This window comes from Coenobita brevimanus, chromosome 14 (assembly GCF_032717465.1).
Source record: "Coenobita brevimanus isolate Jiangsu-jjx chromosome 14, ASM3271746v2, whole genome shotgun sequence".
NCBI lineage: Eukaryota > Metazoa > Arthropoda > Malacostraca > Decapoda > Coenobitidae > Coenobita > Coenobita brevimanus.
The window spans coordinates 58971300-59108389 of NC_136967.1; the positions used below are offsets into that span (position 1 = coordinate 58971300).

The following is a 137090-nucleotide window of genomic DNA, read 5'->3' on the forward strand; positions in this document are numbered from 1 at the left end:
CAGACATCCATTTACAAAGTCTAATATCTCTACCTCTCAACTCAGTACAGCCATCTCCATAAATCAAGATCTATCTACAATCAGTGAATGGGGACAAAACAACCTTGTCTCTTTTAATGCTAGTAAAACTAAATATATACAGTTTACTAACAGACAGATATTGCCAGATTCGTACATTACCTTCAGTGCTACTAATATTCCCATCTCCAAAAGTATTGAAATTCTTGGTGTCTCACTTAACAGTGCCCTCAGCTGGACCTCTCATGTCAGATCACTTGCTAAAGCCGCCTCAAAGAAACTTGGATTATTGTACAGAGTCCGTAACTTCTTCGCCAATGAGCAGTTGGCTATAATTTATAAGAGTCATGTGTGCTCTCAGCTTGAATATTGCTCACCCTTGTGGAATGGTTGTGGAGAGGTTGCATTAAGACAACTAGACAAAATTCAGAATAAAGCTGTTAGAATCATTAACAACCCTGCCATTACCTATAAACTACCTCCCCTGCAAGTAAGAAGGAATGTTGCCTCCCTTGCATTATTTTACAGATATTTTTTTGGCAAATGCTCAGATGAAGTTGCGTCCATGGTGCCACCTCTCCATGCCTTCCCTCGTGCTACACGGGCATTTGGTAGCGCTCATGACTAGAATGTCACTCAACCATATTGCAGAACTTCTGCCTATCAGAATTCTTTCATTCCCCGAACTGCATCTCTCTGGAACTCGCTTCCCCAGAGTTGTTTTCCACCAAATTTCAACCCACAACTGTTCAAGTCTAACTGTTACAGATATTTTATGAACAGAGGACACCAGTAATCTGGTGTATGGATTATTTTTTTTTTACCCATTTGTTTTTCCTTCCTCCATTCTGTTATTTATAAAAAAAAAAATAAATAAAAAAAAAAAAAAAATAAACACATTCACATTTTACCATATCCTCCTCATCCAACCTCACTGTACATTCACTGACTTAACTTCTCAGAAAGACCATAACTTTACTCTTCCCTAGATTCACCTTTGGATTTTGTTTCTCCCAAACTCATCCACAAGCCTTGCAGCTCCCCTTCGTCTTCACTTAACACAGTATCATCTATAATCAACAGAACATGGAGTTTCCAAACACTGCCCTTTCTCACTAGGGCTGCTCCAACATCCACTGCTCTACTTTCTATCTTCTTTAAAGCCCCATCCATATACAGATTGAACAACCATGGAGACATGACACATCCCTGTTTCACTCCAACCTTCAAACATAAAAATTCACTCAGTTCACTATCCACATGCACTGCAGCCTTAGCACCCTCATACACACACTTCATGGCATTCAACAACTTCTCATCTACTCCATATATTCTTAATACTTTCCACAATCCTTGTCTATCCACCCTGTCATATGCTTTTTCCAAATCCATGAAGGCTGCATACAGCTTCTTTCCCTGCTCTAGAAACTTTTCCACCAAAAATTTAAGAATGAATATTTGATCAACACAACCTCTTTCCATCCAAAACCTCCCTGTTCTTCTCCATCTAATTCCTCTGTTATGTCCCTAACTCTGTCAATAAGTATCCTACCATATACTTTTCCTTTTTACACTAAGAAGACAAATGCCCCTATAATTACCTCATACTTCTTTTTTCCCTTTTCCTTTGTACAATACAGGGGAATAATTATACCCCGACTTCCAGTCCTCCAGGACTCTACCTTCCTCCCAGGCCAATCTGCACATCTTCCACATCCATTCTATTACTGTCTTTCCCCCATGCTTCAGCATTTTACCACACACTCCATCAATTCCTGGGAGTTTCCCCATTTTAAATTTCTTCATTGCTTCCATAACTTCCATCCTATTGATTTCTTCCTATTTTCTCACATCCCTCCATCTCCCAGCCATTCCCCAACCACTTACACTTGCATTACTTTCATTCTCTATGTTCAACAATTCCTTTAAAGTGTTCTCTCCATCTGCTCAAATTTTCTCCCTTCTCCAATAGTAATCTACCATTTTTATCTTTCACTCCCCAACTAACTTCTTTGGCACCCTGTCTAACCCTTTTTACCTCTTTCTAGAACATTTTCTTACATTCCCTCCATGTTACACTCAAATTCCTTCCAAATTCCTCATCCACTCTCTTCTTACTCTCACTTACTAATCTTTTCACTCTCCCTTCCTCTCTACATATAACTCTCTCTTTCGTCTGTCAACTTCTTCCACGCTCCTGTTTCTCATCCACTCACTGTATGATTTCTTCTTTTGCGCCACAGCTTCTCTCACCTTGTCATTCCACCATGCTGTTCTGTGCACCCCCTTTCATCTTCTCTTCATCCAACACACCACCTTACATGCTGCACAGATTTCTTCCGTGAATATCTTGCACACACGTTCCACGTCCCCCATCTACTCCAATCCACTTCCCTCTTATATTCGTCTTTTTTCCATCCTCTTGTAACCTTTCCACTCTCCTTGTATGCACTACTTCCTTCTGTCCTTCCCTTCTTCTACAGTATTTCTCCATTTCATTTGGATAGTGGTTCTGACCACTACATGGTGGTCAGAAAGTCCACTCCCTCATCCTCTATATACTCTTGCATCCATAAAACACCTCATCCTGTCATCCACACACACATAATCAATCACTGCCTTCCGTTCATTCAGTTTACCACCCACCCTTCTCATCACTTGCCACATATTACCTATGGATCCTTTTGTGCCTCAAGAGGGTATTAGCTATCACCAACCCCCTCCCGGCACAAATGTCCACTAAAGCACTGCCATTCTCATTCATCTCTGCAGGCACACCCCAACGACTCCATCCACCTTCACATTCCCTACTTTTCCATTCATATCTCCAATCAAAAACACTCATTCCTTTCAAACTTTTCCAAGCATGCTTACACACTTGTCCAGAACTCCTCTCTCACTCTGCTTGCACAATCTTGCGTTGGCACATACATGAACACAGTTGCCCACATTAAGTAGTCCAACTTTCAATCTTACCCACACAATACTTGACCCAACTGATCCATACTTTCTTATATTCTCCTTTCATCTGTTGCTCACAACAATACACACTCCTTCTTTTGCCCTCTCATTCTCACCTACTCCCATGCATATACCCCATCCATACTCCCATTCTCTCACACTCTCACCTTTCCATTTAGTTATAGTTAATCCACATACATCCACTTTTGCACCTTCATGCACCTGGACAATCTCTCTTTCTTTCACCTCATCATTTGCACCCCTTACTTTCCATGTAGCTATCTGTACCATGTCCTTTGGTTGGTTCTTAGTCATCACCTCTTGGTCAGTCCTGGTTAGAGGCTTCTTGTTCGTATTGTTAGTTAGTTGTTTTCCAGGGAGGAGCACTAACCCTCAGCCAATCCACTTGTTGTCATGTACAGAACACGTGTTGCTTGGTTATGAGGTTACCATCCGCTGTAGATACTTTCCTGGCTTACAGGAAATCATTTAGCTTGCCACTCAATGTAAAGCTACCCTAAAAACAGAGTACCACTACACTAAGTGGATGGATGATGGGCGTCCCCACCTACCACATAATTCGGCAATGGGTGGCCATTTATCTTTGAGTACTCTGTCACACATATACCTTCCCTTTTTCTGTACTTAAGTTGTTCCAGTACCGAAGTTTCAAACAAAGTGCTGGGGCTGAATATATTAATTTTCTATAGCAGTGACCTCTAAAATGCACATGCACCAAAGGTTCTCATAGCTACACAAACACCCTGCCCTCAAACCAACCACTACGTCTGGTCAGACTGGGTCAAAAGTACATGTATTTAACTTGACCTAACCCTGTCGGTGGCACTTTCTGAGGAATGGTACTGGTCAGTTTGGTCACCACTAAAATATGCCTCGCCAATCCAATAACACCCAAAATTTCCAGAGAATACCCCTGCCCCCCTCTTAATTATAAATACTAAGATTGATTTTTTTTCTTTTTTGGCTATGCCCTTAAACTAAAATAAAGCAATTTTTTTTTGGCTATGCCCTTAAAATAAAGCAATTTTTTTTTAGCTATGCCCTTAAACTAAAATAAAGCAATGTCCAGTTTCTTCAGGTGCAGTCGGAGAAAGCCCGAACACTGCACGCCCAGTCCTGCAATATGCATGCTGAGAAAATATTAGGGTTGATAAAAGAAGTCCATGACCACTTTGGCATGGTAGGATATTTGTCAAGAGTAAAGAAATAAACTTGTTGAGAATGGTCAATATCCCAGGATACACTCACCAAGCAGCCAAATGTGCTATAGGAGTAGCGGTAGTGTGGTTTGTGGATGGGAGCCCATTTAGCACATATAGTACTAAGATTTCAAAACGACATCTGCCCTTCTTACCTATATCCTTTAAGAGTTTTGGAGGGTAGAGAAATAACAGTGGAAAATTTTATATAATGCAAAATACTATCAAGGAACCAAAGTGACCTGAGAAGCTTTGTTGAAATCCATGTGCTCACCTTCCCCTATTTAAGATCATTTCAATTTTTTGGGGGGAGGCTCACCCCAAAAGAATCTGTGAAGGGATGAAGGTCACACTCCCCAAATAACACATAACAGTCAGGAGCTCACTGTACAACATGCACTATGATATCAGTCATATCTGCCCTCCTTTCACTATTTGAGAATTTTATACTACTGTGGGGAGCTGACTTACCTAAAGATCATGGCTGGAAAATTATATACAATGGAAGACCTTCAGTGTAACCAGATGAACTCACCTGGAAAGCTGCATTTATATCCATCATATATCCTAGGAGGAGTTAAGATATGCATGCTTGTGCGCATGCCTGTGCACCCCCGTGCGCATGTGCGCACACACACACACACACACACCTGGCTGAATATTGTGCAACAATAACAGGGCGAACTGCCAAAATATATTCCATCCTGCTCTGCAAGATTGGTAACAAAGAATAAACATTTTTTACAATTAAAATCCTTGTTTCACTATAACACTAGCTATTTAATACTTGAGATATCTTAAGTTCAAGAGGTAAAAATCCCTGCTTCACTATATCACTAATTCAATAAATGCCTGTAGTTCAAGATATGTTTAAAATAAAACGATGACTACATTTTCTTCAATCAATCTCTCCTACTATGGAAAACATAGCGAACTGTCAGTCGGCAGTCTGTTACGAGTTATTACGCATGGCCAAGGAATTCCAGATGGCACTGAACCCAGTGAACAGATATGTTTTAGAGCTAAACTAGCTAAAAACATAATCAATAATTTCAGCTCTTCCCCCTCTTTTCTGCTTCCATTCCTCTATTGTTGTTTTCCCTCTGATAAAGCTAAACTATTTGCTCATACTTTTGGCTCTAACTCAACTGTGGATAATGCCAGTGCCAATCCCCCAACCCCCCCCCTTATCCATATGATTTCATGCCCAACATAAAAATTTCCCACAAAATGTATTTCCTGTCCTCACTTGCCTTCATCTACATACAGTATGCATTTTCTGTCAATCTTCAATGGTCTTGGCCCACATATGGTACAAGCTTCTGTGATAACAACTTGCCAATGCAAAACACTATTGTCTGTCAACTGGGACCTTTCCTTCTGCTGGAAGCTCAGTAAGTCTGTCCCAAAGAAAATGACTGCTTTGTCAGAGTCTGACATAACCAGTTTTAGCTACCTTCTTACAGTTTCTAGTCCCTTTTGAGTCATCAAAAATTTCCTCTCTAGTTGATCTAGAGTTGCTGTTGTAGACAGTCACTGTCGTTGTTCTTCAGGATTCTATCTCTTCACCAACTCCTATCCGTTAATTACATAAGTTACCATCTACCTCTATTAACTTCTGAGCACTAAACCCTTCACTCTTCCACCCACTTCTCATAGCATCCATTGCATTAATCACTTCAATAATCATGAGATAAGGCCTTAATTTGTATTTTAATTCTATCTGTGGCCAGATGCCACAATCCTGCAAAGGGTGGTCGTTTTACGGGAAGGGGCACTAGCTCTCTGCCAACTCACTTGTTAACATGTTGGGAACATGTATGGGTTGGTTATATGGTGACCACCCAGCACTGTAAATGATTTCCTGGCTTAAAGGAAACCATTAGGCTTGTCCCTCATGTGAAACCACCTGAAAAGAATAGAAGATTACTAAAAAGCGGCGGGAAAGATGGGGGAAAGTGGAGGGCAGACAGAAAAAGAATGATAATGGTGAAGGAAGAAGTAGCCAGCACTACATCAAGTGAGTCCCTTTCTGACTAGAGGGGAAAAAAAAAAAAAAAAAAAAAAAATTAATACCTCAAAATCGATGCCTCCAATTTTGAAAGTACCATACTCTTCCATATAACTATCCTGTTATCCTCAAGAACACACAGTATCATTCATTCTTTGTGGTCATTTGGCAGTCTTGTCAAACACGAGCTTATTTATGGAGGAGTATGACATAACCAAGGCTCCATATCTCCCATTTTACTTTGTATCCTTTTATTTATTTACTCTCCTCGCATACAAACCTAAAATGAGGTCATTAGGTTACAAAAAGTGATCATACTTGTGACAAGTTCATAATATAACTACAACAATATCACTCCTATACCATGTATGGTAAATGTCACACTCATGTCATTCCTTACAACCAGTCCTAACACCCTTAAAACTTTCTTGAATGATGAATGGTCAAACAATTTCCACTACCAGATGGGAGTATTGCTGTCAGAGTTACACCTCTCTTGAAGACAACAGGCAGAAAGCTAAATGGATTTGAAAAGATATTCTTAACAAAAAATGGATGGAAGTTACTGGACACAACTGATAGTTCATTAAAGCCGAACACCATGCTGTTCAGTAATATCCCAGGCATCATGGCTTTTATTGAATAAAGATCATTAAATATAGTGTCATTCAGCCGTACAGTCATACACAATAATATAGTGTATTGTTAGGTCTAAATAGCTCTGTTTATGGCTTCTCTTACAAAGCTGGTCACCCAGTGACCAGAGACTGATGTGTTCTGTGGGATGAGGAAAGAGACAGGTGTGTGGGAGAGGGGGAGGAGCGGGGGATGCGACACTGATTGGTGTTTCCCATGTTCCATTCTTTTACTGAACAAAATTCGTTAAATGAACATAACGTTCGGCCAGCTCAAGGTGGTCATTAAAGTTGAAATCTGTGAACAGCGTTCACTGAAATCTGTGAAAAGCGTTCAGTATATCAAGGGTTTACTGCTTAAGAATGACAGGGGAACAATGGGTCATTAATGGATGAAAATACCTGTATTAAAACATCAGTACAAACAACCTCCAAAAACACAAGCAAATTTCCTTATTGTCTTATGAAATATACCAGCTGGAAGTTAACTGGTATTTTGCATTAAGAGCATCAGATACTCCACAAGATGCAATGGAAGCTGATCCATGTGATATGAAAATCTCTGTGAAAAAACTGAACACTATGACTCACATGAGCATTAATTATGCAAAAAGTTTAAAAAAAGGACACAATGAGAAAGGCATTTTTATTTTTTTCAACTGAGAAGTAACTTGTAAATAGCATTTGCTCCTAACAGGGATTTAATCTATCTTGCCTTTACCCACTCATTTGAATACTGACCTTCCTTACCAGGTCTGGACATTTCTTTATCAAGTGACGATTTCATTCCTTCCTACATGACGTAGGTTAAGTACAATCTTGTTTTGAAACTGGGATATACATATACAGTATATATATATATATATATATATATATATATATGGCCAGGGTTAAACATAAGATACATCCTACTTATATGACTACCAGCTGCTACTACAATATAAAAGGAACTGACATGAAGTTAATAATTTAATAAATATATATGTTAATATACACAGTATGTATATTCAATGAAATGCATCCCACTATCATCCTAATTCAATTTCCAAAGTTCCTATGCAGCACAGTGATCCAAAGAGGCCATCTATGTTCCTGTGGACTTGCAATAAAGGAGAAAGGATACCCTTGGTGCAATATCCTCCTCCTGTATCTAATGAAGCATGAGGCTACTTGGAACACAGGTGCAAAATAAAGGTGATATCACCTCTGAGGTAATAACAAAGAACAAGATGCCTACCTATGAAATATCCATCAATAAAAACAGCTGAGGTCTTCAGCTTCATACACAAACCAAAATTTCAGAAAAATCAGTCTCTGGACAAACACTCATATTCACCTGAACATATTAAAATAATTGAATTCTTTATCACACTGGCAGGCCCTTGTGAACAATGACGTCACTACCTGCAGCAATGAGGGAAAGAACTGAAAAAGTTTTTCACTCTATGCGTCCTTTTTTGGAGGCACACCTGGGAAGTGACCCTGCAAGTTAATAACAGTACCATCCAGGTATATCAAATGTGGTGGAAAAATTCCAGATGTGGGTGCTGCATATTCAATGTGGTAGAAGGAATTCAAAAGTGGACCCTGTCATACCAACCAATCCACAGCAACAGAGATCTTTTAGTCTACCATCTGCAAGCATTAGACAATGAAATTGGACCTCATTGTATCACCAAGCATTGCGGTTACCATTCTTCGGATCATTAATGATGAACAAAGATCCAGGCAACCCCAGAGATACAAAGAATCTTGACTGGTGTTGGCAGAGGCATTTAAAACTTTTTCTAGCACTATGACAATGTCTGGTCTAGCCCTACACAGATTTCAGTCCATCTGAGGCAAAGTACGGTAATCTTATTACCACTCCTACAATACAGTACCTTCAACCCTGCAGATAAAACAAAAGTGATGATATCTAGGGTTGGTGGTGGTACTGTCAAAGACGAGGGAGAGTGGCCATGTGCAGTTTGCCACAAGGGTGTGGGAAGTAATTCTATCTTGTGCAGTGTTTGTGATAAATGGGTGCACAAGAGATGTAGTGGTATCAGAGGTAGATTGCGAGATAATGCTGATTTTATGTGTACGGTGTGTCGGGGAGAGCAGGTGGAGATTGTCAGACGTGAAAGAATTGAACTTGCTGGTGAATCTCTTGAGTGTGTGGAAGAGTTTTGTTATTTGGGAGACATGTTGTGTGCTGGAGGTGGGGCTGGAGCTAGCTCTGTGGCTAGGGTGAGAAGTGGTTGGAAGAAGTTCAGCGAGCTCTGAGAGGGCTCTCCCGACATGCTACGTGCTAAGGGGTATTTGTATGCAGCATGTGTTAGGAGTGTAATGCTGTATAGTAGTGAGACCTAGGCAGTAAAGGAGGAGGATATTCGCTGGCTCAGACATACAGAAATGACAATGATTTGGCGGATGTGTAGTGCATCCCTGCATGCAAGGTCCGGGGGGGCTGGGTTTACGATGGAAGAGTTGAGAGGTTGGATGGGACTGGAGTGTATTGGTGTTGTGATGAGGAGTGGTAGACTGAGATGGTTTGGACATGTGGAGAGGATGGGGGATGATAATTGGGTGAGGAAGGTGAGAAGTGTTAATATTGGAGGTGGGGTTATGAGGGGTAGACCGAGAAAGACATGGGACGAGGTCATTACATGTGACCTCAGGGTTAAGGGACTGAACAGGGAGGCTGCAATGGATCGTGCAGCGTAGAAAGCCACCATTAGGTGACCAAGGTCGACGCATGCAAGCATGTTGGAGCCTTTAAAAATGAAACGAACTCCTACAATACAGTACCTTCAACCCTGGTGCCAACAACTGTTTGGCCCTTGGACACTAACTCATCACCAAGATTTGGAGACCTGCACCCACAGTTTGAAGAATCCACAGCACTTAACCTTTGCTGGTCAGTCACTTCTATAACAGTGGGCAGTCACTCAAAATGTAGGGCAAACAATAGCTGCAGTCTCTGGCTGCAATCAATACCAAAGTATCATATGGTGTGGCCTCACCTTCAAAACTTTCTCCAACATTTGGTCTTTGACATCACTGAAGGTGTCATCATTCAGTTTCTATACAATTTATTCTCTATCAATGGGCTAGCAGCATCTACAATTCATCCATATTGCAGTGCCTTGCACTTCCCCCAATACAGTGCACAATGCTTTCAGGTTCGGCCTAAATTCCAGACATTGTGCTTTTATCAATGAAGGGTCCTTCCATGCACATTCCTCCCAGCCCAGACAGAGGGCCACCTGTCACTTCACCCAGTAGCTGCCCAGTCATACAGTGCACAATGCCTTCAGGTTTGGCCTACATGCCAGACATCGTGCTTTTATCAATGACGGGTCCTTCCATGCACATTCCTCCAAGTCTAGACAGAGGGTCACCTGTCACTCCACCCAGCAGCTGCCCAGTTACACACAGGTGACTTTAGCCTTCTGATGGTAGTGCAGGCTACCCTATAGAAACTGCTCCTTATCACAGCCACTGTTATGGTAATAAAGTACAAACAGGTAACTAAAGTAAAGTCAATTGTTGATGTCATAATACCTTCTACAATTTCACCCCTCCCATCTCCACCACCACCTACACACCATTTCATCAAGGAAAAGAAGCTGGAACATTTGTTAGAAGTCACATACACCCTCCCACCATCTAAGCCAGACCTTCCCCCCCCCCCTCAATCTAGGCACAACCTTTGCTCAGAATCTAAACCTCACAATCCCAATCAAATCAGACATTACTTTTTAACCAAGGGACTGGCAAACAAACTTCTGCAGCAGTTCTGGAAGCTTGGCTGAAGCAGCTGATGATGGATGGATCCAGATGTGTCCTTCAGGCCACATGACACAAGGATGCACACAACCACAATGACTCACTTTAACCACTTTAGCATAAGGAATTGCCTTGTTATTTAGTCTAACTAATACCTGACAATTTTATCCACATTAATGAACTCCTCAGGGTGAAAGGGCTACTCACATCAATATAACACAATTACAGTTGTGGGGTTCTGTGTAGACATGAATCCATCTATCGATCATCCATTCCCTTTTTTACCTCATCAGGAAAATGGGGCCCAGGGCTTGGCAGACATGAATCCCTTCCTTAAAGACCACTGCTGCACTTTGCAGCACCAAGTGGAAGCAGTGTCCCTCCATGCTAAGAGATCTTTGTATGCAGCATGTGTTAGTAATGTTGTATGGTAGTGAGACCTGGGCAGTAAAGGAAGAGGATATTCGCAGGCTCAAACGTATAGAAATGACAATGATTAGGTGGATGTGCAATGCATCCTAGGGTGCAAGGCCTGGGGGTCTAGGTTTACGATGGAAGAGTTGAGAGGTAGGATGGGACTGGAGTGTATCAGTGTTGTGATGAGGACAGGCAGACTGAGATGGTTTGGGCATGTGGAGAGGATGGGAAATGATAACTGCATGCAGAAAGTGAGAAGTGTTAATGTTGTGGGTAGGGTAATGAGAGGTAGAACGAAAAAGACCTGTGATGAGGTCATTGAGTGTGACCTCAGGGATGAAGGACTAAACAGGGAAGCTGCCAGAGATCGAGCAGCATGGAGAGCTGCCATCAGGTGACCAAGGTCAACGTATGCAAGCATGTTAGAGCCTTCAAAAATGAAAACGAGTGTACCTCAGCCAGTTTTCATTACCATCAACTAGTGACTCAATGAGGGATCAACATTCCCCACAAAAGAGGACAATGCTTTATCACAAGGCTAACCCAATAAATTCAAAGAGAATGTTATACTATACAGTGTCTTCTCATAAACAATTACATGAGGTACATGTTGTAAACTGATCCTACTTATTTTAGTAACCATCAGCGTAATTTTATATGTGGACTGACAATGTAAGGACTGTGTTGGTACTATGCTTTAAAAGTCACGTGAGCACACAGCTGTGATAGAATGGTGCACATATAAGAAGGACCAAGACTTTTATAAGAATGTAGTCTAAGGACTTACCTTAATGATAAGTCTACCTTAATTACAACTGTATCGTACCAGAGTTGTGCATGTGTTCATCTTCTGGCATTCCACTACCTGATGAGGTTGTAATCATTTTGTTTCATTTATATAAGCTCCAACATGCTTGCATGTGTCAGCCTTGGTCACATAATGGCGGCTCTCCATGCTGCTTGATCTCTGGCAGCCTCCCTCTTCAGTCCTTATCCCTGAGGTCACACTCTATGACCTCGTCCCAGGTCTATTTCAGTCTGCCTCTCACAACCCAACCCCCAGTGTTCACACTTCTCACTTTCTGTACCCAACTGTCATCCCCCATCCTCTCCACACACCCAACTTTCTGCACCCAACTGTCATCCCCCATCTTCTCCACATGCCCAAACCATCTCAATCTATTTCTTACCACAACACCAATACTCTCCAGTCCCATCCTTCCTCTTAAATCTTTCATCATAAACCTAGCACCCCCAGGCCCTACATTCAAGGATGCACTGTGCATCCACCTAATCACTGCCATTCTGTTCGTTGTAATAAGCAATTGGAGATATCTAAATGCTGTATAACCCCAGCACAGTCATGCCCCTCACAACACTTCCCTCCAGGGGTACATGAGGACAACGCATGTTCACTCTAACTGACACTTATTCCTGAATCCCCTGACCCCTTATCACCATTCTAATAGCTTCTGGTGGTTATGGGTTCAGCACCAGTCACTGATAATTCTTCAAGACCACTAGCATCTAGCATTCTGCTTTACTATGTTATGCTGCTGAATGAGTCTGCAGAAAACATCTCTCTTGCCCAATCTACTGGCCAAGAGATGTTCTCATCTCCTGGGAACCTAATATCAGATACTAATCCTTATCCAGGCTCTCCTGCCTTCTATCTTGGGGTCTCTTGCTGTAGGTGCTGCCAAAGTGGGAGTAGAGTGTAAAGAAATAAGCTTTGTTTTTTATGTTCTAAAAGCCTGTGGCAAGTAAGCTGGAAGGCACTCACTAAAGATAACCTAACATAAGGGAGTGTAGCTTTTTTTCTCTTTATTTTGTATCAAGACAGTACACTCATTTTTGAAGCAGTGGCAGTTTCTCTCACTCCATCAAGAAGAGAAAAGGGCATGTGTTCCAAGGAGGAAGCATGGAGTGTGTAACACAGAAACTTGTGATAGGTTGCTCTAAATGGCAGACAAGACACTGCTGACCCTGAGGGAAAGACCACTATGTCTTGCGAGGCACTTTAAATGGGGTTCAGAAGTACTGCACCCTTCTTCAGCAACTGGGGCCCAAATGCCAGAACGAGGCTTGAACTGGACTTGGAACATACTCAAATCCAGACTCACGGCTTACTCCAGTCGAGCTCAGGCAACCTGACTTGGCCATATGGTAAATTGAGGCTCGACTTCACAATGTCAAGCTCAAGCTGCGGACTTGGGGCAAACCTTCGACTGTTTTCAAACCAGCCAGAGTGCAGACTTTTGACCATTAAATTAAGCTATGATTCCATTTGTATCGTACATATGCCAAACGATGTAATCACGGATGGTGTATATGAGAAACGTATGATAAACCCTATACTCTTACTGCATTACAAGCTATACTACTTGGAATAAGAATGGCAAACAGGATCTTCATTATAATGAGCTGAATGGGTTATGAAAAATATTCATCAGGGTACTGTACAAACATGTACAGCATACATATCATTTTGTCAGTGGTGATGAAGCACAGAAAACTGTTAACTATATGGGACTTAATTATCTTCACAACATAAACTGTGCTAGATATTATGAAAACTATATGATAACCTAAATATTAAATGCAGTTGTGTAGTAAAGTGTACAAGAAAGTGAAGTATACAAGAAAGTTTTGTCATTTTCTAATGGCCTACTCTGTACCGTACATTAATACTGATGCCATAGTAAGGCAAATACAATATATCACAAGGCATTCCCATCACCACTAGTATGTAATATCATCAAATAATGGAAAATTATTCTAATAAAATTTATACAACACGCAGTATATATATCTTCCTGATGGCCAAATGTTTTTTATAAATATTGCACACTTTCTGCTACGGACCTTTTGCAGCCGTTGTCTGTTGCTGTAATGGGGGTGGTTTAAAAATTTTCATCATTTTAAAGGCAAATCCCATACAAAATCTTTAAATAACAAATTCACAATGCTCAGGCCCAACCCAAGTCCACTCAAAGGCTGTTAGAAGTTGAGAGCACTGGCTGAGCCCATGAGGCTCAAGTTCTGTTTCTGCATATTGGCTTTTGGCAGGCACATCTCCAGTCCAACTTAAGTTTGACTTAAGTCTCAATCTTGCATTTGGGACTAAGAGGATGAGAAGATTTCTTCCTGCCACCATTTACACTGCCTGGGTGATGTGATGAGTGGTGTGTGAGCTCACTTCCTAAAGGTGCCTCCAAATTCACTTGCTGAGTGAGAATAGAATTTTAGCAATCACCTCCCCCTCCCCATTTCAACAAGCTCTGATGTCACTTTCAACACTACCAGTATTCTAAATGGGGACTTAAGGAACTGTACCAAACTTGTACAGCCAAAGACTATGGATTTTTGATTACATCCTATCCTCAACAAAAAGGCCTCAAAAGGCATAGTAATCTTTTCTCAGTTCGTAGGTCTCTTCTCTGCACATTCCAAGTGAGTGTACGGTAATGTGCATCCAACACTTCTTTCAAGCTGCATGGCATTTTCCACTTTCATCACTCACTGCCACTACTGCTTGTGTCTGCACTGTGCAGGCTTGTCTGGTGCAATGTGGGGAGGAAAAGGAAGCTACTTTAGACAGGGCCAAATTAACCCTGTGTTGTATTATGAAAAAGATATCCTACTTTACAGGTGTATATATATCAAATCATCCAGACTGGATGATGATTGGTGGATGGATATATATATCAAGCGTCATCATCATCATCCGTACCTCCTCTCCTACCCTAGGGCAGGGTGAGAAGTCGCAACATCCAGACAGCCCAAGTTAGCCTAATCCAATAGGCCATGCTTCCACTCACTCATTCATGTCCCTGGAATCCTGCCTCTATTGGATACGATTCGCCAAAAACATTCATCATGTTCTGTAGCTTCACATAAACGTATTCGATAGCATCAATCCAGACGCTGTCACGTTAAAAAAGGGTGTCAAATCCCTGATCATGCACTTCTCATGATGTTCATCCAGCCACCTCGATCTCTTGTCAGTCCCCTGGCCTCACTGACTTCAATACCCCTCTTCCTCACACACTCATCCACCATGTCCCTCCACCTTCTCCTTGGCCTACTTCGCCTCCTCCCTCCTTCAAATTCGCTCAGATATACCTTTTTCACCACTCCATTATCCCTCCACATGACCATACCATCTCGGTACACTCTCTTTGATTCTGGTGTCCAAAGACTTCCTCACTCCACATCTTTAACAAATCACATTATTTTGTATCCTATCCACTCTCTGTACTCCATATACATTCCTCAGCAGTCCCATCTCCACTGCTCTCACTCCTGACTTTTCATTTTCATGCGGCACCATAGTCTCATCCCTATGTTGAAGTTGGCACTAACACTCCTTCAAGTAAGCCTCGTAAGTTTGGGAGAGGGTGTAAGAAATGGAGTCTAAAGGTGAATGTAGGGGAGAGTAAAGTTATGGTTTTTGAGAGAAATGAAGCCACAGTGAGGCTGGATGAGGAGGAAATGGAAAATGCGAATGCGTTTAAGTACTTGGGTAGTGTGATGAGTAAGGATGGAAGTTCAGATGGTGAAGTGCTCGAAAGGGTACAACAGGAAAGAAAGGTTGCTTGTTCTTTGAAAGCAGCAATAAAGAACATGGAACTGAGCAAGAAAGTAAAAAAGTTGCAACATGACAGTACTGTGTTACCAACCCCAATTAGCTTGGACCTTGTTGGAAGGACACAAGTCAACAGTGAGAGCAGTGGAAATGAGTTATGTGAGAGAAGCATGTGGAGTTTTGCGGAGACACAGACTGACAAATGAGGAAGTGAAGGAGTGTTGTGGTGTAGATGTAACTTGATAGACAGTGATTGGAAAATACATTGAGGTGGTTTGGCCAAGTGGAGAGAATGGGGCGCAAGAGACTAACGAGGAGAGTGTATGCCAGTGAAGTGGAGGGGGGGAGAGGGAGGGGGAGGCCAAGGGAGGGATGGAGTGGAGAGGTAAATGTGAGAGGGGTGTGTGAGCTGAGAGGAGGACAATGAAATGGCATTGGACTGGGCAGCATGGAGGAGATTTGTTTGTGGCCACCCCTTACGAGATTGAGGTGTCTGGCAATAGATAGATAGATGGAATATGTATAAAAAAAAAAAAGAATGTACCATACAGTAAAAATATTAATATAGTAGGTTAGTGAAAAAGAATGAGTGTAAAGAAATATTAAAGGGAACAGGAACTGTGTACCACCCATCCCAAACATGCTTAAATATAGTACTGTACATATACAGCACAATACAGTGGTAGCAAAATCTCTCATAGCATGAATTCTCAGTAATTTAAATTTAAGTCTTCAATTTCTGTCTTATGTTCCTTCATTCTATCCTTGTCCTTCTGCCTACAAGTAACTTTACACTCCCTCTTCTGTCTTACCTTCCTTTATTCTATCCTCTTCCTTCTGCCTGTGGGTGACTCTGCACTGAGTGACATGCCAAATGGTTTCCTGTACACCAGGAAACCATTTACTACGCTGGGTGGTAACCATATAACCAAATTTTGGCGCCTGGTGGTTTAGTGGGTAATTATTGCACTCCAATCGGATTGAGCCAGTGAAGGTTTATATCCAAGGGGTGCTTGGGGTTGCTTGCTCATGTAATGCCACTCAGGGATGAGTGAGGCTGGTCACTCTCATCTTAAATGTCAGGACCAACTGCCTAGCCCCGGGCTCCTATGCTCCTCATGGGGCAATGTAGGATTGGATAATAGATAGACAGATAGATAGATAAAAAGCAGCAACCAAAAATATACAAAAATAAATATGTGAAGTGGGGGTGCTCACCATCCACTCAATCGATGTAGTGCTGCTTTGGGTGTCTGCCCTTTCCTCTCTGCCTTCCTTCCTCTTCTGTCTTTCTTTCCTTCATTCTTTTCTCTTCCTTCTGCATACGGGTGACTTTACACTCCCTCTTCTGTCTTTCTTTTCTTCACTCTTTCCTCTTCCTTCTGTCTATGGATGACTCTAAACTGAGTAATAATAATTTGGTTTTACCCCTGGTATCCCTGAAGGGCTAAGGTGTTGCCCCTGGGTAGAGGACTTTTGGATTGGAGTGCGTAGCATTTTATGACTGGATATCCTTCCCAATGTCTACCAATGACCCTTGGGTGGATTCGATCCTCCGACTCTTCGGTCAGAGTGGAGCACTCTAACCAACTGAGCCACGGCCGCTACACTGCGTGCCAAGCAAAATGGTTTCCTGTACACTAGGAAACCAATTCCTTCGCAGGGTGATAACCATATAACCAAATTATGGCGCCTGCTGGTTTAGTACTTAAGGCACTCCAATCGGACTGAGCTGGCAAAGGTTTATATCCAAGGGATGGTTGGGGTTTACTGCTCACGTAATGTCACTCAGGGATGAGTAAGGCTGGTCACTCTCATCTCAAATGTCAGGACCAACCTGCCTTGCCCCAGGCTCCTACATTCCTCATAAGGCAACACAGGACTAGATGATGATGATGATGATGATGATGAAAACTGTGGACTATTACTGGTAATCTGCAAATTTAAAGGGTAGAACATAGGAGACTTGAGGAACTGTACAGAAGTAAGGCTGCAACTGAGCATCTTTTTTTTTTATATCACAATTTGCCCCTTTCTTTTGGAAACACTCATAGGAGAGGACTTACAGCCACTTATGATCACCACAAAGATGTTTGCAGTAGTGGTAGGGGGAAATTATTCCAAACTAAGAGCGCAGAGGATCATCAAAAAGAAACTTGTGTATGATCTGTGAATTTTGAGGTTACTACCTACTTTATCTTTATGTCTCTACTTTTCTCTTGCTTCATGTGTTCTAGCTCTGATGTGGAATTATAAGTGTCCATTTGATAACAAGTTCTTTTGCCTTTATTAATTTACTCAGTGTCAGGGCCATTAGACACCATAACCAAGACAGGCTGCTTCATATGCAATTTTTGCTTTCTTTGTTTACGCTACTTTATCATTTCTTTTTCTTGTTGTCATTAGATTGGCTATTTGATTCATCACCAATTTTGGGCCAGGTCACAACCATGCTATTTCCTGGGATAGCAATAAGAATTTGTAAAACAAGAGCCTACAAGAAGGAACAATCCATAACAACCCTCCAGTAACAGACATTGCAATGTATAAGTAATCAATATATAAGAACAGGTAGCCAAAACTGCATAACATCTTTAGTTATGTATAAAAGAAAAACAACGACAGAAAACAGTACAAGCCAAATTAACTCTTGAGAGAAAAAGAAACAGCCACATCATGGTGAATACACGACCTGCAATGTAGTCATGTAGGCCAAAGCTTCAAAATAGAAGTGAAGCAAAAAGTTCTAGAATCTTCAGTTGAGAAGCTGTACGGTCAAGCAATATACGAGGACGTCAATAAGCACATGGGGGAGGGGGGGGATTAGAGAGAAAAAAAGTTGGTAGTAATGGCAGCATATTACCAATAAGAAAGGAAATATCACACTGTATGGAGGAACAATGGGAAGCAAACTGTAGTGTGCTCACCTAAGAATGAGTGAAGGCCTTGACAACCCTAAGAACAGGTCACAATGTCTTCTGACATTTTAACTGGAGATAAGGAGGAATGCTACCTTTCACTAGCTCTCTGAGTTTAGGTTGATTCTTCTATCATTATCATTTAAAACTACTGGGTGGTACTGTGATATGATTAAAAGCCTTTTCTTCAGAGTGCCTCTAAAGAGAAGGCATAAAGTGAAAAAAAAAAATTTACTGCTAGTGATGTGCCTCTATGAAACATTATCACAATGCTCTATGTTCCCACCTCAAATAGCTTTTACTGGTCATGTGTAATGTTTTCAGGGAAAAAAAAAAAAAAAAAAAAAAAAAAAAAAAAAAAGTTATTAAAAATTGTCAAACAGGATACAGTACCTTACTGTGTAAGCATACCTTTTAACACCTAACCTCTTCTTCTTTTTTTTTTTATATCTTACTCTGCTAGATAGAGTATACAATGAATTTAATAACAGAGCTGAAGATTACAGTATTACAATAATTGTAATTCACTTTACTCTGGCTCTCCAATACTCACATTACAGCTTTTGCTGTATTTTCTTTTTAAGTTATCCGTGTAAGACTAAAGCATGGTGAATACTGGATCTCTTGGTATCCTGAAATCCTACAAGGTAATGGAAAAAGCAAGTGCTAAATAACTGGCTGTTCATGGGTTACATATTTTGGCCATTTTTATGTCAGTACTCCATCTTTCCAGCTGAACCACAATCCCACTAACTTTAACCCAAAAAGGATTGGAGTCAGGGGATTATCAATTGTACCTTTCAGATATGCTATGGAAATATCATGAACTGGATGCTGTAACAATGGAATAAACCCTCGGGCACTACACTAACTATCTTGAGTTCAATATTCAGTCTGATAAAAAGATTGGTATCTTTATCCTAAACAAAAAATATATCTACATATAGATACAATTTATACAAGATACTGTTGCCATCAATATCAAATACAGAACTTGAGCAACATTCAAATATAACTTACTTTCCCATTCATTCCTGAACACTGGCAAACAGTTGAATGTACTGTGCACTCAAGTGACATCACCATGCATGCCAACTAGCTTCTAACTTGTCCAATTAACCGAGCCCTCTGCTTATTCTGCAACAGTGTTCTATTTCATGTGGTGTTGCTCAGCTCTTGCAAGATAGAGAGGTTTTCAAATGCGGTGAAGTCAATGCTCTGTCTGGTGTCACTAAGGATACTGCGTACCTGAAACACACCAAGCTTCAGTTCTCACGCTGTACATAAAATGAAAATGTAAGGAATCAAGTGTTGTTATTAGCTCTAGTATCTCACTGGGGAGGCATAGCTAATGTAATATTATTCTCTACAAAATACTGCAATAAATAAATAAATATCTAACTCTTATCTATCTACTGCCAGATGCCTTAATGCCATACGAGGTGGCCACAAACAAATTGCCTCCACGTTGCCCTGTCCCCCGCCATTTCACTGCCCTGCTCCCAATTCACAACCCCCTCTCTCATATAACTCTCCACTCCATCCCTTCATATCATCCTTGACCTTCCCCTCCCTCTCTTCCCCTCCACCTCACTCACATACACTCTCCTCATCAGTCTCTCACTCTCCATCCTCTCCACATGGCCAAACCACCTCAGTGTGTTTCTCCTAACACTTCTATCACATCCACATCCACACCACAATGCTCCTTTATATCCTCATTTGTCAGCCTGTCTCTCCATGTGACTCCACAGGCTCTTCTTAAATAACTCATTTCCACTGCTCTCACTCTTGACTTATGCCCTTCCAACAATGTTCAAGCTTCACTTCCATACGTTAGAGTTGGTATCACAATACTGTCATGTACTAACTTTTTCACTTCCATGCTCACTTCCCTGTTTCTTATCACTGCTTTCAAGGAACCAGCGACCTTCTCCCTTGTTGTACCCTTTCAAGCACTTCACCCTCCAAACCTCCATCCTTACTCATCACACTCCCCAAGTACTTAAACGTACTCACATTTTCCAATTCCTCAACATCCACCCTGACTGTACATTCACTGGCTTCACTTCTCTCGAAGACCATACCTTTACTTTTCCCTACATTCACCTTTAGATTCTGTTTCTTACATACTCTCCCAAACTCATCCACCAAGCCTTGCAGCTCCCCTTCGTCTTCACTTAACAACACAGTATCATCTGCAAACAACAGTACAGGAAGTTTCCAAACACTGCCCTCTCCCATTAGGGCCAGTCCAAAATCCACTGCCCTACCTCGTATCTCTTTTATAACCCCATCCATGTACAGACTGAACAACCATCGAGATATGACACATCCCTGTTTCAATCCAACTTTCAAATAGAAAAATTCACTCAGTTCACTATCCAAATGCACTGCAGCCTTAGCACCATCATACCTACTCTTCACAGCATTCAACAACTTCCCATCTACTCCATATGTTTTTAATACTTTCCACAATCCTTGTCTATCCATCCTGTCATATGCTTTCTCCAAATCCATGAAGGCCGCATACAACTTCTTTCCCTTCTCTAGAAACTTTTTCACTAAAGATCTAAGAATGAATATCTGATCTACACAACCTCTTCTCTTCCTAAAGACTCCCTTTTCTTCTCCAACTAATTCCTCTGTTATTTCCCTAACTCTGTCAGTAAGTATCCTACCATACACTTTTCCTAAATCACTAAGAAGACAAATGCCCCTATGATTACCACACACTTCTTTTTCCTCCTTTCCTTTGTACAAGGGAATAATTATACCTGACTTCTAATCCTCCAGGACTCTACCTTTCTCCCAGGCCAATCTGCACATCTTCCACATCCATTCTACTACTATCTTTCCCCCATGCTTCAGCATTTCACCACACACTCCATCAATTCCTTGGGCTTTCCCCATACTGACTTTCTTCACTGTTTGCACAACTTCCATTCTACTGATTTCTTCTCTTCTCACATTCCTTCATCTCCCAGCCATTCCCCAGCCACTTACACTTGCATTACTTTCATTCTCTATATTCAACAATTCCTTAAAGTGTTCTCTCCATTTGCTCACTTTTTCTCCCTTCTCCACTAGTAATCTACCATTTTTCTTTCACTCCCATACTAACTTCATTGCCACGCTGTCTAACGCTCTTTACCTCTTTCCAGAACATTTTCTTACATTCCCTCCACTTTACACTCAAATTCCTTCCAAATTCCTCATCCACTCTCTTCTTACTCTCTCTTACTAATCTTTTCACCTCTCTCTTCCTTTCTACATATAACTCTCTCTTCCGTCTCTCAACTTCTTCCACGCCCCTATTTCTCATCCATACATTATATGCTTTCTTCTGTGCCACAGCCTGTCTCACCTCTTCATTCCACCAAGCTGTTCCTTGCACCCTCTTTCATCTTCTCTTCACCCAACACACCGCCTCACATGCTGCACATATTTCTTCTGTGAATATTTGCACACACCATCCACCCCATCCATGCACGGATAATAATAAAATAATGATCCTGACCTCTTGCTCCTACCCCAGGATAGGATAGCATAAGGTTCAGAAAGCTGGAAAAAGAAAAACATGACAGAGGGAGAATTAACAAACAGCATGCCCAATGAAATGGACCTCATACTCTTTCACTCGCCATCCAAGCCCCCAGAAACCTGACTCAACTGGTTCTCTGGATATTGTGCCTGAGTAGCAAAACTGAGCCTCCATTAAGCTCCCTTATTACCTAATCGCTCTGCCAGGAGAGAAAATTATAAAGTATTGAGAAAAATCAGCTATGTTCCCACGAAATCCTTTGGACTCCTTCTCTCTCAATAATAGCATTCTAATACTGCATTAAATGCTGATGTGCAAAGCACCAGCAGCTTATTGTCATTCACTGTTGTGTGTCCATCAGAGTCATTTCCCATGCAACTGATTGGCTTTTGTGTTCCTTTTTCTCTCTGATTTTGCTTCAGTTGCTGCCAAGGGCCTTTGTACCTTTGGTTTTTGGCATGGAATATGAACTTTCTGGATGTTATTTGGACACCAAAGCATGAATATTTGTAGCGTTTTAGTGTCGTCATTAGATATAAAATGGGTTTCAGAACAGCCAGAAATCAATTTTCCTTTGCAATGAGACTGTAAAGGCGTCTAAAAAGACAACTTTCAACAGTACAATCCTTACAACTACCACCATCACAAAAATAAAAAGGAGGGGGACAAGGGAACTACCTTGCCAGTCTTATATTTTGCTCATTTCTGATCAGGTGTGAAACTAAGTACTGGCTGTTAATTTTTGTGACATGGCATCATGAGGCATTGTTTGTAACAGCTGCAGCAAATCCAGATATACAATATAGTTTCTGAGAATTCCTAAGTCAAAGAAGGGTAAGCTAGTAGCATAAAGACACACCCTGAGTGCTGTCTACAGTACCTCCTAACAACAAATCCAGTTAAAATTGGCTTATGCTTCCACAACTTTCTAACACCTCTCTGTATGCACTGCATAAATAAGAACAAGATGTATTTTACAACATAATTCTGCAATGAAAAATTACAAATTAGAGCTCATGAACAGTGTTACAAACCATGTTGGCAAAGAAGGTAGCATGGTGTGGTCGCTCAGAGTACTTCTCATACTGATCCAGTGAGTCGTGAAGTTTCAGGGTGAGGCTGTCATAATTGTTCCGTACCACCTCCAGCACCTGGCCAATTAACCAATAAATCTGGTCAATGTTTTTTATTGTCATCTATAACTGTGTGATGACTCTTGCACTTCTTCTAAGAATAATTATATTACTGGAAGCTATGGAAGGATAACAGAAAGCAGCAATGACGTACTCAGGCAAGATGAGAAAGTCCTGCAATATAGTTTTCAGACATATAACCACTACTTTTCATGGTACGTGAGTGAGCGATTCTCTTGATTAAACTACAAACTCGACTGGATTATCTTTCAACCAGAAGATGCCTCCTCTTACAGAATTAAAATAGTTTTGGGAAAAAAAAGGGACATCTGTGAGCTGACACAATTGATAGAGACCAACTGTGGCCTCTTCATCTCAAAGATGCTTCTCCTGAGCTATGTAAAACTTCTGGCATTAGTCTGAATACTTGAAAACAAAAAACAAGAGTCTCTGGACTGAAGAGTTGCTGTTGCTGAATAGCCCCAGTCTACCTGCCCAAACAGACCCATCAACTGCTGGTAAGAAACTGCCCCAGAAGGGCCCAATGTTCCTTTGTGGTACACAGCACTGCATCAAGTAAGTGGATGATGTGCCATGATCTACCACCTGGACTGTAAAGTTAAAAAAAAAAAGCAAACATGCAGTATGTTCATCACACATACACATAAAACCTGGTGGTCCATCATATCTCATGCTACTGTGAAGGCAATGTATCTTTAAAAATCTGCATACACTAACCTGTTCTTCTGTAAGTGTTGAAATGCCATGTTCCTGACTCCATTTGTCCAGCTTAGGGGTGAAGTGGTTGATAATGGATCTGTCAGGATGGTTAAGGATTAATGAAGCATCAGCTTGAACTTATGACAAATAATAAAATAACTCGAATATTTCCCATTAAGAAATGGGTTTGGTGAGATAACATGAGAATGGGAAAATTACACAGAGTGCAAAGTACTCTGTCAATCAATCACCTCATCATTCAAATTTTCAAAAAAACTTCCAACATGCCAGTGAAAGTCTTCTATGATATGTGCGTGATTAAATCACACATGCAACATCTGCCATGGTTTGCAAGAGTCAAGTTAAAGAAGACAAGGGACACCTGCAATAGCTGCACTAACCCCTACAATATTCACGGCGAAAGAATTATTTTCCAGTACAGCTAACTGCCCAATGCTCTGCTCTGCCTCTGTGTGTGTGTGTGTGTGTGTGTGTGTGTGTGTGAGGGGGGGCATAGGCTTCACAGCCTGCCCTCAAGGCCCAGTAATCCTCCTACATGCCATACACCTCTACATGTTACCACTTCGGCGCTAACACCCACCGTCCATATTGAATACATGCTAGGGCAGTTTCACAATGGACTGGTGTATTGATATTAGCAGGGGTATTTTTATGACATGTCGGCAGGTCTTCTGGTAGATCAGTAAAGTCTGATTTTTTTTTTTTTATGAAATTCAATTTCTTAAACTGTTCCCTGCCCCAGTGGGGATTTGAACCTGAGTCCCGTAGGACTACAGGCCACCTCTCTACCGACTGAGCCACCGCCTCCCCCTACAATTAGGCATGACACATGTATGTGGTCATTTAGTTGTACCAACACATGCCATCCTCTATATTATATTTACAGCTACAGTACTCTGGCATGACAATGGTACTGTACAAGGTCAACTAGATGCACAGCACATGCACCTCTAACACATTCCAGACATATCACAGATGCACACCACACACACCATCAATACCTCCCCCTATGAGGCCTGGAACTCATCCTTCAAAATGGTACAGTGAAATAGTGAGTTAGGGACACATACAGGGTTTGGCTCTCCCCACTCAGTGGGTGCCACCCTTATTATGTGCGTCTCCCAACAAACTTTGTCTATTCATTTCTACCAATCACAACATGTATGCTCAAGAAGCAGGAGCAAGTGTTATGTTTTAATTGGTGTGTGTGTGTGTGTGTGTGTGTGTGTGTGTGTGTATTTACCTATTTGTAGTATACAGGAATTGAGTGATGTAGTATACAGGAATTGTGTGTGTGTGTGTGTGTGAACAAAATAATTCAAACTTTTTTTATCTGATTTTTAACCAAACTTGGTGGAAGTGTTGAGTGACAGCCAATGAGTAAACCTATTGATCTACACTGTTTTTTTTTTTTATCAAGGCGAAGATGCACTTGACAGTTTGGCGATGACTGGCTGAATGCTTCATGTCCGAATAACACTGTTGTATTTCAGATAATTACTAGGTTTTGACTCATATTACCAGTAATTATCTGAAATACAACGATGTGATTCGGACATGTTGCATTCAGCCAATCATCATCAACCTGCCAAGTGCATCTTTGCCTCGATAAAATAACACTGAAATCGGTGGAAACTAGGTCAAAGGTTAAGATTGCAGGACTAGGTAAAAAATTAACCTAGCAAAATTATCCTAAAGTTTTTACCCTGAATATTTTTTTCCCATGTTGACATCACATTCAACAACATGTACATAACTCAGCATATCGGTACATCTGGAGAGATTATTGGGTTAAAGGCAAACTTATGAAGTTGTTGTTTGCCAAGGAAGTTAAAGAACCCCTGGTCTGCTTTGTAACGCTACATACACAAATTAATAGCAAGACTCACCTGACATTACCAAGTGAGTTGGTTAGTCTTTGGGCACTCTCCTTGTAGTCACCATCAGTGCGGGCATATCGGAGGCTCATTGAGTAAAGATTCTCAAATACCTGCAACATACATACATTATTACTCCTAAAAATTATTGTCAACATTTATAAATGCAGAAATTATTAGAGGACAAAATCTTGAAATACTACTGTATATTATTAACCTAGGTATATAAATAATAAAAACATGATGAAAGTGGAGTAGCTTATGGAGTACCATAGATCTCTAAAGATTATATATCATCATCCTAATCAAATTCTCCATATTCACACATGTATGGGGATCTACAGCTCATTCCTTTGATCTTATTAGGGATATGGAAGACAAGAAAAAGGGTCCAAAGTACACGCATACCCTGGTTTAATGATGCAACTGGTTAAATAAAAACCAACTGCTAGGTGGGGTATCGTATCTCAGGGTAGATTTAACATGTAAAGTATAGAGATGCATTTTTGAGCCTTGGGTTTCCCCCCTAACCAAGTCCTAAACCCACACAAATGAGTCCAAAAACAAGTTTCTAGCTAACCTAAACCCCAATAGCTTTAAAACAAGCTCAACTAAGCCTAAAAGCAGTTTATAACTCACCTAAACCCAAAATAAAATATAAAAATCATCAAAAGTGTGGTAAAAAATCAAACTTAGTAAACTGTACCCCAAAATGACAATGTTCACCCCACCTATGACTACAACACATTAATCTAAGTCTAAAAACTGCTTGTAAATGAACCTAAACAAACTTTAAGTCTAAAATATCAAAATCGGTAAAAAAAAAAAAAAGTTATATTGGAGTTTGGTCATTGTTAGGCGGGGTAGGGTGGTATTTCTACCCTCATCGCTATGCTGGGGTATTGCATCTAGGGGTATCGTATCTCAGAGGTTGAATGTACAATCTCCCTCTTTCTATGGTGTAGGTGATATAAGACAACCTGTAAAATAACTGACAGGAGGTGAGGAAGATATTTCATTACACCCAGAACCCTACTTCCACAATGCATATCAGTGATACAGGCAAATGAGCACTGCCATGGTAGCATTTCCTCAAGTCTTGTTTGTGAAGCACCCTCTGAGTCAACCTCAGCAACCTGCCATCTCAGCTAAATGCCTAGGACCGAGGTGGAAGCCAATTTGCTTGCCTTGGTTTTAACCCGCGCCGTCCCGACGACGTGAATTAATGCGGCAACATTGCAAGGTCCCTAATTTGCACAATTTTCAATTTTCACGAGTGATTTTTGGCACGTACACACGGGACACCTTCCTCTATTCCTCTACAAGATGCCAAGCAGGAACAATGCCTTACACCGCATAACCTCTCCCCCCCCCCCCTGCACGCCATTGTCTTGGCAATTCACCTGTTACCAGTGACCTGGCCAATAAAGACATTCATCGCCAGAGTGATTCCCCAATCGATGACAATGTGGAGGACAAAGTTTACATAGCATTAGAGGAAGAAACAGTCAGAAATGATGATCAGGTAATGTGGGAAAAAAAAGGTCATGAATGGTGATGAGTTAGTGAGTGAAACAATGCTTATAATGCCTATATTGCTGTTTGAAAACCAATATACTCTTGTACTACATATAAATTCGTACCAAGTAAATAATTAAATACTGTTTATGAGAGGATAAAATAGTTACCCTCCCATAGAACTCATTTTCTTTGGTGCCAGCCTGTTAGAAAACCCAGTCAGGTAAGGAAGTACTCGTACCTAAATCAAGTATTATTAAACCTCAGGTGAGCGATTTCTCTATGAATTTTCGATGTTTCTCACCAAAAGCGGATGTTTGAGCCCCCCCCCCCCAAAAAAAAGGTCCAAAAACGTCGGGATGGGGTGGGTTAAACAATGATGCTTGTGGTTATAACTAGGTTTTGAACATGTAATAGTTTTCTCCTGAAGCAAAACAATTGATGTCCCACTACTGAGAGGATATCACTGAAAAATACTGAGTAATATCAACACTCAAAAATCTTACAATTTATAACTATGGTGTAAGCACCAGCCACCAACACCTCGGCACAGTGCAATAAGCAAGAAAAATTGGTGAGGATATGAGGGGTAAGAAAATGATGTTTGCACTTTCAAGTTTTGGTGCACTAAAGATCTTGGCCTTGGGACAATGCCATTTAAGGTTAAAATGTACATGTACCAGTGGAATGTTCATCACCATCATCATCATACATTATAATCCTTTTTCTTACTTACTGGGTACATTGGGTAGGAGAGATCCAGAAAATGGACCAAAAAAACATAAAAGAACAACTACCATCAAAGTGCCTAGTAAAAACTGGCCCCACATGCATCCATTCATTATCAAAGGCCCCCAAATTCTTGGCTCCATCTCATTGGCAAAATGATCCACACAAACTGCATTTTACGATGTTGTGGGACAGGGCCACTCCATCGAACCTTGTCATGTCCAGTTCCACAAATGTTTCATCGAACCATTGCTGTCATGTCAATTCTTCATTTTTTTTTTTTTTTTTCCAATTTCCACACATTGTTTCAACACAAATTCATGTACAATATTTATCCACTTTCTTTCATGGTTTTTCCTGCCTCATGCTACCCTCATATTTACTCGTAAAAACCTTTTCCACATTCATATTTACATCCATATTCTCTACAAGAGGGTAAATGAACTTAATTAGCTTTCACTACCTTATATGCATCCATACTCTTTATAGGCGGGTACATAAACTCCATTAATATCATCTGGGGAGATTTCTCTACCTTTCACTGTGCTTAGCTGAACTGTTTACACTATGCCTCAGTCTCTTTTGTCCATGATGAAGTTTCCTCGACTTATGCTAAATGACTGGCAGTGGTTAAGGGAGATTAATTTTTTTCTCCTAGTAGGCACCTCCACTGAATGAGTGAAAAAAGAAAAAATAGTAGTCACCTGATGCATACGCATGATTTCATAGTAGAGTTCATCATAACTGGAGGGGGTTGACAGGAAGGTGTCTCCATAGGTGATGAACAAGTTAAAGATGTTCATTACCTGCAATAAAAGCATTCACCAGTTAATAATGGTAGTTTTTCAAATACTTCTTTCAGTAACAAATTCACCAACTACCCTTACAATCTGGGCAATACTACACTTTTGAATTAATGGCTTCTGCAGATGGAAGAGATAATCAGAGATAAAAAATTACCTACCAAACAAATTATTCTACAATATCAATGGATTTATGATGAAGAATAATGTGATTTGTGAAAGATGTGGTGTTATACAGCCTGTGGATACCACAGTCAATAAGTATGTGCCTGCATGCTAAGGTCATGCAGATATAATGGGTGTGAACAGAATGGTGAGTGTGAGAAAACACCGTAGGTCAAGAAGTAAGTGGACTGATATGGTAAATAAGTGTCTGAAAGAAGGAGGTATGGAAGCTGATGAAGCTACAGAACTAATAAAGGATCAAGCTGGCTAGATGAATTATGTGCAGAGGGGTGTATGATCAGGGTTTGGCAACCCTCCCCCTACGCCTTTTTTTTTTTTTTTTTTTTTTTACTGTTGTTGGAATGACACTGCCAAACAGGTGTGCGTTTATACTGCATTGTATTGTTTATAAAGGCTCCAACATGCTTCCATGCATTGGCCTTGGTCACCTAATGGCAGCTCTTCATGCTGCTCAATCTCTGGCAGCCTTCCTATTGAGTCTCTAACCTCTGCAAAGTTTGCAAAACATGCAAAAGTTAAACAAGGCAATATCCCTCTTGTAATGAGTATGCATTAAATCACGAATGGAAGGAAAACTAAAGTGTGGATTACAAACATGTAGTTGGTTCAAGTAATGATTTCTAGAGTAAGCATACCGAACTACATGCAAGCACAACTGAAAGTTACCAGTCAAACACAAAACTGTAAAACAAAGCTTTTCACTAATAATAATCTGATCATCTTGCCAACATATGAACATTAAAGATACATTTAAAAATTTCCACAAACCTGATGGGCTAGCTGAAAAATGTTCATCTTCTTGGCTAGGTAGGCTTCATTGGTGACTAGGAATTTGGCAAGGGCAATGAGGGCAGCCCATAATTCCTTCCAGTTGTATGGCAGTCGCACCGAGTTGCGCTTCTGGTAGCACAGCAGGCGGTGGATGATGTTGACATTTTGAACAAATAGCTCCACTGGTAGTTTCTTCATCATATGTGACATCATGAATTCAACCATCACATCTGACAGTATGATCAAAGGACCATTAGTTTCTGATGTTGTAATCATGAACTTTGTCATCATCATTAACGTTATCATCATCTCGGTCACTATTACTTAAAAAATTAGATGAGATGTGGTCCAAAAACAAAGCACGTTAAACCACAAAGCAGAAAATCAATCATTCAAGTTTTTGAAATACTGTAATGGCCCTATCTCCCATGCAAAAATCATCAATATATTTTTCATTACAGATGCACTTCACACATATATGTGTCCCAACGTGTACAGTAATTCCTTCAACTACCGGTACAGTACCAAGTTATACATGACTTCTGCTTGTCCATAAAAGTCTGCGGAGCTAACTAACAGGCTTTCCATCACAAAATGTTTGCAAATACCATTATCTCTGTTTCCAAACCGTCACTGAGCCACGATCACCCCAATTCCGAACAAAATGTCGAAAAAATTATTTTCATATTATCGTGTGTTGTGATTTCTGATAATTTTGTGCCACTGAGTCACATGCAATCACCAAAATTTTTGTTTGGCATTTTTCTGATACTCCCTAGACCAGTGGTTCCCAAACTTTTTCAGGTCGTTACCCACTTTTCATACATGATCCTTGTCCATGGCCCCCCTTCCCTAACCATAACCCATGACTACAGTGACTGTCTACACTACAGTCCTACACTCATCATGTCCATATAAAAATCACTCTAGCAAATCCCATAATTTTATTGATTCCACTTGTTATTTTCTCTTTTGTTAAGTATTAATAAAGAAATGTGTATTTTGCCTTAGCTGAATCTTATATAATTATTGAAATGGTACTAAAGGAATAATAAAATGCACATTAAAAAAATCCATACTTAGAGTAATTAAAAATTGCATTATTGCAAAAAGCTGATTCAGTAATAAAAAAAAATTCACTGGATTGAAAAAGTGTATTAATCCCACGCAATTTGATCTGATCTTTGAATCTTACAAATCTGATAACTTTATAATTCTGAAATGATATGCTATCATAGTGAGTTATAATTATCTGCCACAACCATGGCCTTCAATTGCGACAAACCACCTCCTCCCAGACCATTTGCTTCTGAACATTCATGCCAGGTTCATTTTTCCTTCACTTGAATCCCCATTCCACTCAGTGTAAGTTCTCTCCACTGACTATCTACTCGCTAAACTCCTTCGATTCAGGTTATGGCCCCCTACATTCTGATATATGGCCCCCAAGGGGGCCATGGCCCCAAGTTTGGGAACCACTGCCCTAGACTTATCCTAATCTATGAATTAGGTCGATAACTATTACTATTCTCGTGAAAGTAATGAACAAATGCACACACACACACACACACACACAAACACACACACACACACACACACACACACACACACACACACACACACACACACTGGGAGGAATGGGACTCAGGAGGCAGCAAGGATTCGTGGGGCACTGTCATTAAATATAATAATGAATAATGTGATGACGCAATGGGTCAAAGAAGAGACACGGTTCCGAGGTGAGGACACACCAGCAAGGTTAGATTTACTGTTTACCAAAGAACCTGATGTAATAGAATCATTGAAATATTTCTGTCCTATAGGAAAAAGTGATCATGTGGTCACTGAGTTCCAGATGATAATAGGGAACGTCAATCCAAGAGACAAGCTTCAGACAGGGAAGATACAACTTTGGGAAAGCTAATTTCACAGAACTGAGAAACTTTTTGAAAATGCGGATTGGAGAAAATTCAGAGAAACGAGAGAGATACAGAGGAAGTGGGATATCTTTCTTGACCTCTATAATTTGGGTGTGGAAAAATTTGTACCAAGAGTAAGAGGGAAAGAAAACAGGAAAAAGGAGTGGTTTAATACAAGGTGTATGATAGCAAAAAAAGGGAGAGATAAGGCATGGAACAACTGGAGAGAGAGAGGTAACACCAGAACAAAGGAAGAATATAAAAGAATTAGAAATGAATACACAAGAATACGTAAAGAAGAAGAAAGGAATTTTGAAAAAGGTATAACAGACAAATGCAAGGATGAACCCAAACTGTTTTATAGATTTGTTAATGGCAAACTGAAACAAAAGGAAGGAATCACCAAACTGAAAGTAAAGGGAGAGGTCTATAAAGATGCAGCAATGCAAGCTGAAATAATGAACAAATGTTTCCAATTGGTTTTCACTAATGAAAGAGAGTTTGTGGAAGCGGAGGGAGTGATTAGAAATGTACCGGTGATAAAAGTTATAAAAGTGGAGGTACAGGAAGTGTATAAATTACTGGAAACTCAAGATGTAAGGAAAGCCCCAGGACCTGATGGAATTTCTAATTGGGAACTGAAGGAATGCAGAGAACAACTGGCAGATAAAATTCACAGTTTAATCGTGTGTTCTCTGGAAGAGGGGAAAGTACCAAAACAATGGAAGAGGACAAATGTGGTACCAATTTACAAGGGAGGAAACAGGGAAGAACCCCTGAATTATAGACCAGTGTCTTTAACCCCTTAACCGCGGGGCGTCACTTTCGTGACACTTGGGAGCAAGGGATCATACCGCGGGGCGTCGCTTTTGTGATTCTGTGTTATTTTGAATTCACCCGGGCTTCCAAGTGGGGGCTTGTATCATCTATCAGTACTGCCAATGTCCAACACTAGTCAGCACTCCTAATCTCATCTGTACTCCCATCCATTGTTGACAATTTAGCCATTTCTCCCCGTTCTTGACTCCCCTCCCTACCCCCCCTCCATTACCCTATCCTCTCGCCTGCCCGGCCGTGCTACGCTAAGTAAATCTTCCCTGGAATTTTTCACTGATTTTATCCATTGAAGTAAGCCCTATGTCCTATTCTTATACCAAATAATATATACAAGAAAGAAATAAGGTAAGTGAGAGTGCCAAACACCTGGAATTGGCTAATTATCACCTGACAACACCTCACGTGCACTCGTTCGCTAATTTTCGCTGTTTTTTTCCCCTTGAAATATGCCCTATAATCTATTTTTGTAATAAATATACATGTAAGGAGGGAAGGGAGAAGCCTAAGTGATATTTACATTCACCAGGAACTACCTAATTTATAATGTATTGTCTAGATTTCCTGCCAATCATATCAGTGCTAAACAAAGATGTTTCAAGATCTAACATTGGTAGCTCTGAAAATATATCTCCTAAGTAGGCCTCTAATCTATTTTCGAAATAAATATACATGTAAGGAGAGAAGGGAGAAGCCTAAGTGATATTTACATTCACCTGGAACTACCAAATTTATAATGTATTGTCTAGATTTCCTGCCAATCATATCAGTGCTAGACTTAGCTGTTTCAAGAAGTAATATTGGTAACCCTGAATAACCCCTTAGCAGGCCTCCACGCTAGCCCTCCGTTATCAGTTTACTCTCAACTTCCGAAGTGAGAGTACGTATGTTTCTTCTTGCTGACTTCAAGGCCTTTTTTCACCCCCATGCAAAGGGCCCTGTGACCTTTACCCCCTACTAAACCTCGTGTGGAAAGAGGTAAAGGGCTGACAATTGATAAAAGAGTGACTACGATCTTTCTATTGAGTAAAACAGTGCAAGTGGAATTGTAAATAATGTGTAAACAGCAAGTGAAAGTAATGAATGTAAATATACGTGAACAATGGAAAACAGTTTTATTAGTTATTTCAAGTGACAGTGCACAACACAGTGTAAATAAAATAGAAATGTAAATAACGTAAATAAAATAGAGAACGTAAACAGAAATGTAAATGAGTAGTATTATAAGAATACGAGTATATACCCTAGGAGTAATGAAAGTGAAAGTTTCACTCTAGCATGTCTGAGTGCTATGAGTTATGAGAGTGAAGATGAAAGTGACATTCACTCTCAATGCCAGTATACAGGACGAGAAAGTGAATGCTACGTATTTTACTGAAAGAAATTGAATCCCTACAGTGACAATAAACTAATACTACTGAAGGAAACTTATGTATAAAGACTGTAGATATATATAAGTGTTATATAGTAATAGAAATATAAAGTGTGAAGGGTTTTATGAATAATAAATGACAGACTACTAAGAGCGAACTAGTGCCAGTGTGACGATCAGACGCGCTCGTAATTTCCATTGCTTTCACAGTGTTTTTTTTTTTTAGTATGGATCCCAAACTACTTGAAAATTGTAGAATAGTGTTTATAGTGTTTGTATCTGGCTGTGGTAATCATATTACGGGTTGTCGGGAAGTGTAAAGTGGAGACTTCGTTACCCTACTTCAGAGATCTCCACAAGTCCTACGGTAACTGACAAAGGCTCAACAATCATTCCAGGAGAAAGCTGAAGGTATGTGCCATAAGCATATGTAATTTTATTATTCTAGGACTAATAACTGATTTTTGGCAAATATTTTTTGAGAGTCTGTCGGAGCCCAAATAACCCCGCGGCACACGCAAGTCATTGGTAAACAAGCCCGCGGTGTAGGGGTTAACCAGCACGGTCGCAAAATTGTGTGAGAGAATTCTGAAAGACAGATGGATAAAATATCTAGAAGAGATGAATATTCTGGCTGAATGTCAGTTTGGATTCAGAAGTGGAAGGTAGTGTGTTTCTAACTTGTTGAGCTTTTACTCAAGAGCAATTGACGTGGTACAGTAGAGAGATGGTTGGGTGGATTTTGTGTACTTAGAGAAGACCTCTGACAAGGCACCTCATAAGAGACTAATGTGGAAACTAGAATATATAGGAGGACTGAAGGGGAAACTTCTGGAATGGATGAGAGACTTTTTGAGAGACAGACAAATGAGGACAGTAATAAAGGATAGGATGTCTGGATGGAGGGAAGTAACAAGTGGAGTCCCTCAAGGCTCAGTGTTGGCGCCAGTAATGTTCCTGATTTACGTAAATGATATGGTAGATGAAGTGAACAGTTATGCAAGTCTGTTTGCTGATGATGTACAGATCTTGAGGAAGGTAGAGGTTGAGGAGGATTGTAAAATGCTGCAGGAGGATCTGGATAGGATACATAATTGGAGCCGGATGTGGGAAATGAAATTTAATGTAAAGAAATGTAAAATATTGGAAATGGGTAAAAGTACAAGGAGGCCATCACAGAATTATTTGCTGGGTAATGAATTAATCACAAAAATGAGAGAAGAGAAAGATTTGGGAGTGCTGGTCAAAGATAGTTTGTCACCAGAAAAGCACATTAACAAGATAGTTGGAGAGACTTATAAACTCTTGACTAACATAAGAGTAGAATTTCATTATATGGATGAGGAGATGATGAAAAAATTGATAGTGGCCATGATCCGCCCCAGGTTAGAATATGCAGTGGTAGTGTGGTCCCCACACAAAAAGAAAGATATAAACAAGATTGAGAGAATACAAAGAACAGCAACCAAGATGGTCCCCAGTCTGGCAGATCTGTCAAACAGGGAGAAGATGGAAAAGATGAATTTGCCTTCGTTAGAGGAAAGGAGAAAGAGGGAAGACATGATTGCAGTGTTCAGGACCATGGTGGGAGTAGACAAAATTGACAAAGAAGATCTGTTTTTATGGGATAAGAGAGCAACAAGAGGACACAAAATGAAATTGAAAAAGTCAAGCTGCTTGAAGGATATCAAGAAATATAGCTTTCCTTACAGAAGTATAGATTTATGGAACAGCCTGGACAAAGAGATCGTCCAGTCTAAAAACTTAAATGAGTTTAAAGCTAAATTTGACTTACTGAGAAACAGCGACGGGAACCCACGAGCATAGCACATTTCGTGTGTATCACAATTAGGTATATTAGGTAAATACATAAGTATTTGGAATGACTTAGATGAAAAGGTTGTGCAGGAGAAAAACATTCATGTGTGTAAAGGTAGACTAGATAAATGAGGATATGGAGACATGACAACACGAGCATTGCTCAATTCCTGTAAACTACAAACAGGTAATATAAATAGGTAAATACACACACACACACAGCTTGACTTTATTATTTACATGCCAACTACAGTCATTTGCATCATTCTCCATATTTCATCCATTAGTTCCTGTCCCCCGTCAATTCCTCAACTACTATAACCTTCATACCTTACTTTAGCATGCACTAATTTATCATACCATTATCCATCCATTTTATTATGGATACTGGATTATATAACAGAATTAGCAATGACCTTCTAAAGTGGGTAGACCCATTCAAGCAGAGCTGACTGGTGGCTGTTTAACCCATGGACACTGGGCTAAAATCTGCTTGCACCTCACCTCAGTATGGAAAAAAGACAAAAAAGTAGCTTTACTTCTAACCTTAATAACTCAGAAACTAAAGCAGTTAGGAAAATGAATTAAAGACCATATTACTCACCAACTCTTCTTCTTGCGTATGAAAGTATCCCCAAGTCTCAAGGTCATTGCGATGATGAGTAATGACATGAGGAACAGGACTAATTTTCACCACAAAAAAACAGGATGTGTTCGTGCATCTGCCCATGGCCCTGAGTATGGCTTTGCTGCCAACGTAATAACTTCTCCATTACTAGATAAACTAGACACAGTGGTGTCCAAGGCAGGCCCTACGGCATTATTACTAAGTCCTTTCCTAGTATCCTTGGAAAGAGGCTTGGCAGGGGTGGATGAAGCAAAAGTCCACGTGAGGTGAGAACGAAATCGGACAAGAAAGGTTGCGATCATCCTACACTTGACAGTCACAGTGACAACTGAGGTATGATTGGCCGGGCTGGTGGGAGTCTCCCCCAAGCTTTTGGTGATGAAATAAAGTGGTGGCCACTTCAAACTGCCGGGAAAACAAGTGCTCTTCCTACTGACACCTGGCCTGCCGTGCCACCGATTTTTTGACAGTTTCTACCGACACCCAGAGGTTAGGGGTTAAGCCAAATGTATCTGTAGGCTACATATTCGATGGAAGGGTTATCATCATGTTTTCATAACATACTGTTAATGTGTGGTACATATCAGTATGAGAGATTCCTTTAAACTGGAAACACTGAAGTGGTCACAATCAGTCTTCTGAGACTTGATATGGGCAACATGTGTTTGCCAAGCTGGGAGATTCTTTTAAGAAATTCAACAGATCACAACAGCTCCAACACTGCCCTTAACCCACACCTGCATTACCATCTGATGACTGTCCTAATGATCACACTTTAGTAATCCACTGACTTACAAGACAGTTCATCATCTATCATAATTAATTCTAAGTTCTTTATGGTATGTATTATTTAGCCACTCCTAAGCACTATGGTATTCTATTATCAGTCTGATTATGGAGCAAGTTATATTGATTTTCTTGGCTATTAAATATCCTGGTGTTCAGTCTATTACAGGTTTAATTTCCTGTCATTAATAAAAATATGCTTAGCCTGCCATGCCTTTTCCCACATACTGTACGTTATACCCAATTCATCACTCTTTCTTTAACTAATTTCTCTACAATATCATACCATCTACAAACACTCTTTTCTATACTTTTATCAAATTACTTCCTTTTTCCACATTTTCCATGAATCTCTATTAGACAGACAGGACTACTTAAATAAAATTACCATACCAACTAAAGACACCCTTTCTTATACTTTTTTCACCCAGCTTCCTTTTCCCACATCTTTCATGAATCTCTAACAGACAGACAGGTTGATTAACTATGATTGTCCTCCATCATCAGCCATCTCTCTCTCTCTCCCTCCATCCCACACCACTGTTTCATATGCCTCTCCACTTCAACCTTGGCCTTCCTCTCCAAACTCTCCCTCCACTTCACTTACATACACTCTGCTCTCTCCATTCACTCCACATGATCAAACTATTTCCCGGTATTCTTCCTCGCACTCCTTACTGTGGTAGTGCACCCACATAAACATCACAATGCTCCCGAACTTCTCCATTTGTGTGCCTGTCTTTCCAAATACAGTAACTTTAGACGCTCCTCTCAGATAAATCATTTTCATTCCTCCCAATCTTTACTTGTGCTCTTCCAACAAAGTGCAAGTTCCATATGTTAGTGGGGGAATGACAATAGTGTACTGTTGTGCTGTGACAACTCTACTTCCAAGCTAACCTCCCTACTCCATGTCACCATCTTCAATGTATACCAAATCCTCGTCTTTCAGCCGATCGTTATTTGACAATTTGTTGTTTCGACATTTATAAATCATTACCCTTTTTCACTGTTCAACATAGTTATCCCCGCCATTTCGACAATTCAAACCATCGCGCCGCCACACTGACCGGCTGAGCTGCCTGTCTCCTGCGCTCTGCCCTGCTGATCGGTTGCCTCGTCATCCGTCTGCATTTCTTTTTGGCCTCGCAGAATACTAGAGCACCACCATGGCTCCACCCAAGACCCCTACTATTACCCCTGTCAAGCGTAGTCAAGAGCTCATCAACCTGAGTGAGTGTTTCACCATCGCATGGTCGGTGACAATCAGGGTTGCCAGATCTAAACTAGGTTACATTACCAAACTCCTCAATTTTCATTACCAAATTCTTAGTGCACGCATTTACTCTTCACTAATTACACTGTCTATACAAATGGAAATAATCACTCTCCTTATACTGGTAATTAGCAGCATGTTGATTATTTTCGCACTATGTAGGCTTGTGGATTAATCAAAGAGAGCAGACAATCCACCGTCTCTATCCTCTGTATCTTCATACATGTGAAAAATCCGTTTGGTAATGAATCAGCGCTGATTCAATACCAAAAAAATTTTTCAGAACCAAATTGGCCCACATCTGGTAATGAAAAACACCATATGGCAACCCAGGTGACGAGTGCACCAATGATTAACGAATGCTCGTAACATGATATTGTTTTGGTGTCAGTTTTATGGAATGCACATCTTGGTTTGCACTAGGTAAGGTAGGTTATAATCACCGGGGGTCCTGGGGGCAAAGCCCCCAAGTTAGGTTTCAGAGCTTCCAGTTAGGCTTCCACTGCTATTTATGGTTTTAAATTGAATACATCTGAGTTTGTCTGGTGTGGTGACATCATGTCCCGTCAGCAGAATCGGCAATAAACAAGCTATCAAAAGCGTTCAGGTGGCTTTAATATCGCTAAGTAGGTACAGTAAACCCTTGATGCTCGCGGACTTGAAGCTTGTGCATTTGATTACCCGTGGATTTTTCACTCTGGTGATAAATAACAATGAAGAGTGAAATAAAATGAAAAAATGTGGAGGCTGAATGGCGTGCGCATATGTACTTGGTGGCTACCAGATGGCAGAGTGTCGTGCAGTCGTGAGTCAGCTCCCGCCCAAACTTTGGTTGTATGTGCAATGTGCCCCCACTCTCATCTAATTTTCTTCAATTTGCTGTCAATATGGCCCAGGAACGCAAGTCAGATAACCAACAAAAAAGTGGAAATACACAAAAGAAGACTAAAAGGCAAATGAAGGTAATGACTTTAGAAGAGAAGGGCAAATTAATCAAGAAAATAAAAGGAAAATGTATTGTCCACTGATAAGAACTGATGAGAATATACTGACATTACTGTACTGTACAGTATTTTTAACCTTTTATTCTACAATTTATTGTACTTTGCATTATGTTCATGCTAAATCATTTATCATTATTATTAACGCATCAGAAACCGTTTTCTTTATTGTGTAGGCGTATTTTCAGTAAGCAAAGGGTAACTAATTTGACACTCGCGGATTTTCCATTTTCGAGGGGGTCTCTGTTCCCCAACCCCCACGAGCATCAAGGGTTTACTGTATAAATCATATGTTCACTAATATTTATTGGCTCAAAAATCAAATGTTAATCATCTGAGATGTATGTAGCACTAAATAATTTGCTTGAGAACGTAGGTCTATAAGAACAGCTCAAATCCCTGTTTCAATTTCATTTATATTTACCAGTATTTTTTCCATTTTTAATATTTTTTTAAATTAATGAAGGTGGTCAGGAACCTAACCCCCCTACAGTATTTCTTAACAATCGTTTGTGAAAAATCGGTTCGTTATTCGACCAATTCATTATTCAACCATTTTATATGGAACCCATCCCTGTCCAACAGTGGCCGAGAGGCGTACTGTATATACAACGTTCCTTCTCTGTCTGTAGCTTACCAGTACATTTCCTTGCACTTCATCCATAAAACTTTCACACTATCTAGATACCTGAAGGCACTCACATTCTCCATTTCCTGGCCGTTAAGCCTCACTATGCACTCTGAGACTTCACTGCTTTCAAAAACCATTACTTTAGTCAATGTTACATTCACTTTCACATTTTGTTTCTTCAACAGATTTTGATATTCACTGAACAAACCTTCCATATCCCACCTGTCTCCACTTAAATGAACAATATCCATAGCAAACAACAATACAGTATTCATCTATACTGTTGTTTGCTGTTGATATTGTTCATTTAAGTGGAAACATGTGAGATGTGGGCATCATCCAGCCCTCTTGAGTTATAAGGAGAGGCTGGATGACTCCGTCACTGATGCCTGTCCAGGATGTAAAACAGCAACCCATACTATTAAGCACATTACAGAAGACAGCATTGCACACAATCACCTGTGCCAACAACACAACATACACTCCCTGAGAGCTCTGTGAGAAAGCCTGGTCTCAGCCGTGGCCTTCCTTACTCAGGGCTGTTCGGCCAGACTGCCTAGGGAACAAGTACTACTACAACAATATAGACAATTTGCATATCCTACCTCACTCACAACAGACACTCAAACATCCACTGCCCTATCTTGTACTGTATTTTTAGTATGGTACACCCTCACTGAACATGACACATCCTGCTTCAATCTAACATCCAAATACAACATCTAACTTCCTCTTGAACATGCACTGCCACCCTTCCATCTGATTACATACCCATAACACCATTCCACAATTTTCTACCTACAAAGCATTCTGTATTCTTAACATTTTCCAAATTCCCTGTCTGTCTGCTCAGTCATATTCTTCTCTAGATCCAAGAAGGCAGCATAAAACTTCTTCCATTACCTGAAATGTTATCTACAATACAACTCAGACAGGATCTGCTCAACCTTCCCTTTCCCCTACTTAAAACCCCATTGCTCTTCTCCTACCTTTCCCATGGTTCTCTACCTCATTGTCATTAACTATCCTACAATACTGTATATCTTCTTACAATTATGTGTAACTTTCTTACAATACTGTATATCTTTCTCACAACTATATATATATCTTTCTTACAATACTGTATATCTTTCTCACTATACTACACAATCCTCTTTCCCCTTCTCGAAAAGAAGAATTATGCCTAAATTCCTATCTTCCAGCAATCTACCATTTTCCCAGGCCAAACTGCATATTTTCCAGATCTATTCAATCACCCTGCCCCCATATTTCAACACTTCACCACACACTGCATCAATTGGCCTTTACCCATTGTAAATTTTTTTGAGTGCCCAACACAGTTCTATCTGACTTCAGTAAGGGCTCACCATAGTTTCAAATATGATTTCTAAATTGATATGCTGTATCAAATTTTTCATATGGGCACTACTGCATAAAAAACGTAAGAGGTAAGAGTTAACTGACAACTGCATAAATAGTTAAATATTTATCATGTCTACCGAAAAATTCATAAGTCGTGTGTGATAAAAAATTTTTCACAAAATCTTACCAAGAACAGCACAGGCAAGTGGTCTTGCATGAGGTGTACGGTCTGGAGGAGGTTTGCGATGTCTCATAGGAAGACGGTGTAGGGGCACTGTGAATACCAGATTAGCATCGTGCAGTAGGAGATTGCAGTACTGGTCCTCCGATATGCACGTAATGATGATGAAACACAGCTTCACATTGTTTAAGCTCTCCTCTGTTTTTGTGTCTTGCATCACTATCGAGCTGCAAGGGTGAGGAGATTGTGGTGAGCTGAGGAGGAGGTTACTGTATAAAGAGAGTAATACACTGGGAAAAGAGGGAGGAGAAAACATAAACTGAAATGAAAGAAAAACTAGCAAAATGGTAATGAATGCAAGCATCAGTGATGAGATGAATTACACTAAATACTACCCTGAAGTACAGTACAAATATAGCAAATGAACATGTCAGATGATAATGAGATTCTGTCATGAATCTGAATGTAATTTTTATTCTATGCCCCATTTTTGGGAAGCGCTCTACGAAGATTTCAGGTCACTGTTGGCATCATCCAGGCACTAGAAATTATGACACAAGGAATCATTCCAGAATGAATGAGCCAAAGTGTGTGTGTACTGTGCTGCTGCTTCTCTCTACCAATAATGCATCACAAGGCATGATGACATTCCCCCACGGTCCCTACTGTTTCATCTGCTCTTCAAATTGAGCATCCAGTGATGTCACTCCACTATCCACCATTCATGGGGTGCCAAGAGTCTGTACTGTAATACTCAGATGGCAGCATTTGCTGCTGACACCTTGATCGTGTCTCTGTTTTCACTGGTGTTGTGCTATTACCTCGGATCCACCCAACTGGGCTGCCTGACATTATATGAGAGTGTCTAGTCTTTTGTGCCAATCTGACTAAAGTTAATGGGGTTCTGAGCAATTTTTGGAGAAACAAGTACATATGAAGATGTCCAGACCACATGGCATGTGTTGGTCATTTCATACATTTTCACCATTGCCCTAGCACTAGCAGCTTTACTTATCAGTCCATGTCTGTTTTTGGCATGTTGGTGGAGTTTTCAATTATTCTCACCCCCAACTAATGGACTCAGCCTTTATTAGCTTCAAAATGAGGTCCTATGACTCATTGGAGTTGCCACTGTTCACTTAATTTTTGGCTCCTGCATTTTTTTTTTTTTTTTTTTTCTTTAATGGAAGGAGGAAGGAACCAAAGGCCGGAGCCACAAACCGGTAAAAAAAAAAAAAAAAAAAAAAGCCAATTTCAAGATCCATTCCTTTGAGAGCCAATGTCAAGATCCATCAATTTACTTTTATCATGCAATTATTTTAATGTACCCTTTGCCTCCAAGCAATTATTATTACTATAACCTAGTTCATGCTAGGCAACTTGTTAAGTCCAATGTCACAGCCCTTGGTGTTTTTCTTATTCTAAGTCTCAGAACTATCATGTTTTAATCTTTCACTTCTCTCTGCCATGTACAGTATTATTCATCAACAAAGCAACTTCCTCTTCACTCATGACCTTCTATATTTCATACACTCCCATTTGTCAAGTTTACTCCCTTTCATCTTTGTTTAACACAATGGTATCACATAATCCCATGCATTTTTTAACACATTCACCATTTCCACCCTCTAAATTCATCACTCACATTTGTTCATATTTTGCACAGCCAAATGTGTCACCTATTTTTCCTGGCCCCTTGGCTCCCCCCCCCCCCATGAGAAGAGAAGGTGGGAGATTCATAATCCTAACTGCCTCCTCCCATGGTATAATATTCTTTCTTCCCTAACCCTGGGACTGGTTGTTGTAATAAAGTCTGGGCACAGGCAAGGGAAGGAGGAAGACAACCTCTTCGACTGCTGGTTTTATTCTCACACCCTCTTCAATAAACAGCCAACCCTTTCATCAGGTCGGTTTGATAACTGACAGATTCGAACACAAAGTTCGACACAGGATGAATTCTTTTCTTAAATATACATAAAATGGGAAAAAGGGCAAATGGCATTATTACCACCTCTAAAATCAGCACCAACTTAACAGACATAGCATGACATAGACATAGCATGACATAGACATAGCATGACAGACACAGCATGACAGACATAGCATGACAGACACAGCATGACAGACACAGCATGACAGACACAGCATGACAGACATAGCATGACAGACATAGCATGACATAGACATAACACTCCCCCCTGATCTTCTAAAGATCACTATATTGAAAAGGCCGTACTGGACGGCGCTCCCTAGAACCTCGACGGGGCAGTGGTCTCCCTGGACTATCTACTTCGTCTTCACTTGACGTATCACTTGACGTAGACTCATTCGAAGGACCTCTCACATCGATTAGCAAATCATCTTCTGTTTCTGATTCAGGGCTTTCTTCAGCTAGCGAATCCTCTGGGGCAGTAGACAGCGATGTTGCCAGCCTTAGGTCACGCACATGACGAGGCATACCATCCACCTCGACGTTCTGGGCAGATACAACTCGCGTTACTGTGCCCTCTGTGCTTCGAGAATCGCAGCGTCTGCTGGGATGCCGGATCCATACACAATCACCGACGCTGAAGCGATGTTGTTCTTCCACCGGCTGATCTTGCAGAGTTACTCCGTCGATACCCAGCAGTCTGACCTCGTATCTAAATATCTGGTTGGCAGGGGCAGATGAGGCATCATCACCTCGTGGCATAACGTTGTAGCGGTACACTGCTTCAGCTACGGAACAACCTTTCCGTGCCAGTATAGTTTTCACGGTTCGATGATTTCTCTCTGATATTCCATTACCAGATGGAGCGTTGGCACACCGATACCTGATGACCATACCCCAACGCCTGGCGAACTCTTTGATCGTTGAGCTACGGAAGCTGGCAGCATTGTCAGTTAATAGCTCCTTAGGTGCTCCACGTTCATAAAACACAGACTCTAGCTGTTCAACAACACTGATGACATCTTGCCGCCTGAGTCTTTTCCAGATGGCATAACGTGTTGGCCCGCAGTCGATGAGCGTCAGATAGTGCTGGTTTCTGAGATGACAGACGTCCATGCTAACTCTGCTCCAGATCTCTGAAACCCCCAACTCCCCTTTCTTCCACTTCTCTGGTGCCGGATCAAAGGATTGACATTCTTGACAACTCTGAAGAACACTGCGAACCTGCTGCCTCTGAACCGTAGGATAGAGCCTTCTGCAGAAGTACAGTGTACGCTTGATGCCGGGATGCCCGCTGGTTTCATGAATGTTAACGATGTCCCTGTCTGAAACACTGGCAACAGCTGCACAGCTTGTCTGCCCGTTTGCTAGTGTCATCCACCTCTTCGGTACTCGTGTTAGCGCATCTGCTTTGTTTTCAGTAGAAGACACAAACTTTACTTCCAGACACAGATTATACTCGACGATGATAGATTTAAAAGTCTCTAGGCGCCTACGGATCAACATTTCACTGGAAGCTCTAGTCTTCAAACGAGATTTTCCTGAGAGAGCATCCGCGATCCAGTGGAACACAGTTCTTGAGTCAGTCATAAGAGTCAGCTGTTTCATCTTCCAGGAGATTGCAAGATTTATCCCCTTAATAACAGCGTCCAGCTCCGCAAGATTAATGTGAGAGCACTCGTCCCGTCGTAACCAACACGAGTCTTCAATAACTTCACCTTTCACCTCCAACACAGCTCCCAATGCGAATGAACTTGCATCTACCCATAGTATAGCTTCGTCTCCCGCCACATCCCATCGTCCTTGGGCCGGGTCTGAGTTCTTCACCCGCCCCAACGTGTCCGCAAGCATCGAGTGCAAACTGAGGTCATTAATCTCGTCGTCCCACGTAGTCGTGACCTCATTGGCCCGTCTTTTAATGTACAACGCCGCCACTCGCAACCAGCCACAAACAGAAGGTGACTCGTTAGCTGCCCGCAGAGTGAAAACATTGTCCGCCTAGTCAGCTTTTCAGGTAGCTTGCCAACGCCGTTATCACGCTTCCAGAAGAGATGATCGTGCTCCCCCCAGACTCTAATGCCCAGCACACGAGCTCCTTCAGACACAATCTCGGGAGATTTGCAGAGCAGGCCGTGACGACTAAGGTGACATTCCACTTCTGCTGCACTCGCCACACTTTCGTCCACCAGAATATCGTCCAGGTATGGTGAAGTGGCGCGGTTTATCTTCTCGTCCATGCTCAACACACGACTCAGGACCTCCTTCAATACTAGTGGTGCGATGTTCAGTCCAAAGCCCAGTCTAGTCAAACAGTAACGTCTCCCACGGAACACCACTGTCTGGGACGACCATAGCGATCTGTGAACGTGTATCTGTAGGTAAGCCTTGCGCAAGTCAATGAGAGCGACCCTCTGTCCACGCCTGCGCCACTCCCGTATCTTCTCAGTGTAGACGTCCACTTCAGCTGTGTGCAAATTAAGATGGGCATTCAACTCACGAAAATCAAGGACAGGCCGTACTTTTTTCTTGTTTTGCTGCACGACAGCCATCAGAGGGATAGTTCCTTTCACAGGGCCATGTATACTCTCGTTGTATGGAACCAGCCATCAGTCCTTAATCCATTCACACAGTTCATTTTCATATTCTTTTCGAGCTTCATTCGGCACCCTGTATTCAGAGACAGTATTCAGTAGTCGTGGAGGCTCTGAGTTATCACGCCAGTTCCACAACACAGTCCACTTTTTAGCTGCACTGTCATATGTTACTTCAAAATCCCTCTCGACAATATTTCGTTGTATGGTAGGTACTGTCACGGCTGAAGCCTGCACTTCCTCAATACCAAATCGCACTTTGTCCGGTGAATGCACTGTCACTCCCTGCAGGGCTTCAACACCGTTCATGCCCAGAATAAAGTCAAAATTAAGCGGCTTGGAAGGCACTACAATCACATTCACAGACACGGACACTCCTGACAGTAGCTGGACTGTTACCACACCTGTTCCCATACACATATAAAGCTCACCGCTTACTGTCCTCACACTGATATTTCCTTTGGTCCAGCGAGAGCACATGGAAACGTGTGCAATACTCTGAGTACAGCCGGTGACTACCAGGGCATCACAGTTCTTTCCATCAACAACCAAGCGAGTCACTGGTAAAGCGCCTCTCACTGACGGTCTGGAGAGGAGGCTGGCGCTGGTCCCACCTCTCCTGATCCATTTCCCGAAGGGCATGAGGTAGCGATGTGGCCTCGTCCCCCGCATCTGAAGCAGCGCACATTACCTCGCCCACCTCTACCTCTGCGCACACTGCGTCCAGCCTGGCAGTCACGAGCGTAGCGGTTTGGCTGGTTACAGGAATGGCAGCACACACCACCACCACCAACTAATGCAGGAGCCACTGTGTGCTGTCTGGAGCCGGCTGGTTGTGCTGATGCCCCATCATCGAGGTAATTATCCGCTAGAACAGCTCGAGCACGGTTCAGAAGTTGGTTAATATCCATAGTTTTCATGCGTGAACCAGCTCTCAGAATGTGGCGAACAGCTTCTGGAAGACCAGCTAAAAAAGCACAACATAGACCGGCGTTGGTCATTCCTCCAAATCGTGTAGCCAGGTGGCGCAGGTCAGCCAAGTACACGTCAACAGACTCGCCATCACGCAGCCCACGGTCCACAAACTGCTCATAGGCAACAAACTTGTCTGCAGCAAATGCCGAGGTGAGTGCATCCTTTATGGTGTCGAAGTTCCCCTTGTCTACGCTGCTGAGCTGCTGATAAACAGAGAAAGCCCCGCCTGTGAGTCGCAGTGGCACAATGGTGTGTAGATCAGAGATCCCTCGTAGCCGACAAACCAGCTCCAGCTTTTCGATCCACTCTACCACCGAGTGCGAAGTACCGTCAAATTCCGGGATCAGACGAAGTTCCGTCGTAAGGCTGTCTCCTCGGGCTGAGGTTGACGTTGCCGGTTTGCCACTATCACTTCCGTCCATCATAAGTTGCGAGAGAATGCCCAGATAGCTTGTAATAAAGTCTGGGCACAGGCAAGGGAAGGAGGAAGACAACCTCTTCGACTGCTGGTTTTATTCTCACACCCTCTTCAATAAACAGCCAACCCTTTCATCAGGTCGGTTTGATAACTGACAGATTCGAACACAAAGTTCGACACAGGATGAATTCTTTTCTTAAATATACATAAAATGGGAAAAAGGGCAAATGGCATTATTACCACCTCTAAAATCAGCACCAACTTAACAGACATAGCATGACATAGACATAGCATGACATAGACATAGCATGACAGACATAGCATGACAGACACAGCATAACAGACATGTCATGACAGACATAGCATGACATAGACATAACAGTTGTAAGGCTTGCTAAACATCATGTGACGTGTCATTCAGTGCAGTCATCAGAAGGCCACAATATGATAAGACAGATACAACATTTAGGACGGCTGTCGTATATTTGAAAAACAACTCACCAATACTCGAGGAATGTGACCAGCAGGTTAGTTGGCTGAATGGAGGCTTCCATCTCCAAGCTGCTTTGAGGTGGGGTATGAGAAGGCCGGGGTGGACTGGGTGTGGTGTCAGTGTTATCAGCGGCAGGTGCGGGTGGTGGGGTGGCAGAGCGGTCCAGTGTGTTGGCCGGAGATGGTGGTGTTGACGGATCAGTGGCAGTGGTGAGTGCAGTAATGAAATTACGATTCAAATGAACAGCCTCATATAATGCCAGCAGAAAAGAATCATTGGCCCTGCGGAATAAAAAACATACCCTGTATTTACAATTATATATATTCCAATCATCATCACTATATCTCCCACAATAAACAGCATAAATACCCTGTACTTACAGTGATAAATTGACACCATCATCATAACCTTATCTCCCTGCCAAAATTTACCAGTTTATGTGCAGTCAAAAACTCATTTTTTCCACTCATAGCAAGTTTTTGATGCACCCATGGAAGTGGCTTGACCCCATCAATTCAAGGCATCCCTTTTATGTTAATAATTCTATCTCCATACAAGTTTATTGAGGTTCAGTGGTAGGTGGGGACGTTCACCTTTAACCCAACCGATGTAGTGCTGCTCTTGGGTGCCTGCCCTTTCCTCTCTTCCTTCCTTCCTCTTCTGTCATTTCTTCCTTCTTTCTTTCCTCTTCTTTCTGTCTATCGGTGACTCTAAACTGAGTGACAAGCCAAACAGTTTCCTGTACACCAGGAAACCATTTACTATGCTGGATGTTAACCATATAACCAAACTATGGCACATGGTGGCTTAGTGGGTAATTAAGGCACTCCAATTAGACTGAGCCTCTGTAGGTTTAAATCCAAGGGATGGTTGGGGTTTATTGCTCATATAATGCCACTTAGGATGAGTGAGGCTGGTTAATCTCATCTTAAATGTCAGGACCAACTTGCCTAGCCCCAGGCACATATGCTCCTCATGGGGTAAAACAGCATTAGATGATGACGATGATGAGAGCTACTTCAAACTGGAGGTATTAAATATAGCCTTCACATACCCCACCACTGCAAAATATTTCCCTTAAGCTAAATATAACCATCTGGCAGTAGCATGTGCATAGTAATGTTATTGGAGTGATGTGGTAAACCACTTTGAACACCAATCATGCATTACACAGTGTCATTCGTATGATTTACGTAACTTTCCACACCCAACTGTCATCCTCCACCTCCAAATGCCCAAACCATCTCAGTCTGTCCCTCCTCATCAGAACACCAATATACTCCAGTCCCATCCTTCCTCTCAACTCTTCAATCATAGCCATAGCTCCCTCAGGCCTCACATTCAAGGATGCACTAAACAACAAATTAATCATTATCATTACATAAGATGAAATGAATAGCCCCAGGCTCAGACAGCTGATGAATTCGTGCAATGCTCCCTGTTTCCAGTTAGGTGTTTAACAAGGCATGATGAGCTTTCTTTGTGGTAGTCTTTCATCTACACTCTACAATGAATACATGATGACATCTTTCCATGCTCCATATTATGGTGTCACCAGGAATCTGTGCTTAACCACTAATCTGGTGGCTAGGAGATGTACCAATACAGCTTTCTGTATTATGAAGGGATGTAGAATGAGCCATGCTCTTTTGAGCAGGACCTGGTAAACTGGATCTCTCTAAAACTTACACACACACACACACACACACACACACATATGATGCCATGGTGCCTGTTTATGAATCTTCATACTGAGGATGGCCAAGGTACAGTTAATATTTTCTATGGTATGGAAGCAGAACCAAGTGCATGCACCAGCCAATTACTGGCCATCAGTTGTAGGAAGCTGTTTAAAAAAGAAAAAAAATAAATAAATAAATAAATAAAAATAGGGAGATGCATTGCAAGATATCTAACAATATGCAAATATCAACATGAACTCTGACTCAATATACAGTCATTCAGAAGAAACATCACTGAGTGATTGTATTTGAAGCTGAATGTTCCCTGCCTTGTAGCCAGATTTCACTTTAATGGTAATTACTCCCAGAGTAAGTGGTACTCATCCATCCAAGTGAAGAATATTTGACTGGGTAAAAGCTTACTACCAACTCTTTATGGAGGAACCCCAGGAAGGGTATCTGACATGGATGGTAGGGAAGCCAAGCGAGAAGGTTCTAAAAGTACAGCAACGGAAGAGACACAAAGAAGGTTTAGGTCTTCTGCATGCTGATTATAGCAGGGCAAATACAAATTAAGTCTATAAAGCTCAACTCATCAATATATGTAAAGCTATCATTAATGGTACACACTTGAGCTCTCACCAAAGAACCAAGTGGTCATAATAAGGAGTGTCCCAGTAGTGCCAAGATGACTGTGCTGTCAACTCAAACTCTTGTAAGTCAACCCAGCATCTCCCAGTTCTTGGGCAAGGGTAAGGTGAAGGAGATCTGAAGCTGAGGGTCTTATGCTGGTAATGATACCTGCCAACTACTCTCCAACAATGCCACAGACAAAGCCACACATTTACCTCTAAGAGATGGGCTCACAGTCTTAGCAATTTTCTACATAAAATAAAAATTTTAAGTGACAAGGAACACAACACAACACTGATAGATCTGGATATATGAAGAAGCAGGATCAAAAGTTTTTTTTTTTTTTTTTTTTTAAATAAATGCAAGGAAGAAGGAACCAAAGGCCAGGAGCCTACAAATAGTTCCCTCCAAGAAATAACAAAAACAAGATAACAGTCAGCCAAATTCAAGATCAATTCAATTTGAGATGCCTGGACACACTGGGTTTGAAAGACTGGAGATCATAGGCTGCTGGAAATACAGACAGAGGGAGACAGTTCCAGAGTTGACCCATTGCATACATGAATGACTGGGAGTAACAGTTAATTCTTGCATTAGACTCAGAGTCGGAAAGAAAACAGAGGAGAGGGACATTTTGGGTACACTGAAAGATGCTTGGAGCAGCATGGCATCAGTGAACATGTAGTTTGAAATGAAGGTTGGATTTATTTTGCTGATATCAAATTATGGAAAATAAATATTTCCATGTAAGCCACCTATGGACAGCAGCTGAGGTTGCTAGTAAAGCCTGACCACATGACCCAAGAATGCACAAAGTAAGGGGTTAGCATATTTGTAGAGTATATTATCAATATTCAAATATAAATAGCCACACAAGACGTGTCTGAAAATGGTATTAAAGAATGTAATGGCTACTATGCCACTGCTAGAGCCAATGATGGGTTACAATCAATCACTTGCTATTCTGGCAAACTTAATATTTTTGCATGTGGCTCACAAACTAAATACTAAATACTAAATGCTCACCCCTGGGTTAACAGCAACTTTATTAACAGTATATACAGTGAACCTGGATAGTGAGAAAATGGAGAATATAAATGCATTTAAGTACTCTGGTGGTACGATGCACAACAATGAAATTCAGATGATGACATGCATGAGAGGGTACTGCAGGGAAGAAAGGCTGCTATAGGGAAATGAGTATGGATGTAAAAAACAGATTCTGCAAAACAGTATGTGAACCACACGCTAATGTATGGAAGCAAAGCCTGGACCCCGTTGGAGTGGAAATTAGCTATTTCAGAGGACCATGTGGAGGTACATGGAGAGAGACTACCAAATGATGAAGCAATGGAACATTGTGCCATTAATTTGCATGCAATTTGAAAGCATTACGAGAAATACTCTGAGATGGTTTGCCCATATAGAGAATGGAGAATGAGAGATTGATTAGATGAATGATTATGAGTGAGGAGGTGGGGGAGAGGAAGACCAGCGATAAGATGGAGGGATTGAGTGGAGAATATGAGGGAGGAGAGTGTGAGTTGGAAGGAGGGGAACCAAAAGCCAGAGAAAAGGGTGACATGGAGGCAGTTTGTTTGTGGTCACCCCTTACAGGATTAAGGCATCTGACTATAGATGGAAATTCAGTAAATTAACTACAGACACCCACTTTCCAGGTGCCAAACATCCACATGATTGCTGACTTTCAAACTTTTCACATTTATCTGATGACTTACTCACCCACATCAGTCCTTACTTTATATGTTCATTCCTGGTGGCCATCTCCTCAGACAGGAACATAGAGCCAACCATAGAGGTAAGTGAGGCAAACCATCCTGAACCCTGTGGCTCCATGAAGTGTGCTGAGTATTTGTGATTGAAATCTGCTAATGAAGCTGTAATCACCTGTAGATAAACATACAATGCAAGGGCTGATAGTAATGATGTCAAGGGAAAATGCTCAAGATAATAGACTATACAAAAAAAAAAAAAAAAAAAAAAAAAAAAAAATTAAAAGCTTAATGTCATTCAATCACCAAAATTAAAATTTGACAAGAGCACTGGATAATAAATTTCAGTTAGTTTCACTCTATATGACTATAATTTCTACTCTCTACAATTCACTTCCATTTCCTTTGTATAGTATAGTATATAAGGTATGCTTTAAAGTCCATTTTAGTACCAATCCATTTTTCAAAACAAGCTCACCTGCCCATATCCATTTAGCAATAGTTCATCATCAAGTAATGAGATGTTGACAGTGTATGGATTGGTCATCTCATGTTTGCGGTAGTTAACCATCAACATCAGGTACAGCACTGCCTCTGGGCCATGTTGACTTCGTGTGCTTGAATGGCTCAGCAGCTGTTGAAAAACATGAAAATTGGTAATGCAGGAGTGAATGGAGATAAAATTACAGGTTCTGGCAAGGCCAAAATCCTTCTTTCACTTACAACAACTAAGTCTGAAAGCACCCTTAGGAAGTGAGCTTGCAAGTCACTTCTGTTACTATCCAGTTATTTCAAATGGTGGTAGGACTAATCTCAAACAGAGAGCTAAGATGAGGTGTAACACTTCTTTCTAGTCAAAATGCTTCAAAAGATATAGCAACCTTACCACACAGTCAGTGTCTTGTCTGCTAAATTATAATGTATGCTCCAAGCTTGCTCTTCCACGTGTGGGGCCATCTCAAGTCTTCTTTGTGGAGACACAGAACTTGGAAGGGCAAGCTACCCTTTTTTTCTTTTTCTTTGGCAGGGTTATGAGCACAAGGTAGTTTGAAATTCATTGTGGGTTTTTTGCTTTACAAAAACTCAACCCCCCCCCCCAACACATACACAAACACTACAACCTCTCTCTTTGAAGGCATCAGTGAAAGAGACTTCTAGCTACAAGTTGGGTTAGAAATGGCAATGAGAGGAGTCCAACCACACTCAAACAGCTAAGGAGGTGGTGCTTTGCTAACTGTGTCCAGTTATAATACCTTATATGGCATGATGACCCCCTGAATCAGTCAGTGTCTTATAAACTCTCTGAAACGAGTGTCTGATGATATCAATTCCGCGCCTTTTTCAGGGGAGCTGTTTGGAATCCATGCCAAACTACTCTGCTAAGTAGCCATGTCTTGTACATTGCCACTTTTGATGTCTTTTCTCTTTCTCTTCTTGCTTTGTGCTTTACAAATGTCTCAAATGTCACTGGACTGTCCAGTCTTTTTGTATAAGTGGATAGGGTGGATGCAAGTTCTAGAGAAAGAAAAGATAGAATACAGGGCCTGTAATGAATAAAACAGGGATTACTTGGAGAGTATAAAGCACAAAAAGAGACTGGTAAGAGAAAAAGAGGTAAATGATGATCTAGGAAGAAAAGTGACAATAAACTAACAAGAAACTATTATGGCAAGAGGTGTAAAAATATGGGAATGAAAGTGGATACAAGGGTGTGAATAAATGTAGGATGAGAGTGAAAGAATGTTCACAAAGGGGATGAAAAATAAATAGCAGATGGAGGGAATATTTTGATGATGATGTTGATCATGATGATGATGATCATCATCATCATCACCATCATCATCATCATCCGGACCTCCTTTCCCACTCTAGAGCAGGGTAGGGAGTAGCAACATCCAGACAGCCAAAGTCTGCCCATTTCAATGGCCCATGCTTCATTCCACTCATTATTCAAGCCTTCAAAATCCTTGCTCCATCAGACAGGCCAAAAAAAATTCATCACGTTCTGCAGCTTCACATATACCTACCTGACAGAGCCAATTCAAACGGTGTCACATTAAACAGGGGTGCCAAATCCATGGTTATGCGCTTCTCCACAAAAAATTCACCCATTTGGCTCAGCCTCTTGTCAGTCCCTTAGCCTCACCAACTTCCATACATCTCTTCCTAATACACTCATCCACCTTACCCTTCCACCTTCTCCTTGACCCACCTCGCCTCCTCCTGCCTTCAAATTCGCTCAGATATACCTTTTTCACCACTCTATTGTTATCCATTCTCTCCACATGACCATACCATCTCTGTGCACTCTCTTCGATTCTGGTGTCCACCAACTTCCTTACTCCACATCTTTCATGAATCACATTATTTTGTATCCTAATCACTCTCTGAACTCCACATACATTCCTGTTGTTATCCTATATACTGCATATATATATACAGTATATATATATATATATATATATATATATATATATATATATATATATATATAGTAATCCCTCTACTATCCAACGTAATAGAGCCAAAGGCATGTCCAGAAGGTGGTCCCTTCCGGATAGTGGGCCCCAGCCTCCTGGACCTGTACTTATGGACCCTAACCTAGCCTGACTCAGAAAAACACCTACACAACTCCCTACTGGACTTGTATAACACCTATTTAAGACCCAATTTACATCAATAAGGGACATAAAAGACCGAAATAAATGCAAAGGAACCAGAGAATGAGGTTTTAGAGGTGAGTATATACAATACAGGGTATTAAACATTCTGGGTACTTACAAGAAGTCCCTGGCTCCTGGACTGGTACTTATGGACCCTAACCTAGCCTAACTCAGAAAAACACCTCCCTACTGGACATGCATAGCACCTAAGACCCTATTCACACCAATAAGGGACATAAAAGCGTGAAATGAGGTTTTAGTATGGAAAATACAGTATAATATGAAACATTCTGGGTACTTACAACAAGTCCCAAGCCATCTTGATGAATAACCCACCTCCTCTCAGACTCTGACAGTAAAAAGGAGTGCCTGAAGCACCTGCTGTACACTGTACATGAAGTCTTGCACTGAACTTACGTCATTTGCACTCATAATTCCAGTTTCTTAACACTGCACACTCTAGTCTTACTTGCGCTTCACTGAACCTTAATAAGTGTTGCACTCTGAACTTAAGTCTTTCCACTCATAATTCCATTTTCTTAACACTACACACTCCAGTCTAATTTGCGTTCCATTGTACGTCAATAAAATCAGTGTTGCACTCTGCACTTAAGTCTCTGGGCTCAGAATTCTAATTTCTTAACACTGCACACTGTTTTTTCACTGCACAACACTGTAAATTCCCATGTGGTCTAGTAGCGAGTTCTTGCTGTTTATTCACTGTCAGAGTCTGAGAGTAGCTGATGCAGGTGGCCTAGGGAAGTGTCGCTGGGACATGGTAATACACTACCCACTGCAGATGACTCTGAAAAGAGGTGCAAACTCACATCCAGTGGCAACTCCACCGTGCCTGATGTGCTGGGATATGGCCTGGAGGATGAGGGCCTGTCTTAGGGAGGCAATGGTGTGGAGTCAGGGCTGGGCACAGAGGGGGTCACAGGTCTGAAAAAGCTGTCAATGGTTGACTGACGCAAGGAACGACGATTTTGGCAACTAATAATGCGCTGCCTGAAAGAGCACTTCCTCCACAAGTCCCAAGGGCCTCATCTCCCTGTCACAGTCCATGTGTTCCAGGTAGTCGACAACGAACTCAATGTGTTCCCGGACTGCGCTCAGCTTGGGGATGGCTGGAGTAGTGTTACACTCAGAAAAGTCCGCATCATCATCGCCATCCTTGTTGGAATCTACAAGTTAGGTACTGACACCTGCAACTGAAGATGCGATCTCGATATCAGACATGGTCTGATACCCAGGATAGCCATTGTTGTCATCCAACCACTCATGCACTTCGTCCACATCACCATCGTCGTCATCCAACCACTCATGCATTTCGTCCACATCAACATCGTCGCCATGCACATGTAGACGTGCATGGAAGTCATCCACATTGAAACCTAGGAAATTGTGCTCCACATCCATTCCGAGAAGCAGACGAGACCAACCATTTTCTAGAGTCTTGACAGGGACTTCCTTCCATGCACTGGCCCAGTTGTAGATTGCAGACTTGATGCTGTAGCGGTGAAGGTTTTCCAAAGTCTGCTGGCCTCACATGTCCCATACCTCCCTGCGCTCATCCTCGTCCTTGAGAACAACCATCACCTCGTCCAGGAACTTCCTTCGGTACAGCCTCTTCATTGCCACGATCACTCCTTGGTCCATTGGTTGGATGAGAGCAGTCGTATTAGGTGGCATAAACATGCAACTAATGCGGCCATTCTCAGCCACCAAGTCCTAGTCGCACGGGTGGGCAGGTGCATTATCCAAGAGAAGAAGGGCCTTTACCTGGTTGTGCGGGATTCCCAGTGTGTTCATCTGGTAATGAATGACCTCCTTGATGAAATGGCAGTGGAACTGGTCTTTGAAAGATCTGGGCAGTGAACCAAGCCCTCAAAGAATGGTACCAAACGACAGGATGGACATCCATCACCCCACGAAGACACCGAGGCTGCTTTGCACGGCCAACAATAACGGGCTTGAGCCGGTATTTGCCATTTGCATTTGAAAGTTGCGTTGAAACAGGGATGGGTCATGTCTCCATGGTTGTTCAATCTGTACATGGATGGGGTAATAAAAGAGGTACAAGGTAGGGTAGTGGATGTTGGAGTGGCCCTGGTGAGAGAGGAGTGTTTGGAAACTCCCTGTACTGTTGTTTGCAGATGATACTGTGTTGCTGAGTGAAGACGAAGGGGAGCTGCAAGGCTTGGTGGATGAGTTTGGGAGAGTGTGTAAGAAACGGAATCTAAAGGTGAATGTAGGGAAGAGTAAAGTGATGGTCTTTGAGAGAGGTAAAGTCAGTGAATGTACAGCGAGGTTGGATGGTGAGGAATTGGAAAATGTGAGTACGTTTAAGTACTTGGGTAGTGTGATGAGTAGGGATGGAGGTTTGGAGGGTGAAGTGCTTGAAAGGGTACAGCAGGGAAGAAAGGTTGCTGGTTCTTTGAAAGCAGTGATAAGAAACAGGGAAGTGAGCATGGAAGTGAAAAAGTTGCTACATGACTGTATTGTGATACCAACTCTAACGTATGGAAGTGAAGCTTGGACGTTGTTGGAAGGATACAAGTCAAGAGTGAGAGCAGTGGAAATGAGTTATTTAAGAGGAGCCTGTGGAGTCACATGGAGAGACAGGCTGACGAATGAGGTTATAAAGGAGCGTTGTGGTGTGGACGTGGATGTGATAGGATGCGTTATGAGGAACACACTGAGGTGGTTTGCCCATGTGGAGAGGATGGAGGGTGAAAGACTGACGAAGAGAGTGTATGTGAGTGAGGTGGAGGGGGGAAGAGGAGCTAGCTTGATGAATATTGTGAGGAGAAGCGCATGATCAGGGTTTCATCACCTCTTTTTAATGTGACAACATCCGGACCGACTCTATTGGATACATTTATGTGAAGCTACATAACATGATGAATGCTTTTGGCATATCAGAGAGAGCAAGGATTCTGGAGGCTTGAATGGTGAGTGAATGAAAGCCTGGCCTATAGGACTGGACAAACTTGGGTTGTCTGGATGTTGTTATTCCTCACCCTGCCCCAGGGTGGGAAAGGAGGTCCAGATAATGATGATGATGACAATGATGATATGTAATACATACTTGTCCATATACATATATATATATATATATATATATATATATATACAGTATTTATAAAAAAAAAAACTTTCAGAAGCTGATACTGAAATACCCTAAGGTACTTAACCCCTACACCGCGGGCTTGTTTACCAATGACTTGCGTGTCCCGCGGGGTTATCTGGGCTCCGACAGACTCTCAAAAAATATTTGCCAAAAATCAGTTATTAGTCCTAGAATAATAAAATTACATATGCTTATGGCATTTGATGCAGCAAGTTAATGAAATGAGAGTACCGTTAAGTCTTTGTTTTGTTGATTATGAAAAGGCTTTTGATAGTGTTTCGAGAGAGACTATGGGGAAGATCATGAGACATTATGGAATACCAGAGGAGTTTGTGAGGGTCATTATGAACATGCATGAGGACACATTTTGTAAAGTGATGGTTGATGGTTGTCTTAGTGATTCGTTTGAAGTCAAGTCCAGAGTAATTCAAGGTGGTGTTCTATCGCCTTTACTATTTATATTGGTCATTGATTACATTATGAAACGCGTTGGAACAGAAACCGGTGCAGGTATACTTTGGGGAGAGAACAGGAAACTTTTGGATTTAGATTATACAGATGATATAGTTTTGATTTGTGATGGTCCAGAAGAGATGCAGAGAGTGTTGGACTGTTTGGTGAGTGAAGGTCGCAAGGTGGGTTTGGTTATTAATTGTGGAAAAACGGAAATAATCAATATGAATATGGAAAATGCGCAGGAATGTGTAATTGAAGGTATGGTTGTAAAGCAAGTTGATAGGTTTACATATTTAGGTACTTATTTAGCCAAGGATGGTTCTTTGAACTTTGAATTCCAGGAAAGGTTAAAGAAGGCTAATCAGGCAATGGGAATGCTTAAAAATATTTGGAATAATAACAATTTCTCTGTGCATACAAAAATCAAAATTTATAAGGTAATGGTTAGGAGTATCTTAATTTATGGACACGAGTCTTGGTACAGCACAGTGACTATGGAAAATAAATTCTTGGTGTTTGAAAATAAAGCACTTAGAAGAATATTAGGAGTTAAGTGGTGGGAAAGGATACCAAATAGTAGAATTAGAGAAATAACGGGAGTGCAGCCGATCGATGAATATGTTAGATTCTCACGATGGAAGTGGCTAGGACATGTGTATAGGAGACAGGGAATAGTACGAGGTACACCAGGGTGGGTGGCACTTGGTAGGAGAGGTAGAGGAAGGCCAAAAGAGACGTGGGTGAGGACAATGAGACGGGAAGCTGGAGATGAGTGTTGGGGAGATCTTGAGGAGTTAGCACAAGATAGGATGTGGTGGTGTGAGTTCATCGAGGCCCTATGCATCCCCGAGGGTGCCACAGGAAATGATTGATTGATTGATTGATGCTTATGGCACATACCTTCAGCTTTCTCCTGGAATGATTGTTGAGCCTTCGTCGGTTACCGCAGGACTTGTGGAGACCTCTGAAGTAGGGTAACGAAGTCTCCACTTTACACTTCCCAACAACCCGTAATATGATTACCACAGCCAGATACAAACACTATAAACACTATTCTACAATTTTCAAGTAGTTTGGGATCCATACTCAAAAAAAAAAAAAAAACACTGTGAAAGCAATGGAAATTACGAACGCGTCTGATCGTCGCACTGGCACTAGTTCGCTCTTAGTAGTCTGTCATTTATTATTCATAAAACCCCTCACACTTTATATTTCTATTACTATATAACACTTATATATATCTACAGTCTTTATCCATAAGTTTCCTTCAGTAGTATTAGTTTATTGTCACTGTAGGGATTCAATTTCTTTCAGTAAAATACGTAGCATTCACTTTCTCGTCCTGTATACTGGCACTGAGAGTGAATGTCACTTTCATCTTCACTCTCATAACTCATAGCATTCAGACATGCTAGAGTGAAACTTTCACTTTCATTACTCCTAGGGTATATACTCGTATTCTTATAATACTACTCATTTACATTTCTATTTACGTTCTCTATTTTATTTACGTTATTTACATTTCTATTTTATTTACACTGTGTTATGCACTGTCACTTGAAGTAACTTGTAAAACTATTTTCCATTGTTCACGTATATTTACATTCATTACTTTCACTTGCTGTTTACACATTATTTACACATTATTTACAATTCCACTTGCACTGTTTTACTCAATAGAAAGATCGTAGTCACTCTTTTATCAATTGTCAGCCCTTTACCTCTTTCCACACGAGGTTTAGTAGGGGGTAAAGGTCACAGGGCCCTTTGCATGGGGGTGAAAAAAGGCCTTGATGTCAGCAAGAAGAAACATACGTACCCTCGCTTCGGAAGATGAGAGTAAACTGATAATGGAGGGCCGGGGTGGAGGCCTGCTTAGGGGTTATTCAGAGCTACCAATGTTAGCTCTTGAAACAGCTATGTCTAGCACTGAAATGATTGGCAGGAAATCTAGACAATACATTATAAATTAGGTAGTTCCAGGTGAATGTAAATATCACTTAGGCTTCTCCCTTCCCTCCTTACATGTATATTTATTACGAAAATAGATTAGAGGCCTACTTAGGAGATATTCAGAGCTACCAATGTTAGCTCTTGAACAGCTTTGTCTAGCACTGAAATGATTGGCAGGAAATCTAGACAATACATTATAAATTAGGTAGTTCCAGGTGAATGTAAATATCACTTAGGCTTCTCCCTTCCCTCCTTACATGTATATTTATTACGAAAATAGATTATACGGCATATTTCAAGGGGAAAAAAACAGCGAAAATTAGCGAACGAGTGCACGTGAGGTGTTGTCAGGTGATAATTAGCCAATTCCAGGTGTATGGCACTCTCACTTACCTTATTTCTTTCTTGTATATATTATTTGGTATAAGAATAGGACATAGGGCTTATTTTAATGGATGAAATCAGTGAAAAATTCCAGGGAAGATTTACTTAGCGTAGCATGGCCGGGCAGGCGAGAGGATAGGGTAATGGAGGGGGGGTAGGGAGGGGAGTCAAGAACGGGGAGAAATGGCTAAATTGTCAACAATGGATGGGAGTACAGATGAGATTAGGAGTGCTGACTAGTGTTGGACATTGGCAGTACTGATAGATGATACAAGCCCCCACTTGGAAGCCCGGGTGAATTCAAAATAACACAGAATCACAAAAGCGACGCCCCGCGGTATGATCCCTTGCTCCCAAGCATCACGAAAGTGACGCCCCGCGGTTAAGGGGTTAAACACAAGACCAGCGTGCTGTTATTGTTGAGTAACCCTTGTCTGTCTGGCTTAGCAGACTCATCAACTGAAGGCAAGCAATTGCCCCTGCTGTGGTCTGATGTTCCCTTGCAGTGGGCTGTTTCTCACGACAGTAATGTGTGGGGAAAAGTGTAAGGTTTAGCTTCTGATCGACATCACAACTGCATCTCCACCTAGTTAACAAAAAAGGCATTATAGTAAGCTCCAAATCACCCCATTATTTAGTCATATGGTCACCACCCAGCGCAGTAAATGATTTTATGGGGTACAGGAAACTATTAAGCAAGTTACTCAATAGAAAACCACCTGAAGCAAAAAGAAAGGTAAAGTATCAAATGTTGGGAGAAATAGAAGAGCGGAGGGCAGACACAGAAAAAGAATGATAAAGGTAACGTAAAGTGGGCTGTCCTATATTGGGTGGATGATTTTTTATTTATTTATTTATTTTTTTAATGTGTCCGACTCTGGGCAAAGGCTTCACAGCCTGCTCCCAAGGCCCAGTAGTCCTCCTACATACCATACACCTCTAAATGTCACCACTTCGGCGCTAACACCCACCGTCCACACTGAATACATGCTGGGGCTGTCTCATACGGGACTGGTGTATTGGTATTCGTGGAGGTATTTTTACGACATGTCAGTAAGTCTTCTAGTAGATAAGTAAAGTCTGCTTTCACTAAATTCAAATCCTTAATCTGTTCCCAGCCCCAGCGGGGATTTGAACCTGGGTCCGGTGGGACTGCAGGCTACCTCTCTACCGACTGAGCTACCACATACCGCCAAACAAGGCTAGACCAAAGCAATTAGAAGGGAACACCAAGCAAGTCTCCCCCCCCCCCCAAAAAAAAAATAATAATAATAATAATAAAAATAAAAGAAACATCAAGCAAGTCCCCCCACCCCCCAAATGAAAAAGTAAACAAGGAGACATAATGAATGTGGTGAAGTTAATGGCACCATCTAATACCTGATTTTGGTAAAGAATGTGTGAGATAAGCATCCTGCAGCATCATTTATATACCCATCCATCCATCATCCAATCCTACATTGCCTCATGAGGAGCGTAGGAGCCCGGGGCTAGGCAAGTTGGTCCTGACATTTAAGATGAAAGTGACCAGCCTCACTCATCCGAGTGACAAAACATGAGAAATAAACCTCAACCACCCCTTGGACATAACCCTTCACCAGCTCAATCCAACTGGAGCGCCATAATTACCAACTAAACCACCAGGCGCCATAATTTAGTTATATGGTTACCAGCGTAAATGGTTTCCCGGTGTACAGGAAACCATTTGGCTTGTCACTCAATGTAGAGTCACCCACAGGCAGAAGAAAGAGGAAAGCATGAAGGAAAGAAAAACAGAAGAGCAGGGGCGCACCCAAGAATTTTCTAAGGGGGGGGGGGGACCCGTAGTGAGGTGAGGTCAGGTAATCCGATAATTACTGGGAGGTCATGTGCAGGTTTAGAGTCAGAGAGCTGCCAATTTTTCATGTTTTGCTATTATCGAATATATATAAATTTTTAAAGGACCCAGAGAGCTATGCCCCCCCCCCCCGGTGACACCCCTGCAGAAGAGGGAGTGTAAAGTCATCCATACGCAGACGGACGAGGAAAGAATGAAGGAAAGAAAGACAGAAGAGGATCAAAGGAAAGAAGGATGGAGGAGAGGAAAGCTCAGACACCTGAGAGCAGCACTACACAAAGTGAGTGGATGGTGAGTGCCCCCACCTATCATTTAAATAAAATTCAAAATATCAATGACCTTGGACAGTGGTTACTATGCCATGTACAGCACAGTGACTGGAAAAAAAAGTATATACCTTCTCCTTAGGTCTTTGAGTCTGGACTGATTCCTCCTGTCAACTTATGATGCCTAGGTGATGGTGTAATAAGGCAGAAAGCAATCTTCCTCATAGTGCCTCCAGTGAGGGAGTGTAGGGTGAAAACTCAAGAATTCTGAGATGAAGACAATATCAACACATGAACAACAAGAATATTCCAAAATTACAGCAATTAAACAATCTATGTGTAACAGCATTACTGGAGACTATAGTATGTGGCAGACCTGGATAACAGCATCAAAATTACAGTTGATGGTGAGGTATTCAAGCACAGTGTTCTGACTGATGTTGTCTGTACCCGTGGCCAGCACTAGTAGGAACTTCAGGCTCAGTGACTTCAGGCTGTCGCAGTACTCGCCTGTGGAGTAGCCAAGAGGAACAGGTTATGCTTAATCTGTACTTGATATACTGTACAGCACAGTACAGAATTTGGTTATTTTACATGTTACTACTGTACCACAACAATAGTCAATAACTAAAAGACACACATAGAAAGACATTGTACTTATTTTATATATCAGACAAAAGAGGAACCATTTGTTGATGAATCAAGAAAAACCTGAATAGGTGAGAAAATATTTAGGTGCAGTAACAGACAAAGGTAAATATGCAAAAAAAAATTTGAGAAAAGAGTGGCACACAGAAAGGTGGCTGGTGCTAAGAAGGTCCTGTTACTAAAAAGTGCCCTGAGTGTCCTAGTGCCAACATTAATGAATGGGAGTGAGACTTTGGTATGGCATCAATGCACAACATCAGGAATGAGAGCAGAGGAAATGGGATTACAGAGGACTGTATGTATACTGTGTACCTTGCATGCTGGTTAAGAAATAACGTGATTCAAGGAAGATGCACAGTAGGGGTATCTGTTGACAACAGGGTTGAGATGAGAGTGCTTAGATGGTGGTTGCCTAAATACGGTAATGAGAAGAATATGACAGTGAACTGGAAGGTGGAAGGATGCATGACAGAGCAAGTAAAAAGTGGATGATTATGGCAATTGGGAGTATAAGAAAGTGCAGTATGGAAAGTGCAATGCGTCCTTGAATGCAAGGCCTGGGGAGGTTAGGTTCACAAAGAAAGATGTTAAGAGGAAGAATGGGACAGAAGTGTATTGGTGTTGTGATGGGGAGAGGTAGACTGAGATGGTTTGGGCATGTGGAGAGGATGGGGGATCACAACTGGGTGAGAAAGTGAGAAGTGTGAAAGCTGGGGGTTGGGCTGCAAAAGACAAACCAAAAAAGACCTGGGACGAGGTCATAAAATGTGACCTCAGGGATAAGGGATTGAAGAGGGAAGCTACCGGGAATCAAACAGCAAGGAGAGCTGCCATTAGGTGACCAAGGTCGAAGCATGCATTCACGTTGGAGCCTTTATAAGTGAAACGCAAGAAACTGACTGGCATCAAGCTGGTTAGGTGAATGTAACAGGTACATGACATGGGTTTGCCATCCTCTTTTTATTTTGATAGTCAATGGACTGATTATATGGCAGGTAACATGAAGACATCTATAGAGAAAAACACCAACAAAATATGCAGAGATGGTTAGGTCTGTCAAATAACATGAACGCATCTAATAAGAAAAATACCAACAAAATACTGTATGCACAGATGGTTAGGTTTGTCAAATAACATGAAGGCATCTAAAATGAAAAATACCAACAAAATATGCACAGATGGATAGGTCTGTCAAATACAATTAGGAATCTAAGGGATTTGAACAGTGAATGAACAGAAGTTTGGCCCCATTTCACTTAGAATACTGATGATAGTTTCCCTCTGTTGCATCTTTTCTTCCTTTGTTTTCTGGGCCCTACTTCATCATCATCCTCTGGTGGGAAAGATGATGATGATAATGATGGTAAGTTATTTTACTTGTTAAATGCACTGGACTGAATGCAAGTTTCTCAGAACCAGGAGCCAAAACAAAGTAAAATATACCTTAAAACATTATCTTGAAATATACATAGCCTGTGACTGGATAAAGATTGTCACAAGTAGGAAATACTCATCAGTGAGTGGAGCTTACCTTGCCCCTTAACCCTCTGAGATTCCGATGACACGTTTTCGCGACATTTCAAATCCAACCTCATAAATTCCGATGACGTGTTTAAGCATCATTTTAAGATACTATACTTTAGTAAAATATTCACAATAAATCACGTTTACATGTCATAACAAAGAGACTCAGGCATGATGTCACGGAATGCTTGTTCTAGGCGTGGTGGGCAGTAGTTTTGTAGTTTTGCATACTGGTGGTTTAAACCTGATTTACATATCTTTATTAGTTCCCCCCCCCCTGAACATTTCTCTTTGGTAAAGTACAAAAATTTTGGTTTTTGCCTAACTTCAACTCATATTTTTTACTTTAATTTTCTTTGTCTTCCTTTTTTGAACATACTACAATAAAGTACAACTATTCAGCTTCAAAATAACACCACAACCACCATCCTCCCATAATTGCACTGACCGATCAATGAAAAAGATCGCGCAGGGAATATGGTCCGAGAATCATAAAAAATTGTGCATCTCTTTCCTATTGCTTTATTGCGCAATAAAATGCAGAAATAACCATAATCTATATATAACTGTGAAGGTAATTTATTGTAGTTTTGCATGGTTTAAACCAGATTAATATGTTTAAGTTATCTTTTTGCAGGTATGCAAGGTAGGCCATGGAGAAGGTTTAGAGATATGGTGGATGTGTGTGTGAGGAAAAGAAGTTCGGAAGTCGGTAAGGCTAGGGAACAGACAAGAGATTGAGCTGGCTGGATGAATGTTGTGAGAAGAAGTTCATGATCGGGGATTTGCAACACCTTTTTAACGTGGCAGTGTACGGATTGACTCAATCAGATACGTTTGTGTGAAGCTACAGAACGTGGTGAATGTTTTTGGTGTATCTGATAGAGCCAGGATTCTGGGGGCTTGAATGTTGAGTGACTGGAAGTGTGGCCCATTGGATCAGGCAAATTTGGTCTGTCTGGACATTGCTACTCCTCACTCTGCCCTAGGGTGGGAAAGGAGGTCCGGATGATGATGATGATTTTTTTTTTTTATGGACCCTAACTCAGAGAAACACCTATACAACTCCCTCTGGACATGCATAGCACTTATTTAAGACCCAAATCACACCAATAAGGCACATAAATGACTGAAATAAATGCAAAAGAAACATAAAATGAGGGTTTAGAAGTATGTTCATACATTAATAATCATTCTGGTACTTATGGACCCTAACCTAGCCTAACTCAGAAAAACACATTCCTACTGCACATGCATAGCTACTAACACCCAATTCACACCAATAAAGGACATTAAAGAATGAAATGAGGTAAGTATAGTATGGAAAAAAGTACAGTATGAAACATTCCGGCTACTTACAGCAAGTCCCTGGCCACCTCGATGAATAACCACCTCCTCTTGGACTCTGACAATAAGAACGATTTCCTGAAGCACTTGCAGTACACTGTTCCTGAAGTCTTGCACTGAACTTAGTCAATCACACACAGAAGTCCGTTCTCTTCACAGTGTGCACTCGTCTAAATAATGCTCCATTGTAACTTACTAAGTGTTGCGCTTTAACTTTTCCCATTCTTATAATTTTCCAAAGCCAAAACAAACAAGTCTATTTACGTTAAATTTTTTTTCTATAGAGTCTTTTCTCTCACAACTGTAAATCCTTAACACAACACACTGTTTTTTTCACTGCACAACACTCTAAATTCCTGTGTGGTCTAGTGGAGAAGTTCTTGCTGTTTATTCACTGTCAGAGTCCGAGAGTATCACTGGCAGGCGACCTAGGGGTGCATTGCTGGGTCGTGGTGATGGCGTACCCACTGCAGACGACTCTGAAGACAGCCGCAAACTCACGTTGAGCGGTGACTCCACCGTGGCTGATGTGCTGGGCTGTGGCTCGGAGCATGAGGGCCTGTCTTGGGGAGGCAATCGAGTGGAGCCAGGGCTGGGCACAGCGGAGGTCACGGGCCTGAAAAAACTGTCAATCGTTGATTGACGCAATGACCGACAATTCTGACGATTGATGATTCGCTGCCTGAAAGCACGCACTTCCTCCACGAGTCCCAAGGGCCCCATCTCCCTGTCGCAGTCCGGGTGTTCCAGGTAGTCTAGGACGAACTCTAGATGTTCCTGGAGTGCGCTTAGCTTGGGGATGGCTGGAGTAGTGTCCTGCTGAGAGGAGTCCGCATCATCGTCGCCTTCAGCGTCGGAATCTTCAAGTTCGGTACTGACACCTGCAACCGAAGACGCGATCTCGATATCAGACAACGTCTGATACCCAGGATCGCCCTCGTCATCATCCAACCACTCACGAACATCATCCACATCTACATCGTTGCCGTGCGTATGTAGCCGTGCATGGAAGTCATCCACGTCAAAGCCTAGAAAATCGTACTCCACATCTGTTCCGAGAAGCAGACGAGACCAACCATTTTCCAGAGTCTTCACAGGGACTTCCTTCCATGCACTAGCCCAGCTGTACAGCGCAGACTTGATGTTGTAGTGGCGAAGGTTTTCCAAAGTCCACTTGCCTCGTGTGTCCCGTCTCTCCCTGCGCTCGTCCTCGTCCTCAAGAACAACCATCATCTCGTCCAGGAACTTCTGACGGTATAGGCGCTTTGTTGCCATGATCGCTCCTTGGTCCATAGGTTGGATGAGAGCAGTCGTATTAGGTGGCAGAAACATGCACCTAATACGGCCATTTTCAGCAACCAAGTCCTTGTCGCACGGGTGGGCAGGTGCATTGTCATGTAGAAGGAGGGCCTTTACCGGTCGCGCGTGATTCCCAGTGTCTTTGTCTGGTAATGGATGACCTCCTTGACAAAGTGGCGGTGGAACCAGCCTTTGAAGATCACAGCTGTGAACCATGCCTTCAAAGAATGGTACCAGATGACAGGAAGGACATCCATCACCCCACGAAGGCACCGAAGCTGCTTTGCACGGCCAACAACAACGGGCTTAAGCCGGTGCATGCCATTATCATTGGCGCAACACAAAGCAGATATCTGTTCCTTGGAAAGCTTGCGGCCAGGTACACGCTTCTCCGTCTCCTCGGCTAGAGTGTTCATTGGCAGAGAGCAATAGAATAGGCCAGTTTCATCTGCGTTGTAGACTTGACCGAGAGTGAGGCCCTCCCTGTCGATCAAGCCCTTCACCTTGTGCCAAAACTTGTCAACTCCATCCTCGTTAGCATCCAATGCTTCGCCATGTGCGAAGGCCATGCCGTAACTTGAATGCAAAGAGCCAACCCTTGGATGCCTTGAAGTCTAGGGCATCGTGAAGCCTGGCGAACTTCTCAGCAGCAGCCTTCAGCTCCGTTCCACGTACCATCACACCAGCAGCACGTTGTTGTCGATACCAAATCAACGTGGATCGGTCGATTTCTGCAAACTTGGGGGTAAACATAACCTTCCTTTCCACGTTGCGTTTGCTTCTCGACGAGAAGTCAGCCGTGTATTGCATGAGTTTGTCTCGGGACCTCTTGATATCGAACAAAGTAGACCGGGCCAGGATAAACTCGCGGAGAATGCGGGAAGAAGACCACCACGCATCTACTTTCTCCAATATCTCCCGCTTCTTCTCCAGAGTCAACACCACTCTCTTCCTTTTCTCAGGTGGCAGGGCCATCATCACACACACTAAGAGGAGGCCCGAGAGCAGCAGGAGGCCCTGCAGCAGGTAAGGCACCACCACAAAAGCGATCACGTGGGCAGCCATAACGACGAGCGTGCACTCGCAGCGAGAGACAGGTGGAAAGTGGGGAGGATGCAGCAGCGCTCTATCAGATGTCGGAGGAATGACGCGCCACAACAATGCTCTCCCACGCCGCGCGCGGCAAGTTCAAATTACGGGCGGGAATTTTTTTTTTTTTTTTTTTTTTTTTTTTTTTTTGGGGGGGTGGGGGGGGGGGGGGGGGGCCAAATATTGGATCCCAGGACGATTATGTCTGGGTAGTGGGGATGTTCGGATACTGGGCATCTGGATATTAGCGTGATTACTTACATATATATATATATACATCCACCCATCATCCAATCTTATGTCACACCATGAAGAGCATAGAAGCCCGGGGCTAGGCAAGTTGGTCCTGACATTTAAGATGAGAGTGACCAGCCTTGCTCATCCCTGAGTGGCATCACATAAGCAATAAACCCCAACCACCCCTTGGATATAAACCTTCACTGGCTCAATCTGATTGAGCACCGTAATTACCCACTAAACCACCAGGCGCCAAAACTTGGTTACATGGCTACCATCCAGCCTAGTAAATGGATTTCCTGGTGTACAGGAAACCATTTGCCTTGTCACTCAGTGTAGAGTCACCCACAGGCAGAAGGAAGAGGAAAGAATGAAGGAAAGAAAGCCAGAAGAGGGAGTGTAAAGTCTCACACACACACACACACACACACAGTAATCCCTTAATTTACGCAAGGGTTATGTTCCCAGATCCTTCGTGTATGTGGTAAATTCGCATATACGTTCTGTGCATGTGTGCACGTAATTACGCATGTGTATTACATATGAATAATACTGTTTATGCACTACATACACCTAATAAACTAGCATAAAATATGAAGATCAAAAATGTAAGAAATTTAACACTTACTGAAAACTGACAAGCACAGCTGTAGGTGCATTAACCCTCACTGCCTACAGTCGCTATGTTCTGCCTTCTTTATTATACAAACAGTTGACTCATTCACCCCAAACATACGGTTCTGAGACAATACGCTGCCAAGTCAATTCGCCGTAAACATGGATGATTCCCTGTCAGGACAATTCGCACCCTGGACAATTTCCCGTCATTCTATTGACATATTTATTTTTGATTAATTGATACTTTAATAACTAATTTTTGGGGGGATATTATAACTCATACAAGTAAAAAAGTAGTGTACTTGCTAAATAAACTGGTATGTAAATAAATAACAGGGAATCGTCCAAACGGCGAAAAGTCCTGACGGCGTATTGTCGTCGACATTCCTTCCCTAAGTTTGTCCAACACTTTAACTTTCTCTGTCAGCAATATCACTTTATGAGCCCACTTTGGTGTGTTACCTCATGCATCACTAGCACTATGCATAGGCCCCATGTTGGCAAACAAGGTAAGCAATCACTGGAAGGCAGAAAAATAAGCCACATATAATGATTTGCTAATCATGTACGGTGTGACCGTCGGATTCAAACTGCCTGTGTGGTGCGTGGTAGACTGACCTCCCACCCACACGCACACACCCCCACCCCCATGCACACACGTGCACGTGCGCGCGCACACACACACACACACACACACACACACATGTATGCGCACGGGCAGCGGGTAGGCATTTTTATATTTATTTCTCTCATATATTAAAATTATTTATTTGAAGACTATAATTTTATGTTTTAATTACTGTACAAAAAAATTCATGTACAACCAAAATTGCGTGAAAAAAGTTCGCATGAATTAAGGGATTACTGTATACAGTACATATATATATACATATACAGTGCTCGACAAAAGTATGTGGTGCCTATGTCCTGGCACCGTAAACTTTTGGCGAAAAAAGAATCACCCTTTTTTGGGAGAAAAAATTGTGCCAGAAGTTTCCGGCGCTAACATGACGTCACGGCAGCCCGGGGCCTTACTACACGCTGGTTGGCTGATGCCTCAGTTGCCCGTGGGCTGCGAGAGAGAGGGAAAACCAACCGCTCCTCCCTCTTGTTGCGCCATTTTTTACCTAGTGAACCGCAGTGTTTTGGCTTTCGCTACTTTAATATGGCCCCTATCTGTGAATTGTCTAGTGAAATAATATCACAGATCATTACTCTAAAGGAGGCAGGCCACCCCACGAAGGAAATTAGTGAAATGGTTGGTGTGGCTCCGTTGACAGTGTGGAAGTGGTGTGCCCGTAACAGAGTGGAAAACAGTGGTGACATTCCTACTAGGAAACCACGGTCTGGTAGGCCCAGGAAAACTTCCCCGAGGTCTGTTAATGTGCTCAAACGTGCACTGGAGTCTAATCCTCGTGTGAGTGCAAGGAGAATTAAGGAGGGCAACCCAGAAGTATTTGGCAAGGTTTCAGTGCGCACGGTGTCTTGAAGAGTCCATGAACTTGGTTACACAAGTCACAGGCCTGTGAGAAAGCCTCTTCTTACACGTAACCTGCGACTGTGTGGGCTTGCCCTTGCTAACAAGTACCTTACCTGGGGTGAGGAACAGTGGCTGTCAGTGTTGTGGTCTGATGAGGCAACGTTTACTGTTACCTGTAATCGAGGAGCGTGAGTGTACCAGTGCAGAGGTAGTGACCCGCTTGACCCCCATTACGTGGAAAGCACAGTTAAACACCCTGATTCACTAATGGTATGGGGTTGTTTCTCTGGTAAGGGATTGGGGAAGTTTGTTGTGCTTCCCAGGAACTGCAAAGTGAATCAGGACATTTACCTGGAGCTGCTTTGTGATCATTTACCTGGGTCCTTCGAGCTCACAGGTGCACCTGCTCATAGTGCCAAATCTGTCACCAACTGGCTTCGTGACTGCGAGGTCTCCTTCATGAAAGACTGGCCAGGCAATAGCCCAGACCTCAACCCGATAGAAAACCTCTGGTACCTCGTAAAGATGAATCTCCAAGGGAAGGATCTGAGCTCTCTGCCTAAGCTGGAAGCAGCCATTACTGCGTCTTGGGCAAAAATATCACCCCAGCACCTGAGGAACCTTGCACTTTCACTTCCACGACGTCTCAGGTCCGTGAAGAAGCACAAAGGATACCCTACCAAGCATTAAAGGCAATCATAATGCATTATTTACATGATTTTTCCATTGCTGAAAGGTTTTTGTTAGGGGGGTGCTGGGTGCCACGTACTTCCGTCGAGCACTGTATATATATATGTATATAAAGTATATATATATATATGCATATGGATATATATATATATATATTATATATATATATATTGGTAGGTGGGGGCACTCACCATCCACTCACTCGATGTAGTGCTGCTCTTGGGTGTCTGCCCTTACCTCTCCTCCCTCCTTTCCCTCCTTCCTCTTCTGTGTTTCTTTACTTCATTGTTAGGGGGGCGCCGGGTGCCACGTACTTCCATCGAGCACTGTATATATATACATATGGATAAATATATATATATATATATATATATATATATATATATATATATTGGTAGGTGGGGGCACTCTCCATCCACTCACTTGACGTAGTGCTGCTCTTGGGTGCCTGCCCTTACCTCTCCTCCCTCCTTTCCCTCATTCCTCTTCTGTGTTTCTTTACTTCATTCTTTCCTCATCATTCTGCTTGCAGGTGACTTTACACTCCCTCTTTTGTCTCTCTTTCCTTCAGTCTTTCCTCTTCTTCTGCCTATGGGTGACTCTACACTGAGTGACAAGCCAAATGGTTTCCTGTACACCAGGAAACCATTTACTATGCTGGGTGGTAACCGTATAACCAAATTATGACACCTAGTGGTTTAGTGGGTAATTGCGGCGCTCCAATCAGATTGAGCTGGTGAAGGCTTACATCCAAGGGGTGGTTGGGGTTATTGCCCACGTAATGCCACTCAGGGATGATTGAGGCTGGTCACTCTCATCTTAAATGTTAAAACCAACAGGCCTAGCCCCAGGCTCCTATGCTCCTCATGGGACAAGGTAGGACTGGATGATGGGATGATGGATGGGTGGATGGATGGATATATATATATATATATATATATATATATATATATGGAGCCTCTGTGGTACAGTGATAGAGTGCACATTTCATACACGTTTAAACGAGGGTTCACGCCCTGCCAGGGTAATAAACTTTGGGAGTGTTCACCCGGCCACGTACTGCATTGGCGGACACAAAGGGTGCTGTGGTTGAACCAGTGTCGCATACTATAAAGTATGCTTGCACCCAGTCGGCTTGCACGGGCCGGTTACACTTGGTTTACAGACAACACACATTCAAAGCCACTCCAACACTACAATTACACTTACAAGCACTTCTCACCCTACATACGATCTCTACCAGACAGCCTAGGCCACTTGGTAGAGATACATTGGCTGTATTGTCCTGACTTCGGTCGGGATACGCCTGTCCTGCAGTGGATACTCAAAATGGCTGCTGCTGATGATGATTATGAACATATATATATATACAGATATATATAATGTACAGTATACATATGTGTATATATATCACAAAGACTTAAATGGACTGACCTGTGAGAAAGTTAGAGCAATGGTTGAGGAGAAGCTGCATCTGTTCCTCCGCTGCATCAAAACCAATGAGGATGTTGATAAAATCAAAGCCATAGTCACCCTGCATCTTGCGGTAAAGTCCACGTACAAGGCTACACAAGGTCTGCAAAAATGAATGATAACAGGTAAATTACATTTCTTATTTGATAACACCGCATTTTGTAACATTATTCAAAAGGTAAACTGTTTTTTTAACTTCAGACAATAACGTATTATGCAACAACACTTAAAGTAATTGATATATGACTTAATATGAGTATCCAAACTGATTAATGTTATACTATGGTCTTTCACAGCATAAGTGCCAAATGCTAATGGAAGGCTATATAATACACCATGTAGCACGAAATGATACCCTTTCATGAATATATGATAACTGCCAACTGCTGAAGTAAAATTTCCAAGAAAAATTTAACTGCAGTACCTACACTACAGTAATGCATTACATACTTGGTGAGGATGCATAATTTCCTAATTATGGTAATCATTACAGAAAACCAAAGTACTGAACATACATACATCAGCTAATCCTGTATTGCCCCATCAGGAGTGTAAGAGCCCGGGGCTAGGCAAGTTGGTCCTGACATTTAAGATGAGAGTGACCAGCCTCAGTTAACCCTAAGTGGCATTACACAAACAAGAAACCCCAACCACCCCTTGGATATATACCTGCCCAAGTTCAATCCGACTGGAGCACCTTAATTACCCACTAAACCACTAGGTGCCATGATCTGCTTATATGATTACCACCCAGCATAGTAAGTGGTTTCCAGGTGTACAGGAAACCATTTGGCTTGTCACTCAACACTAGACAGAATGAGGAGGAAAGAATGAAGAAAAAGAAAGAAGAGGAAGGATGGAAGAAGGATGGAAGAGAGGAATGGGCAGACACCAGACAGCAGCACAACAACTGAGTGAGTGGATGGTGAGTGCCACCACCTACCACTAATACAGCATTAAAAATTAATGGCAGTACAGTAATGCAAGTTATCTGGTCAGGTGATCTAAGATTATTTCCTTAATCAAGGTAATCATTAAAGATAAAAGTTCAGCATAAACAATACATGCCTGTAACATTATACATCAAAATGTACCGTCATCATCAGAACATCAACCAAAAAATAGAGCAAGCAAGTATAAATTTGAGGAACTACCAAGAGACTGACCAATAAAATGGGCTACGCATCCATTCACTCTTCATTCACTGGAGAACAAACATTTTATTCTTTTAACAATACAGGGATGGGAAAAGTGCAGAAACAAGGTGTAAATAGCACAGAAACAAGACAGCATATGGGATAGGAGGAGATTCAGAGTTCTATTCCCATTACTAAATTTCACCTTACACTGTACTTGGAAAACATTTCTATCTGATTCACCACTGGACTAGTTCATGCAAGGTAACACTGTGTCATTTTGAATGATGATCTTCTAACAGTTACACTGGCCAACAGGTTTGTCAGAATTAAGCAAGTGCAGTATGGTACATGGTTGGTGAACATACTCTCCATGTACATATGCATGCAGTATAAATGACCACTTGCACATGCACGATAATAGTGGATAGCTTTATTATGCACACTCAAACCATGTTTTTTGGGTTCCACATTCTGTCACTCAAGAAGCGACCTGCCCCCATCCACTGCTTTATGCACAGGTACAGCTGTGGAAGGCTCTTGTTGTGTCCAGTGAAAAGTTCATGTGAAGAGAGTTTGTACAGTAATCTCTCGATGCACTGAACCCTCTTTTAACAAATTTTTGCTTTAATGACCACCTTGAGCTGGCTGAACTTTATGCTCATTTAGGGAATTTTCGTTAGGTGAAAGAACGGACGTGCGGGAAACACCGACCAGCATGGCGTCCCTACACACATACCCACGCTCACACACACACACAACTGCATTCCTCTGCATCCCACAGAAAGCTGCATCAGTCTCTGGGTGACCAGCATCGTCAGAAACCACAGAAGGGGCATTTATTGAGAAAAAGGGCCATTTAGACGCAGCTTTAAGTTATCGTGCATGACTGTACAGCCGAACGACACTCTATATTTAATGACCTTGTTCAGTAAAAGCCATGACACCTGGGAAATTACAAAACAGCATGGTTTTAGGCTTTAACAAACTCTCGACTTTAATGTCAAGGGTCTGGTACCAATTAGTTCATTATGTTAAGGGTGTACTGTTATCATGAAGGAAACCTCAACTGGGCATTAACATGTGATGACACATTAAAAGGACATATTATTGTGTCCTCTTAAGTGTGGGCCTGAACCCAGGTCAGGAGAACTGAAAGATGCACATGATACTACCTGAGTTCCAGAGCCTCCTCATCGGGTCCATTTACACTGTATCAATAAATACATGTATCTATGGTACAATAGGAAAACATACAATGAGGCTTTTTATAATGGTAAGGTACAAGTAGGTGTAGATGCCATGAGATGTTTACCCACGGTCCTCATTTCCAAAACAGAGGTTTCTGAGCTTGTGGGAGGTTATTCACTCACTACCCTAGGATACAAGGCCACTCCACCCGTAGATTGCGCAATTACCTTTTTTCATCCTACCTCATGGTGGGGGGGGGAAAAAAAAAAAGTTTTTGTTTATAACTTGAAGATAAACATCTAGGGCATCATCTGGTGAAAAAAAAAAAAAAAAAACTCTCTCTCTCTCCATCTTTCGTAGTGCCATGCGTAAGTTTGAGTAGGGGTGTAGTGAAGAAAAAAAAAAAAAATTGTTTATCATAAACTTCAAGATAAACACCTAGCACATCATCTGGTGGGGGAAAAAAAAAAAAAAAGTCTTTGCGCAGCGCCATGCATAAGTTTGCGTGGGGTGGATTAGTTAACGGTGATGCACAGCGTTAGCACAGCCTGAGCTGTGGCTCACAAGGTGATGCTTCCCAGCCTGAGCTGTGGCTCGCAATCCACAGGTTAATCATCCATGTTACTGCAGTTACCTAAACTGTGGATGGACATCTGAGTCAAATGACACAAGCTCCCTGCACCTGATCTCGATCCCTGGTCCTACTGGGCCAGCAACATCACAGTCAGCGATGCTAACTGCTCAGTCACCATGGATAAATATGAATATTGTGGTAGGTGGGGGCGCTCACCATCCACTCACTCGATGTAGTGCTGCTCTTGGGTGTCTGCCCTTTCCTCTCCATCCTTCTTTCCTTCCATTCTCTTCTGTTATTCATTCCTTCATTCTTTCCTCGTTCTTCTGCCTACGGATGACTTTACACTCACTCTTCTGTCTTTCTTTCCTTCATTCTTTCCACTTCCTTCGGCCTGTGGGTGACTCTAAATTGAGTGAAAAGCCAAATGGTTTCCTGTGCACCAGGAAACCACTTACTACACTGGATGGTAACCATATAACCAAATTTTGGCACCTGGTGGTTTAGTGGGTAATTATTGCGCTCCAATCGGATTGAGCCGGTGAAGGTTTATATCCAAGGGATGGTTGGGGTTGATTGCTCATGTAATGCCACTCAGGGATGAGTGAGGCTGGTCACTCTCATCTTAAATGTCGGGACCAACTGCCTAGCCCCAGGCCCCTACGCTCCTCATGGGGCAATGTAGGATTGGATGATGGATGGATGGATGGACTAGTCAGAATGACAGTGGTGCATTGAGTGCAAGGATTTTTATCTACCAGTGCAGCCTGGAGGCTTTTCCATTCTGTATTGTGATTAAGGGAACTGGCGAGTCTCCTACTCTAAAATATTCCAATCCAAGTTAGTAATGCTTATCATCAATTAATATCAGTGTGAAAACCCAATAATGCAAGTCAGTATTCCATTCTTTTGGGTATATGCTCATTTGAGGAATGTGGTAGGTGGGAGTGCTCACCATCCACTCACTCGATGTAGTGCTGCTCTCGGGTGTCTGCCCTTTCCTCTCCATCCTTCTTTCCTATTATCCTCTTCTGTCTTTCTTTCCTCCAGTCTTTCCTCGTCTTTCTGCCTACGGGTGACTTTACACTCCCTCTTCTGTCTTTCTTTCCTTCATTCTTTCCTCTTCCCTGTTTATGGGTGACTCTACACAGAGTGACAAGCCAAATGGTTTCCTGCACACCAGGAAACCATTTACTACGCTGGATGGTAACCATATAACCAAATTTTGGGGCTTGGTGGTTTGGCAGGTACCTATTGCGCTCCAATCGGATTAAGCCAGTGAAGGTTTATATCCAAGGGATGGTTGGGGTTTACTGCTCATGTAATGCCACTCAGGGATCAATGAGACTGGTCACTCTCACCTTAAATGTCAGGACCAACTGCCTTGCCCCGGGCTCCTACGCTCCTCCTGGGGCAACGTAGGATTGGATGATGAATGGATGGACGTAGTAGTCAATGATTAGCCATTTGACTATGGTGTTTCAATAAGTTGAACAAAACTGTACATTGTAAGCTGGAAAAAAAAAAAAAAAAAAATCATCTTCAGCAAAACACTGATCACGATACAGTACTTCACATAATGTTGAGTAAGTACTGTTCTGCTAAAGGGTTAAGAACCATCATTAACATAATGCCTGGGTGAGTGATCATCCACTGAATAGATAGTCAATACGGTGGCAACCATCATCCACTCACTTCAAGTAGTGCTACCTACTTCTTCCATAGCCTGTATCATTCTTTTTCTGTGCCTGCCCTCCTCTCTTCATATTTCTCCCATCTTTCCTGTCACTTCTTACTGCTTTTCTTTCCTTTACATGTGGCTTTACGCTGTGTGTCAAGCCAAATGGTTTCCTGTAAGCCAAGAAACCATTTACAATGCTGGGTGGTAACCATATAACCAAACCATACGTGCTCCCTATGTGTCAGCAAGTGGGTTGGTGGAGGGTTAATGCCTCTCCCTGTAAAACAAATAACTCAAAGTCAAATAGCCACCTCTTATGGGATTATGGCATCTGGCAATAGACAGTTAGATAGACAGAATAAAATGCAAATGCTTTAAGGAACTAAGTGAAACCAAGCACATAATACAGTATTTATGTCTCTGCTTGGGCCAAACACTGTAATACCATAGACTAAGAAGCCTAGCCTTGAATACCAACCCCTAAAATAAGAAATTACATGACAGACTATTACTGTTTTTTTTAGTACTCTCAAAAACAGGGGCCTGGAAAATATATTAAGGAACAAATATATTTCCTCACCAGGAGGGCGTTAAGAACTCTGATATTGTGCTGGTGGGCGAGCGTCTGCACACAACGTGAGAATAGCATGTTGATGTTCTCCTTCAACCCCACCAGCTGCTCTGATGAACACCGGCTGATCTCACCCTCCAAGGCAGACATCTTGGGCTGGGTATGGTCATAAATATACAGTATTAGTATGGTCGTTTACTTCAGACTAGTCACTAATGTATATCCATCCATCCATCATCCAATCCTACATTGCCCCATGAGGAGCGTAGGAGCCCGGGGCTAGGCAGTTGGTCCCGACATTTAAGATGAGAGTGACTAACCTCACTCATCCCTGAGTGGCATTATGAGCAATCAACCCCAACCATCCTTTGGATATAAACCTACCCTGGCTCAATCCGATTGGAATGCAATAATTACCCACTAAACCACCAGGTGCCAAAATTTGGTTATATGGTTACCACCCAGCATAGTAAATGGTTTCCTGGTGTTCAGGAAACCATTTGGTTTGTCACTCAGTGTAAAGTCACCTGTAGGCAGAAGGACAAGGAAAGAATGAAGGAAAGAAAGACAGAAGAGGATGGAAGGAAAGAAGGATGGAGGAGAGGAAAGGGCAGACACCCAACAGCAGCATTACATCGAGTGAGTGGATGGTGCAATAACATAAATTGTGCAGAGTTCAGTACATCCATGAAGAAGTATTCAGTTGAAGAAAATCATTATTTCTGCTTTGTAACTATAAATATCAATAGCATGTAAATATGCTACTGCGCTATTACTGCACTATATTTTCAAATTTGTACACAGCACACTGTCCTGTACCAACAGAATTGTGGAACTGATATTCCGCCCTTGAAATAAACACCTACTATAATTCTATTATTCTACATGACTGCTCAAATTTTTAAACATCCTCATCATAATCCCCAAGTGCCATCCCCACCTAAGAGATGGAGTGACACAGAATTCCAACACATGCAAAGAATGCATGGAAGTAGGACACCAATTAAACAGCTTGCCTCGAGAAATTGGCCATACAATCATTCATTTATCATTCAAGCACTCAAAATTGATCCCAGTCTTCCTTTCTGTCACTGAACAAGCAGAAAAGCCATCTTCTTCACTGATGAGATTCAGTGCACTGGCGTGTGCAATTTCAAACAGGTGTGGCAGCAATTGCCTGAACTCCTCATTTGATTTCTGTGTTTTGGACATCCTTTTTGCATTCATTTTCAACTTTTGCCACTTGGAAGAAAGATTCTCAGGTTTGGCAATGGTGTGTTGCCTGTCTTGCATCAAGATTCTGGCTCTTTCCCAAAACTCTTCTACCATCATCACTACATTTGTTGCCATAACTTGATCTGTTTCTTTTTTCTAGTTAAGGATGGCAAGTTCAAAACCTAAAGTATCACCTCTGTTAGTCTGAAGTGTTTCCTGGATGCATGCCTCACTGGAAAAGTCAGTGAGGCAGGCTCAAACGTACAGAAATGGCAATGATTAGGTGAGTGTGCAGTGTGTCCTTGAATGCAAGGCCTGTGGGGGCTAGGTTTACAATGGAAGCGTTGAGAGGAAGGATGGAACTGTAGTGTACTGGTGTTGTCATGAGATGTAGACTGAGATGGTTTGGGCAGGTGCAGAGGATGGGGGATGATAATTGCGTGCAGAAAGTGAGAAGTGTTAATGTTGGGGGTAGGGGAGTGAGAGGTAGGCTGAAAAAGACCTAGGATGAGGTCATTGAGTGTGACTTCTGGGTTAAGAGATTAAACAAGGAAGCTGCCAGAGATCGAGCAGCAAGGAGAACCGCCATTATGTGACCAAGGCCTATGCATGCAAGCATGTTGGAGCCTTCAAAAATGAAAACGATGTCTGAACAGGAAGTGCCCGAGCACTTGCCTGTTCGAAGGCAACTTGGTTCCTGTTATGTTGTCGAAAGACAGGATTGTTGTCCCATGCAAGTATGCATGGGATAATGTAGGTTCTTTGTGGCCACTGTACTGCTGCTACTCAGAAAGAATGGTAAATCTCTGTTAGGCCCACATGTCATCATGAGAACAGCATATGTAACACATCCTGCATACATCACTTGATTAGTGGTAGTCCTGACTTCATTCACATCCAGCAGAAAGGCTACAGCAATAGGATCTAGGTTCTGATAGTTCACGCTGTTGTTTACTGATGTTATTGTACAAAAATTTTTGACTTCGTGGCATATCTGAAATTTGTGACAATTTTGGAATGCTCTTTACTATTAGGTTTATCAGCTGCTGTAACTAAGCAGCCAATAAAGCATAATGGGCATGAAGTGTGGCAGGCCAGTATCATTCAGTAGCCTACTTTACTGAGCACACATAGGCAAACTCTGATGCCCTTGAGTGACCTCTAAACTTGAAAATTATGAAACTTGCTAAAGTGTATATTGGCCATAAATGGAACTTTTTTTGAGGGTGAGACCCCCAAAATTCCACTTTTAATTTTTCATAGGAAATAAGCACCACCTTAATAAGGAGTGTCTGACAGGGTGAAAGGCACCATATATGGGGAAGAAGTATCCTGGAGCAGGTTGTCATTGCTATTCCCTGTCGCAGGTATGCAGAAGGGAGAGAAGCGTTGGCGCTGATGCTGATGCTTGATGCTGATGCTGATGCTGGTGATGATGAGAATAATTATGATTATGGGAATGATTATGATTATGATAATGATGATGATGATGAAAACCGATGATGTTTTACGCAAGACAAACATGATTTTGGGAACATATATAAATTGCACATGACCTGGAAGTAAACACTACAGCACTTTCTTCTGAATACTGCTTTCTTTTGTGGACAGCATTTGAGGAGCTATGACTGAACCAATCTCAGGGAGGGTATTAATCTGAAACTAAGAGAAAGGATGCATGGTTTCATGTCTGAGAAGATAACCTTTGCACTGCACAAAGTATAATCTAGTGCCTGTAGGTCATGGAAGGAACTGATTATTCCCAGCATACCACAGTCAAAGAAGTACTCCTGTTAGGGTCTCTCAATATGCAGCACAATAACTGAGGTCAGTAGAGAACCCACATGATCAGCACTGCCTGATTGTGGATGTTTTTAAATCAGTCTGGTGCAAACCAGGTATTCATTTTGTTTACTAAGGCTCCATTATGCCTACATGCATTTGCCTTCATCACCTAATGGTGGCTCTCCAAGCTGCTTGATCTCAGGCAGCATCACTATGCACTCCCTTATCCATTATCCATGAGGTCACACTCTATGACCTCATCCCAGGTTTTTTCAGTCTGCCTCTTGCAACCCTACCCCCAATATTCACACTTCTCACTTTCTGCACCCAATTGTTATCCCCCATTCTCTCCACACGCCTAAACCATCTCAATCTACCTCTCATCATGACACCAATACACTCCAGTCCCATCCTTCCACTTAACTCTTCCATTGTAAATCTAGCCCCCCCCTCCCCCTGGTCTCACATTCAAGGTTGCACTGCACATCCACCAAATCACTATCCTTTCCGTATATTTAAGCCTGTGAATATCCTCTTCCTTTACCGTCCAGGTCTCAGTACCATACAGCAGTACACTCCTAACAGACACTTACATACTCTCAGAATAATGTACTAGTCTCCTGACTTTCCTAAAGGAGAAATTGCAGGGGAAAATGTTCAATGCTCAAATAAGCGTAGAATGCAGAAATGTGGTGGACTAGTTTTCACGCCAAGCATGTACGGTATATACACATTCAAAAGCACACCACCTAAAATGGCAGAGCAGCTTACACTTCAATGGTGGTGTGTTTATGCTCTCTTCCACTGCGTTACTTATTTCTACATTGCAAGCTATAAGAGACAACTGTTTCATTGTTGATCATGTCTTTCAAATTTAAGAGTGACGGTGATGCTACAGGTGATGAAAAGAACTTTAAGGTAAGCAGTCACGAGGAGAAAATGAATGTAATTGCAGAACACAGTACCTGTACAAGATTACAACCCATGGAACAATGACAATTGCAAGCACAGTAAAGTTGGCGATTTTTCTGATTCTAAATATCCAGTGGCCAAAAATTATCAAGAAACTGTTGCTGTGTTTTGGTGGGAGATACTGTTGAGGCAGCTTTAACTATTACCACTTCATTAACGGGACTAAATTGTATCTAAACATACCGTACTGGACCTGTATAATGTGCTATAGCATCCCTAATTTGGCATAGCATAATTCCAAGTTGTTTTAGCATCAGTAACAGATTTCCTGGGAGGTAAGTTTCAGTATACTTAGCTGTCTCCCACATGTAGCCCCTTTAGTATACCAAAGAGTGCCTGTACACGCCAGCAGACTCTGAATGCAGATAAATGAATGTTGCTTTCTCCCATTCTGGATTCAACCTAGCTGGAGCAGGTAGCAGCAAAAGCAAATATACATACACATAGTGTGTGTGTGTGTGTGTGTGTGTGTGTGTGTATACATATACATACATATATATATATATATATATATATATATATATATATAAATAGTGAAGGTCCTCCAATCCGGCCACCAACGATCTGAATACCCCAATACTCTGAATTTTCATTATTATTTTTTTTTCTGGGCTTTACCTATGGATTTATCTGGCTTGGATTTGCTCTTGGACTTGGATGTACCTCCCTGCAAGTATTCAACTTCACTTCTATGGATTTCCGGTGAGTAAATCAATCACTCATATCAACTGAAGTGTTTCTTTAATAATCATGTACAGTACATATTTTTTATGTTTTCAAAGGTCCCTCCCAATAGTCCGAAAGACCCTCGGTCCCCTGCCATTCACATTACATATGTGTGTGTGTGTATGTGTGTGTGTGTGTGTATTGTGGTAGGTGGGGGTGCTCACCATCCACTCACTCGATGTAATGCTGCTCTTGGGTGTCTGCCTTTTCCTCTCTTCCATCCTTCTTTTCCTTCCATCCTCTTCTGTCTTTCTTTCCTTCAGACTTTCCTCATCCTTCTGCCAACAGGTGACTTTACACTCCAAATTGTCTTTCTTTCCTCTTCCTTCTGCCTGTGGGTGACTCTACACCAAGTAACGAGCGAAATGGTTTCCTGTACACCAGGAAACCATTTACTACGCTGGGTGGTAACCATAAAACCAAAGTTTGGAGCCTGGTGGTTTAGTGAGTAATTATTGAGCTCCAATCGGATTGAGCCGGTGAAGGTTTATATCCAAGGGATGGTTGGGGTTTACTGCTCACAAAATGCCACTCAGGGATGAGTGAGGCTGGTCACTCTCATCTTAAATGTCAGGACCAACTGCCTAACCCTGGGCTCCTACGCTTCTCATGGGGCAACGAAAGATTGGATGATGGATGGATGATATATATATATATATATATATATATATATATCTCTCTCCCTCTATTACATACACGATATATTGGCCTTTCCTCGAATATGTTCATTCACTAACCTTCAAAAGAAATAGATCCTCCCAGAAGCGGGGATTGTTAATGCAAGGGTCCGTTCCATGGAAGAGATCTTCATACATCTGCACCACCTTCTCCTTCAGGTGCCGCCTAACGCCTCCTGGTTTCAGTTTGCTCCCCATCTTCTCACACCATAAAATCTGAGAAGTGGTCTCAAAAAAAAAAAAAAAAAAAAAAAAAAAAAAAAAAGCTGAAAAACAAAATGCTAGATATATGGCTAACAAATAATGCCATTATTATAAGTTTTCAATAGGTTTGTGTTCCGGGGTTGTAAATGTCAGCCCTGAGAGTAATGGCAACCTCTGTACCATATGGCCCTAATTTGCCCACTGATAAGATTTCAAAAGACATACCCTACTATAAAGAGGTAGAATATGCAAAAGTCACTAAGTTACTACATGACAGTATTGTGATACCAACTCTAACCTATGGAAGTGAAGCTTGGACGTTGTTGGAAGGACACAAGTCAAGAGTGAGAGCAGTGGAAATGAGTTATTTAAGAGGAGCCTGTGGAGTCACATGGAGAGACAGGCTGATGAATGAGGATACAAAGGAGCATTGTGGTGTGGATATGGATGTGATAGGAAGCGTTATGAGGAACACACTGAGGTGGTTTGGCCAAGTGGAGAGGATGGAGGGTGAAAGACTGACGAAGAGAGTGTATGTGAGTGAGGTGGAGGGGGGAAGAGGGAGGGGGAGGCCGAGGATGAGATGGAGGGATGGGGTGGAGAGGTATATGAGAGAAGGGGGTGTGAGTTAGGAGCAGGGCAGTGAAATGGCAGGGGACAGGGCAACTTGGAGGCGATTTGTTTGTGGCCACCCCAAACGGGATTGAGGCGTCTGGCAATAGATAGATAGATAGATAGACAGCGACATACAAAAGGTTTGAGGTAACAAACACTAGAAGCTAATGTGTTAACCAAACTCCTTGCCTGACCACAACTTTCCCACTAAAAGCCATATCCCATCTTTGCTTACTTATACTATATACTGTATATATTTCTAAAGGACATACCTTACTACACGTAATGAGAGACATTACAGGTTTAAACAAACAACTACTGTCATCTGACATCACCACACAGCTGATTTGACATTTGTTTTTCAATAGTATCAATTCATATATGTGGAGACATTGCTGAGTAACTAAGAAATGGACCACAAATGGGTCAGCTATGTAGCTTGGAAAAGCATATCTTGGACACACATAGCTTATGGACCCACTATATTGTACCGTATTATTTTTAAATTCTCATGTACACTGGATCTCTGACATATGCAGTTCTGAGGTACTTTTATCAGTTATTTATTTATTTATTTTTTCTTCATGCGATGAAGAAGGAACCAAAGGCTGAGCCCGTATTAACAGTTCCTTCCAAAAAAAAAGACAAAAACAATACAAAAGTGAGCCAAATTCAAGACCCGTTCATTTCGAGATGCCTGGACACACTGCGTTTGAAAGACTGGAGATCATAGGAAGCAGGAAATACAGACAGAAGGAGACAGTTCCAGAGTTGACCTGTTGTATAAATGAAGGCCTGGGAGTAACGGTATACAGTATGAGGGAGCTTCCATACCTGACCTCACCGTGTGGGAAATCTCATATGCCTTGTGCCCTAGTGTCACTATGGTTAGCTGTGTGTTTTTACTCAGGCATACCATGATGCAGGCATTCATAGGACCACCCTGTGGGAAGGTAGCCCTTTGTCTTGGTTATAAAAAAAAAAAAAAAAAAAAAAAAAAAAAAAAATTGCAGTTCATCACATCCTACGTTCTGCAACTTACCCACACAGCTCTGTCCTCCTTACCTCAGCAAGCAACGTAATATTAACCAGCCATTGCTAAAGAGTACTTTTCAGATGGCTCCAGTCGCTTGGAGGTGTTCCAATCTAATGCCTAGCACTGATGCAGAGGGGTTGGAGGTCATCCCAAGCCTCAACTCCTCAGCTTCTAATCCCTCTCTTACCACTTTGTTGGTCACCGACATCTTTTATGGTAAATGCCTCTAAATTATTGGTTGTTTAAACCTTCTTAATATCACTGTGTTGTCTGTTTTACTGTATTCATAGTCCAGGATAACTTACATAACCCATAAAAATAACAACAATAATAATAATAATCATCATCATAGGGATGCACAATTTTACCAAAAATTCTCACCTTACTCTGGAGGGTAAGAAGTCTTAAAAAAAAAATAGCTGCCCTCTAGAGCTGGTTAAATACAGCATTCGCAATGCTTGAAAACTTCATTGACTGATGACCAAGATGCTGTAGCTGCTGCTGCTGTAAGTGGGCCACTCACTGCTCTCCTGATAAGGTGGTGTGCTGCCAAGAACATCCACAAAAGGCTATGATATGCGATGTACTAACTTTATTTCTTCAGCTAATTTAATTTGAAAAAAAAAAATAATAATAATAATAAAAACAATAATAATAAATAATAATAATAATAATAATAATGATAACAACAGTAATAATTCCTAAGCTATTATCAAGCTAAACCTATTGATGACCAAGGGAAAACATGGTCTCCCCCATAATTCATCCATAAGGGCATCCATAACTGTCTCTGTTACAGCTAAGGGCAGCAGCCATGTAGCTTTACAACATTTTATTAAAACAATTGACTTGCTTAGGTTAGAACATCAAGTCCTGGAAGACCCTGTATGGTATGTGGCCATGATGAAGAGGGATAAAGTGCATCCATTACACGTGTTGGCCCTCAGGTTGATAATCAGCAAGCGCTCATCTGGGCAATGGGTCAGATCCCATACTGTACTAAGATCATAATGTCTACTTTATTTAAAAGATAATGAACTCAGGCATGTATCCAAAATAAAGGAAAACTGCACAATAAATACAATACTATTGTACCTAATACAAACAAAACAAATGCCTGACGTAATGATGAACTGTGATTAACACAAATCCCAAGTGGACAGAATCCTCACATTGACTATCCATTCCGCTACTGTAGCAGAATCATAAACCCACCCAATCCCACTTATCTTTAAAAATACTGGAAAAAAAAAAAAAAAAGTCCTAGTACTGCAAATTTTAAATCACTGTCATTAATTAGATGGAAGTTTGTAGAGCCCTCTTAAAAAAAAAAAAAAAAAAAAAAAAAAAAAAAAGCAAAGGTGACATTGCTCAGATACAAAGTACCGTAACCAAACTGAATATTGCTTACAAATACTAAATGCCCTACAACTAAAAATCAGGAAGAAAAAATAAAAATATGTGTTAGTGTCAATTTATGGAAATGGAGTAAGACTGTAGTGGAGTGGATATGGAAGTTATGTAGATTGGCTTAGGAAGAGGGAAGGGTTCCGAAGGACTGCAAATCACGCATAATTGTTCCTTTATACAACGGAAAAGGGGAGAGAGAGGTATGTGGTAACCATAGGAGTATTTGCCTTCTTAGTGTGACTGGAAAAATATATGGTAGAATACTCATTGATAGGGTTAGGCATATAACAGAGGAGCTAGTTGGAGAAGAACAAGGGGGATTTAGGAAGGGAAAAGGGTGTGTAGATCAGATATTTGTTCTAAGATGTTTAGTGGAGAAGTATCTAGAGAAGGGAAAGAAAGTGTATGCTGCCTTCATGGACTTGGAGAAAGTTTGACAGAACAGATAGACAAGGTATGTGGAAGGTACGGTACTGAGAATACATAGAGTGGAGGGGAAATTGTTGAGTGCTGTGAAGATTATGTACGAAAGAGCTAGGGCTACGGTGTGAATGGATGGTGAGCTGAGTGAGTTCTTTGATGTCAGTGTAGGACTGAAACAGAGTTGTGTGATGTCTCCATGGCTGTTTAATATATATATGGATGGGGTTGTAAAGGAGGTGCAAGGTAGGGCAGTGGATGTGGGGCTGGCTATCATGAATGAGGGTGAGATTTGAAAGATTCCGGTGTTGTTGTTTGCTGATGATCCAGTATTGTCGAGTGATGATGAATGGGAGTTGCAAGGTTTGGTGAATGAATTTGGGACAGTGTAAGAAGAGGAATCTGAAAGTTAATGTAAACATCTGTAAAGTTACGTTTTTTTTTTTTTTTTTTTATGCGAGGAAGAAGGAACCAAAGGCCATGAGCCCGCAATAACAGTTCCCTCCAAGAGAAAAACAAAATACAAGAGAGAGCCAAATTCAAGATCCATTCATTTTGAGATGCCTGGACACACCGCATTTGCAAGATTGGAGATCATAGCCAGCAGGAAATAAAGACAGAGGGAGACAGTTCCAGAGTTGACTCATTGCATACATGAAGGACTGGAAGTAACGGTTAACTCTTGCATTAGAGAGTTGGACAGAAAAGGGATGAGAGTTTGCTGCTAGACGGGTCCTATGCGCCCGTCATACAGGTGGAGGAATGCATGCAGACAGTTCAGAGGAGCAGTGACCATTAAAGTAGCGATAGAAAAGAGATAAAGATGCAACAGTGCGGCGAAGAGACAGAGGTTGAAGGGAGTCAGTAACAGGAGGAGAGTTAATGAGATGAAAAGCCTTTGACTCCACCCTATTGAGAAGAGCTGTATGTGGGGAGCCTCCCCACACATGAGAGTTGTACTCCACACAGGGGCGGATAAAACCCCTGTATCAAGTCTGTTTAGCATACCCAATCTCTTGGAAGCAGACTTTGCAATCGATGTAATATGATCTTTCCAAGATAAGTCCCGAGTAAATGAAACCCCTAGCATGTTCAAGGATGATGCAGGATTAAGCTGAATATCATTAAACATTAGTGGGTATACCTGTGGAAGATTTTGACGGGTTGATAGGTATAAGAACTGAGTCTTAGATGCATTAAAAACAACAAGATTATTTTTACCCCAGTCAGAGATATGAGCCAAGTCAGACATTAGGTATGCCATAGCCTCATCCCTTGTTTGTTGAAGTAACTGCTGAGATGGGCGTTGCGGGAACCGAATGGAAAGGTGAAGGGTGAAGTCATCAGCGTATGAGTGGATAGGGTTAGATGTAAAGCTTAGAAGGTCATTGATGAATAAAAGGAAGAGAGTTGGTGATAGGACAGAGCCCTGAGGAACACCACTGTTGATAGATCTAGGAGAAGAACGATGGCCGTCTGCAACAGCGGCTACAGAACGACCAGAAAGGAAGCTAGCAATGAAGGCACAGATAGAAGGATAGAAACTGTAAGAGGGCAGTTTGGAAATTAAAGATTTATGCCAGACTCAATCGAATGCCTTTGAGATGTCAAGTGCAATGGCAAAGCTTTAGCCAAAGTCCCAAAAGAAGGATGACTAGGAGTCTGAAAGGTAGGTGAGAAGATCGCCAGTGGAGCGTCCCTGACGGAACCCGTACTGATGATCAGAAAGAAGGTTGTGATAGGAAAGATGCCTTAAAATTTTTCTATTGAGAATTGACTTGAAAACTTTTGAAATACAGGACGTTAAAGCAATTGGACGATAGTTGGAGGGTTGGGAGTGGTCACCCTTTTTTGGGACTGGCTGAATGAGAGCAAACTTCCAGCAAGAAGGACAGGGACAAGTTGAAACACAAAGGCGAAACAGTTTGCCAAGGCAGGGTGTAAGCACAGAAGCACAGTTCTTGAGAACAACAGGAGGGACTCCATCAGGCCCATATGCCTTGTTAGTATTGAGGCCAGTGATGGCAGAAAATACATCAACTGAAGAAACTTTAATGTCAGCCATGAGGAAGTCAGAGGTAGGAAGTGATGGAGGAACAGCACTGGAATCATCTAAGGTGGAATTGGAGGAGAAAGTCTGTGCGAAGAGATCTGCTTTATCAGTAGAAGAAATAGCTACAGAACCATCAGAGTAGACAAGAGGAGGGAAGGATGATGAGGTAAAGTTGTTAGGAAGGTTTTTAGCAAGGTGCCAGAAGAAACGGGAAGAATTCGAGCTGGAGAATTGAGAGCATTTAGTATGGATGAAATTATTTTTAGCAAAGCGAAGAACAGACTTAGCACAATTCCGGGCAGAAACATAAAGATGACGTGATTCAAGGGTGGGTTGGCTCCGGTACCTTTTGTAGGCCCTCTCCTTGTTGCGGACAGCATTAGAACGAGCGTGATTAAACCAAGGCTTTCTTGCGTTAATCAAAGGATATGAGAAAGGAATGTATGCTTCCATGCCCGAGAGAATAACCTCCGTAATGCGCAAGGCACACTCAGATGGCTCACGGCCATGGAAGCAATAATCATTCCAGGGAAAATAAAAAAAAGTACTGCCTGAAGGCCTCCCAATCCGCGGCTCCAAAATGCCACAGACGACGTTTCCCTGGAGGGTCCACAGGCCGTACCGGAGTGATAGGAGAGGTTAAGGTGATAAGGTTGTGATCGGAGGAGCCCAACAGAGAGAAAAGATTAACAGTGTAGGCCTAAGCAGATGGATTAGTTGTAAGAAAGAGGTCAAGTATGTTGGAGCTCTCTCCAAGACGGTGTGGGATACAGGAAGGGTGCTGTACAAGCTGCTCTAGGTCATTAAGGATAGAAAAGATGTAGGCTTGTTCACCAGGTGGATCAGTGAAAGGAGAGGAGAGCCAAAGGTGGTGGTGAACATTGAAATATCCTAGAATGGAGACTTCAGAGAAAGGAGAAATGGATAGAATGTGTTCCATCGTAGAAGTAAGATAGTCGAAGAATTTTTGCTAGTCAGCAGAATTAGGGGATAAGTAAACAGCACAGATATATTTAGTCAGAGAATGACAGGAAAGCCGAAGCCAGAGTGTAGAGAATTCAGAAGAATCGAGTTCAGGAACATGAGAGCAAGATAAGTCGTTGCGTATATATACACAACAGCCACCTTTGGCTTTGAAATGAGTATAGAGAAAGTAGGAGCATACAGAAAAGGGTTTGCTGTCAGTTGCCTCACACAGCTGAGTCTCAGAAAAAGAAGGTGAGGTTTAGAGGAGGAGAGGTGGTGCTCAACAGAGCGAAAGTTAGAGAAAAGGTCGCGAATGTTGCAGAAATGAAGAAGAGAGTCAGACAGTGGTTCCAGGCATCTCGAGTTGTCACCGGGAGAGGAGCGGAAGGTGGGGGCATTTATGGTCCCCCCCCCCCCGGGGACTCCGAGGCTGGGTGATGAGACGCCATTTTTTTGAATTTTGGAAAAGGAAGTGTAGTGTGTACTGTGCATGTAGTTTGGTGTAGATAGAGAAATTTGTGTTGGAGAGCATGATGGCCTACTCTCTGTGTAACTGAGACACTGAAAAAGTTCAGCAAAGGGGAATGGTCAGGAACTAGTCCTGAGGGCTGATGAAACGGGAGCTCCAGCACTCCCTGTCATCAGCTTTCTATGCACCTCGGGAGTACTGCCCTGCTCAACTGGTGCTACAATCTACTCCTCATGAGAGGAATGAAGTCACAGAATGCACAGTGAGGTTGGATGGCATGGATATGGAGAATGTGAGTGCATTCAAGTACAGTACTTGGGTAGTGTGATGAGTAGGGATGGAACCTTGGGGGTTGAAGTGTAAGTGCATGAAAGGGTACAGCAGGGAAGGAAGGTTGTTAGTTCACTGAAACCAGTGATGAGAAATAGGGAGGTGAGTATGGAAGTTAAGAAGTCACTGCATGATAGTATTGTGATCCCTACCCTGACGTAGGGAAGCTAAGCATGGACCTTGCAAGAGGGGAACAAGTCAAGAGTGAGAGCAGTGGAAACAAGCTACTTGAGAGGAGCATGTAGAGTGACATGGAGGGACAGGTTGACAAATGAAGAAGTGAAAGAACATTGTGGGGTGGATGTGGATGTGGCTGAGAAGATTAGGGGAAATACACTGAGGTGGTTTGGACATATGGAGAAAATGGAGAATGAAAGACTGACTAAGAGGGTGTATGTACGTGAGGTGGAGGGAGGGAGAGGGAGGGGTAGACCGAGGATGAGGTGGAGGGATGGAGTTGAGGTATATGAGGGTGGGGGGAGTGAGTTGGGGGGAGGGTAGTCACATGGTGGGTGACAGAGCAACTTGGAGGCATTTTGTCTGCAGCCACCCTTTGCGGGATTAGGGCGTTGGGCTATAGATAGATAGATAGTGGTCTGTTTTGCACTCGGCTGGGTATTATTTGTAGCAAATGCACACTATACAATAATGATCACAAATTTACGATAAGGAAAATTTATGTTCTCGATAGTCAAGGTTACTCTGGTGGCTTTTCTAACTTAACCCAACTAATCTAGTCAACCTAAGTTAACTTAATATACTCTAATCTAACCTTATTAACTTAACAGAGAGGTGACTGTCTGAAACTGTGAAGAAAGATTAAAACAACTGACATTACCTGCACTAGGATCCAAATGTGTAAAATGATTTAAAATATTACCAGCAAATTATGATGAAGGGGTGACGCAGGTTATGCTGGAGTTAAGAGACAAATCAAAGACTCACAGGCACAAGTTTCAGATATAAAATGAAACAGCCATATTAAATTTACGGAGACATTCGAACCTGGCACACATCGAGATGTTGACTGTACGGCAGCATAACCTGCCCGAGTCCACTGTCATTGCACCTTACACGTCAGCCTTTGAGAAACTCCTTGATAACACTGATAAGACCTGGAAACACTGTCCACAACAACCACACAACAAAACTACGGAGCTATAGTCACTAGCACAGTATCTGTTCTGTGTATCCTGTTATCAAGAGCTTGTACGAAGGATGAGAATTTAATGCGAAGGAAGAATCAAATCTCAATAAAATAGTTCCAGAGAACTACAGTACTTCTACAAAGCAAATTTACTTAAGCCCTAAACTCTTGGTCATTCATCTCTGAAAGTGACACCAGTACTAATAATCAACACTGCCACACCTCCACTTCTGGCAGGGCCCAGGCGTAAACAAACCTCAGCTGGGCCGGAAACAGAAGACTGTCGCGATTCCCGATGGCATGTAAAATCGTTTGGCGTTATATAATATATCCCCCGTGGCTTAAAAATTACAGCTGTAAATCTAACCATGGATTATCCCCCGTGGCTTAAAAGTTAATGCTGTAAATCTAAACATGGATTTCATGTGTAAAAACATCTTGGATGGCTCATCCACCTAAAAAAATAAAGGTACGATGCTCTCTCTCTCTCTCTCTCTCTCTCACGAAAAGACAGGACAAACATGCCATATCCAGTGGAGCTGTAGGAATAGTCTGTCACAGTCGATAAAATCGCACCCAGTTGAGTCTAACTTGGTAGGCATAAGCTGTTGTTATGGTCGATTATGCCACACACACACACACACACACACACACACACACACACACACACACACACACACACACACACACTTCTATATATTCATGAGAGAGAGAGAGAGAGAGAGAGAGAGAGAGAGAGAGGTTTTGTGTATATTCTTCAGTACGGTATTTATATGGATGGGGTTATGAGAGAAGTAACATTACATGGTGGAGGGAGGGATGGTGATCTATCTATATCTCTATACCTAGGCTGCTTCCCCCAAGGAAAGGGAGGTAGCCGAGACAGGAAGACACACTCCCCATTTACTCATCCATTCAAACACATTCATTCGCATCTTAGCCCCAAAGAGGAGAAGGGACAGATCCTCACCGCACCACACCGTACAAGGGTCAACTGCGCAGTGCAAATCAGTGACATCCGCAGCAGGGCCCGACAGCAGAGCTGGTTTACCCCTGCCACATCATAATAGACCCATCCCCTACCCGCACCTGACCTGATTAGCTGATCAGACCGAATGAGAGAGAATATCCCCTCAGGGCTGCGTCATCATTTATTCATTCACAGTTTCTCTCCATTTATTTCTGTTATGCACAGCCACTCTTCCTTGCTCAACAGACATCCCTCTCGCATCCATCGCTCTCTTCACACTGTCCATCCATCCTATTCGTGGTCTTCCTCTCAGCCTTACACCTCTCACATCAGATCTAGTTATCTTTTTCACCTATCGCTCATTATCCATTCTCTCCATATGCCCAAACCATCGCAACACCCTCTGCTCAACTCTGCCAGCCATCTCCCGAACAACTCCAGTTCTCCTTCGCACTTCATCACTTCTCACTCGATTCATACGCGTCACTCCACACATACTCCTCAGACACCTCATCTCCATTACATTCAAACTTTTCCTCTCTGTTACACCCATATTCCATGTTTCAGCCCCATATAAGGCAGTCGGTACCACAACAGCCTTCTATTTACATCCATTCTAAGCGAACGACATCTAAATACTTTTTTCATTCCTCCCATCACCTTACCTACTTCATTTATTTTAAACTTCACTTCTGCATCTATTCTTCTATCCACAGCAACATGTGACCCTAAATATTTAAAACACTCTACCTCCTCAAGCAACTCACCATTCAAAACTATATTCATCCCCCTACCATCTACCAACCTCGTACACTTAATCACTTTACTCTTATTCTCATTTACTTTCAATTTCCTCCTTTCACACACCCTTCCAAACTCCTCTATCAACTGTCTCAATCTCTCTGAATCAGCCACCAGTGCAGTATCATCTGCAAACAGCAGCTGCTTCAGATTCCACTCTCCATCATCAACATTCACCAGACTCAGACCTTCACTTAAAACTCTTGCATTCACCTCCCTTACAACACCATCCATATAAATATTAAACAACCAAGGCGACATCACACATCCCCGTCGCAGCCCCACTCTCACGGGAAACCAGTCACTCACAGCATTTCCCACTCTTACACACGCTCTACTATTTACATAAAAACTTTTCACCCCTTTTAGTGACCTACCATCAAGCCCATACAATCTTAAAACAGTCCACAAAGCCTCCCTATCAATTCTATCGTACGCTTTCTCTAAATCCATGAATGCCCAAAACACATCCTTGTCTTTCGCTAAATACTTTTCACACACTTGTCTCACAGCGAACACCTGGTCCACGCATCCCCTCCCTCTCCTAAAGCCACACTGCTCATTACCAATCACTCCCTCTGTACCCTCTCTAACTCTCATAATTAACACTCTACCATACACCTTACCTACAACACTCAACAGACTTATACCTCTAAAGCTAGTATATTCATACTTATCACCCTTGCCTTTATACAACGGGACCACACAAGCACTTGCCCAGTCAACTGGCACCATACCTTTCACAAAGCACACATTCAACAATCTTACTAACCAGTCAATAATAGTCACTCCACCACTCTTCAGGCATTCCACAGCACACCCATCCATACCTGCAGCTTTCCCTGTTTTCATCTCCTTAACTGCCTTCTCCACTTCCTCCTTCGTGATCAAAGAATCATTCAACTCTCCCAATACATTTATTCCCTGGACCCTTCCATCCACCACAATCTCAGCCACCCTTTCCTCCTCTACATTTAACAATCTTTCAAATACTCTACCCATCTCTTCCTTACTGCATCCATCTCGATTAACATCCTTCCATCCTCTGCTTTTACTCGCTCTTCCTTCTCAGACTCTCCCTTTCGCACCCTTTTAACCTCCTTCCAGAACATTTTCTTATTCTGTTGAAAATTTTCAGTCAGCCGCCTACCCCACCTCTCATCTGCTGCCACTATGCATCACGCACAGCCCTTCTCGCCCTATTCCTCTTTTCCTTATACCTCTCATATGACACCTCATCCTTCCTCTGCAGCCACACTTCATATGCACGTCTCTTCTCAGCCACAGCCATACTTACTTCCTCGCACCACCATTCACTTCCTTTTCTTACACCACCACCCACACGTCTCACACCACACACCTCTTCTGCATGCCCCACCACAGCACTCTTAAACAACTGCCATTCCTCCTCTACACTGCCATTTTCCTGATCTTTCACTGCGTTCCACTCATCTTTCAATTTCTCCTGATACTCTATTATTTTCTCTCTTTTATCCAACTCACTTTCAAAACCTCCCTGCCACACCTAACCCTCCTAGCTCTCACCCATCTCTTACCTACTCTTAACTTTCCCTCCACCAGGTAGTGGTCAGGCATACCTCCACCCTCCCCTCTCAGAACTCTCACATCCAACAATCTTCCTATCACATTCCTAGACACAACCACATAGTCCATCAGTGCTATATCCACAACCATTCCACCCTCCTGTCTCACCCATGTATACTTGTAAATATCTTTCTTCTCGAACAGCGTATGACAGTAAAGGTTAATAATGACTGGTGAAGGCTGGAATATTTCAAACCTGTGTATGCAGATAATACCGTGCTGCTGGAGTTGGCTATGGTGGACAAGAACTACAGACTGGTGTGGAGTTTAGTAAAGCTGATGTACTGTATGCGTGCATCGTGCCTTAAAAGTAACTGCAGATATGAGTAAAGTGGTGACAGTTCAAAGAGGTGACTCGGAGTTCAATGTTATGGTGAAACTGGGAAGAGACCTGAACTGGTGAGAACTTAGAGCTGGAAAAAAAAAAATAAATAAATAAAATAAAAATAAATCGGATTTTCATGATTCAAATAGATTTTTTTTTTTTCACTTTTATGAAATAATTTCCTTGTATTAAACCTTTGCCAACGTTCAGTGAAACCATATTTTGGGATCAATTTAAGGAGATCTATCAAAACAGTACCATACATAGTCTTTCTTCCTCCCACTTAGTGCAATGCGTCCATTAGGCATGATCATCCATCCATCATTTAATCCTATGTTGTCCCATGAGGAGCGTAGGAGTCCTGGGCTTAGGAAAGTTGGTCCTGACATTTAATGATGAAAGTGACCAGTCTCACTCATTCCTAAGTGGCGTTACGTGAGCAATAAACCCCAAACATACTTTGGCTATAAACCTGCACCAGCTCAATCTGACTGGAGTGCCGTAATTACTCACTAAACCACCAGGCGCCATAATATAGTTATATGGTTACCACCCAGCGTAGTAAATGGTTTCCTGGTGTACAGGAAGCCATTTGGCTTGTCACTGTAGAGCCACCCATTGGTAGAAGGAAGAGGAAAGAATGAAGGAAAGGACCCTGATCCTACTGCTGTAGAAAACTTGGACAGAGAGTGATAAGAATTGTCATACGTAGGCACACAAAGCACAAAACAATAAGCCAAGGGTCTAAAGGGATCACCATTGGGACAGTTGATGTGATGGGGAAATGAGTCAGCCATGAGAGCACTACACAGTTTGCAGGGCTTGACAGTGTCCGGTCGTCTAGTGGCTTACCAGAGAGAAGGGTACCCCAGGCGAATGTGGGCGACAGCCACATTACACCGGCAGGTGAAGGTCGGTTGCTTGTCGTGGATTTTATTTTTTTAGTGCAAAACTGACGAAACCAATGACTGGAAGCTCGCAGTGTTGTCGTCTGACCCCATGGTAGTTGTCATAGTGCTTGATGGTGACGCTAGTGAGACGAGCCATCAAAACCCAGATTTAAGTTCGCTCTCGCAGTACGGTAGGATAGTCTCCCCTGAAGTTTCTACCGTTTTCTCTAACTATTTCTCAGCGCTAAGTTATGACGGCATCTTAAGTGTTGTTGCAGCTCTTTGTGATAGCGTTGCTGTTAATATAACGCAGCCAAACTTTCAATCTCCCTACTCGTCTGGTAATTTCAACTTTATCGCTGAGCTGGGTACTGAGTGATTTGGTAGCAATCGCGTCCAAACAATTTTCAGTTCAGTCCCCCTCTTTTGTTCAGTCCCCCCTCTTTTTTTTTTTTTTTTTTTTTTTTTTTTTAAATACTCGTTCTCCCTTGCTAATTACAGAGGGAAATTGGGAAACTCTTTTAAGTATAACAGTTTACTTCCCACCCCTGCTTAGCCTTCATGGACAGTGTTCCCCAGAGTGTTGGGGCTTGTACTGAATAGTAAAGAACCTAAATAAAATATTAAAAAAATACTTCCCACAAGCTGGAGAGAGAGAGAGAGAGAGAGAGAGAGAGAGAGAGAGAGAGAGAGAGAGAAACACTAAAAATCTATTGCAGTCAACGCCAATCGATTACGTTAACTGGGAGTGAGTCATAGGAGCCAGCGTGTTATAATGGGGTCCTGTACGGGGTGTAATTAATCCCGGTGAGAGTCTTTTGTGGCGGTAGGTGCTGGCTGTGACGCAGAGAGAGCAAGACGACGACCATTTCTGCATACCATTTTCCACAGGATGATCATTATTTAAACCATTTTTTTCTTACTTTATTCTCACCGTATATTTTTTTTAACTGCTATCCTAATCTAATAAATTAACCTAACCTGATACTACGAAAATATACGTAACCTAACCTAGATTTTCCTATCTATCTATTCTATCTATTGCCAGACGCCTCAATCCCGTTTGGGGTGGCCATAAACAAATCGCCTCCAAGTCGCCCTGTCCCACGCCATTTCAATGCCCTGCTCCCAACTCACACCCCCCTCTCATATACCTCTCCACCCCATCCTAACCTACCCTAACCTATTACCCAAACTGACTAACAAACCAAGCTAACTTGATACTAAGAAAACATACCCTCACCTACTAACCTAAATGACTAACAAACTAATCTAACTTGACACAAAGAAAAAAAAAAACTAATCTAGACATCCCTGGATAAGAAAAGGTGCAAAAATTTTAACCCAGACTTTCCTGGATTAGAAAAAGTGCAAAAATGATACACAACGCAAGTCAGCTGCCAGGGATCGATTTTTTTTTTTTTCCAGTCTATTTTTAAACTACTCAATCCAATGACGCTTTTACATTTTTTTATTTTATTTTGCAAATTATGGAAAAATTCTCTTATACTACTTGGTTAATGAAGAAAATTATCTCTCGTGCACAAAATATAAGTCTGACAGCAGCAAAAATAAATATCATCTATAAATAAATAAATAAAAATAATAATGGGAGTGATGGGATTGAAATGAGACCGAAGGATACAAGACCCTAGATTATGACGAAACTTATTAAAACGTTTGTTATTATTAAGTTAATGGAACGTTTGTTGCTACTTGCTTACTGGAACGTCTGTTATTATTAGTTTATTGGAATGTTAATTGTTATTAGCTTATTGGAACGTTTGCTATTATTAGCTTATTGGAACGTTTGCTATTATTAGCTTATTGGAACGTTTGTTATTATTAGTTTACTGGAACGTTTGTTATTATTCGTTCAGGAACGTTTGTTATTATTAGTTTATTGGAACGTTTATTATTAGTTTATCGGAACGTTTATGATTCGTTTATTAGAACCTTTGTTATTATTAGCTTATTGGAACGTTTGTTATTCGTTTACTAGAACGTTTGTTATTATTAGCTTACTGGAACGTTTATTATTATTAGCTTACTGGAGGCTTCTTGTTTGTTTTTTTAGTTAGTTGTTTTCCGGGGAAGGGCACTAACCCTCCGCCAACCCTTTTAGTCGCCTTTTACGACAAGCAGGGATACTGGGGGAGTATTCTCGAAAACCCCCCCTACCCCCATGGAGTAGGGATGAGAGACTGACGAAGAGAGTGTATGTGAGTGAGGTGGAGGGGGGAAGAGGGAGGGGGAGGACGAGGATGAGATGGAGGGATGGGGTGGAGAGGTATATGAGAGAGGGGGGTGTGAGTTGGGAGCAGGGCAGTGAAATGGCGGGGGACAGGGCAACGTGGAGGCGATTTGTTTGTGGCCACCCCAAACGGGATTGAGGCGTCTGGCAATAGATAGATAGATAGATAGATAGCTTACTGGAACGTTTGTTATTATTGGCTTATTGGAAAGTTTGTTATTATTAGCTTCATGGAACCTTTATTATCAGTTCTGATAGGTTTGCATCCCACGTTACAGAGTTCAGCCAACAATGATAAAGTAACGTAACACATTTGCTCGTCGTCTTGTGCTTTAGAAATTATCGTAAAAATTAGGGACCTGACTCGCCCATCGCCATGCAAGGCTGAAAAAAAAGCAGCCTCGAAACATTAATATAAAACTCCCTGGCAAGGACAGTTCGAAGAGAGACGGTCAAAGATCCTATGCAAGGGCTTGAAAATGACAGCCAACTTCGATATTTAATTCAGTCATGGATTATAACTGAGATGCAAGTGAAACTGAGTGTCTACAAATGAACACGTACTAATTTTTCGATAAAATAGGTCTATGCAAGACACTATACTAACAGTCAATATTGTTCTTGAATTCAGCTGAGGACTTAATTGAACTGTCGGTGTAAGTTAGTATCTGTAAATGACCGAGTATTAATTCTTGGACAAAACAGGAAAAGCTGTGTGTACGCTTGTGCTAGGGTTAGCGTCGCAACAAGCGGTTTTGGAAATTTCGTAACAATCTTCCATAATGATTTACTTTGCATGTTACACCTTAATAATCATTTATGTTATCAAAATAGCTTCAATATCAACATACTTTGCATCAAAAACACACAAAAGCCATATTCTTCACTATTTATTGCTGAAACCTTGGGGGCTATTGGCAAGAAAAAATAAATAAATAAATAAAAGGAACAAAACTGGCCTAAGACGACCCTACGAGCTTTTCTTATTTATAAAGATTTTCAGATATCTATAAAAATTCTCAACTTCAGAATCTTTGTTAATATGGCTCAAATCCCTAAGCAACATCGCCCAGCATCCAAACAGACACAGAGAAGCATTTTGCAGCCTCCCTGAAGGATCCAGTCTGGCTAAAAATAAGCGACTCAGGGACAAAAGCATTAGCAGACAGGCAACATGAGGAAACTGAATACACAGAATAAATCGCGATGGAATATGCGTTTCGAATTCTCCAAAGCCACTTAGAACACAACCCTTGAAGTCAAGATCACATGCGGCGCCACCTTTGTCCCTGGACCCCAAACAAAGCACCTTCCCGACCCATCCCTCTGTTGATCCCCTTCCCGACCCAGTAAAAGCGTTCAAGCGTTTGTAGGATTGGATCTCATTTGCATACAATTATTATGATTGCGGGGCGTGTTTTTGACATGAAAAGAGAAGAGGAGGAGGAAAGGGGGGGGGGGAGGAAGAGGGGAAGGGGAAGGGAAGAGGGAGAGAGGAAGAGGGAGAGGAAGGGAAGGAGAGGGTGGCGAAGCAAAAGGAAGGGAAAGGAAAGTGAAAAGGAAAGGGAAAGGGAATGAGATGGGATGAGAAGGGAAGAGAATGAAGGGGAAGGGAAGGAAATGGAAGGGGGACGGAGTAGAAGAAGAGGGAAGGGAGGGGGAGAGGGGGAAGAGGGCAGGGGAAGGGAAGAACTCTGAACTGAAGGGGAGGGGAAGTGGGTGGTGGGCAGAGGGTGGGAAGGGCGGGAGGAGAACTGAATCCCTTTATGAAGGATGAAAGAGATGCGGTCCAAAGGTTAAGCAGGCGATTAAAGAATGTCAAAAGAAGGAGGGAAATTATTTGTCTCGGCCTGAAAAATATTCGTAAAAACAGGCTTCTCGACTTTGATGCGTACGTAAACATCATTATCATCATCATCATCATTAACATCATCATCATCATTAGCATCACCATCATCATTAACATCATCATCATCACCATCATCATTAACATCATCATCATCACCATCATCATCATCATCATTATTAGCAGCATCATTAACACCATCATAATCCTCCTCCTCCTCATCTATCCATTTCTCTATCTATATACTTCATCTATCCATTTATCTATCTCCTTATTTGATTTATCCATCCATTTCTCTCTCCTATATAGTTCACCTATCGATTTCTCTCTCTCCTTATATATCTGTTCATTTCTAAATCTCTTTATCTATCTAACCATTTCTCTCTCTCCTTATATACTTCATCTATCCATTTCTCTACCTCCTTAATAATATATCAATCTCTCTGGTACTTCATCTATCCATTTCTTTCCTTTGTCAATACTTTTCCTTCTTCAACCTATACACATTTTTATTCATCTGTTTACGTCCACATTCTTGACCTTTCGACCTCGCACGATTTTTTTTTCTCATTATATTACCTTAATTTTTCTCTCAATACTTTACGGTGAAATGATTTTTTTTTCAATACTTTAGAGGACCTTAATTTTCTCTCATTACTTTACGGTACCTTAATTTTTTCTCATTACTTTACGGTACCTTAATTTTTTCTCATTACTTTACGGTACCTTAATTTTTTCTCATTACTTTACGGTACCTTAATTTTTTCTCATTACTTTATGGTACCTTAATTTTTTCTCATTACTTTACGGTACCTTAATTTTTTCTCATTACTTTATGGTACCTTAATTTTTTCTCATTACGGTACCTTAATTTTTTCTCATTACTTTACGGTACCTTAATTTTTTCTCATTACTTTACGGTACCTTAATTTTTTCTCATTACTTTACGGTACCTTAATTTTTTCTCATTACTTTACGGTACCTTAATTTTTTCTCATTACTTTACGGTACCTTAATTTTTTCTCATTACTTTATGGTACCTTAATTTTTTCTCATTACTTTATGGTACCTTAATTTTTTCTCATTACTTTATGGTACCTTACTTTTTTCTCATTACTTTATGGTACCTTAATTTTTTCTCATTACTTTACGGTACCTAAATTTTTTTTCTCATGACTTTACGGTACCTTAATTTTTTTCTCATTATTTTACAGTACCCTATTTTTTTTTTTTTATTCCTTTAAAGTACCTTATTTTTTTCTCATTATTTTACGGTACCCTAATTTTTTTCTCACTACTTTACGGTACCTTAATTTTTTCTCATTATTTTATAGTACTTTTTTTTTCTCATTACTTTACGGTACCTTAATTTATTCTCATTACAGTACCTCAATTTTTTCTCTTTACAGTACTTTTTTCTCATTACTTAACAGGACCTTCAGTTGATTTCATTCCGTTTCGGGCAGATTTTTCGAACTGGAGAGGACAGATATATTACTCATTAGCCTCATACTCCTGGAGGCCATTCACAAGTTGACCTGTAATCGTGTGGAGGGGGCAATGAACTGAACTTTACCCTTTTTACACCAACCTGGCTTAAAATTGCCATCTCTCTACCTTGAACGCTGAATTTTAACAACAGATTAACGCTAGCATATGTTGCTAGTCACGAGGATGCGCTATGGAAAGGAAACAGAGTCGTAGTATTGTCTTTTCTAAAACTTAGTAATCTAAAATATGCGAAAACAGGACGAAAATCTGGGCCAAGTTAGCGCAAAAACCGTATAGTTAGTACGGGTTGATGCACCAGTGACCAAACTCTAAATAAAGGATGACGTTCTGTGCCAAGGCCAAGCAATTCACCCCAAACCATCACTGCACATATGGAATTAATTTTGTACCATCAGTTCGGTATATTCCACTGGCAGGTCTGGTTTTACGATCACTGTGCTTTTAGCCCTGTTTCCTATTAGGTACGTTTTAGGCTGCCATTGAAATATAGTTCCAAAATTGGGTTGTATGAAAAATGTGTGTCAGCCTTTCATCTACTGTTTATTTATACAAAACCACTTCATGTTGGAGATTTTTAATTACTGTAGCTTCATGAAAATCAACCCACCTTCGTACTGTACATAAAACACACACACACACACACACACACACACACACACAAACACACACACACACACACACACACACAAACACACACACACACACACACACACACACACACACACACACACAAATTCACATGATGCACCTGATAACTATTCATCACTTATCAGCTCAGTCAACAAACATGTCATGCAATACACACATTACACCTCTGCCACGTCAGGTGTACACTAGTAATAATGAACTAATCAACCTCGTTACGAATTCAGCACCAAGAAATAGTGTACATGTGTATAGTATCAGCAACCAGTGAAGGTCCAGTGAATATGTCCACGTTTTCTTTGCGCGGCACACTACATCCATGCTTTTATTCTAGTCTGTGCTATGGCTGACTTTTTTTTTTTTTTTTTTTTTTTCCCCGTCCGAGTGTCAGGTTCTCTCTAGCGCTGCAGCCGTCTCTACTAATATCAATTTCTTAAGAGTTAAATTCTTTACTTTCCAGAAATTTTGCTACTTTTCAGAAAATCCTTACCGCTGCTTGACCAATCTGTGCAACCTTTATGCATGACACTGGAATTATGTACAACTAAATGAGCAATTAAATGACTCATAAGACACATGCTGAGTCTACTTCCCATGCAGTATAACCGAACGATTAAAACTGTCCCCTTTACCACCTTCCCCTTCCCCTACTCCTCGCTCTCCCCCCTCCCTCTTTCCCTTCCCCTCCCCTTGCCTTCTCACGTCAAAAACACGCCCCATAATCACAACACCCGTACACCACCATTTCCACAGTAGCCAATAACATCATCACTACCACACTGGAGAAATCTAATAGAAAGTGTTCCAGCCAGCTTTGCAAGTGGGCAGATGCATATTTAGGTCATGACGAAGTACCCATTATTTACCCTTATGTCGAGTTTGAATTTGAGCCTGTTTTGTAAGAGACTTTATGGATTTCGTTAACACCTGTGCTTTGGCAATTTATTCCGTGCCACCTCAATTTCCTCTACTATATTACTGATGAAAATGTCGATATTAAAACGATATAAAGAGCATATAAGGAATGTTCAGGTGTAATGTGCAAAATAAATCGCTAAAAAATGGGTGTTACGAAAGTCCTACGCCACCTAGATAGAATACGTCCCTCAATGTGAAGTCAGAAGGTCAAAAGCAAGACCACGTTTACCCTAAGATCATACCTAGTTATTTGTTGAGAGAGGGAACTGGTACATTACTACCGTATGAGATCGTTACACACACACACACACACACACACACACACACACACACACACACACACAGAAGGGGGGGGAGGGGCTGTTGACAGTGATAAATACCGTGTACAGTGTAAGAATTAAGTGGCTCGAAAAATCCACAAACTTGTACCTTTTACGGCTAATGACACGATAGGCATCTTATCAGCGAGACGATCTGTTCAGCTCTGGGGAAGCCAAAGGACCACAGATGATTACCAGCTACAAAATTATATATATATATATATATATATATATATATATATATATATATATATATATATATATATATATATATATATATATATATTTTTTTGACAAGGAATATACATGAAGGAGGTGTGTAAAAAAATACATCAATTACCAAAAAACATACTGACGGAAAAGACAAAATAGATATAAAGAGGCGAAAGAAAACGAAAAATCTACTACAAATCTGTCGATAAAAGTTTCGGACACGAGATTTTGAACGCACTACAATACCTAACGTCAGTCAGTTTTGGAATCTACATAAAAATTACCGGGGAATGAGTCAGACTTGGAAAATCAACACGGGACAACGAAGCAATATACTAGCCACGTTGAAGGAATTTTGAATGTGCTTCTATCAGTAGCTTATAATCTTACTAAAACAATGTCCATATAATACACACAATAAATTAAACCATATTACAGTATTTATTTACGGAGTATTAGCTCAATAATAAAAGACATGAGTAAAAAAAAAATCCCAATGGCTGCCAAAGTTATCGCTCAAAGAAATGTGCGGGTGATCTGGCACTGACGTCACTGGATAATCGCAGTTCGATCGGTTAAATGGTTACTGAGAAAATGGATATTCAATGAGGGAGCAAATAGTGGGTGGGGTGGGCTGAGAAGAGTGAGTGGAGTGGGATGGGATGAGATGGTGATGGTGATGGGTACTGATGGGGAGTGCATGAGGGGTGGCACTGGCACTGCGAAGATCTCCCATGGAAGCTTTATGTGAGGGGGGAAGGACAAAAGGGCTGAGGATGGGACACAGAAAAGTGGGTGGGACGGGCTAGGATGAGATGGGTGATGGGGCAGAGCGGGAATAGTACACCCTGTGAAGATGGGTGCTGGAGGTAAAATAATAAAGGCACAGTGAAAACTAGCATAAAAGTTTTCTTCAAGCCTGATAAGAACAAGAAAGTGTGTGGTTGCTCTCATACCCAAGTCCATGCGACGCAAATAATAAAAAAAGCACAGAAGAATACAAAAGACTAACGTTAATCCAAGAACACCAAATAAAAAGGAACAAAGGGACAAAACTGTAAATGAAATATGGAGACTCGGCTTTCAACCGGATACGCCATCACCATTACCAGTCGCCATTAAAACCACATGAATATTACATGGCTCACACATTACGCCCTTCAAACCCTTCCCCATTAGCGCTGCCCTCCATCCCCGCGCCAAAACACCATATTAATTGGAAAAATGGAAATGGGAGGCCCCGGGGTTCTATGAGTGTAAATTTGAGTGGCAGTAATGAGAAGCGCGGGAAATTATAGTCTATATATCCACAGAGGGAAGGTGAGATTATTTAATTTGTGCCGCGCGATGTATGGGGTTTTAATAGTTCCCGACTTATTTATTTATTTATTTACTGTGTTTAATTTACTGTGAGATTTTGTTATTACTAAATGTAGTCTGTATCTTCTCTATTACAGTTCCTTTCTAATTGTTTGGACTTTGTTAAATTACTATGGAATTACTTTCATATCGGTTAGATTAAGCTAAACCAAGTCGGATCTGAGCAATAATAATAATAATAATAATAATAATAATAATAAATGACATGCAAAGTTTTCTTGAATTTTGCAAATTACATTACAGCAAGTTACAATAATCAAAGTAAATTTTGGTTGTACTACAGGTAAATCTTGGTGCCGATACAAGATGAGATAAGAGCAGACAAGGAACCATATTCTCGCAGGGTGGGGAAGATTACTAACACGTCTTCCTTAGCGATTTATTTTGCATGTTACACCTTAGAAGTCTTTTGCATCATATTTATTCCTCTGTATCATCAATAAATATGGCATAAAATAAGATGAACGGTATTTAAGCGGCACATGTAGAAATAAACGGGTAAGATAAAGGTGTTACGGAGCTTCCTTATCCGACGAGAACATGGCCAAAGGGTGCTCCCAGGAATAAATGGGTAAGGTGTTAGGGAGCTTCCGTATTCGATGAAAATTTGACCCAAGGGCGCTCCCTGGAATCTCATCTTCAGTGGGTATAGCGGGCCCATATGAAAAGACGGGGTTGGATTTTTGCCGACCATGTACACGAGGTCATTAAGCAGAGAGCATTTGTTTTAATCTCAACCTTCCTCCTACTACACGACCCGAAGTAGTTGGTTTATATCTAGGCTCCTCAATTGTAACGATGGGTGAACAGGGACAGGGGGGATACAAACTTAGTCCACCAGTCTGACCGGTCCCTGAACAGAACTAGGGTTGTTTTAGTTCAGGATGGGCTACCCTGGGTATGCTAATGAAGATAACTAGCCCCTTTCAGCTCATTTAGCAGCCTTGGGTAGTCAGACTGGAAGGATGATCTGACTAATAACCAAAACTCATTCGTACCTCGTAACTCTGGATCATGGAATTTCAATCACTAAGAATAAATACTCTCTTCACACTGTCCATCCATCCTATTCGTGGTCTTCCTCTCAGCCTTACACCTCTCATATCAGATCTAGTTATCTTTTTCACCAATCGAGAGGGATGTCTGTTGAGCAAGGAAGAGTGGCTGTGCGTGACAGAAATAAATGGAGAGAAATTGTGAATGAATAAGTGATGACGCAGCCCTGAGGGGATATTCTCCCGCATTTGGTCTGATCAGCTAGTCAGGTCAGGTGCGGGTAAGGGGATGGGTCTGTTATGATGTGGCAGGGGTAAACCAGTTCTGCTGTCGGGCCCTGCTGCGGATGTCACTGATTGCATTGCCCAGTTGACCCTTGTGCGGTGTGGTGCGGTGAGGATCTGTCCGTTCTCCCCTTTGGGGCTAAGATGCGAATGAATGTGTTTGAATGGATGAGTAAATGGAGAGTGAGTCGTCCTGTCTCGGCTACCTCCCTTTCCTTGGGGGAAGCAGCCTAGGTATATAGATAGATAGATAGATAGAAGAATAAATACTGAAGCTGTGGAAGTGGTTCAGTTCCGTCAGGTACACACACACACACCGTTCGCTGGTGCAGTGGCAACGTTCCCGCTTGCCAACTGGTGAACGGGAGTTCGCGCCTCGCTCAGGTTGAGAAAAGTTTCACTGACGAAGTGGGTGGTTATTGTCCCCCTTGAGCAAGGGGACGGGTGTGTGCGTGTGTGAAGGTCACAACCTTGCCCTTAGATTGGACTATATGAGCTCTCAGCTCCCTTCCAGGAGGGTAAAAGCTGACGATCACGACCATCAAGTGATCCTGCCCACACACACACACACACATAGAATGCCGAAGGTGCTGTGGGATGCCTTGCTATCCATATCATCACCTCACGGAATCAGATACCATAAGTCATGGTCTTCTCTGTAAAAATCAGCCTCTAAAGGACAATTAGTTATGTTGCTGTTTGCCTTCCTTTGTACTCCATTGTACTCTTTTGCATATGTTCAGTGTTACCATACCGTGCGTGGCAACCGGGCAAGGACAGAAGTGGTATGCGACTGACAAGCACAGGTCACACGGTATTTGATCCTTGCTTGGAAACAATGAAGATGTTTATGTGTATACTTTAAATCGAAAACTTACCCGAGGGCAAAATGGTAAAATTATTCAATAGACAATCCTGCATCTAAATGAAGACTTCCTGTACATGGTAACTGAGACTTTTTTTTTTTTTTTTTATTGGCTGTTGGAACTGGCCGTTTTGAATTGTAAAGCAATCATAAATTTATCAAACAAATGATAACCAAAGCCATTATTCCAGAAGCATTACATTAAAAAATAACACCGAAAATATACAAAAGAAAATGACATGATTGTCCTTAAGAACTGTAAATGTTAATGTGAAGAGGTAAAAATTGAAAAACTTAGGTTCACTGTTACATTTCTTAATAACTAAATATAAAAATGGTAACCTTGAATCAGTCTCTGTTTCCGTGCTGAAAACGATATTACTGTGTTGCATTCTGATATTTTCCAGATTTCCGTCAGCATGGTCTTCATAGGCAAAAAGGGTGTCATCAATGTATCTATTATAAAGATGTCTAAAAGTAGTTACTCAATTACCAAACCATACTTTTCCATGGAAGCAAAGAAATAGGAGAGCAAAAACTTTGGCCAAACAGAAAACCTCAAGCACTATTATCCATCTCCTTAAGTTTACACTGAACAAATATAGCAAATCTTTAACATACAGAATAAAGGAATTGTGAAAAATATATCTGGCCGTACTTATCAAAATTAAAACGAAATTAGTAGATATTTACGTATTTTGCAGGGCTACTGTGAAAAATAATTATAAAAAAAATTAACGTCAAACTTTGGCCACACAATATCTGATCTCGGTATTAAATTTTGAGAGTGAGTGGGTTAATTGGGACTAATTTTAGGTATTAGTATTGAATCTCTCTCTCTCTCTCTCTCTCTCTCTCTCTCTCTCTCTCTCTCTCTCTCCACGACTTTCACCCACTACCCATTATCCCTTCTCTCTCTCCCCCCCTCCCCCCCCGCCTTCTCTTAATCTTCATCTTTCACAAAGTCTCCCCCTTTCCCTCCCCCTCCTCCCCTCTTTCCTTTCCTCGTTCTCCCCTTTCTTCATTCCTTCCTTCCCTTATTTTTAACTTTCTCTCCTTACCTCCCTCATTCTATTCCTCATTCTCCCTCCCACGTTCTCTCCTTCTCTCTCCTCTCCGTCTCTCCCTCTTTCCATCTTTTCCTCCCCTCTTCTCTCTTTCCTCCCCTCACTCTCATTCCAGCCCTCATTCTCTTCCTCTCTCCTTCCTTCGTTTCTCCCTCTCCCCACCCCTCCTTTGCCTCTTCTCTCTGTTTCTCTCCTTCCCTCCCTCTTCTCTCCCTCCCTCCCTCCATCAATCACAAGTCTGGGGGCGTCAGTTGAGCTCTTCAGGAATAATTAGTGAATGTTCGAAATGACGCGACACCACCATCACTCTCCTCTCTCTCTCTCTCTCTCTCTCTCTCAGCTGACATTCATATTCACCATTGCTCTTTCGAAATCTTACAATCATGAACTAAAAATCATTATTAGTATTATTATCATTATTATTATTATTATTATTATTATCACTGTTATCATCACCATCAGGGTCATCATCTTTATTGTTGATATTCTGTGGGGTAAATGGGTGAGGAGAGTGTTCATGTGTGTGTGTGTGTGTGTGTGTGTGTGTGTGTGTGTGTGTGTGTGTGTGTGTGTGTGTGTGTGTGTGTGTGTGTGTGTGTGTGTGTGTGTGTGTGTGTGTGTGTGTGTGTGTGGTTTTCTTCCTTATACAAGTTACCCTCTTTGGGATTGCTATATGCTTTTCTCTCTCTCTCTCTCTCTCTCTCTCTCTCTCTCTCTCTCTCTCTCTCTCTCTCTGTAGCTAATGTATTGATCAGTGAGTTTGCTATAAAGATTCATTGCTCCCCTGATGACACTTAACGCACACACATACTCGCGCAGGAGGGAGGGAGGGAGAGAAGGAAGGGAGAGAAGGAGAAAAGGGGAGAGGGAGAGAAGGAGGAAAGGGGAGGAGATGGGAGGGTAACAAGGAGGAACGACCAGAAGAAGGGAGGAGGAGAGGGACGGAGGGAGGAAGAGGGAGAAGGAGGGAGGGAGAGAAGGAGGAAGGAGGAGGAGGGAGAGAGAGAAGGAGAAAGAAGAAGAACGAAGGAAGGAGACAAGGAGGGAGGGGGAGAAGGAGGGAGGAAGGGAAAGGAGGAGGGAGGGAGAGGAGAAGGAAGGGGAAGGATTAAGGGAGAGAGGGAGGGAGGGAGGGGGGGAAAAGGAGGGAGGGAAAGAAGGAGGAAGGGGAAGGAGTGAGGGAAAGGCGAAAGGAAGAGGAGGAGGAAGAAGAGGTAGATAGAAAGGAAAGAAGAGAGGAGGAGAGGAAGAGAAAGATGGAGAAAGAGAACACGACAGAAACTATGGAGAGGAGCTGAATGGGGAAGAAAGAAGGGAAAGCAGGGAAGAGGTAAGAGATGAAAAGAGAAGGAAGAAAGGGAAAATTGAAAGAAGAAGAGGAAAAGAGAAGGAAGGAAGAAATGGAAAAGACAGGGAAGGATGAAAGGAGAGGGAAGAGAAGGAAAAGAGAGGGAAGGAAGAAATGAGAGGGAACGAAGAAGAGGAAAAGAGAGGGAAGGAGGCACGGAGAGGAAAGGAGGGAAGGAAGTCGACTTGAGGAAAATAAGGGAGAAAAGGAGAGTGAGAAAAAAAGAGGGAGATGAAAGAAGCTGGTTGAAGAGAATGAATATGGAGTACGTGAATGGAGGAGGAGGAGGAGGAGAAGGAGGGGAGAGGGGAGAGAGAGAGAGAGAGAGAGAGAGAGACTCCCTTCGTCTTTCAACCCATCTTTTCCGTTTTCATCCTCATATAAGTTTTATCTCACCCTCCCAGAGGCCGGTATAGAAACGCCCTTGTCACTGAGTTACTGAGGCACTGATAAACTCATATGCCAACCATCCAATACCATGCATCACACGTCAGCCAATGTTGTCGCATCGCAGGACTCAATGGTCTATCGTGAGTTTGTAAGCTACCTGGTAATAGTGGGCCCTCCTTGAAATCAGCTCTTCTTTTCTCTCTTGTCTTTGTTTCTTCTTCACCCCTTCAATAAGACATCTCATTCAGCTTTTTCTTGAAGATCTAGACGACGCTATTCAATTTAGGAAAGATTTACCGTACTGAAAAGGTTACTGGAAGCTTCATTTAACACTCTCTTAATCTAACACATCTCTGTCTAACACCTCTACCTATCTAACACCTCTCAAAAAATCTCTCCTAATGTAATAAAACTAGCAGACAAAGCAAGAAAAAAAATACATCAAACGTTCTTGGGCTGAAGGGGTTAATGTCTGCTTTGGATTTCGTTTTTTATATAGTTTGTAATTTACATATTTTCATCCCTTTCCTCTCTCTCTCTCTCTCTCTCTCTCTCTCTCTCTCTCCTGATATTTGATCCATCCTCACCCACTCACTCTCACCTCCTTTACTTTCCATCTCATTTATCTCCAGCCTTCCCCCACTTCTCTCTCTCTCTCTCTCTCTCTCTCTCTCTCTCTCTCTCTCTCAAACCACGTCTTCTTTATCACCTCCTCCTCTTTCTCCCTGAGTTACTCTGATTGGCTCCCGATCCTATGAGCTCCTCTGTCTCATTCCCTCCTACTCTCTTACTCTAATATCTATTGTCCTTGCTCTCTCTCTCTCTCTCTCTCTCTCTCTCTCTCTCTCTCTCTCTCTCTCTCTCTCTCTCTCTCTCTCTCTCTCTCACACACACGTCTTGTTCTAACTCCACGCTTCCTCTAATATCTATCGCCCTTGCTCTAGCCTCCCTCTCTTTCTCTAATACCTATCGTCCTTCTCTACTCACTCACTCACTCCAACGTACCTCTCTCTCTAACAATAATCACTGACTCTTTACGTCACCATTTTCCGCTTTATTCTTTTAATGGCAGACAATTTTATTCTGCTCAGGAGACGGTTTTCGAAATAGAGAGGTGAGATCATTAAACCCCTCATTAAACCCTTCATTAAACCCCTCATTCAACCCTTCATTAAACCCCTCATTCAACCCTTCATTAAACCTTTCATTAAACCCTCATTAAACCTTTCATTAAACCCCTCATTAACCCTTCATTAAACCCTTCAATAAACCTTTCATTAAACCCCTCATTAAACCCTTCAATAAACCCTTCATTAAAAACGCTCATTAAACCCTTCATTAAACCCCTCATGAAACCCTTCATTAAACCCCTCATGAAACCCTTCACTAAACCCTTCATTAAACCCCTCATTAAACCCTTCAGTAAACCCCTAATTAAACCCTTCATTAAACCACTCATGAAACCCCTCATTAAACCTCTCATTAAAACCCTCATTAAATCCTTCATTAAACCCCTCATTAAACCTCTCATTACACCCTTCACTGACGTGTTCTGGGAGGCTGAATAAAATCGCCTAATAGCAGAGAAAATAAATCTGGCGACTTCTGCTAAAACTCCATTTTTTTTTCTAGTATGTGCTTGCTCTAATTTGTAAAGAGAGTCGCCTAGATAGATGCAGTAACGAGTGCAGGTAGATGCAGAAATGAGTGTACACGGCAGAGTGAAGGTGCACATGACAGGTGTACATAGGAGCCACAGGTGTACTGGATATTTAAATCACACGGACATGGTAGAATGAACAGAGAAACTACACACACGGAAACCTGGTGGGATAATGAGAGGGAAGACTGACAAGGAGAGGGATGATAGAGAAAGAGAGGAAAGAAAGAGAAGGAGAGGGAAGACAGAGAAGGAGAGGGAAGACAGAGAAGGAGAGGGAAGACAGAGAAGGAGAGGGAAGACAGAAGGAGAGGGCAGACAGAGAAGGAGAGGGCAGACAGAGAAGGAGAGGGCAGACAGAGAAGGAGAGGGAAGACAGAGAAGGAGAGGGAAGACAGAGAAGGAGAGGGAAGACAGAGATGGAGAGGAAGACTGAAAAGGAGAGGGAAGACAGAGACGGAGAGGGAAGACAGAGATGGAAAGGGAAGGATACAGTGAAAGAGTAGGCTACATGAATGAGGGGGAGGGTGTCTTGGGCTCATCCTCTGGTCGGTTAAGTGAACGTCTTTTTACTGCGAACAAATATCCTTAACAGTATGCATAAAAACATACCACAAAAAACGGAATACAAAGTGAACGACAATACTGGAGAAAACGGAGAACCACAACATACACACAAAATCCGCCTGGACCGTGATAAAAATGACAACACGAAATTTTACCCGAAAAATATTTGACAAGCGGAGAGAACTGTAAAAAAAAAAAATAAATAAATAAAACTGAGGCATTATAGATAAAAGCTGTCGAGGCGGGTAAACAAACTTAAAAGAGAACATGGAAATAGGGACAATATACGAGAATGGGATAGCGGAGTATAGGTAATATCACCCTCATTTCCCTACCAACATTTGCTTATTTCTCCCTCATTTCTCTCTCTCTCTCTCTCTCTCTATTTGTATCCCCTCTTTACTCCCCTATTCCTTATCCCTTGCTACCTCTCCCCTTCCCCTCCTCTATTTCGCCAACCTTTCTCCCATCCTGCCCCTTGTCTTTCCTCCTTCCTCCTTCCCCTCCCTCACCTCCTCCCCCCCTCTCTCCCCCCTCCTCCCCCCCTCTCTCTCCTTTCGCTCCCCTGCTCCTCTCCCTCTCTAGTAATGGCCTCTATATATAAGATTTCAAATTATATTGGCTATTGGGGTAAAAATTTTCTGCACCTGCTGGTACACAAGTGGAGGAGAAGGAGGAGGAGGAGGAGGAGGAGGAGGAAGGGGAAGAGGAAAGGGAGAAGGAGGAAGGGGAGGAGGAGGAAGGGGAGGAGGAAGAAGGGGAGGAGGAGGAGGAGGAGGGGGAGGAGGAGGAGGAGGAGGAAAACAAGACAGTAACGTACATAAAGAGCATAAATAGAAGAGTCGGCTCATACCTCTCGCCATTTGGAAGAGACAAAATCTAAAGGCAATGAGTCCTGGGTTCTTTCTTTCTTCTGAAGCGAGTGGAGGAGAACACTTGATCTGAAACAAAGCAGAAATAATGGAAATAATTAACACAGGCAACACATACGGGGTGAATAATGTACCGGTAATGTATTTTTTTTTTATCTATGTTTTTCTTTCTTTTGTTCTGTTATTTTAAAAAATCGCTGTGTAATACATGACAGACACACTCATCTACGTAATCGTATCTAAGCATATGGGAAGTAGAAAGCAAACATTTAAATCTAGAATGACTTTGGACGTTGGGAAAAAGTACAAAAACATATGAAAAAGAAAAAAAAAAAGTGAGCAATTGGAATGGGAGGGGATCGAAAATTCTTCACCTGCTACTGCATTCCCCAAAAAAAAAAAAAAAAAAAAAAAGCTTCGACACAGAACTCTGACTCTCTTCCCAATTCTCGTGTACTGCAGGCACAGCTCAGTCAGCGTTACCAGTGCCTGCCCTGCACCACTTCCTACTTCCCACAAATCTTTTCGTGTTTTGTAGTGTCTGATATTTACGTGTCTACTGATTCCATGGGTGAAGCTGACCAAAGATCTTCCCTCTAACAATACACACGTGAAATAATACGATTCACACACACACACACACACACACACACACACACACACACACACACACACACACACGTCTTCACAAACAGGCAGACATGAAACACTCTCCTTTATCTCCAACTCAAGAACGCATATTATTTTCCTAATTCTGTTTTGACAACCAGTAACGCTAGACGATTTAATAAACCCAGTTAATCTGATGATTGACCTGGTTTATTCTAGCCAATTTCAGACGATTTTATTCAGCACAGAGATAATTTCGATTCGTGGGATTGGATGTCTTCATTGACCCATTTGCTATTAAAAAAAAAAATAAAATAAAAAAAGCTTTCCCTTCGTTAAATAAACTGTCTGGAGGAAGAACTTAACAAATAAATAATGATAAAGAAAAATAAATAAATAAATAAATGTCACCAGAATAAAAGAGTTAAGCTTTGGAAGAATCGAATGTATGATGGTTTTATTCCGCATGATCCTTGAATTTTGGTCTAAGCTGCTTTCCATGGACGAAAATCTATCACTGGTTCCTCCTCCTACTTATAAGGAAATAAATATAATAAATAAATAAATAAATAAAAATTGCGGAGAAACTATTGCGGGAAATTCCACAGCTTTATCGTCAACATACACAAAAATTCACACCTGGCGAATTAACAGTATTAGGTAAGCTTTTTAAAAATAATGTAGCTTATAATCCCAATATGAAATTACGTTGTCCAATTTGTGCTCTATCACGTTATGGAAATTAGGAAACACGTGAGTTTTAAATATATGCAACCTAAAATTGCAAAAAGATAATAAATGCATAATTATATACTTAAAATCCATAAGTGAATAGATCTTACAGTTATAAGAGACAATGAGAAAAAATGAACAAAACTAATTAAACCGGTGCGGCTAAATTCAAAGCGGGCAATGAATAACCGTATCCCAGTTGCAACATTGAGGACATGAGGGGAGGCAATTGGAGCAGAGCATTGCTAATTACCAGGTGGCCATCAGCAACAGGTGGGGAAGGGAGGTAAGGGGGAGGGGTGCGCCACATGACATGATAGGTGAGGACACTGACCCACCAGAGCTATTAGTCCTGTAATAGTTTATATGCAGATAGAAATCCTATATGATCTATGATTAACAAACGTACCACTGATGAATTTACGCAAAATACATCAACATGCTTACATATGATTGCGTTTATGTATTTGCCAACATAGCCAACACACACACACACACACACACACACACATATATATATATATATATATATATATAATAGACGGATAAATATAAGGAAACTAGGGCATCTTCAGAACTGTATAGTTGGCTAATGCACGTGGGAGGGCATACGGGTCTTGGAGTGATTCACTTAACTTGCCAGCGTGACCCATAACAATGATAGGACAGATGATAGCTTCCGTCGCAGGTCCGGCTTACGGTGTCTTGGACTAAGCCAGATCGAGTATTTGGCCTTGTCGTTATTTGTGTACTGTATAATGACGACAATGCACACCTTCAATGGGCTGATGTTCCCTACCTTACTTGTACTTTATGGCTGTGAGAAATGGGCATTAAACTGTGTCCTGGAGTGACGAACTAACTCCTTTGATACTAAGTTCCTTCACAGAATTATTGGGTAACAATGGTACGATTAAATGGATTACGAGCGATTACTCCATAAAACTGAATGAAGGCCTATTACCCACAGAATAAGTGAACGCCAACTCCAGTTATATAGGCGCAAGGCAGGTTTCCCTGAGGTTGATCCTGCTCACAGGGTGACAGATTATATATGAAAGGAGTCCACCTGAGATGGAGACCAAGCGGAAAGCCGCAAAACTCACTGTTGATGCAACTCGATCATCCCTGTATGGAGACACTCAGGGGGAGGATGAGTTGCTGCCTGGACGCTTGTATGTGAAGGCGGTTGTTGACACAGTGTAGAGATGAGGAAGGCTACACCCCCTACGGCGTTCACTTCGAGAGTGAATGAGAGAGCTGAATACCCGGACAGACTGGACAATTCCAAATTGTATTATGAAAACACCGCGACCGCAACTGCGTCCGATTAGCCAAGCCATGCCAACGCAAAACAACTATGATGACATCAAATGCCAGTAACCCACAGCTTAGCAGTGAATGACAGATGGAGAAGCAGCAAGAAGCATTATTGGGCATCTTCAACACAGTCTCCAACCTAATCTCAATATCCCCACTGCAACCAGCTTCTGTTGGAGTCACCTGTCAATCTTCCAGTTCATGTTAGTCCTTCCGCCAATGGTGTTCAGAACAAGCCACCTGGCTCTCCATCAACATTTTCTCGGATCCTGACTAAGGTGCTGCAAACAAAGAGGCACCAATGCGTACCTCTGAGGCATGTTGTAAAGCGCAGTGAATTACAATGCCTTGTCCTCATCTTGCAGTCCTTGTGAATGAAAGTCTCTTGTATCACCACATGGGAGCCAGTTGTGACGTTCTTATCGATGCCTCTGCCCCACCTGAAAGAGGCCATGGAGATCGTAAGGCCAACCTGTCTCTCTGCCGGACATCTCCAAACCCTCCGAACTACAGCCTCCTGCATATTTCACTAGCAATTCTCAGTGCCACTCCTTCAGGTCCGCTGAGCCGTCCAGCTCCCAACCTACATCAGCAGCTATTAATGCCACCAGGGACAAGGTGGCATTACTGTGCCGTCATGTTGTGATAAGTGTATCGAGGACCACGACATCAAGGTTTAGTGTCAGTGGAAGTATGCTGGTGTCAGTGGGGAGTTCCATTTTAAAGGAGGGCCTACCTGCATAATTAGTGTTACCATTTTACCCATCACTTCAGTGGATACTGAGCTGCGCTGGAGATGCCCCACGTTCATCCTTCTGCAACACGGGATGCACAAGAAGCGCCGGCAGGGAATCCTACTATACTGGAGGACACTGACCGCCTTTCCTCGATTTGCCCTGCGTTAACAGATGCAGAGCGTCCACCTCGTCCATTACCTAAGCACTTTGAGTTGGGCATGAGGCATTTCATGACTAGTCAGGAGATGCAATGATAGTCTTGTCTTCCCAAACAAAGTAAGGGGTGCCTCACAACAACCTTACTGTGCAGGGAAACATGGAGTGAACCGCCCTGCACTCGTCCCTTAACACTGGAAGGCATTGCGTGTTCTGAAGTTCACCAAGATAACAATTACTGTGCTTAATTTTAAGGGACACTTTGAGAATTAATGTAAAGGAGGTCCATCACTGAAATTACCTTGTATCTGAATGTGTGCATGTGTTTGTGTATATTATCTGTCAAGAGGAGAATAGTGTTACTTTGTGTTTCCAGCCAACACTGTAGTTTGGTCCTTCAAAAGTTAACTGCAGTGTTTGGCAGGAAACGATACACAACTACTGCACTGCCTCACACCACCACCAGTGACAGCGATTACATGCATACAGAACTGTGTGGAAAAATAAAGTAAAATTCCCGTCACACTAACTTTTATTTTACACTGAAGCTGGCAAAACATATTCAACAATTTCAACTTTTTTTTTCATACCTTTTTTACTGGTTACGTAGAAAATTATGCTTTAACGAGATACCTGAGGACTTTAAGGTGTCGGTTGAATACAAACACACTTTTCAATTGGATATCATTCCTTTAGCCACCAGATAACAAGCCAAGTATCACCGAGAACAGAGAGAGAGAGAGAGAGAGAGAGAGACTATTAATACAAAAGTCTGGCCACACCTCAGAGGGAAAAACCGGAGCGTGAAAAACCTGGGAGTATATATGATTCAGTTAATGCCCGCGCACCTGCCGCTGTGTCAATAGTCTCTCTCTCTCTCTCTCTCTCTCTCTCTCTCTCTCTCTCTCCACGATCCTCCCATCCTCCCAACTTCCTCCCCCCCTTCTCGCTCTCTTTCACTCCACCATACTCCCCATCTCTCTCCATCCCTTAGTCCCAACTTTCCTCTCTCTCTCTCTCTCTCTCTCTCTCTCTCTCTCTCTTTCCCCTCCCCCACTGACGTGGCTGTATGGAAAAGTGATATTCGATGCGATGAAAGTTTGCGTAAAATCCATATCAGTTCCGTGTGGCTGAAAGTAATAAAAAGAGAGATAAAATAACAGTTAAAAGAAACAAGACTATACATACAGGCGCCCATACATTTATATATGCCCATCCGAGTTACCAATGGACAAAAAATATGGAAAAATTGCAAAAGAAAAGACAAAAAAAAATACAGGTCCACATAAATATGGGTCCACTCCATATGAATATTAGAAAAGCATTTAAATATCTCTATCAGAACGTTTTCTACACACAAAATACACACACACACACACACACATGTTCAAACGAGTAGGCAATAAAGGTTAACTCAAAAGAAAATATACATAGATACTACATACATCACACGCATATCCACGAGCGGCAGAAAAGGCCGGATGAAGTCAACAAAGTCCAATGCCTAATCATAACAATATATACCAAACCATGCAGAGAGAGAATAAAAATTAACCAAGAGCGCCTCGCAAAACAGAACACGGTAACAATATAAAACGAACCACACACAAAACTTCCACAAAAAAGCATGAAAACGTTAAAAAAAAAAAAAAACTATCCATCGCTTACAGAAAAAAGAATTCCTGTTCATTGCATACCGAAAAAGAATACCTATCGTTAAAAAAAAAAAAAAAAAACTGTCCATCATATACCACTAAAAAAAATATGTCCACCGCATACCGAAAAAAATAATACCTATCCACTGTATAAAAAAAAAAAAAAGAGAGAGAGAAAGAATACTTGTCCATAACATTACTAGAAAAGAATATATATCCATCGCATACCGAAATACCCATCCATCGCATACCGAACCATACAAATAACCTGTACGAGGCCAATATACAGAGTGAAATTGGATAGCTTGTACGTGGTGTAGTTATGAAGAACACTACAATACTGCAATTACCATCACCATCACGCTGTATTCTCTCTCTCTCTCTCTCTCTCTCTCTCTCTCTCTCTCTCACACACACACACACACACACACACACACAGCCTCTTATTTCCATGCACTCGTCACACTCTTCCCCGTCATCTCCCTCCTCTCTCAACCTCCTCTCTCTCTCTCTCTCTCTCTCTCTTCGGCTATATTTTGTTTTGTCTGCCACCTCTCACTGTTATCTTCCTTCCCCTCTGTCATTTATTTCCAGACTCATTTTCCGTATCTCTTCTCCCCTCGTTCCTTTTCTAACTACCACACTGTTTCACCTACTCTCTCTCTCTCTCTCTCTCTCTTTCCTTCCTTTACTTTTCTTATTTCCTATTCCTCAATTTTCATTCATTTACCTTACTTAATTTCTCTCTCCTGTTTTTGTTTTCTTCCTTTATCTTTTTTTTTTATTATCACTCCTGGTTTTCCTTCTTTACCACTCGTCTTTGCTCTAATTTTCCCTTCTTTATTCCTTACTTATCTTTCCCTTCCACTTTTCGAACAGGATGGGATAGACAGTACTCATTAACTTCTTCATGATTAAAAGTCTTTGTTAAATTGAATAAAATCGCAACAGCAGTAATAGAGGAAAATATTACGTTCTCGTGGTCGCATATATTCTTTTTATTTTACCTTGGCGTAAAACTGACAACTCTCCATACTGCATAATAAAGTGTAATAACAGATTAATATTATTGGGAATCCAACGTTGGCTGTGACAGTTTGTACAAAGAAGGAAGGAAGGAAGGAAGGAAGGAAGGAAGGAAGGGAGGAAGGAAGGCAGGAGGAGGAGGAATAGAAGGAAAAAGGGTAAGAAGATCAGGAGCAAGAAAGGAAGGACAAAAGCCATCATCAATAATCACAACAACCAATCAAGCAAAAACACAGAAAAACCAGCAAAACCTACCGAAAGCTGGTACAATAATACTTAAATACACAAAAATTAAGATTCCCACACCACAAAAACTACAGCGCGTCGATCCACCACCAAACGGCAAGGTATAATGAACATAACGGGGTCTCATTTTTAATATAACGTGTTCCGGCGCCCGTTACGTCCGTTAACTGTCGCGCGTAACGGCCAGCTCAAAGTTTATATTGAATCAGAGTCAGCCCGGCCAACTGTCACCTGCCAAAACTAACATAATTATTTTGTTTGTTGTTTTATATGTCCGGGAGTTGGTGATAGGGGATACAGACAGAGAGACAGATAGACAGACAGACAAACAGATAGATATTAAGTACAGCCAGACAGATAAACAAATATAGCCAGGCAGGTATATGAAAATAAATAATATATGAAAGGCGAGATAAATGAATGCACACACACACACACACACACACACACACACACACACACACACACACACACACAGCTTTCGAACCAGCTACCAGATGAAGTTGTGTGCGCCAAAAACACGTACAATTTTAAAGAGGTATTTAATAAAAATGCAAAAGAACACTGGCCATTTCGAGCCTGATGCAGTTACGGGAGGACTGATACACATAAAAATTAACCGCAATATGTTACCATGAAACCTCAAAATTATAAAACTGTAACAAATGACAGGATATTACGCGCTTGACTTAATCCTTTAAAAATACAGTATACCAAAGTGTGTAATATAAGAAGCGTAAACCCACATATACTGTATACAAATAAATCGTAAATTAAGACCACAAATAACCACAGACAGGTACAAATAAATACAAACAGCCTACCCTCAGTCTTTTACGAGCCTGTCAGCGTCGGTGGTGGAACAAAGGAACGCGTGCATAATATTGGAAGGCAAGTTTTACAAAAGCTTCCATTGACTCTTGTACCCCCGCCGGTGCATTATAAACCACAACAATTGCCAAATATTTATTTTTTTTCCCCGTAAGTCTTTCTAAGCCAGGAACTGAGGGGTAAAAAATGTTCATTATATATTTTTGTGGCTGAGTGGTTTATTTTTCATTCAGTTTTTTTCTCTCTCTGAGCTAGGGATTCGTGGGAAAAAAGTTAATTATGTTTTATGTTAGTATTTAAATATCACTTCTTTTTTTTTACGTATGTAGGTGTTTGTTTTGATTCATTGTGTTATAATTTTATGTTGTATTGTGTTTAGATGCATTGTGTTGTAAAAATTTTGTGTGGTCATTCTTCCTCACCTCTCTCTCTCTCTCTCTCTCTCTCTCTCTCTCTCACACACATATTCCATTAACTCAAACTCCCCTTCGCTTCCATTCTGGCCCTTATCCTTCCCTCTCCCTCTATCACTGGTTCCCACGCGTATCTTCCTTCGTTTCCTCTTATCGTCTCCTCTTCAATTTTCCTCTCATATCGCTACTCTCTCTCTCTCTCTCTCTCTCTCTCCTTTTTATTCTGCAATGACTTCTCTAATTTTTAACCTTAACAAATTTTCATATCTGCCGTCTACTTTTTTTTATCACTTTATTCATTCTTTATCGTCTATAACCAACTATTTTCAATCCGAACTTTCTTTTTCTAGATACCGTCAGACTATTTTATTGAGCTTAGAAAATCCCTCTCGTAGTGATGGGGTCAATAAAGGCCAAGTCTACTCTGTACAGCTTGACAGTCTCTCCCAAACGTAATAAAATCGTCTACAGATAAAGAAAGATATTGGTTTTCTATCAGTTTCGCTCTCCTCTACCATAATATGCTCATCTATCATATTCAGAAGTTTTCATTCAGCTACGTTATTGGAATATATCACAACACCATTCATCAACTGCTGCTAGGTTTATCGTCCTAATGAGAAGCAATACCTCTCAGAAAAAAAAAAATATATAAGTTACGTACCTTTCCATCAATCACATTTATACATAAGCACCTGTGGTAGGAGAGAGAGGCCTGATACTGACTTATTACCCCAAATTATCAGTTTTATCTCCCACCTCTTGAAAAAAAAAAAATCTGTAAATCTATTAGGTGGTTAACGAAGAAATATCAATTCGGGAAAGATAAAGATGTTTTCATATTTCAAAATGATGTATATGACAATATTCCTTACTGTACAATACATGCATTCATACATCAATATATACAATTTGGCAATGATAACGGTTCATGGCGGAATTTGGAATTTGTATTTAGTCCGATATGAGATTCAAGTTCAAATTCATTGCTAAGTTACAGGACGGCGGAGTGAAGGGAAAGGCATTGTTCGTTTACTACTTCATAAAGGAGGTATGTCGTGATTCTGGAATTCATATGGCGATTCTGGATTTTATTATCATCTTCATCTTTATCATACCATCATCATCATCATCATCATCATCATCATCATCATCATCATCATCCATACCCTCCTCCTCACTTTTGGGTGGGGTGCAAATTATGTAAATGTGATGGCTGGGCCGATATATAAAATTACCCCCTCCTGTTTGACAACAGTGCAGTCTGTTGTTTTTAAATGTATGATCATGCTATTACTACCCAAACACGAAATTAACAAGAATTATACACATTAACAGCAAAAACTTGAACAAAGGAGAATAACTAGCTAGATAAAATGATAGAATATAAAGATAGGTGATATTCCAACGCAGACTTAAGGCGGTACAACTCTAATCCTATTTTCTTATTAGGCTTACAAACTCCCGGTATAGTCCGAATTCACTTCTGTATACTCTAACTTGATCTACCTAACCTAATTACGGGTTGTAAACTTGGCTTCTCCTAAACACATACCCTGACCTGACACACCACGAGGCCTGACATCACACACAAGCATTTTATTTTACACTAAATATGGAGACAAAGGATGAAAGCCTAAAAAAAAAAGTTGTTCTAGAGAAAGTCGGACAAAAACCAACACCAATTACGGTTCAATTCAAGATGTCTGAAAACTGAGCACTAAAAGACTGGATATCATAAGCAGGGGGAAAGATACTGAGAAAGACTGTCTTAAAGCTGTTCATTGTACTTGGAGTGAGAATACTGGAAACTCGTGTGTGCGTGTGTGTGTGTGTGTGTGCGTGTGTGTGTGTGTGTGCGTGTGTGTGTGTGTGTGTGTGTGTTCTGTTTTTGTTTTATAGGCCTCATTGAAAATCTAATTAAGGTGTCTCGAGGTAGCAGGCTCAGGTACAATACATGCACAGTAAGTCTGAGGCTAAGCATCTTAAAAATAAAACCGTGAGAGTGTAGCACCAAGCGTTAATGTGTGTGTGTGTGTGTGTGTGTGTGTGTGTGTGTGTGTGTGTGTGTGTGTGTGTGTGTGTGTGTGTGTGTGTGTGTGTGTGTGTGTGTGTGTGTGTGTGTGTGTGTGTGTGTGAGAGAGAGAGAGAGAGAGAGAGAGTACAGACAGACCTAGTGGCTATGGCGAGAAGGTGGGGCAATAACAGTACAAGGAAAAAAAAAAAGTAGAAATAATTACAAGTGGGGAAGGTAACACCAACAGCAGGTAATAACGAGGTGAATTAACAAAAAGGTAAGCGTAATCGAAGGTAACCAGAGGAGCAGGTAACGGTAAGGATATAACATGCAGGGGGTTGCTACAAGAAATGGTAACTTTTAACTACAATAATACGAAGATGGAAATTATGGAACAGACACTTACAATACAGGGCAATAACAGTAGATGGTAACCACGACAAGACAGTAATGGCCAAAGGTAATTAGAGTAGAGGGGGTAACTGTAGGAAATCGTGAGGGGTAGATAGGGTAACTTGAAGGGAGGAAGGGCAACTAAACTTGCAAAGGGACCATTCCAGCCTCCCTTCACTTACACACAATGCCTAGTTTTTCCACCCCTAGCACATAACACGCCTTAACCAATTCTCGAGTGGAGGGGAGGGAGAGGGAAGGGGAGAGGGAGAGGGAGGAAGAAGGAGAGGGATAACGAGTGACGGAGAGAAAAAGGTGGTGGTGAAGGTGAGGGAGAGAGAGGAGATGGTGGGGGACAGGGAGAAGGAGAGGGAGGGAGAGAGGAAATTAGAGAGCGGTACCTGGGGAGACAGGAAGAAATGAGAGAGAGAGAGAGAGAGAGAGAGAGAGAGAGAGAGAGAGAGAGAGAGAGAGGGGGGGGACGACAGGAGGAGGAAATGGCACAGAGAAAACCTAATTCCAGAGAAGATATCTTGTGCCCTGGAGATTTACACAGCAGGAAGAAAGATGATGAAGATGAATGTAGCTTCTATCTATCTGTAGCTATCTATCTATCTACCCATCTATCTGTCTATGTATCTATCTACCTGTCTATATGTTTGACTATCTGTCTGTCTCTACCTACCTACCTATCTATCTATCTATGTCTATCTTTCCACCTGTTATCTACCTGCCTATCTATCTATCTATCTGCCTAACTATCTATCCGTTTATTTATCTACCTATCTGTGCCTAGCAATCAAACAACTAATTAATCACCTTATGGAGGCGATTTGTTTGTGGCCACTCCCGAGGGGAAAATGGCGTCTGGCGATAGGTAAACGGATAGACAGTGTTACAACAGAGAGAGAAGGTAAAAGGATCACAATGGTTACAAAAACGAAAATGCACAATAAAACCAAAAGAACAGTAATATTAACCCCCTTACAAAACTGAGACTAAAACACAAACCTGAAATGTACCTATCTATCTATCTATCTATCTATCTATCTATATATATATCTATTAGCAATTCACCCACCAAAATTCTCTTCAAGATTACTGATGCAAACTCTCGATATCAAGTAACATTCAAGAAAAATTGGGGGGCAAGATGGAAAATAAATCGCTAAGGAAGAGGCACTACGAAGCTTCTGTGGAATCTAGATGTTCATTTTTGCGTGTTGTCGGGACGGATCAAAGTTATCAACATTTACCTTGCATCATTTAATTTCCTATTCCCACTACCACACCCACGCCCACACCAGCAAACTGAGCCGTGGAGCCAGTGCCACCGATGTTTACCATGCATATCTCCTACTATCACTGGCACACCCACACCAGCAGACTGAGCCGTTCCCACAACACACAATGCTACATACGAACTATCTTGTATATCCGTAAGTGAGGCCAGAGGAGTATTGGGTTAGGCTGGGCACGGTATTAGGGGGAAGGAGAAACAGACACACGATATCATATTAACCTTCACATCAACCAAACTATCTAGATACTCAATTTGACTTAGTGCCTCCACACACACACACACACACACACACACACACACACACACACACAGGAAGCCAATGTAGTACAAATAATTTCTACGCTTCTGCAGGCGTTTTATCTGTGTGTGTGTGTGTGTGTGTGTGTGTGTGTGTGTGTGTGTGTGTGTGTGTGTGTGTGTGTGTGTGTGTGTGTGTGTGTGTGTGTGTGTGTGTGTGTGTGTGTGTGTGTGTGGCTCACACACCATGTAACACCGCCTCTCACCATCATGTAATTCAATTGTACTCGTTTCCCGGGACCTAAAGGGAGTTGGGACGACGGAGAGGGGGTGAGGAGGAGGGAGGAGAGGGGAGAAAGGTGGGGGTTGAAGTGGAGGGGAGGGGAGGGAGGTGGAGGGTTGGTAAATGGAGAAAAGTCGCGGGTAGAGGAGAGAGGGTAGGGGATGTGAGGTGCAGGGAGGGGAGAAGGACGGCTGGGTGGCTGATATGTGGAGAGGGGAAGACAAACAGACAGATAGACAGAATCAGTCTTTCACCTTTTTTCTTTTTTTTGCGTCTAATCTATCCATCCTTATAACTTTCAATTCTCTTATAAATTTCATTACCATTTTTACATTCATTATATTTTTCATTTCCGTGAACATCTGTACTGTTTTTCTCTGGACTCTTGTCTTGCCTCCCTTCCCTCTTTCCCTCTGTTAAATATTGTCTCTTTCCACCTTATTTTTCCCAGGCTTCACTCTATCAAACACTCTCCCCAGTCCTCTCTCCCATACCCCTCCCCAGTCTCTGCCTATATTCCTCTCTCCTTCGACATCCCTCTTCCTCTCCCCACTTCTCCCATTACCAGTGTTCCTTACCTCCACTCCCCATCTCCCCATCTCACCATTTTTTCTCACCTCATCTCCTCATGTTTCTTCCCCCATTCTTCCTCACCTCCTCTCCCCATGTCCCCCCTCACCACTCTTCCTCATCTCCTTTCCCAATGTCACCCCCACCACTCCTCCCCATGCCTCCCCCACCACTCTTCCTCACCTCCTCTCGCCATGCACCCACCACCACTCCTCCTCACCTCCTCTCCCCACCAGCCTTCCTCTAGATCCTTTAAATTGTGGTTGTCTTCCGGATCAGCCAACTCAATTATAACTTGGAAGAAAGTGAAGGTTACAATCCCACAAAACCAATTTGTCCCTCGGTCTACACATCCAACGATTATTTTTTTCCTTTAAAACACTGTAAGTAACATCACCTATCTCTCTCTCAATCTATCTATATTTTTCTTTCTACCTATTCTTCCATCCATCTATCCATCGATCTTTCTACCTACCAACCTATACATCTATCTATCTATGTATCTATCTATCATTTATCTATCTACCTATTCGTATCTATCTATATGTATCTACCAGTGTCTTGTGGACCGGCTCCCTCTGCTGGAGGGGGGGGGGTGGATGTAGCAGGGGGAGTAAGAATTGAATAAATGATACAAGTCAAACATTGATAACGTTGACCCCGTCCCCACAACACACGAGAAAGCACCTGGCTGAGTGGAAGAGGAGCGTTTTATATAGGCTATATATACACACACACACACACACACACACACACACACACACACACACACGTTAAAATACTGGCTGTACAATAAAAAGGTGTGATCTGTTGTGTGCATACTACAGAGACCAGATTAAAATTATGATTAAGATATATGAGTATATGTCCGTCAAATATTGAAAAACATGGTACCTGTGCCGAAAAATTATTGTCACTGATGATTGTGTGTGTGTGTGTGTGTGTGTGTGTGTGTGTGTGTGTGTGTGTGTGTGTGTGTGTGTGTGTGTGTGTGTGTGTGTGTGTGTGTGTGTGTGTGTGTGTGTGTGTGTGTGTGTGTGTGTGTGTGTGTGTGTGTGTGTGTGTGTGTGTGTGAGAGAGAGAGAGAGAGAGAGAGAGAGAGAGAGAAACTAACCATTCCTGTGTGTTTTTTGATGCCTTTCTCTTTACCTGCATATGTGGCCTCAAAGTTCTCCCTTGTATATCTGTAAGTGTAAAGGTTTTTTTGTCGTTATTATGAAGACGATGGCTATATTTTCTACTACCAAGAGAGAGAGAGAGAGAGAGAGAGGTATTCGCTGAGGTGGCAGTACTTCACGTCAATTAAGGTGTGGGATAAGGTTAATTAGAGGACGCTAATTACAAAGCCTAATGGATCTCATAAGCATGGGATGACGACGCCACTTTTGCTGTGTGTGTGTGTGTGTGTGTACGTACCTAAAAAGCCGCGATGCTATTCAGAAGTCCATTATCTTCAAAGTTCATTTCGTATTAATTGATATGTGATTAGAAGACAAGATGGGAAGAGGGAAGGTAAGATGGATTACCAGGAAGGAAAAAAAAGAAGGATGGATGCAAGGATGGAGGGAAGGAAGAAAGCCCATTATCTTACAAGATCATATGGTATTAACAGCTATTAAATTAGGAAACAGGAAAGGAGGGAAGGAAAGATGGATGAGAAGGAAGGAAGGAAGGAGGGAAGGCAGGAAGGAAGGAAGGAAAATAAAAAAAACAAAGGAAGCAACCGCATAGATAAATGGAAGAAGGGTGAATCTAGATGAATGTTAGAAAAAATAAGACATTAGAGAAAAGAGAGAAGATGACCGCAAATTATGGGGGGAGAGAGAGAGAGAGAGAGAGAGAGGGGGGGGAACATAGGAGAGGAGGAAGACGGAGAGAAGGATGAGACAAGAGAATGGGAGTAAGAGAGTGGAGAAAGATGAGGGGAAAAATGGAAGAATGAAAGAAAATCCAAAGAAACGGTGTGAAAGAAAAAATAAAAGGTGACACGCAAGAGAAAAGAGAGAGAGAGAGAGAGAGAGAGAGAGAGAGAGAGAGATCGCTTTTAATCTAGACTTCCTCTATCTGTGTCACGCCGTCTTGATTTCATATTTCACCCCTGACTAACTTGTCGAAGACCCCCCCCCTCTATATACTGGGGGAGGGGAGAGGAGGGAAGGGGAGGGAAGGAATGAGGGATATGGGGAGAGATGGAGAAGGAATGATGAAGATGGGGAGAGATGGAGAAGGAATGATGAAGATGGGGAGAGATGGAGATGAGATGAGGGTGACTGGGAAGAGATGGAGAAGGGATGATGATGGGGGAAGGAACGATGGAGATGGGGGAAGGAATGAAGGAGATGCACATGAAAAAAGGAATGAGGGAGACTGGGGGATAGAATGAGGGAGTTGCAGATGTAGGGAGGGAATGATGGAGATTTGGGGAAGGAATGAGGGAGATGGGAAGCGAGGGAGGGACTAAGGGAGGTGGAGGGGGAGGTAGATAATGAGGGAGCTGGGGATGGAGGGATGGAATGAAGGAAATTGGAGGAAGGAATGAGGGAGATGGAGATGGATGGAAAATGGGAGGGAGGGAGGGAGGGAAGAAGGAGAGAGGTAGATATGGGGAAGGAAAAGGGGGAGGGAGGGAAAAAGGGACGATTGAGATAAGGAGGGAAGACGAAGGTGAGGGAAGACTGAACGAGATGGGGATGGGAGAGAAGAGGGTGGGAAAGAGAGGACAGATGAAGAAAAGGGAATATGGGGATAAGGATGGGGGTGTGGGGGAGGATGGAGGGATGGGAAGGACTTAATGATGGGACAGAAGGAGGATGGGTGGAAGGATGGGAGAATGGGAATGGAGAGAGAAGCTGAAAGAGGAAATAGGATGGCGTGAGAGGAGGAAAGAAGGTGAAAGGGTTGAGGGAAGAGGGAGACAAGGAGAATGTAGTGCGAAGGAAGAGAGAAAGAAGGTAAGGAGGAAAGAAAGGAACGCATAAGAAGTAAAGCAAATACAAATAAAAATAATAAAAGAAGTAAAAATCATTGATAAATACGTAAATAATGGAGATCAATTATGTGCTTCAACATGTGGACGACATTCCTCTTAAATTTTCGCTAACCAGACGATTTTATTCAGCTTGAGAGAGACTGTCGGAACTGGAGGGGTTACAAACAGCCTTCATCAATCCCCTGAACACGAGAGGTAGGGCCAAAGCTGAGGGAAATCGTCTAAAGGAAGCAAGAAAAAGTTAATAAAAGGCGTGTAGGAAAATGAAGAAAGGCAGGTGGTAATAAAGACGTGGGAGGCTGAAAAATAAAGGAATGAGGGAAGGAAGGGGGAAGGAGAGCGTCTGTGAGGAAACTTGGTGCTAAGGAACGAGTTAACTTCTGCCATACATCAGCTTGGAGGAGGAGGAGGAGGAGGAGGAGGAGGAGGAGAAGGAGGAGGGCGAGGAGGAGGAAAGAATGATGATGATGATGATGGGGAGGAGGAGGATAGAGACGATAAGGGGATGAGGCAGGTGAAGGTAAGAGAGGCCGTGGAAAAAATCACGAGTACTAAATCAGGTCCTTCGTTCATTTGTCCTTCGCTGATTTCTCTCATGTGCATCTCAACCCCTTCACTCCCAGGACTTAGTGCAAAGTCTACTCTTGCTGACTCCAGACGATTTGTATTCAACCTGGGGAGAGACATCAGGTTGTGTAAAGGGTTAATGAAAGCGAGATCTAACTCCTCCCGTCTGAAAAATCTCCTCTATGGTGAATAAAAATCGTCTGAAAGTAAAATTAAAATGTAAAACTTCATCTTTCAGTCATTCACTCTCCCAGTCCATACTTCATTTTTAACAGTGATTTCTATGCTCTGAACTGTTATATCTGCCAACGAAGAAGGAGAAGTTTATGTAATCACCGTGTATGTTTGTGTATATATATCTCAAATTTTTGTTATTGGATTTCAATGGAACCTTGTGGACAGGTAGGCAATGGATTAAGGAAGAGTTGATTACAATTTGAGGTGGACCCGAATCTGGATGAGGGAAATTATGAAGCTCACTTGCGCTGGCGGAGGTACGCGCCCTCTCAAATTGTGTAACACGGCAGACTAATACCGTAGATTTAACTAACTACATGGGACCATAAACATAGGCAATTCGTCTGGCAGGAAAGATGAATTACAACAACTGATCATTCATTTGGCGTTGGCGGAGGTATGCGCTCTCTGAATGCTTCCTCGTTCGTTAATAAGTTCCCTATACTTCTGATGCCTTCTGCGTCTGGTGCTGGGGGTGCAGCTGGGAGGGTAACCGTGGAAATACCAGTTTCTGGGAGCAACACCAACTATGTTAAACTTGTCTCCTATAACAGGGGGCGTGTTGCCTTCCACACAACAGCATCTCACCTCTAGGTTGGGTGATTAAGCCTCTATTGAACTCTGGAAATTCTAAATGACAGGTTGTAACATATGAAATTTAATATACATTCATAGGGAAACGAATGCTAATATAAATACACCATAATTTCAAGTTTGTAAAAGTTGAAAATAGGTAAAACAGTGGGATGATGTGGCACGCGAGGTCCCCAGGCTGCGTCTTTGAGAAATTTCACACCCGGGTCACGTGTGCACAGCCTGCGATAACACAAAAGCCGTCTGTAATGCCGTGACGAGCATGCACACACACGCTCGTCTGGCCTAGTGTGACTGCATTAAGCGATAGAGAGAGAGAGAGAGAGAGAGAGAGAGAGAGAGAGAGAGAGAGAGAGAGAGAGGGAGAGAGAGAATGACAAGTAGGTAACAAATGTCCTGAGTTAGTATGATCGCGTTTTAACCACCTCACCACAAGTACGTCCATTATATATCATTCTTGCCTCTATCTGACTATGAAATTAAAATTACGAAAAAAGCTCTAGTAATAAAGGGGTTAATGAAAGCTCTATCTAACCCCTCCAGTTCGGGAAAGCTGCCATTATGTCTGTCATATGTGAAATAAAATCAGAAAATAAATTGCCATGGGAGTGCGGTGGGTAAAGAAAATATCGTATAGAGAAAATACCGTACAAAGAAAATGTCGTATAAAGAAAATATCGAATAAAGAAAATATCGTATGGAGAATATCGTATAAAGAATACATCGTATAAAGAAAATATCATATAAAGAAAATGTCGTATAAAGAAAATATCGTGTAAAGAAAAATATCGTATAACGTCGTCAGCTGAGAATAAACTGCCATGGGAAGGTGGGGGGTAAAAAAAAAAAAGTAAAAATACTGTATAAAGAATCTGGTGACATTAAAAGTCCCCCCTCCCCCCCCCAAAAAAAAAAAAAAAACTATAGACACCTGTAGCTCTGCATCACCTGTGTGGATTCTGCGCTTGATATCTTACTGTCTCTTACTACTGTCTCTAAATTTTATCATCTTCCTTATAAATCTTGTTATTTCTTTCCCAGTTCACTTCTCTACTCCCCCCCCCCTCTCTCTCTCTCTCAACATCATTCCCTCCCTTCCACTCATTTTCTCCTCCATCTTTCTCGTTTTCCTCCATCCCTTCCTTTCTTCCTTCTACTCATTTACCCTCGATCCGTTAATGCTCTATACTTCCCGCCCTCCGTATCTCTCCCTCTCAGTCTCTCGCTTCTCCCTCTCTCTGTCTCTCTCTCTTCCATCCTCTCATCGTCACTCTCTCCCTCTCTGTCTCTCTTCCATCCCCTCGTCATCCCCCTCCCTCCCTATTCTATCTCCTCTCTCTAACTCTCTTTATCTCTTGCCCTTCTTGGTCTCTCATTTCTCTCTCTCCTTCACTTCGTGACTCTCTTTCTTCCCCTCATCCTCCTCCCCTCTCATTCATTCACCTTGTCCATCTACCTCATTTTCCTTTATCTTCTCTCTCCCTTTAACTCTACCCCTCTTCCTTCTAATCTCTCCCTCTCAATCTCTCACTTCTCCCTCCTCTCCCAGACTTCCTTCCTATCCCTCTTTATTTTTTTTTCTCTCTCTCCCTGTCTTTTTTGCTATCATTCTCCCTCTCTCTCTCTGTTTTTCTCGCTCTCTCTCATTCCTTCTTCTCTCCGTCTTTCCTTCCTTTCATTTTATATCCTCCCCAATATGTCTCTTCCTTCCTATTCTTCCTTCTTCCTCTCTCCCTCCTGCCCGTCCTATCCCTCTTTCTTTTATTCTTCTCTCCCTGTCTCTCATCTTTCCTTTCATTCTCCCTTCCTCTCATTCCTTCATCTCTATCTGTCTTTCCTTCCTTTATTTCATTATGCCTCCCTATCTGTCTCTTCCTTACTCTTCTTCATTCTTCCTCTCTTCCTGTCTCTCTCCCCCCCTCCCCCTTACTTCTGTATCCTCCATCCTCTTCTTCATTCTCTCTCTCTCTCTCTCTCTCTCTCTCTCTCTCTCTCTCTCTCTCTCTCTCACCCTTCCCCTCCTTGCCCTAAGTTAGGACAGAGATTAACTTCTTTAGCGGCGGTGAAGTTAGGTCAGAGGAGGTAACTCATGAGCCCTCGAGGTTGAAGGTGAGAGAGAGAGAGAGAGAGAGAGAGAGAGAGAGAGAGAGAGAAACCTACTGATTCCACATGTAGTTTTCTAATTAAAGTAAAATATAAGAAAGTGTTTATCTCGGGGAAAAAATAGGACAGCCAAGGGGAGTGGTTTAAAAAGCAACAGGAAACAGAACACCTCCTCTCCTCTGCTCACCAGGTGGAGGCCAAGACGGATGTGCTGTCTGACTGATTGCAGGAAGACGGAGAACCTCGGCCATCAACGCGCTTCTCTTTTACCGCAGTACTTGCATTCTCCGGCTGCTTCTCCCCTTAAAATAAATCATGCATTATACCAACAACATGACTTTGTTACTTTATTTTGAAAGTAAGCTATGGGAGTTACTTAGCTATAATTTTAAACTCGAAATTAAGAGAAAATTGTGTACTGCGATAAGCGGACGAGGTCAAAAATGAAAAAAATATATAATACTAATAAAAACATATAAATCTATACCGAACTATAAAAGAAGCTGTGCCTCTATCTTCCTCAGCATTGAAACTTTTTGAGTCACCCTGGTATCAGGAGGTCAGGGGGAGTGACTGGCCGCCATCCACTAGCTCGATAGTTTGGTAGGATAGTGGTGGAGCTTAAGGAAGTTATTTCCGCGCCTCCCCTTGACTAAGAGCGAAGCGGGAGGAGACTGCAGGTAACATTTTGTACTAGGTGCGTGGATGGTTTCCCGGAGGACATACCATTTTAGCTTTCAACCTTCATTAGTGCATACAAAGTCAACACAACGCCGGTGATGGGTTTATGTTGCTAATAAGGGTTTGCAAACATGCCAGAGTGTTGCTGGTACACTGAAGGACGGTGAATAATAGGGAGGGGAATAAGTATAAGATGAAAGGGAAGAGGAAAACAAAGTAAACATTGAAAAGATGAAAGAAGAGGTGGTGAGTTAAAAAAATGTGTGTGTGTGTGTGTGTGTGTGTGTGTGTGTGTGTGTGTGTGTGTGTGTGTGTGTGTGTGTGTGTGTGTGTGTGTGTGTGTGTGTGTGTGTGTGTGTATCTATCTACAGTATCTATATATATGAAGAGGAGAAGTAAGTGGGAGGATACTTGGGGAAGGAAAGCGACAGCTCCGATGTCAACAGAGAATCTGACAAAAAGAAAATGGAGCAGAGGCCGCTGGGGAAGAGCTATGTTGGTGATTAAAAGCAAATACAAATGAAAGGGTGGGTGGGTGAGGTGAAAAATGATGCGTTGTGTGAGGTGGCATGTGAGGTGAGGCGAGGGGTGGGGGTGAAGCAGGGCTATGAGAGGGTGTGTGAGTGAGGGTGTGTGGTGTGGGTCTCCAATCAGCAGCAGGAGTCAAGTGGTGGTGAGAGAGGCGGGGTACAGGTGGCACTTCAATTAAGAGATGACGCCGCACCTCACCTCACCTCATCCACCGCCACACTCCACGTCTGAGCTCGGATTCACGAGACACCATTCTTCCTGTATGTTAAAAGCCTTTACCTTGCCATCATGGTCACGAAACACTAACCTCTCGTACCGCTACCTCACCCCTGACCCTGTGGTAAATCCTCCGGCAACTCGATTATCAAGGAATGGATATCAGAACTCCAAAACATTATCAAAATTACTGGTGCCTTTCCATCGTCACATATTACTAATTCTGGCTGGGGTCACACTGGCAACGTGATTTTTCCGGATGTACAAATGCTTATGATCCCTAAGCTCCCGATTCTGACGCTAATTAATGACTTCATAACTAAACTTTTCATAACAAAGATAAACCACCAATAAAACCGTAATAATTAATGCGGTCACAAAAATGTATAGTTTTTAATTCACCCCAGATTTGCTTTGGGTGGTTTCATTATTATCTGTACTGCCTATTAAACTCTCCAGCGTATTTTTGGTTTGACTGTCGAAAGTTTTCCAAAATACGTAGGGGTCAAGATTTTTTTCATCCTCCTTCGATAGGCAGATGGAATAAATTACCAACAATATTCAGTTTTATGATACCGTAGCGTTATATTAGGCCAGGTTAAAGGATGGGGGTTGGAATATGGTCGTACTGTACGTTTGGCCACATTATTCCACTGACGGCGGTGAGTTCCTGTAAACTGATAATACTTGTCTCACGTAAACTGGACCAAAATACGAAGTTCTGTGTACTACGCTTTATTCATGAGTTTTTAACCTTTTTGTGCTCTAGGTTTCTCTTAAGCATAGTTAAATCGTCTCAAGTTAGCCAAATGTAAAACGCAACGTCATTCGCAGCTAAGCACTTAACGCTAATTCTTTATGGTCACTCTTTGTAATATATTTGTTTCCTTTCAATCCCCCTCCCCATACTACGAGTTATACCTGGCACAAGCATTTAATCGACCATAAAATATCTATCTATCAGCGTTTGTAAGGACCTCTATATATAATCCACAGAATGTACTAATCAAAATAATAAAGTTGGTTTTACCAGTATTATGCATTATAATCCCTTCACTTAAACACTATCTCAAATGTTACTGATTATAGTTCACTTTTCCGTCACATATCCTCTCTCTCTCTCTCTCTCCAGTCCTCCTCATCTACCACTTTTCTACCCGTCAAACCCTCTCCTACCCCCTCATACACCCCCTTAACTTTCCCTCTTTCACACTTCCCCCTCACTTTTCATGCCTTCTTTTCTCTCTCTCCACTCTCACCTTTTTTTTTTTTTTTTTTTTAACTTTTCCTCTCCTATTTTCTCCATACGTCAATCCAGACTCCTTTCTCTAACTTAAACCTCCTTCTCCTGTTGTCTCCTTCCTCCTCCTTCGTTCTCTCTCCCTCCTTCCCTCTTTCGCTCCCTCTACCTCCCTCCCTCCTTCCCCCCTTCTTTCACCCTCCCTCCAAATTTCTGCTCGCCTGCCCTGAAACAAAAGAAGGCTGGATAAGACGCCTTGAGATGAAAAAAGGAAAAAACTTGAAAGCTTTGCCTCCCCCTACCAAAGCCTCACTCTACCTTTCCTCTACCACTACCCCAGCCTACCACCATCTCACTCTACCCATTTCAGGCTCTCACTCTTTCAGGAATACAAAATGAAGCCAAGCAAGCAAGACTTTCCAAACCTTTCTCGTGTCACGCCAACTAAGCAAGTCATTTTCTTCCGTAAATCCATAACAAGAACTAGTATTTTTGTCTAACATAGAAGTAAAAAATCTATAGAAACTGGATTACGTACTGGACACAAAAAATACTGTAACGAGGAATACTTTACGTACAATATAACTTACGACGATACAGAAGAGATTGATCTAGCCTACAGGTCCGTTTGCAATAATAACAATTCCTCCAATTTTCATCTCTTCCTTTCCCCAATCACATTCCAGATTGCACTCTCATTCCTTAAAACTGGCTACGTATCTTAATTACTTGATATATACGGCACATAAATTTACCTATCTTTGGTGTGTAATTCACCGGGTCGGTCAGGATCACTTGATAGTCGTGATCGTCAGCTTTTACCCTCCCGGAAGGGAGCTGAGAGCTCATATAGTCCGATCTAAGGGCAAGGCTGTGACCTTCACACACCCACACACCCGTCCCCATGCTCAAGGGGGACAGTAACCACCCACTTCGTCAGTGAAACTTTTCGCAACCTGAGCAAGGCGCGAACTCCCGTCCACCAGTTGGCAAGCGGGAACGTTACCACTGCACCAGCGAGCGGTGTGTGTGTGTGTGTGTGTGTGTGTGTGTGTGTGTGTGTGTGTGTGTGGGCATAAACCTGACATTCCGTCCTTAAGGCCCAACAGTTCTACATGCCAACATTCACATATCACTACTTTGACTCTAATACCTACCGTCATAATCAATATACATGCTCAGGCTCTCATTCAGGGCTGTAGTTATAATATTAGAGGGGTGTTTTTACTGCAAGTTCGTGGGCCAAGGAGAACAGTGAATGTGGTTAAATGAATTTCGTACAATCAAACTGTTC

At 41.9% G+C, this 137090-nt stretch overlaps 1 protein-coding gene across 1 annotated transcript; it reads right to left on the bottom strand.

Moving 5' to 3' along the window:
- Positions 1 to 19440: 19440 nt before the first annotated feature.
- On the bottom strand, positions 19441 to 92617 carry LOC145389801 (armadillo-like helical domain-containing protein 3). Its single transcript, XM_080264956.1, has 16 exons — positions 92605 to 92617; positions 85969 to 86133; positions 83793 to 83948; positions 78367 to 78513; positions 73166 to 73307; positions 63176 to 63309; positions 52586 to 52741; positions 52134 to 52282; positions 48068 to 48340; positions 41659 to 41879; positions 29842 to 30074; positions 28789 to 28890; positions 25850 to 25950; positions 23958 to 24036; positions 23121 to 23237; positions 19441 to 19790 (listed from the first exon to the last, which is right to left on the bottom strand). Exons 3-16 carry the CDS (start codon positions 83928 to 83930, stop codon positions 19698 to 19700), a joined length of 2085 nt encoding a protein of 694 aa, XP_080121082.1. The 5' UTR covers positions 83931 to 83948; positions 85969 to 86133; positions 92605 to 92617; the 3' UTR covers positions 19441 to 19697.
- Positions 92618 to 137090: the final 44473 nt, after the last annotated feature.

Bases quoted from the DNA above. Each gene is read 5' to 3' on its own strand.
- LOC145389801 (XM_080264956.1), bottom strand. From the start codon at position 83,930: ATGGGGAGCAAACTGAAACCAGGAGGCGTTAGGCGGCACCTGAAGGAG. The intron at 52,283-52,585 runs GTGAGCTTGTTT...GTTTATCTACAG, and splicing joins TGCTAAATGGATATGGGCAG to GTGATTACAGCTTCATTAGC. The intron at 23,238-23,957 runs GTTAGTGTATGC...TTAATTGGCCAG, and splicing joins CAACACTTACAGAAGAACAG to GTGCTGGAGGTGGTACGGAA.